At 34.9% G+C, this 144,179-nt stretch overlaps 6 protein-coding genes, 3 long non-coding RNA genes and 1 other non-coding gene across 15 annotated transcripts in view; 9 read left to right on the forward strand and 1 right to left on the reverse strand.

The window, feature by feature from the left end:
* LOC111196882 (uncharacterized) overlaps window positions 1-3,554 on the forward strand; it is a 9,294-nt gene extending 5,740 nt beyond the window's left edge. The window contains exon 4 of the mRNA XM_049482176.1: window positions 3,435-3,554. Within this exon, the coding sequence (XP_049338133.1) occupies window positions 3,435-3,553 (119 nt within the window). The 3' untranslated portion in view covers window position 3,554. The remainder of the gene's footprint in view (window positions 1-3,434) is intronic.
* Window positions 3,555-18,043: 14,489 nt separating this feature from the next.
* LOC125804017 (uncharacterized) lies at window positions 18,044-21,868 on the forward strand. The gene is made up of 5 exons (XM_049483119.1): window positions 18,044-18,131; window positions 20,195-20,533; window positions 20,622-20,723; window positions 20,814-20,848; window positions 21,517-21,868. Exons 1-5 carry the CDS (start codon window positions 18,044-18,046, stop codon window positions 21,634-21,636), a joined length of 684 nt encoding a protein of 227 aa, XP_049339076.1. The 3' UTR covers window positions 21,637-21,868.
* Window positions 21,869-26,044: 4,176 nt separating this feature from the next.
* Window positions 26,045-86,265, forward strand: LOC111196881 (uncharacterized). Its single transcript, XM_049483120.1, has 6 exons — window positions 26,045-26,156; window positions 26,279-26,623; window positions 83,611-83,718; window positions 83,832-83,860; window positions 84,766-84,888; window positions 86,257-86,265. Exons 1-6 carry the CDS (start codon window positions 26,045-26,047, stop codon window positions 86,263-86,265), a joined length of 726 nt encoding a protein of 241 aa, XP_049339077.1.
* LOC111196880 (uncharacterized) lies at window positions 39,891-40,761 on the forward strand. Its single transcript, XR_007440187.1, has 3 exons — window positions 39,891-39,975; window positions 40,087-40,121; window positions 40,495-40,761. It is a non-coding gene; the product is annotated as an uncharacterized LOC111196880 (long non-coding RNA).
* Window positions 40,933-49,817, forward strand: LOC125803843 (uncharacterized). Its single transcript, XR_007440185.1, has 2 exons — window positions 40,933-41,422; window positions 49,262-49,817. It is a non-coding gene; the product is annotated as an uncharacterized LOC125803843 (long non-coding RNA).
* LOC111196745 (uncharacterized) lies at window positions 46,972-49,817 on the forward strand. 2 transcript variants are annotated; one of them, XM_049482178.1, is made up of 4 exons: window positions 46,972-47,293; window positions 47,396-47,740; window positions 47,866-48,078; window positions 48,324-49,817. In XM_049482178.1, exons 1-4 carry the CDS (start codon window positions 47,251-47,253, stop codon window positions 48,326-48,328), a joined length of 606 nt encoding a protein of 201 aa, XP_049338135.1. In that variant the 5' UTR covers window positions 46,972-47,250; the 3' UTR covers window positions 48,329-49,817. The 2 variants fall into 2 exon arrangements, with proteins under 2 accessions (XP_049338135.1, XP_049338136.1); XM_049482179.1 differs by having other exon boundaries at window positions 47,869-48,078.
* On the forward strand, window positions 66,070-74,057 carry LOC103026072 (uncharacterized). 5 transcript variants are annotated; one of them, XM_049482172.1, is made up of 6 exons: window positions 66,070-66,170; window positions 66,273-66,617; window positions 72,625-72,972; window positions 73,065-73,166; window positions 73,265-73,299; window positions 73,665-74,057. In XM_049482172.1, exons 1-6 carry the CDS (start codon window positions 66,128-66,130, stop codon window positions 73,806-73,808), a joined length of 1,017 nt encoding a protein of 338 aa, XP_049338129.1. In that variant the 5' UTR covers window positions 66,070-66,127; the 3' UTR covers window positions 73,809-74,057. The 5 variants fall into 5 exon arrangements, with proteins under 5 accessions (XP_049338129.1, XP_049338130.1, XP_049338132.1 ...); XM_049482173.1 differs by lacking the exon at window positions 66,273-66,617 and adding an exon at window positions 72,165-72,509; XM_049482175.1 differs by lacking the exons at window positions 72,625-72,972; window positions 73,065-73,166; window positions 73,265-73,299 and adding exons at window positions 66,758-67,102; window positions 67,195-67,296; window positions 67,382-67,416 and having other exon boundaries at window positions 73,665-74,047.
* LOC125803844 (uncharacterized) lies at window positions 78,962-79,779 on the reverse strand. The gene is made up of 2 exons (XR_007440186.1): window positions 79,583-79,779; window positions 78,962-79,080 (listed from the first exon to the last, which is right to left on the reverse strand). It is a non-coding gene; the product is annotated as an uncharacterized LOC125803844 (long non-coding RNA).
* Window positions 86,266-98,646: 12,381 nt separating the features above from the next.
* On the forward strand, window positions 98,647-98,718 carry trnae-uuc (transfer RNA glutamic acid (anticodon UUC)). The gene has a single exon. It is a non-coding gene; the product is annotated as a tRNA-Glu (tRNA).
* Window positions 98,719-123,556: 24,838 nt separating this feature from the next.
* Window positions 123,557-129,460, forward strand: nitr12 (novel immune-type receptor 12). Its single transcript, XM_022677648.2, has 6 exons — window positions 123,557-123,643; window positions 123,776-124,126; window positions 125,746-126,132; window positions 126,225-126,353; window positions 128,638-128,693; window positions 128,822-129,460. The coding sequence occupies exons 1-6, from the start codon at window positions 123,601-123,603 to the stop codon at window positions 128,945-128,947; spliced, it is 1,092 nt and encodes a 363-aa protein (XP_022533369.2). The 5' UTR covers window positions 123,557-123,600; the 3' UTR covers window positions 128,948-129,460.
* The last annotated feature ends 14,719 nt before the right edge of the window (window positions 129,461-144,179 follow it).

The following is a 144,179-nucleotide window of genomic DNA, read 5'->3' on the forward strand; positions in this document are numbered from 1 at the left end:
GCAGAAATTAATTATTATTGTCTATTCCTTAATTCCTCTGGCATGGGGAGCGGGAATTACCTTTGGAATTAGCTTTTATTTTATTTATTTGATAGACTGCTGTCTGCTGCACTATTTAAGGTGGAACGGTAAAGTTAGCTAGCTAGCTTCCGAGACAAACTACTAGCAATCTTTTTTATGCATGTTGTAAAGAATTCAACCATAAAACATTGAAAATACACATAAAACTAGTCATATAGTTCTAATCACCACTTTTAACAAGGAAAATATTTACATTTGTGGGTTTGTTTGGTCGCATGTTCCGCCATCTTACTAGTGATTCTCCTACCCCTTCGTTTGTAGTGTGCCTCTGAAAAATCTCTGTATGAAGGGGTAACAGGCCCTATCCCTTCCCCTAGCCCTCCAGCCTAACAAGAATCAGAACCGGGCAAGGGGTAAGGGGTAGGGCAACGGGGTGAAATGGGAATGGGCCTAATAATGTCTTAAAATATATCAAATCCCAGTTAAACTGAATCACACCATATCTATTTGTAAACTGCAAAAAGCAGTCTGACACAAAATCCCACCTCTGGGTTCTGCCCGAACATGACATTCACAGATGTTTAACATTTTTAAGTTACAGTTGGAAGAAAAAGTATGTGAACCCTTTGGGATTACTTGGATTTCTGCATAAATTGGTTATTAAATGTGTTCTTCCTTATTCTTATTTAAGTCACAACAATAGACAAACACAGTCTGCTTAAACTAATAGCACACAAAGAGCGATATTTTGTTCAGCGCGCACACAATTCCCTTTTTTTGCTCGCGAGTTTCACATTCGTGCTCAGGAGAAGTTAATTTACACACGCAAAATGTTAAAACAGCTGGTTAATTTTTTCACCTGTTATTTTTGCGCCCCGACTTTCGACATTGATGTGATGCCCTACAACGACCAAAAACATAGAAGTAAATCAACAACCATATGGCTTTAACAGAAGAAAACATGCCTTCTTGAGAGTCCTGAACTGAACCCAGATGCTGTGGCATGACCTCAAGAGAGTGATTCACACCAGATATCCCAAAAATATTGCTGAACTGAAAGAGTTTTATGAAGAGAAATACTCAAAAATTCCTCCTGACTGTTGTGCAGATCTGATCTGCAACTACAGGAAACGTTTGGTTGAGGTTACTGCTGCCAAAGGAGGGTCAACCAGTTATTAAATCCAAAGGTTTTCATACTTTTTTCCCTCACTGTGAATGTTAACATGTTGTGTTCAATAGAATTAAGCAAACATAATTTTTTTTTCTGTGTGGTATTAGTTCAAGCAGAATGTGTTTGTCTATTGTTGTGAAGATCAGAACACATTTAATGACCAATTTATTTATTAATCCCAAAGGGTTCACTTCCATTTTCTTCCTTATGTGTTCCTTCATAGTCTGGATGATTTCAATAATCCAATATATCAAACTCATTTTACCACGTGTCAGTATAAACAAAGTTTAGCAGATAAAGCAGATACAGATGCTTTAAATAGAACATATGTTTTTTTCATTTCCTTAATCTCATTCAGCCAATTACATTAGTTCACACATTTTGAACGTCCAATCACATCAGACGTGATGTTTCTGTTGGTCTTTAACCACAGAGAGATGAGATCAACAGTTTATTAGACATTAGTGTCTCGCTCTGACAACAGGAACAGTGATGATCACTGTCTTTATCTCCTTTTATCTGTTTGTAATCGGTGAGTCTCATTAAAATTACAGTCTGTTTCACTTGCTATTGTATTGTATATTGTAGTGTTTTATATAGTAAATATATATTTTCACTTTGTTTTAGTTAAAACGTCATATGATGATCTTCAAGAGCAAACAGTGAAGATTGGAGAAAATGTTGCAATAAAATGTGAGGAGAGCTTTATCAAAGACCATCAGTATAGTTTTGCTTGGTTTAAGCAGAGTTATGGAAAGCTGCCTCAGTTTGTTGTGAGATTTTATGATAATAATTTAAAAGTCAGACAGCCTCGACAATTTATACAGCGCTTTAATGCGACTCTGAAAGGAAATCAGTTTGTTCTCAACATTAATGAAACTGTAGAAGAAGATTCTGGAACATATTTCTGTGTGAGAGTGAAGAGTGATGTTACAGAGTTTGGATCTGGAACGCTTCTGATCTTTAACGGTAAAAGTTAAATTCTACTAATTTACCTGATTTATTATCAGATATTGCATCAGATTAAAATATATTGATCTTGTCATTTCATACAACTTATTTTTTTTCTAATTATCTTTAAAGAAGAAACGTCTCAGAAGCGAACTCTGACTGAAATAAAGGTGAAAAATGGAACATCTTATGGAAACTCCAGCAGTCAGTATACTGCATTTGGAGAGACTGAACTCCATGCAGAAGGTATTCATTCTGATATTAAGATGTTTTCAGTTTAGAAATTATATATTACAAATTATGATTTTATCTGAATGGAACAAACTCTTTAATTTTAATAAAATAAAAAAACCTTACCTTAACCTCACCTTGTGGAACGTATTAAGGAAGTATATTAAAGAGCACTAAAAGTATGTTCAAATTAGTTAATAAATACTAAACGTAAATGTTCTATTTTATGTACTGTTTAAAAATATGCATCAAATATTTTTTCTCTTTATTTCCATAAAATCTATTTTTAAGCAATACGCATTAAGTTATACTTGAGTGTGTTGGTAGAAAAATATATTTACTTCTAAACATACTAAAACCAGTTTTAACAAAAGTATACTTAATTATCACATTAATTTAAATGTATTATTTAAAATATATTTTAAATAAATTAACTTTAAACATAAACATACTAAAATAATCTTATTGTAACTATTGTCTGTGTCCCCTGTACTTTTGCCCTATAAGTGTGTTTTATGTTGTTTAGGTTTTGTTTTGCACTTCTCTGTATCTATTGTCTGTGCACTATTTACTCTGTCCTACACTTTTTTTTTGTCTGCTCTGGAGATTTAGCCTAATAGTGTTTCGTTTTACTGTTCAACCCTGTATCAGTATAATGACAATAAATTGGTACAACTGATGAGGTACACTTCAAATAATTTTTCACATACTTAAGCACATTTAACCAATGATTTATCCAGTTGTTATGACAATTAAGTGCATTATATAAAAGGTAAATAATAACAAAAAAAAAAAACACTTAAATGTGTGCTTTAGGATTTACCCTTCCTTTAAAGTATAACATACTGCAGTAGCCTTAAGGTGTACACAATATGTGCATCAATACACAAAGTAGTACATTTACAATATATTTGAAGTGTATTAACAATTATGCTAAAAAAAACAACTTTGGGACAAAAGTGCAAAACATTGCACTCTAATTTATAATTGTAAATAAAAGTTGATCTTATTCTGATCTTCAGTTCTAATGTTTTGGATCATATTCTTGTTCTCTATGCAGGTGACTGTACTGGACAGATGATCATTTTGATCTGGCTCTCCATTGTAAGAACAGCAGTTGTTGCAGTAATGCTCTTTATCATTGCAGTGATCTACAGTGTTAAGAAGATTAAGAAATAAAACTGACTGATCCTGAATTGTATATGTTGTTTTATATATACATTTTATATATTTTATAATGAAATATTTTGTTTTAACATTTAAGTTTGACATATTTTGATAAATTGCAATTCAAGATCTAATGCTTAGATTTATTTATTCTTTACATACTTTAGCTTAAATATCCACAATTAGCTAATTTGCTAATTTACATGCAGAAAATACATTAATAATAAATGACCTTTTTTAAAATATGATTGTTTTCTCTTGTTTTCACTGAACACACACTGAGTTGTCATTATTGAGGAAATTGAAACTGTATTATGAAGGTTATAAATGAAGGTTGTGGGTGGTTAAATGGTCCCAAATATATAGTCTGATTTGCTGCTGAAATGTTTAATGAAATCATGCTTTTGTTTTTTGCATTATTCAATGTATTTCTAGATTAAAACTAGAGTATTAAACTAGTCAAATGTCATCCTCTCCATCATTCATTCGTGAAGCAGAAGCATTAAAGAGTGCTCTTCAGAACACACTGTTCTAGAAAATAAAACTCTATTATGAGTGTTTTATGTTAAAAAAAGAAAAAAAAAAACACCTGCCCCCCACCACCACCCTCATCACCATATTACACCTTTTCCAAATGTAAATGATAAAAAACACATGCATAAAATAGAGATTAAAAAGCGGGATGTAAATGAGTGGCCCATATAACATCACAAAGAGCATTATGACGTCACATTGGCCAGAATCACATCACAATAGAGCACATGTGTCAAACACAAGGCCCGCGGGCCAAATGTGGCCCGCCACGTCTTTTTATGTGGCCCGCGAGAGCTTGTAAAATCTTAGTGTCTATAATAAATAGGTCAGAAGCGTTCTTTGACCAAAAAATACATTTCCCACAATGCTTGTCGATTGTATTACCCGCAAAGTTACGGCTTACTGCCACTACACGGCAGTGTAGTCATTGATGTGGAAACCCTGCCGGAGGGAAGGTGTAACTTCGCGGGTGGAATTGAGACATGTTTATCCCATAATATCCAGAAAAAGAAAAGTTGATGCAGACGGACGGCTGTGCTTCAAGGCGAAAGACCGGTATGCATTTTGTGTTACTGACGAAAATAAACGCTTTTTAGAAGAGATATAAATTATGTGTAAATATTTATAAGACAATAGCTGATAAAATCTGTTTTAATGAGGTTAATAAACATCACTGTGACATCGCTAGTCGCAGTTTCACCTCAGCAAAGGACGAGGAGGTGAATCACTTATCTAACCAGCCTTTACTGATTTCTTCAACAGTCTAACCTTGCAGCCGTGGTGTGTCCACTAAACTCCGTAGTTATAAACATCCTGAGGTTAGCAGCGCGCTAACTGACCTGTTTATAATGTAATCCGAGCAGTGACTCCGGGATGGCTGCTCTAAACTGCTGCTGTTAGCTGCTTGGGCTGAAATATGAACTGTAGAGAGCTGTATTATCCGGTTAGTGGGGTTATTTTATTTCATACACAGAAGAACTTAAAATTTTAAAAACGCTCCAGACTGGCTCAGCTGAGTCCTGTAGCCCGTGGCTGGGCTGTAGCTCTGACTCAGTAAAGACTGTGGGCTTGTGCTGCTGCAGCTCCCACTAGTGGTTGGATGAGGAAATGCTAAATCTGTCACAGCTCACAATTTTTGATTTTATATTTATTAAGCCTCTTTTCAGTATCAAACGTTTTGATCAAAGTTAATATTACTTGTATTTTATGTCATTTCTATTCACTTGTATAGTTTGGTTCTTGATTGATGGAGTTTTTGGATTTCATAACATGACAAATTAAAAGGATTTATGTTAATAGAGCAACAAGCAAACATTTTTTCCATGCAACTGTAATATTTGATTGAATAAATAATATATTGAGAGTTATTTAACATTAAGGAGTAATTACATTCATTTACATATATTACATTTGGTTACATTTTCTTATATTTATAAGTTACATCTGGCCCTCGGAGGACAGCCAATATGCCAATGTGGCCCTCGGCCAAAATGAGTTTGACACCCCTGCAATAGAGTGCCATCACAGTAGTTATTATGATATCACTGAACAGAGGGGTAGAGCAAAGGGGTAAAATTGAATTGGGCCAAAATGAGTGGTAAAAGACCAGACCAGAGGTGTCAATTAATAAAGTACAAATACTTAACTACCTTATTTAGGCAAAAATTAAGCAAATATACACTTTAATTTTTAAGTAATTATATTTCAGCTTTGGTAAGAATTAATTCAAGTAACAGGAATGAGTGTTGAGATTGATCTCCTCAGTCATAGTTACAATAAGATCAAGTTTAAAGAAAAACAAATGAGGGAACTTAATTTTGGGCTTTCCATGGTCTTAAGAAGAACCAACTGATGTAAATTATTTAAATAAAATATTTTTAAAGCACAGATGGGATTTGGATTCACACAACAATGCAAAAAAAATACATCTCTAAAAGATTTTACTAATTATATTTCATGGTAAAGTTTATGATTAGAGAGTAGGGACAGTAGACAATATGAGACAATAAGACAATATGCTTACAAAAAAAAATATTGTAAATGTAAAAGTTATTTTGTGTGCAAGTTTATACATGTAATCTCCTAGGGACATAAATGGCACTGATTTAGCGGAATATGATGCAAACTACGTCTCAGTTTAGGCACTACTCTTACTTCTCCATTTTTTTTAACCTAAATAGAATTGACAATTGACCACACAGTGCCTCATTTCACAGAAACTGAGATGAGGTGTGAGCAGCGCTCAGTGTTCACTTGTGTCTCACTGAGGTATTAATAGTATACAGCACAAGCACACACACACACACAGGCACACACACACACACAGGCACAACAAACGCCTCAGCCACAACATCCTCCATTTGCTATCTATGCGTTGCCATGGTCTTCTATTTAAAAAAAAAAAGAAAAAAAAACATAAACTATGGTCAGTCTTATTATCTGGATATCTGGAAATACTCTTCATAAAAGAAGCTAACGCTGCATCCAGTCAGGCTGACCGGAGTTACTCTCCCCTATTATAAGAGCCTCTTCCCCGACCCGGTAATCACGTTCATCCCACGTTCATAATCTGAATTAGTAACAGCGCTTCATAGAGAGCATGTTTGTAATTCATCTGTTTACACATTAAATTACAGTTTCAGGTTAATCTACAGTTATTCTGTTTATCAGTTCAACTATTTACACATTAAATCACTCAGTTACAGGTAAATCTACAGTCATTCCTAGAGATGGAGCGATCAGTGTTTTTGGGGCCGATTCGATACTGATCTCGGGCGGGGCCAAATGCCACACAGGTGCCAGGCATGCCTGGTACAGAATCCCCTAATTATATCCACGCCTAAGAAAACACTGGTAATTTATGCTGATAGTAAATAAACAGTGTTACTGACCAAAATAACTGCTTTTCAGGAGAGATATAAATTCTGTGTAAATATTTATGACACCAGAATTTTTATATATCAATACCGCAGAAATGTGTGTTTCAACATAATCCGGCCCACAGCCTGTTCTTCGGAGTCAGCTTACTGCTTAAAATAGCTCATATTTACTGTTAATATAATATAAAAACTAATAATATTTTATTTTAAATAAAAAACAACAGTAATCTAACACTCCAGCTACAGCTTATATTGAGTAAAAAATCCAGCCTGACCCCTCCCTTACTACAAACTGTCATTACAAGCGCGGACCTGATTTAAACTCCAATTTTTTTGCAAGTAATGTTACAGCAATAAAACGGAGCTTTCAACTAAATTCCCAAATAGTTGTAATGAGCGAAATCTGTTTTAATGATGTTAATAAACAGTATTACACGGAAAAAGGCTATTTTCTTTTAGGAAACTGTGACAGCGCTGTGTCCCACTAAACAAAGAGACGTTGAAACGACGTCTTTTCTAGGTCATTTTTGCACGTCCAATTTTGGTCTCCTGAAGGTGCAGACTGTGACGCCAGACGACGTCTTTTTTCTGACGTCTTCTGCACGTCCAGTATTGACGTCCCCCAGACCTCCGGATAAGGGCTAATTCTAGTTTAAATTAAGTCGTTGTGGACGTCTTTTCTACGTGAAATTTACATGTATACGTTTTATAGACCAACTACTTTGAGGCTCCCTGCATAACTGTAGTGCCATTTCTGACGGTGGCAACTGTTCCATTGTTCCAGCTTCAGCAGTTAACTGGAAACGCATACAAAGCTAAGCCAAACAATTACTGGAACAGGTTCACAACCTTCTGGAACTAGTTATGCACGTTAGTTATACACAATATGCTTTACAAATAAATTGCATTTCAACCCTCTCACTTTTTTCAAAACATGTCAACCTGCAAAGAACCAGTAAAAGCAAGGGATAAATTAATTACCCCCATCTTACCACTGTTGATTTTAAATTGACCCTTTCTGTTTGGGGAAACATTAATATAATAATAAAAATAATGAGTAAATCTCATTTGGGGTTAATGCCTTTATTTTACATCAACATAACATACACCTTAGATTCACACCATAACAATTTCACTAAACATTTACCTTCCCTTAAAACTATTACAGCTTTACATTACACCTTCCCTAAACAATATTATACCTTCCCTCAACACTATTACACCTTTACATTACACCTTCCCTTAACAATATTATACCTTCCCTTAACACTATTACACCTTTAACATTACACCTTCCCTCAACACTATTACACCTTCCCTCAAAACTATTACACCTTCCCTCAAAACTATTACACCTTCCCTCAAAACTATTACACCTTTAACATTACACCTTCCCTTAACAATATTATACCTTCCCTCAACACTATTACACCTTTACATTACACCAGGGGTCTCAAAGTACCGGCCCACGCGGTTTCATACGGCCCCTCACGGGTTAACAAAATAAACATACATCTGGCCCGCAATTCAATTTAATTATTTATGCTTTATTATGTTCGTTTTCATATTTTATCTTAACTTGTATTTTGGTGTGTGTGTGTGGTTTTTGTTTTTTTTGCTTACGCTGCGTTGCCTGCTTTAGTAGTCTTCAGTAGCCTTCAACAGTCTAACCTTGCTGCCGTGGTGTGTTCACTAAACTCCGTAGTTATAAACATCCTGAGGTTAGCAGCGCGCTAACTGACCTGTTTATAATGTAATCCCAGCAGTGACTCCGTGACGCTGCTCTAAACTGCTGCTGTTAGCTGCTCGGGCTGAAAGATGAACTGTAGAGAGCTGTATTATCCGGTTAGTGGGGTTATTTTATTTCATACACAGAAGAACTTAAAAATTTCAAAACGCTCCAGACAGGCTCAGCTGAGTCCTGTAGCCCGTGGCTGGGCTGTAGCTCTGACTAAGCAAAGACTGCGGGCTTGTGGTGCTGCAGCTGCAGCTCCGACTAGTGGTTGGATGAGGAACTGCTAAATCTGAGGAAATGCTAAATCTGTCACAGCTCACAATTTTTGATTTTATATTTATTAAGCCTTATTTCAGTATCAAACGTTTTGATCAAAGTTAATATAACTTGTACTTGATGTAATTTCTATTCACTTGAATAGTTTGGTTCTTGATTGATGGAGTTTTTGGATTTCATAACATGACAAATTAAAAGGATTTATGTTAATAGAGCAACAAGCAAACATTTTTCCATGCAAATGTAATATTTGATTGAATAAATAGTATATTGAGAGTTATTTAACATTAAGGAGTAATTACATTCATTTTATATTACATCTGGTTAAATTTTCTTATATTTATAAGTTACATCTGGCCCTCAGAGGACAGCCAATATGTCAATGTGGCCCTCGGCAAAAATGAGTTTGAGACCCCTGCATTACACCTTCCCTTAACAATATTATACCTTCCCTTAACACTATTACACCTTTAACATTACACCTTCCCTCAACACTATTACACCTTCCCTCAACACTATCACACCTTTAACATTACACCTTCCCTCAACACTATCACACCTTTCCACTACACCTTCCCTTAACACCATTACAACTTTACATTACACCTTTCCATTACACCTTCCCTTAACATCATTATACTTTCATTAAGATTCTAGGTCCTGAGAGACAGCGGTGTGTCCTCCACGTCTTTGTGGTGCATGTTTGAGATGCTCCGAAGTATGAAGTCCTCGGTGGCTGTCCCGTCACATTTCATGACTCCATCTGCACAAGTAGAAAAAGACAAATTAGAAATCTCAGAAAATGTTGAAGATGGCCATTTATTTTTGTCCCACAACAAACTATTTTAAATTGCCTTATTTATGTAATATTCACTTAAACTTACTTCTTCACACTATGGCTTAGCTAACGCTAAGCTAACGGCGGGAATACACATTTAACACCTGACGAGAATTATCGTGCTGTTTTAATTCTCACACATCATATTAAGCTATTTTAATTATTTTTTTCCCACAACAAACTATTTTAAATTGCCTTATTTATGTAATATTCACATAAACTTACTTCTTCATGCTATGGCTTAGCTAACGATAAGCTAACGCTAAGCTAAAGGCGGGAATACACATTTAACACCTGACGAGAATTATCGTGCCGTTTTAATTCTCACACATCATATTAAGCTATTTTAATATTTTTTTTCCCACAACAAACTATTTTAAATTGCCTTATTTATGTAATATTAACATAAACTTACTTCTTCATGCTATGGCTTAGCTAACGCTAAGCTAACGCTAAGCTAAAGGCGGGAATACACATTTAACACCTGACCAGAATTATCGTGCTGTTTTAATTCTCACACATCATATTAAGCTATTTTAATAAATGTTTTCCCACAACAAACTATTTTAAATTGCCTTATTTATGTAATATTAACATAAACTTACTTCTTCAGGCTATTCAAAATGCACTTGATATTGCCCCCAGTTGCCTAGGTTAATTGTGGGTGCCACAAACTTATATAACTTAACGCTAGCTTAGCGAATTTAGCCAAAGATGGTTCTTTGATTTAGCTTAGATTGGCTTATCAGCCTAGCTCTGGTTAGTGCATTGACTTAATGACCGGACAATGCTTCTACGTTAAAGCTTCGGTTACAGTAAATATTATTTGCATTACGGTCGTTCTCAAAAGTAATTCCAATTCCATTTTAACTATGGCCACTGTTTAGCTATCGTTAGCAAGCTAGCTAGTTAGCTAACTGCCTGGGAAGAGAGGCAACGCCAGCAGGTTCAGATGATTTAAGACCACAGAGCTAAAACAACTAACACTACAAATACATTAACTTATACATATCGTCTTACCTTATAGCTTGGCAGCTGAGTCCGGTCCGGAGCGGAGCTGAGCTGAGCGAGCTGAACTGAATGAGCTGAGCTGAGCTGAGCTACTGCAGCAGCCAAAAAATGTTTAGCGTGTTTTGCCTCGGCATATCAGAGTGGAGTTTATGATGACGTGTGGTCTCAGCAAATCAGAGTGGCGTTGACTGGTTGAAATCAACTTAACAATTTTCCACATAAATTGCATTTCCAAATAAAAATAAAAACATACGTAAATAAATACCTACATTAATTAATTAATTAAATAGATAAAAAATATAATACTCAAATAAATAATTATAAATAAATGATGCTTAATCATAAATAATCTATATTCATAGTGATTAACAATATTGATAACAACAATTTTGACATACATTTAAAAATAAATATATTCTTAAATAATGTTAATTTCCTGCACCTGTATTAGACGTCCCCATGACGTCCAAAAAAGTGACCTAGTCCGACGTTCAAATGTTTAACTGCATATTGACGTCCAAGTGGGGTCATAGTTAGACGTCCAAATAGCGGACCTAGTTTGCACGTCGTGTAGACGTACAGAATTGGTCTTGGACCGACCGACGCAATATAGACATGATCTTCACGTCCATAAGACGTCTAATGTTTAGTGGGGTATTCTCCGCAGCGAGGACGTGAATATTGTCAGTAATCTTACCTGCCTGTACTGATTTCTGCCCCCAGTAGCCTTCAACAGTCTTACCTGGTAGCCATGTCCACTAAACCACGTAGTTATATTCTGAGGTGAGCAGTGCGCAAACTGCAACGTGCCTTTTAATTTTATCCGAGGGGAGCTGCAGCTTCCTCAGCGCGTCCAGTATAAACATATACAGAGTGGAACAGCTCTTTTGTGCTCACACAGAAACTGCAGTTTGGAGCTTAGGGTGAAAACAAACAAAAACTTTTGCATATTCAGCTCTAAAAACAGTCTGAACTGTAGTCCTCTGCTACTGTTAGCTTGTGAGCTAACCCAGGTCTGTGACTGCTGCTGCTGAAGTTAGCTGCTGCTGTTAGCTTGTGAGCTAACTAGCTCCTGACTGCTGCTGTTAGCTTGTGAGCTAACAAGCTCCTGACTACTGCTGTTAGCTTGTGAGCTAACAAGCTCCTGACTGCTGCTGTTAGCTTGTGAGCTAACTAGCTCTGTGACTGCTGCTGTTAGCTTGTGAGCTAACTAGCTCCTGACTGCTGCTGTTAGCTTGTGAGCTAACAAGCTCCTGACTACTGCTGTTAGCTTGTGAGCTAACTAGCTCCTGACTGCTGCTGTTAGCTTGTGAGCTAACTAGCTCCGTGACTGCTGCTGTTAGCTTGTGAGCTAACAAGCTCCTGACTGCTGCTGTTAGCTTGTGAGCTAACTAGCTCCTGACTGCTGCTGTTAGCTTGTGAGCTAACTAGCTTCTGACTGCTGCTGTTAGCTTGTGAGCTAACTAGCTCCTGACTGCTGCTGTTAGCTTGTGAGCTAACTAGCTCCGTGACTGCTGCTGTTAGCTTGTGAGCTAACTAGCTCTGTGACTGCTGCTGTTAGCTTGTGAGCTAACTAGCTCCTGACTGCTGCTGTTAGCTTGTGAGCTAACTAGCTCCGTGACTGCTGCTGTTAGCTTGTGAGCTAACTAGCTCCGTGACTGCTGCTGTTAGCTTGTGAGCTAACTAGCTCTGTGACTGCTGCTGCTGAAGTTAGCTGCTGCTGTTAGCTTGTGAGCTAACTAGCTCCATTACTCAGTAACTGGGCTGAAAGATGAACTATAGAGAGCTGTATTATCTATTTTCACTGTGAGGTGCATTGGTCCGACACATATGAACTACAGAAACTGTAAAAACGCTCCAGAACACAGCGGGGCTCAGGCTGCTGCTGCAGCTCCAGGTTGTGGTTGGATGAGGAACTGCAGCTTCCTGTAAGCGAGTAGTTTTACCGGTCATCCACACATTGAAAAAAACAGCATATATTTGGAACAGAACCACATATTGTAAAAAAATTAGTGCAAAAAGGTAGAATGCAAATAAAATGTTCTCTACAACTAAAAAAAAAAAGCTACAGTGGAGAAACCAGCCAGAAAACACGCTACCGGACAAGGTTCTGCAGACGCTACTTGAGCTTAGCCTGCTAAGAGACCCAGGCCGCCAGCCCGCGGTGTTTCCTGACGCCGGAGCCCAGCGGAAGTGCCATCGCAAGTGGTGCGAGCGGAAGCGCGGAAAGAGAGCCGGGATCCGCGCGAGGCTAAAGGCTAGTCCTAGCCGGCCGGCTATACCATCGCTCTTTCTTGCAAACGCCTGTTCCCTTGACAATAAACTGGACTACATCCGACTCCAGCGAACTACCCAGCGTGAGTTCAGAGACTGCTGTGTTTTGGTTTTTGTGGAATCGTGGCTTAACGACAACATTCCGGACAGCGCCATTCAGCTAGCCGGGCTAACCGCGTTCAGAGCCGATAGAAGCGCGGCTCTATCCGGGAAGACCTGCGGTGGAGGTGTGTGTGTTTACATCAACACGGAATGGTGTAACAACGCTGTGACTGTTGCCAAACACTGCTCTGTGTGAACTCTATCGGACTATCAGCGATCTGCAAAACAAACACCCAGACGGACTGTTTATTATCGCCGGAGATTTCAACCACGCAAATCTCAAGTCAGTGCTCCCTAAATTCCACCCCTAAACATGTGAACTTTGCAACGAGAGGAGCGAGCGCGTTGGATCTTGTTTACACAAACATCCCCAGCGCGTACCGGGCGGAGCCCCGCCCCCACCTCGCTTTCTCGGATCACATGTGTGTGTGGCTGACTCCAACATACACACCACTCATCAGACGCTCCAGACCAGTTCAGAAGCAGGTGAAAACCTGGCCGGCAGGCTCCATCTCTGCCCTTCAGGACTGTTTTGAGTGCACTGCATGGGACATGTTTAGGGAGGCTGCTACTGAAGGCGATTCTGTTGATTTGGAGGAGTATGCAGCATCAGTCACTGGCTACATCAGCAAGTGTATTGATGATGTCACTGTCTCCAAGACCATCACCACACACCCAAACCAGAAGCCTTGGATGACTGCTGAGGTTCGTGCGCTGCTGAGGACCCGCGACTCCGCCTTCAGAGTGGGTGACAAGGTGGCCCTGAGGAAAGCGAGAGCCGACCTGTCAAGAGCTATCAGAGTGGCAAAGCGCGCACACGCCCAGAGAATCCACAGCCACTTCAAGGACACGGGTGACGCGCGGCGCATGTGGCAGGGCATCCAGGCAATCACCAACTACAGGACAATGCCACCGTCCTGTGAACGTGATGCCTCCCTCCCTGATGCCCTAAACTACTTTTATGCACGGTTTGAGGCACAAAACAACACGATGGCGAGAAAGACCATGCCCAAGCCGGACAAGCAGGTGTTGTGCCTGACTGCAGTGGATGTGAGGAACACTCTGCGCAGAGTCAACCCACAAAAAGCTGCAGGACCAGACAACATCCCCGGCAGAGTGCTCAGGGAGTGCGCAGACCAGCTGGCAGATGTTCTCACGGACATCTTCAACATCTCCCTGTGCAGCACCACTGTCCCAACGTGCCTCAAGTCCACCACCATCGTCCCCGTGCCGAAGAAGTCCACAGTGTCCTGCCTCAATGACTACCGTCCCGTTGCACTTACACCCATCATCATGAAGTGCTTCGAGAGGCTAGTCATGAGGAACATCAAGACACAACTGCCCTCTTCACTGGACCCCCTATCGTCCCAATCGCTCCACGGACGATGCCATCACCACCACCCTTCATCTCTCCCTCACCCACCTGGAGAAGAAGGACACTTACGTCAGAATGCTGTTTATAGACTTCAGTTCAGCATTCAACACCATCATCCCACAGAACCTCACCAGGAAGCTAAGCTCGCTCGGCCTCAACACCCCCCTCTGCAACTGGATCCTGGACTTTCTGACGGGGAGACCCCAGTCAGTCCGGTTCGGGGGCAGCACCTCCAGCACCATCACACTGAACACGGGGGCCCCCCAGGGCAGTGTCCTGAGTCCTCTGCTGTTCACCCTGCTGACTCATGACTGTGCTGCAAAACACAGTTCTAACAGCTTTATCAAGTTCGCCGATGATACAACCGTGCTGGGTCTCATCACCAAAGGCGACGAGTCAGCATACAGAGAGGAGGTGCAGCGGCTGACAGACTGGTGTACAGTCAACAACCTTCACCTGAATGTGGACAAGACAAAGGAAATGGTTGTTGACTTCAGGAGAGCACAACACACCCACTCTCCACTCAACATCGACGGGTCCTCTGTGGAGATTGTTAAGAGCACCAAGTTCCTTGGTGTCCACTTAGCAGATAACCTCACCTGGACCCTGAACACCAGCTCTACAGCCAAGAAAGCCCAGCAGCGTCTCTACTTCCTCCGGAAGCTGAGAAAGGCCCGTCTCCCTCCACCCATCCTCACAATCTTCTATAGAGGGACCATTGAGAGCATCTTGAGCAGCTGCATCACTGCCTGGTTTGGGACCTGCACCGTCTCTGACCGCAAGACCCTCCAGCGTATTGTGAGGACAGCTGAGAGGATCATCGGCGTCTCTCTCCCCTCCATCACGGACATGTACACCACCCGCAGCATCCGCAAAGCAACCAGCATTGTGAATGACCCCACTCATCCCTCACACGAACTATTCTCCCTCCTGCCTTCGGGAAGAAGGTACCGCAGCATCCGGTCCAGCAAGACCAGATTCTGCAACAGCTTCTACCCCCAAGCCATCAGACTCCTTAACTGCAGAGACTGAACTGATGGTTTTTCTGTACATGCACACACACTCTTACCCCACTTACCCCAGAAAATGGAAAGCACTAAAAACCCTACTACCTCACTGGACTCTATTGCACTTGAACTTGAATTTTTGGCAAGTGTAAGATTATTTTGCATATTTTAGGAATAATCAGTCTTGCAATTATCACCTTATTTTAGTCACCAGTTAAGTTAGTCTGATTATTGTGTCCAAATTTAAAACATAAAAACATTGATTATAACTTTAAAATTTAAATTTTATTTCACACATTTTGAGACTTTGAGATTGTTTATAAAAAAAATCTTACAAATACATTTTATATTACCCTATTGGCAGATTTATTTGATTAATATACGCAAATACGTAACAGTTTACATCAGGGGTGTCCAAACTACGACCCGTGGGCCATTTGCTGCCCGTTTCCTTTTTTGGAGCGGAGGTATTTTAGAAATAGAATGAAAGTTGGCCCGCTGTTAAGCAGATTTTTATAATGTGAGATTCAAAGTTTGAACGCTAGGTGTCAGAAACGGAGAGGGTGCGCATTTCTAGCGCAGAAAAACTCGGCAAAAGAGTCTAAAAGTGGAGAGGGTGCGCATTTCTAGCACAGAAAAACGGGGCAAAGAGTCTAAAAGCGGAGAGGGTGCGCATTTCTAGCGCTGAAAAATGGGCCAAAGAGTCTTAAAGCGGATAGAGTGCGCATTTCTAGTGCAGAAAAACTGGGTAAAAAAATCTAAAAGCGGAGAGGGTGCACATTTCTAGTGCAGAAAAATGGGCCAAAGAGTCTAAAAGCGAAGAGGGTGTGCAGTTCTAGCGCAAAAAAAAACAGGCCAAAGAGTCTAAAAGCGGAGAGAGTGCGCATTTCTAGCGCAGAAACACGGGCCAAAGAGTCTAAAAGCGGAGAGGGTGTGCATTTCTAGCGCAAAAAAAAACAGGCCAAAGAGTCTAAAAGCGGAGAGAGTGCGCATTTCTAGCGCAGAAAAACGGGCCAAAGAGTCTAAAAGCGGAGAGGGTGTGCATTTCTAGCGCAAAAAAAAAACAGGCCAAAGAGTCTAAAAGCGGAGAGAGTGCGCATTTCTAGCGCAGAAAAACGGGCCAAAGAGTCTAAAAGCGGAGAGAGTGCGCATTTCTAGCGCAGAAAAACTGGGTAAAAAAATCTAAAAGCGGAGAGGGTGCACATTTCTAATGCAGAAAAACGGGCCAAAGAGTCTAAAAGCGGAGAGGGTGTGCATTTCTAGCTCAAAAAAAAAAAACAGGCCAAAGAGTCTAAAAGCGGAGAGAGTGCGCATTTCTAGCGCAGAAAAACAAGTCAAAGAGTCTAAAAGTTGCCAAAATTAAGGAGTTTTATATTAAGAGACATCATAACATTAAACATTAATTTGAAAAATCTTAGTTTACACAACAATGTCAAAGATAAAGATAGTTAGTCAAGTAAAATGGTGTGTAAATGAAATAATCAGGAAAATTATATTATTTAAATTGGTATATTTGTATTGTATTATTTAAAGTGGTATATTTCATTATTTGTTTTATTACAGAGTGTGGCCTGTGACTTCAAATATATTTCTCCCTCTGGCCTCCAACAAAAAAAGTTTGGACACCCCTGGTTTACATAGATTTTGTCTAGATTTGACCAATTGATTTTTGCAGCGTGTGTATTCCAGGGCTAGGCTTGATCCTTGTCTGGGAAATCAGCTCTTACATGTATGAATCTCTTCATTGTCCGCTGTCACTTAATCAGAAATAATACACCACCTTTACATCACCTTTAGCAAGACTGTTTTTATAATGCCATCTACTGGAAATTTCACCTCAAATTCATTTCAAAAGACTCCCACGAGTACTACAAAGCTTCTACTGGTTGCTGGCATCCTGCAAATAGAACTGAACTTTTTTCTTTCCATTTGCTCAATTCAGCCAATCACATATGTTTGCAACCTCAAAATGTCCAATCACGTCAGATGTCCTGTCTGCAGGTGTCAGAGTTCTCTTTATCTGCAGATGCATGACCAACAGACTAGACATTACTGCGTGGCTTTCACAACAGGAACCATGATCACCTGGCTTTACACCTTTTGGCTTTTTGTTACCGGTAAGTGATTCATTGAATTACAAAAATACTCAATCATACACAATCTAGTATTTATTTTTTATATTTATTTTATTTAATTATATATTTTAGTGTTTTTTGCATTTTGTTTCAGTGAAAACGTCTACCTTTGATCTTCAAGTGCAAACAGCAAAAATTGGAGAAAGTGTTACTATAAAATGTGACCAAATCCAGGACAGGCAGTATAGTTTGGCTTGGTTTAAGCAGAGTTTTGGAAAGCTGCCTCAGCTTGTTGTGAGAGTATCTGATGGTAGTAAAAGATTTGATCCAACATTTAAACAGCGCTTCAGAGTGTCTTCAAATGAAGGACGGCTAGATCTCAAGATAATTAATACTATGGACGAAGATGCTGGAACATATTTCTGCGTTAGAGTGAAGGATAATGTTGTAGATTTTGGAACCGGGACGCTTCTGCTCTTTTCAGGTAATAATTGCACTTAACTAACATGATTGTGTATCAATTTATTTGGATGCTGCCTAAATAGGAGCTTCATAACACATTCATAAACACTGAAGTGTGTTTTTAAAAAGCAGCATTTGAATGTTTATTACCAGCTTATGCCATTACCTGCAACATGGGATAATAAAAAAGAAATACATGAGATGAGTATTGATACAAAAATGTTACAACTTAATAGATAGGGTTTTTACAGAAGCAGAAACAATAATATAAAGCATGAAAAAGCATTTGTCTGCTTACTTCTTAGTGAAGATGTTGTTAATGAAAAAAATGCAACAATCTGTTGAAACTTTTGTTTGAGGACTTTAAAATCATTCATAGAACTGATATGCATTGTTTCTGTCTTATAATCTCTAAATCATATGGAACTGAAACTTTATATATATATAAAGAGTCCTCATGAAGGAAAAATGCAATCACTGTTGAGGGAGGCCAAGACGTTTTATTACATATTTGCATAAGATAATTATTTTAATTAATGTAAATTTAAGTAGGATATTTGAAGGATATTAAAGGATAAATTCTTTAATTGAAACATTATAATGAATACAAACATTTGTTGATGCAGAGCTTTTAGCTTGGGCTCCCAAAAGTCTTAAAATGCTAGTGATAGGGGCATAGTGTTGCTCATGCAAATAAATCTTTTTTATTTTTACACCTTTAACAAGCTCAAAGTAGCTTCACACCTCATTGGTTGAATAGGATAGGGGGACAGATTGCCAAATTATTTCTGTGGGAATTTATGAATTTTAGGGGAGAGTGGGGTGATTTGTGCCAGTTTTTACTTAAAATGACTTTAAAGCGAGACCATGACAGTATTGCTTCCAACTAATATATGTATATATATTTCAGGATGTGGTGTATAGCATTAAAGAAATACAGCTTTATGAAAAAATTGGTCTCGTGGCACAACTTGCCCCCAGTGCGGCAATACATTGGGGTAAATTGAGCCATTGATTACTGTATAAGTAAAACAGTATATTTTGATCTCAGAAACTGTATTGCTATATAAAAGCGAGACAAATTCAATACAAAATTACTAATTTAAGGTTTATTTAAAGTTACTTTATAACATCAAAAGTCAGTTTGATCACACCAAAGGTCAATTTTTTAAAACAAGGCCTAGCAAACCAATCACATCCTAGTAGGGGTGTGACGAGATCTCGTGGCACAATATTTCTCGTCAAGCTTAAACCTGTCTCGCGGGGGGGAAAAAAAAGTAGGTGAGCTACGCGGTACAGTTAAAGAGCTCCATGTGACAGGTGAAAAGCTCTGCGCGACAGTAGGTGAGCTCCATGGTACAGTTAAAAAGCTCTGCGCGACAGTAGGTGAGCTTCGCGGTACAGTTAAAAAGCTCCGCACGACAGTAGGTGAGCTTCGCGGTACAGTTAAAAAGCTCTGCGCGACAGTAGGTGAGCTCCGGTACAGTATAAAAAGCTCTGCGCGACAGTAGGTGAGCTCCGCGGTACAGTATAAAAAGCTCAGCGCGACAGTAGGTGAGCTCCGTGGTACAGTTAAAAAGCTCCACGCGACAGTAGGTGAGCTCCGCGGTACAGTATAAAAAGCTCCACGCAACAGTAGGTGAGCTCCGCGGTACAGTATAAAAAGCTCCACGCAACAGTAGGTGAGCTCCGCGGTACAGTATAAAAGCTCCGCGCGACAATAGGTGAGCTCCGTGGGACAGTTAAAAAGCTCCGTGTGACAGTGCTCTTATCCCAAAGATTCACAGCCCTTTCTTGGTGGATAAATCAAGTATGACCCTGTTTTGCCTGACTACGCTTTGGTATACTGTGTGACAAAATGCTGCTTCATAAATGTTATTCAATGTTTCTAAATGTATTATGAAGCCCCTATGTAGTGATAGCAATGATTCGTAGATGCATTTTATTGAAGTATTAAAACAATTCAAATATAAATTATATCTGTTTATTTTTTTTAATTATCTGTATATATTATGAATATTTTGTTGAATCAATCTCAGTTTGCATGCTCCTTTTTGCTTTTTTTGTGCTATCATTGTATCAAAGGGGAAACATCTCAGATGCGTACTCTGACTGAAATGGACGTGAAAAGCGGAAAATCGGTTACACTCCAGTGTTCAGTTCAGACTTTGCACTGTTCAGAAGATCATAGTGTGTACTGGTTCAGACACGAATCAGGAGAATCTGATCCAGGAATCATCTTCACTCATGGAAACAGGAGTGATCAGTGTAAGAAAAGCTCTGAGACTGTTTCTCCTACACAGAGCTGTATCTACAAACTCCCCAAGAACAACCTCAGCCTCTCTGATGCTGGAACTTACTACTGTGCTGTTGCTGCATGTGGAGAGATACTGTTTGGAAATGGAACTAAACTCCATGTTAAAGGTAGGACCTGTGATTCTGGGCTTTCATATCAGTTGGACTTTAAACCGCTGCTCTTGAATGTAATTTATTTCTTTTTTTATCATTTCAGAGAGTAATGTTTGGATTGTTGCTGCCCTGTCATTGTTCAGTGTGATATCTGTTATTGTGATTGTGGTTCTTGCTGTTCTGCTTCTTAAGAAACAACAGAAAGGTTGGTTATAATTTTTTGAAAGTCTGTTTTCTGTAAAACTCCTTTTATATGATAATATCTCAGTACACTTCTATTCTTGTGTATTTTTAGGTTCTTTCAGTGATCATCCCGTCCATACCAATCAGGTAAAATGTGAATATATTGATTTAATCTACATTCATTTTTTACACTAATGTATTTTTTACGCATATTGTCGCAGACCAATGGAAAATAAGTATCTACAAAACAGCAACTTTACAGGACACAGAAAAAACGTTCTGAACTTTTAATGGAAGTCAATGTAAAAATAATTTATTTCAGGTCATTTTAAAGTATTTCTATTGGTCTGTTCATCAAGAAATTCTCGCACTAAAATTTTTTAGCTAGCTCGCCGCTAATGTTAGCTAGCTCTCCACTAACTTTAGTTCTCACTCTGATAACATTACCTAGCTCTCCACTAACCTTAGTTCTCTCCCTGATAACGTTAGCTAGCTCTCCACTAACCTCAGTTCTCTCTCTGCTAATGTTAGCTAGCTCTCCGCTAACTTTAGTTCTCTCCCTGATAACGTTAGCTAGCTTACCTCAGATAGGCACATCGGACTCGGCCGGTCTCGTCAACAGCCTCCGTGGCCACTGCGGTTTCAAGCAATAGACAGTGGATTCAATGATTTCTATGGCTAAATAGTGGAATTAATAGTCTCTCCCTAAACACAATATAACACGAAGGAGTAGGGATCTATTTCAGTCACAATCTAGTCCTGTAATACCATGTAATACTCTGTAATGGTCTGTAATGGTTTGTGTTCTTTGTCAGGCTGAAGACACAGACGCTGTGAACTATGCTGCTCTGAATTTTGCTAAGAAGCCACCTCCTTCTAGAACACCCAGAGTCAAACAAACTCAAGATATTTATTCCCAGGTCAGAGTGCGATAGCTTTATTGTATTATTTAAATATGTCAAATTATGCTACAAACGCACAGTTCCTAATCAGAAAGATGTGGTAGATAATGTAACTGTGATGATACTCTGTAAGTATAATTATAGTTTTTTTTAATGCATGTCTAACCTTAAAATATATATTTTAGATCATTTTTAAACAGGTGTTTAGTGAAAGAAAATGAAAGATGTGTGTAAATAAATGTAATGACAGATAATAAATGTTTTGAGGAACGTGTTTTTTTTCCTATTTGATTACTGAATTGGAGCGTTTATATCGGTGTTAACTAAGGTGTGGTCAGCTTTTATTTTACTTATTTTAGCTGCCCTGCAGTGTCATGTCCTTTTATTTCATACTTCAATACTTTCTAAAAAGTATTGAAACTACACAACAAAACTCCACTTCCCAGCATGCACCCACAACAGATTTCCCTGCTAATCACGTGACGCTACAGGGTTCCCTCTCCCCCAGTTACTGATTGTTTCCACCTGGCCTGCCTAGTAAATTGACCAACAAACCCCTATGGGATCGAAAAATTTAAAGGAAGATCTTCTTAATGTTTCTTTAGAGATCAGATGGAGATAAATGAGATGAAGGAGACTTTAGCATATGTCTCCTGCTGCACAAATGTGTCTCCTGAGATAAAGAGCTCAGAATTGCCTCAATAATTACACATTTCATTACTAACGACAGGAGTCTCAATATAAACTCAACTACTTCTTAGTAAAGACTAAGAGCTTTTTTTTTTTTAGATTAGATGCTACATTCTAAAGTATTTGCTACTATTTGATTTTTTTTTTCTTTTTTATTGTTTCTTTGTCAATTTTTACTATGCAAAATTGTCCTGACAATTCAGGTCTTATTTTTGCAATATGATTTTTTTTTTACTGTGCAAAATAATTTATGTTCAAGAAATAAAAGGTTGAAGAATAAAAGGTAAAACTGACTGGATAGTTTTTTTGTGTTGAGGAAATTAAATGTGTTTAATTAGAGTTACAAAGCTTTACTTCTTAACTTCTGAATTATTTTGCCAGTTTTCAGCAGTGGTGGCTCAGTGGTTAGATAACTGTGGCATCAATGATAAGATAGTGGCTTTGATGACTATGTTTAAAGTATTGCCAACAATCTCACCAGCTCTCATATTCATCTAATACCAAATTCTCAGTTTTAAGTTTTTTAACCTCCAGAGTCCCAGGCTTTTGTGTGGCGTGCAATTTGTACTAGGATTAGTAGGGCCTAACAAGTATAAAAACTAAACTTTGTCTTTGTGCAGGAAGTCATTTTTTTGCTAACAGCAATGTTCTAATATGGGGACAGTATATTTTATCATGTAAAATGATCTGTTACTTTTTGGATGTTATGTTTCTACAGTTAGTAAATAAATTTGTTTCAAACATAAAACTGTATAAGAATTTTCATCTGCCCATGTTTCTGTGATTGTTAACTGGGATTCCCAACCATCAGTTAAGTGTAATGTTATCATATGACCACTAGATGGTCCATATGGGGCTAAAAGGTCAAGTATTATGGTGCAGAGAAGCAGAAATGTAATTCCCCCTTTATGAGGATACAGAACCTCAAGAGGTTACAGAATAATCTTATGTCTCATTTTTGCCATTTCTCCTAAATAATTTAAGGGGAAACATCTTTGACAAAAGTCCTATCCCAATGAGATTAGTTTCTCAGGGTGACGTCTGTGAAAAATATTTCACACTTCTACTTCGTGATAAAACTCTTGCATCCGGACTTCTTGGTCACATGAACTCATGTTCAGTAGCTCCTCCATTCTGGCGTTAGAACAATGTCAAAAGTTTGGGGCACAAAAATTAACAGATAGAAAAAATTAACCAGCGTGTTTTAATATTTTATGTGTGTAAATTAACTTCTCGTGTGCACAAATGTGAAACTCTAGAGCAAACAAAATATATATATATTTTTTTTCCTTGCAAGTGTTTTTTTTTTTCCTCTCAATGCAATGCAACGCAATGCAAATTACCTTTGGCTGCTGTTTTTTGCGCTCAAGTTTTGAAAGGGGTGGTTTGACAGTTTGAGGGCGGAGTCAGGGTCGCCTCCCTCAGTGAATGCTATTGGCTGATATCTCCAGGGATTGTAACGAACTGTTTACCCCCAAGAGCTGGAGGAGGGCGGAAAAAGAAGGACAGAAGAAGAGTTAGCGTACTTGCTATGCTAACATCCAAACAAGTTGATCTCTAAATGGCATGATAGATCATTATTTAAGCAATAAAATGTGCCTCTGGGCCTGCTCTAAAACAACACTTCACTTTGAATAAAATTTGCAGCTAGGGCTGGGAATCGAATTTCGGTATTCAAAAAATTGGGTGCCTGTTTTCGCGCCAAACAAGGAGAGCGCGCACAGCGAGGTAAAAACAACCACGGCGGCTCCTTGATGCACACAAGTGGAGAGTGCATACAGACACGCAGTGAGCATTCAAAATGTCAACACAATGCCACTGTGCTAATATCTCAGGCACTCGCTCTTGCGCTCTCTCTCACTAACTTGCTCTCTCTCTCTCTCTCTCTCTCTCTCGCGCTGTCTCTCGCTAACTCGCTCTGTCTCTTCTTCTCTCTCTTGTACTGAATCTCGCTAACTAGCTCTGTCTCTTCCTCTCTCTCTTGCGCCTCTCTCACTTGTCTCTCGCTAATTTGCACATTCTCAACCTCTCTCACTCACTCTCTCTTGCTAACTCGCGCTGTCTTTCCCTCTCTCTCACTCATGTTGTCTCTTGCAAACCCGCACTGTCTCTCGCTAACTCGTTCTGTCTCTCCTTCTCTCACGCTGTCTCTTGCTAATTTTCGCTCTCTCGCTAATTCGCACATTCTCAACCTCTCTCACTAACACGGCTGTCTCAGTCTCTCTCTCACTCTTGCTGTCTCTTGGAAACTTGTGCTGTCTCTCGCTAACTCGCTTTGACTCTCCCCCTCACTCACTCGGTCTCTTGCTAATTTGCACTGTCTCTCACTAAAACGCTCTGTCTCCCCCTTGTTCTTATACATACACAGTGTCTTGCTAACTCGTTCTGTCTCTCCCTCTCACTCGTGCTGTCTGTCCTCTCTCACACGTTGTCTCGCGCTAACTCGCACTGTCTCAGCCTTTTTCTCACTTCCGCTGTCTCTCGCTTACACGGTCTGTCTCTCCCTCTTACTCACTTGCACTGTCCCTCACGAATTTGCTCTCTCTCCCTCTCTCTCACTCACGCTATCTCTTGCTAACTCGCTCTGTCTCTTCCTCTTTCTCACTCGCTCTGTCTCTCGCTAACTCACTCTTGTCTCTCCCTCTTTCTCACGCTGTATCTTGCTAACTCACTGTCTCTGCCTCTCATTCACGCTCTCTCCTCTCTCACTCACGCTTTCTCTCGCTAATTTAAATGTCGCTCCCTCTCTCTCACTTAAACTGTGTTTTGCTAACTCACGCTGTCTTAACCTCTCTCACATTTGCGCTGTTTCTTGCTAAAACTCTCTTTCACTCGTGCTGACTAAGTAAAATCAAAATGATAACTTGACTTGAGTTAAGTTGAGCCAAAAAATATTTTTTTTCAGTGTACGTTGTGTTGTCAAGCACTTCAATTTCAATAAAATACATTTAGTTTGTAGGTATAAGGTGACAAAATGCGGAACAAGTTTGATGGGTATGAATACTTTTGTAAGCCACTGTATGTGCATTTGAACTATGTCGGTCATCATGTTCATCATGTTGTCTGCTCTCTACCTGTCACAATACAGGCAGTGATCTGTTCATTGTAAGCATTCAGTTCCCTTGGACTACTTAATATACATTCATATGCCATCTACTGGAAAGTACCCTTAAAAATACCACTTGTTACAATGTTCTACAGGTATGTGAATATCTGCAGATACCACTGACATTTTCCATTTCCTTAAACAATCCAACCAATCACATCAGTTCACAAAAATTGCATTGTCCAATCATATTAGACACAAGGTCTCTTTTGTCTTAGAGAGATGACCAGTTCATTACACTTCACTGTCTCTCTTTCACAACAGGAGCAATGCTTGTGGCTGTTGCTGTAATATGGCTTGTTATATTTGGTGAGTCATTCATTTATTTATTAAGATAATGTTTAATATATAGTTTATTTGCTAATATTACCAAAAATGAAGTAAATTAAATAGTATCAAATTGTTCACTTTGTTTCAGTTAAAGCATCTGAAGTTGATCTTCAAGTGCAAACAGTGAAGATTGGAGAAAATGTAACACTAAAATGTGAGCAGAGCTCTTTCAGAGACAGTCAGAAAGCTCTATCTTGGTATAAGCAGAGTTTTGGAAAGCTGCCTCAGTTTATTGTAAGAGTATCTGACAATAAACAGGATCCCAGATTTGCTCGATCGTTTAAAGAACGATTTAAAATGATTTCAAATGAACAGATGAATCTCAAGATCATCAACACTGTGGAAGAAGATGCTGGAACATATTTCTGTGTGAAAGTGAAGGATCAGGTTGTGGAGTTTGGATCTGGGACGCTTCTGCTCTTTTCTGGTAAAAATTCTACTGTATATGAAGCTAATTTAATTAATAACTCTAACTGTGATTTATTGAGATGTAAAGAAAATGTTAATATTTTAATATTATGTAAACTTATTATTTTAACATTTTTAAAGGTGAAACGTCTCGGAAGCGTAATCTCACTGAAATAAAGGTGAAGACTGGAGAGTCAGTTACACTCCAGTGTTCAGTACTAATGGCTACTTTAAGCTGTTCAGGAGATCACAGTGTGTACTGGTTCAGACCCGACTCAGGAGAACCTCTTCCAGGAATCATCTTCACTCATGGAGACTCCAGCAGTCCGTGTACGAGGAGTTCTGAGACTGTTTCTCCTACACAGAGCTGTATCTACAAACTCCCCAAGAACAACCTCAGCCTCTCTGATGCTGGAACTTACTACTGTGCTGTAGCTGCATGTGGAGAGATACTGTACGGGACTGGAACAAAACTCCATGTTAAAGGTAGGATCTCTGATTTTAAGCTTTTTTCTTAACTAAATTGAAAAAAAAAAATGTTTTATTATTATAAAATGTTTCATGAAGTGAAACCTGGAACTAATGTTCAACAATTAACTCTATTTCTTTATTATATTTTTTCATTTTTATTTTAGACAACAATTTTTGGATTGTTGCTGCCTTGTTAACCTTCAGTATGATATCTGTTATTGTGATCGTGGTCCTGGCTGTTCTTCTCCTTAAGAAGCATCAGAAAGGTTAGTTATACTTTTTGACACAGTAATAGTTGGCTAATAGTTGGCTGTGGATAAGGTCTCAGAATATATTGTCTCAGCATCATTATTGCAATGTGAGCAAGAGGAAAACAAGCTTAATTAAATATCACAACTTTTTCGCTGCGTGATACAAAACAAACAAAAAAATGTTCACATTTTTCATGCCATTTGTGTTTTACTTGCAACAAGAATATTTTGCGGCTTAGGACAGAAGTTAATTGTTATTGGTTCGAGCAGGAGTTTAATCTATCCAGGCGATGTGGGAGCAGGACCACATATACAAAAATAAGAGACCACGTACAAATCATGAATTTCTTTGATTTTACCAAATTGAAAACCTCTAAAATATAATCAAGACAAGCCATCAAACCAAGCTGAACTGCTTGATTTTTTGCACCAGGAGTGGCATAAGGTTATCCAAAAGCAGTGTGTAAGACTGGTAGACCTAAAACATGCCAAGATGCATGAAAATGGTTATTTTACCAAATATTGATTTCTGAACTGAATATTTGGAAGAAATGTTGTCCGTGGTTCAAACAACAATGTTCATTTTACTCAAACATATACCAAGAAAAAGCATAATCAGAGAAACTGATTCAGAAACTGAAGTGGACTCTTAATTTTTTCCAGAGCTGTATATACAAGTAGAAACATCCTGCAAATAATTAAGTAGTCTAGAAAATTACAATAATCATGCATAACGAACAGAAGGTAAACAACTGATCAATCAGTAAGATTAATACTACTAATAATAATAATAATGCATATATTCATTCATTTAATTGATTAAAATTGTATATATATATATATATATATATATATATTATTTTTTTTTTATTCCTGAATCAATCCCTTTAATCAGTGTACAGGCCTAATACAAGATTTCTGATCTGGCTGCAATCAGTGCTTAAATCTTGATCAGTGCATTAAGCACTGAAATTAACTCAAAGTAATTCTAAAACACACTTCATGAGTTTAACAGACGCACGGCTGGCCATTAAGTACAGCTGCAAAGGAAAAGAGAAGCAGTTTTAAGCAATTAAGAAACTCTTAAGATATTACTGATAAAAAAACAAGCAGAAGATGGACCAACAGACACACACACAGGACAATTTCAGCATCTCCAAGACGGCATTCGTTTGGACTATGATAAGAACCGGAACAGCACTATCCAGTGCTATATTGCTGTTTTAATAAATACATAAGTAAATTTTAAGCACTAAATTTAATTCATTCAGTTCAAGTTAGGACTGCGGGCAGGACCAGTAGAAATGTAGAAATGTGTAGAAATGTGGCAGACGAGAGCGAGCCGTAACGGGACTAAAACAAGTGGGATCGGGAAGGAGTGGGATTAAAAATGCAGTCCTCTAACACAAAGAGCATTATTAATATTATATGTTGAATCATTGACTTCTAATAAAAAATAAAATAAAATAAACAGTAAAAAATAACTAACAAAACTTACAAAAAAAAAAAAAAAATTACAAACTGTAAAAACTGTAAAAAAAAAAAAGTCTAACCAGAGGTCAAAGCAACTATTAAGCTTAATAAGGAAAAAAAATGAATAAAATGTCGTAGCAAATTGTTTTATTGTTGCAAGAAACAAACATTATTTAACAGTGTTTTTTTTTTTTTTTTAGAAAAAAAAAGAATCCAATGTCAGTTTTTTTTCTAACATCATGCGATCGTATCTCAAAAAATATATATGCATAAACAGTTAGTAAAATCATACCTTTATTTCTTTTTAGGTTTGGTCAATGATGCTTCAGTTCCTACCAATCAGGTAAAATATGATTTTTTTCTTCTTATAATATTGATTACAACATAGTGTTGCTGTATTAAATGATGCCATCTTGACCCTCTATGGCAGAGTGTTGCCCTCAATTGACAAATACAATATTTGGTTATTACACCTTAAAATATGAAAAGAGATATATTTAACTGTTTAAATTCTATATATTATATTCTAACATTCTTGTCACAACTTACAAAGACTTCTGTTAGATTAATCATGTTGAAGCAGTGCTTCTCTCTCATCTCTGGTCCTGTTGGAGATCTTCTACACTGCATGTTTTAGGTGCTTCTTTGTTCTAAACCGTAGGCTAGCTTGTTATTAAATACACTGTACTTTTTACTTTTAAACATTTGATGAAAGCATAATATTAATGTACTTTTAATTTATATTTTATGTAAGTACATAAATCTGGTATTATATTTACAGCATACTTAGACATTTCTTAATATGTTTTAAGTACAATTAAGTCTATATTTTTTCACAAGGGTTTGAATGTTGTCCATCGTTTATAGAATAAAACCACAATGTTCATTTTACTCAAACATATACCTATAAATAACAACATCTTAAAAGCAAAAAATATGTATTTTGAACAGTCTCCTCTGACAGTGCATTATAATGTCCAGGACATTAATACGTTTTACACCTTTAATGGCCCTTGAAGGGAAACAGAATCAGACTTGAATGAGATTTGGTTGGGTTTTTCGGTACCACTTTAAAATAAGACTACCTTTATAAAGGGTTTATAAATGGTTTACAATTAGTTTATTAACGTTACTAATTAGGTTGTAAATGCCTTAAACATCATTAATAATCAGTTATAACACATATGTAGAAAAGGCAACAATGACCGGTTCTTTGCCAAATAGTGAACCCACAGCCTTCTATAATGTTGCCCTTTCTACGTATGTGTTATAACTGATTATTACTGATTTTAAGGCATTTACAACCTAGAAAGTAACCATTAATAAACTAATTGTAAACCATTTATAAACCCTTCATATACAACCTTCACTTGTATCACTTTGCAACACTTATCTTATATCAAGCCCACCTTTTGAAATAAGATATTGTAAATTTGCTAAATCAAACCAATGAATGACCATAGACTAATCTAAAACTGGCATAGGCCTCTCTGCTGTAAAAAAAAAAAAGAAAAAAGAAAATCGAGAAGCGAATCGAAACGTGACCCTAAAATCGGAAATAAAATCAAATCGAGGATTTAGAGAATCGTGACACCCCTAGATTCCACCTGTGTCTCGTGTGTAGCTCCGCTTATAATGTTTTATAGATACTCTGGTATATAGTTTTGGGTGAAGTTCAGAACATATACGAAAATAAATTCAAACAAACTTAAAAAAAAATGTAAGAACTAAAAGATGCACCCGAACCTAAACCCTACAATTTTTCCAAAAATCATCAGTGTGCCTTATAATCCGATGCGCCTTATGTATGAATTCTACTGGTCAGGTTGTAAGGAGCAGTGAAGCTATACCGATAAATTACAGAGTATAAGGTATTTAGTGCCGCTAACCGCGGCTGGGTAGCGCTGCTATTCGGGGCTGGCTATCACTGCTAACCACAGCTGGCTATGCTGCTAAAGGCCTCGGCATACTTCGTGTGGCTCTAGCGAACAATGTGATGTAATTGCGGAGAAAACGAACAGGCGCGGACTTCACACAGGGGCTTTGTTTGCACATGGAAGCTGGGCGAACTCCACGGCCGAAGACACAACGCGACAAAGGCTGTGATTGGTCGTTAAAAAAGAGGCGTGCCAAGAAAACAAACATGGACGATTTTGAAGAAATCTTCTAGGGTATGTTTATACACCTCGAGTATTTCACACGTTGCCATACCGGAGCTTGTTTAGACAGAGCGCGATGGTTTTCCGGTAGTCATGAAACTAAGCGTTACTAACGTAACAGCACCACCTGCAGTTGTGGAGCATGCGAGACAGGCAAAGCGAAGCCGCAGAAAGTATGACATGCTCAAAAGCTCTCGAAAGCCCGCTTGACTTCGTGCAATGCTCACGAAATTCGTTTCGCTGGAAGTATGCCGAGGCCTTAACAGTGGCTGGCTAGTGCTGCTAAACAGGGCTGGCTATCACTGCTAACCACAGCTGGCTATGCTGTTAACAGTGGCTGGCTAGCGCTGCTAAACAGGGCTGGCTATCACTGCTAACCACAGCTGGCTATGCTGCTAACAGTGGCTGGCTAGTGCTGCTAACCACAGCTGGCTATGCTGCTAACAGTGGCTGGCTAGTGCTGCTAAACAGGGCTGACTATGCTGCCAACAGTGGCTGGCTATGCTGCTAACAGTGGCTGGCTAGTGCTGCTAAACAGGGCTGGCTATCACTGCTAACTGCAGATAGCTATGCTGCTATACAGACCTGACAAATCACAAGAGCCACATATCATAGAATAACCTAATATTGTTTTAACAGGGCTGGCTATGCTGCTAACAGGGGCTGGCTATCACTGCTAACCACAGCGGGCTATGCTGTTAACAGTGGCTGGCTAGCACTGCTAAACAGGGCTGGCTAGTGCTGCTAACCACAGCTGGCTATGCTGTTAACAGGGGCTGGCTAGTGCTGCTAAACAGGGCTGGCTATCACTGCTAACCACAGCTGGCTATGCTGTTAACAGTGGCTGGCTAGCGCTGCTAAACAGGGCTGGCTATGCTGATAACAGGGGCTGGCTAGTGCTGCTAACCACAGCTGGCTATGCTGCTAACAGTGGCTGGCTAGTGCTGCTAAACAGGGCTGGCTATCACTGCTAACTGCAGATAGCTATGCTGCTAACAGTGGCTGGCTAGCGCTGCTAAACAGGGCTGGCTATCACTGCTAACTGCAGATACCTATGCTGCTATACAGACCTGACAAATCACAAGAGCCACATATCATAGAATAACCTAATATTGTTTTAGGAAAGTATAAGAACTCTGTAATAAATAATAACCCTGAGATAAGGTTGCTGAGGTTATTATATTGTTGGTTGGGTTTAGGTGTTAGACCACACAGCTGATGACCACTGTTGTTTCCTGGCTGTCAGTTGTGCCAAACCCCCTCCAAATGGGGCTTTCACCAAATGGCGTACTCAAAATTTCCATAGATAAATAATACATTGTGATGGTATTGTGCATTCCAAACAGAAGGCTACTGTTTGTAAATTTTGGTAGCATAAATACAAGTAAGAATACTGTACAAATGAAAACATTTTCTTTAAAAAGTTTAAGGAAACTAACTGCAGTAGATTTTTGAATTTTGAGGCAGTTTAAACTTTTTTGAAGGAAACCACAGATAATTGTGCCAAAAAGAAATCTTTAGTTTAGAAATGTTATTTTTATATGTATAAAAACATAGACACAACACAACATAAAATTCTCGGTATTTAGGCCTAATTTAAGTTTTATATAATGTATAATCTAAGTTCCTTTGTTGTGTCTATGACAGGTTTCACATTAATCAATTTAATAAGTCATTAACTCTAAATTGTAACTCTTGCAGTAAAGTTATTTTTACATTATAGTGAGTGCTTGGGACCATATGCTATGTTGGACAGTGTTAAATTAAACTCTTAAAAATGTATTTAACTCTGTGCATTTTACTGTGTGGAAGGTCTATGTTGGTATGCAATGGTCTGTTTTATGTTTTTTTTTTTGTCTTTTTGTTTTGTATCAGGATGAAGACACAGATGCTGTGAACTATGCAGCTCTGAATTTCAAAAAGAAGCCTCCTCCCTCCAGAACACCCAGAGTCAAACAAACTCAAACAGTCCAGTCAAACAAAGACATTTATTCACAGGTTAAAGTGCGATAGCTAATATAAACATGTTTTTATTATATTCTTTTAGCAGTAGATTTGGAAGCTTTGAATAGATCTTAGTCATGCTTATTTAGCAAATCAAACAAAACCATAATAATTTAATTGAGAAAAAAAGTTTTTTTGACCTTGCATGATCAATGTATCCGTTTAGTTTCAGATGGAACCCGTTTATTTCTGTTTTGTTCTATTTTGATTTTATAACCGAAATATAGCAATACATTGCTGTCGTAGCTTGAATCATCTACTTTGTCTACTGCGTTCACAGTATTCATCAGTATTATTGTTACTCTGTCTTTTTTCTATCAACTGTAAAAAGTGTTTTATTTTTGTACTGTATTTAACAGTAACAAACATTGTCATTTATTGAGTATGTTGTGTTCTTTTATGTATAAATAGCAAGTACAGTGTATGACCATGGTTAGGGTGAAAATGCTCAGATGTGATTTTACAGACCTATTTGTAACTCTTTTATTTTGACTCAGAATAAAAGAAGTAAAATAAAACATCAATAATGTGCTCTGCTTTTATTGACTGATTTACATCAACATCTAGCATTGTTTAAGCAAAGTATAAAAACACTGTAATAAAAATAAAAATAATTAATTATTTCTTAAAATGTGGTTGTTATTTTTTTCTACTGTGGACTCAAGTTTTGCCACTGATATGTTTTAATCTTATGTTTTTGATTATGTGGGATTTTCTTTTGATTTAGTTGGCAACAGTGTTTAACGTTAATGGTATGTCACTTCCATGCACTTCCTAACTGTTTCTATTATTCAGCTAAGCCAAGAAAATAATTTTGTTTATTTAAGCCCCGACAGCACTACATTAGAAAAGAGGAAGTGAAACAAAATCTGTCTGAAAAAGAGAAATGCTTATTAAATCTTATGTTCACGCAGAACGCTGCAAATTAGAGAAGCATCTAAAATCATGTTGTTCTACGTGCATTGGTCTAAGGAAAATGTATTAATCTTACCAAACAGTATTCAGTTAAATTTATTTTACTTTATTTCCCTCACAGCACTCACTTTATTTTGGTGGAGTACACCCCATATTTTGAGCAGATATTACATACACTAAACACACTAAATGCACAATTATTTGTGAACCAGGGGGATGAGTGGGATGTGTCAGAAAAAGCAGAAATTGTTTTAAAATAAACATTTATTTTGAAAATGTGCCGAAATCTGCACCCCTGCCATGGAAAACACCTCCTCTCTGAAGCTCGTTTTTTAAATTAAAGTAAGCTAAAGCAATTATTTCCTATTACTTTTATCAAGGAGAAAGTGAGTATGAGCTGCCGAGAGGGGGTGCCTTTTATGGCGAAAGTGCAGATTTAGGCACTACCAGGGCTGGACTGGTAATCTGGCGGGCCGACAGTCTTTAGGGGCTGATGCAGATTTTTTTTTCCCCCTTTTTTTTCCTAAGAGACCGGCCCACAATTTAGAGTGGGCGGACCATTGGCCCATCTTCAATATAGACAGTGGACTGAACCAATCAGGATATAGGAAGAAAGCGGCCACACCCTTTCTCTGCATGGTTTAGCTCTGAGCACATGGGCGACTGGAAACAGTGCACCGGAGAGTGCACGCAGAGAAAGGGTGTGGCCGCTTTCTTCCTATATCCTTATTGGTTCAGTCCACTGTCTATATTGAAGTTGGGCCTATGGGCCATGCCCTCTAAATTGTGGGCCGGTCTCGCTCGCTCTCTGTCTCCCTTGCTTAATTGCGCGCTTAATCTCTCTTTTTTTCTCTCTCAGACTGTCTCTCTCTCTCTCACTTTCTCTCGCTCTCTCTCTCTGATGTGAGTGATTGACACCACTAATATAATTAAATTGTATAAATCTAAAGCTGATATTTCTTAAAAAGAACTCAAACACTAAAATGCATCCATTAATTAGAAAAAAAATATTTGTAGTTAAAGCTGTTGTTTTTGTTTTTAATAAAGCGCCACAATCAGGCTCAATGTTTGTTTGATTCACCTAGATCGAAAGATCCTATCATGATGAGAGTAGAAGAAAACCCTGCTTTCAAGCATTTAATAAAAGAGCCCCATTAAACATTCAATCAAAAAAAACATGATTATACTAAAGTTAATTTTTTATTATGAAGTTGATAATGGTGAGGCTATACAGAATGCCCTGTTTGTAGCCTGATACAAATACATGTTATAGCTGTTTAAAGGAGGAAGCACCTTTAACCTGAAAAATTAGAATTGAACTGTTGTATCAGATAAATAAAAAAATATACATATTAGAGATGATTTAAATAAAAAGGATAAAAATAATTGAACTACACAAAAATGGTGGAGTTAACAATAAACACTAAACTTATTCTGACGATACACTATGCGTCTCTGTAACCCCACATACATGAATTACAAGTCGGTTGTGCTCTGCTAATTATGAGGGGCCGGTCTAAACCAAAAATGCCAGTCCCAGTCCAGCCCTGGGCATTACTGTGGTGCCGAATTCAGCACCCCCGCCAGGAAAAGTACCCCCTTTTGGGAGAGGCTGCAAGTGACATTTCTTTTTCCTTATTTCTTATGAGTCAGCATAGCTTACAACAGTTTCTTGGAAATTTCCATTTTCTAAATAGAATTTCGTAGCAATAAGGTTGTTTTTCTGTGTAAAGAAAGAGACAAACGTTATAAATGTCTCTTAATAAGAAATGGTAGGATGTACTAAGTAACTAATAAAAATAGAACTCTCAGAAAAAAAATGTCTTCCTGCATTTTTTGTTCCTCTTACTACTGAAGGGAAGGTCACCCTGGTTGCTTTAGACTTTAGACTTTTTAATTCTAGTTTATGCTCCTGCATAGAGTACTTTTACTTTTTCTGTAATGTACTAAGAAATGTTAAATATTTTTTGTGGGTGTTAACTCTTCAGTGTGGAGTAATGGAGTAAACACAAACCCTATACGTTCTTTTTCTTATGATTTTAATGCTCAACACAATGTTTTAAAAATGAAGCAACAGTGTGCACTCATGTAACTTAAACAAAGCTTACACTATAGTATATGTGAATATTATTATTATTTTTTAAATAGCTGAGAAACAGCTACAGTGGGCAAGAGTACACTGATGGTGAGCAAAGGCACACCCCCATTAAGCAAATATGTGAAGCCAAGAGCTGAAAGAAAAAAATCTTATTAGTAATTTACAAATAAATGATAAATAAACTTTACCTTACTTTTTAAGTGTCTCCGCTTTTTAGCGAACTTAAGGTTTATTAAAAATATGGAACATATTTTAAATGAATTTCCCAAATTAAATTTGTGCATTTTACTTATTTATTTCAATTTGCTTAAGGTGCACAGTGTTTAGTAATATTTAATGGCTTTCATGTTTCATGTTTCACGTATGTTTTACTGTTAAAATTAAGGTAACAGTTCTAGTTTTGCTGAAAAAAATCTTCCTCCACTTAATTTGTGCATCGAATTATAAGGCGCATTATCAATAAACATCTATTTTCTGGTCCATTTTTGTACATTTTGTGCAACACGTAATTAACAGGGATGTTCTAATGTCTTTCTTCCACTAGGTGGCGAGACCTTTAAAGCTGAGCTAGGTTAAATAAACAAAACTGTAATTCTAAAAGAATACAAATATTTCAGAAGAGTCAGAAAAGTCAAACGAGCGCTTGAATGCTAATCTACACAGATTTGTCTCCTGAAAACTGTTTATTTAGGTGAGAAAAGTGCTTTTTTTATTTACAGTAAGCTTGGATTTCCACTGAAGCTAGAGCATTAGCATTAGCAGCTATCCACTAGCAGGTAATGCTAATGCTGCTTCAGCAGTGCTAGCCAGGGTTAGCAGCAGGCTACAGGCTGATAATACTTACCTCTGAACGGCAAAAAGCTAGTGCTAGCGTGGTTAGCGGGTAATGCTAATACTGCTGGAGAACTGAACTAAAACTCATGTATAACTCTGCACTTCAGCGGAGTGGCTTGACAGCTTCTTACAACCTGGCTTGTAAAATTCATACATAAGATGCACCAGATTATAAAGTGCACTGACCGCTTTTGGGAAAATTGAAGGTATTTTTATAGTGCGAAAAATATGGCAAATATTATACAATTAACTTATGCTACATACAATGGCATTAAAAAGGTTTTGTCCTCCTACAGATTTCTGTTGTTTTTACTGTTTTTGCCAATTTTCAATGAAACTTTAATATCAGACAAAGATAACCTGAGTAAATATAAAAAAAAAACACTTTTTTAATGATAGATTTATATATTTAAGGAAAAAAACTCCAAACCAATCTAGCCCAGTGTGAAAAAGTATTTGCCCCTAAACCTAATACTTGTATAAAAGTTGTATCACTCTTGGCGGCAACAACTGCAATCAAGCTTTACCGAAAACTGGCAATGAGTCTTTCACATCTCTGTAGAGGAATTCTGTTTTGCTCTTCTTTACAGAATTGTTTTAATTCAGCCCTATTGGAGGGTTTTGGAGCATAAACTTCCTGTTTAAGATCATTCACAGCATCTCAATCAGGCTTTGACTAGGCCACTCCAAAACCTTAACATATTTTTTTTTAAAGTCATTTAAAAACCCAGGTACACCTGAGCTTCTGAGGTCAGAAACAGATGGCCGGATATTCTCCTTTAGGACTGTCTAGTAAACAGCAGAATTCCAGTTTATCTGTTACAGCAAGTTTTTCAGACCCTGAAGCAGCAAAGTAGCCCCAGACCATCACACTACCACCACCATGTTTTACATTTATTAAGATGTTCTCTATCCGAAATGATGTGTTAGTTTTACCCAAGATGTAACATGATGCACACCTTCCAAAAAGTTCCACTTTTGTCACGTCAGTCCAAAAATATTTACCCAGAATTCTGGGGATCATCAAGATGTTTTTTTCTTTTTGGTCAGCAGTGTTTTTTACCTTGGAACTCTTCCATGAACACCATTTTCAACCAGTCTCTTTCTTATTATTGAATCATTAACACTGACCTTAACTTAGGCAATTAAAACCTGCAGTTCTTAAAATGTTGTTCTAGGTTCTTTGTGACCTCTTGCATGAGTTTTTCATGCCCTTTTGGAATAAATTAGGCCGGTCACTCCTGGGAAGGTTCGCCAGTGTTTCGTGTTTTCTCCATTTGTGAATAATAGCTCTCGCTGTGGTCTGCTAAAGTCCCAAAGACTTAGAAATGATTTTGTAAACTTTTCTAAACTGATAGATGATTAGTGATTTTGTTTTTATTTTTTTATTTTTCAGATTGGGGCATATTGTGTTGCTTTTTGAGATGTTTTAGGTGCTTCATGTTGTCAGACAGGTTCTATTTAAGTGATTTCTTGATTCTAATCAGATCTGATTGTGTTTAGTAGTGAAACTGAAAAGTGTGGTTAATTACAGTTTATTTATGGTGGAGGAAACACTTTTTCAAAAAGGCTAGATAGTTTTTTTCCCCTTAATAAATAAAATCATCATTTACAAAGTGCTTTTATATGGACTCAGATTATATTTGTTTGACATTAAAGTTAGTTTGATAATCTAAAAAAATGTAAGTATGACAAAAATGCAAAAACAACAGAAATCTGTAAGGGGGCAAATGCTTTTTCACTACACACTATCCATTATCTGTGTTGTTTTACTGTTGGAATAAATTGGGGTGTTGGAGATGAAGAGGGCTAATGATCATCCAACATTTAAAATCTGGTATAAAGTCCTGCCTGGACAGTAGAGACAGTTACTCTAATAAAAGCAGGATAGACTATTGTTTAATAATGTTTAATAGGAAAGAAATAGTGAATGAACAGGAGTCGCAATACTTTTGTCTATAGTGAGGCCCATGTTCAGAGGGGTGTGATTAGCTAAACATAAACAGGATGTAGGTATGGTCAAGTTTTTATTTTGGGTCATGAGCCATTTGCTGCCATTTTATGTCCTAGAATGCTGTACTTTCAAATCTGTGACAAACTGAACAAAAAAAAGTTTACTATTTTTTTTTTTTTTCATTTAGTTTAACGGTTATTCTTACAACAACAATGACCTAATGTTATACATTTAGAAGATGGAATTAAATTGAAAACCACTCATACCACTAAACCCCCAAACACATTACACATTTTCCAACTGCAAGACAGTGAAGAAGAGAATGTATTTATAAAGTATTACACAGAGCACTCACCACAGCTATCACATATAGATTAATATACAAAGATACCGTTAGCCAGATCATGGAAAGTTCCAGGACCCTAATAGAGTATTAAAATAGTTAAGTCCATAAATAAGTGAGTCCCTGTGAACAGAACTGACCTGCTACGCTATGCTTCCTTAAAACTAATTCAACCAATCATATTAGTTTACGATGTTAGAACACCCAATCATATCAGACGTGACGCTTCTGATTTTTTGGTTTTTTTTTCTACAGAGAGATGACCAGTTTATTAGACATTAGTGTCTCAGTTGGAGAAGAGGAACAATGATGATCACTGTCGTTATCTCTCTTTGTCTTTTTGTAACCGGTGAGTCAATCATTTGATTTAAAATATGATTCTTTTGTTTTTGTTTTATCACATACAATATATTTATTCAGTGTTTTTAGTGGTTAATTTGTTTTCCTTGTTTCAGTAAAAATGTCTAACGATGATCTTCAAGTGCAAACAGAGAAGATTGGAGAAAACATAGAGATAAAATGTGAGGAGAGCTTTATCAAATACAACCATCAGTATAGTTTTGCTTGGTATAAGCAGAGTTATGGAAAGCTGCCTCAGCTTGTTGTGAGATTAGTTAACAATAATTCAAACGTCAGATACCCTCGACAATTTATACAGCGCTTTAATGCGACTCTGAAAGGAGATCAGTTTGTTCTCAACATTCAGGAAACTGTAGAAGAAGATTCTGGAACATATTTCTGTGTGAGAGTGAAGACTGATGTTACAGAGTTTGGATCTGGAACGCTTCTGATCTTTAACGGTAAAAGTTCAGTTCTAATAATTTACATGATTTATTATCTATTTGTAAAACATGATAAGTGTTAATTTGTTTTTATATTACGTATTGTTTTATATATTTTTTTTATTATTCATTATAAAGAAGAAAAGACTCAGAAGGGAAATCTGACTGAACTAAAGGTGAAAAGTGGAAAATCTGCAGGTTCACTCCAGTGTTCAGTACTAATGGCTACTTTAAGCTGTTCAGGAGATCACAGTGTGTACTGGTTCAGACCCGACTCAGGAGAACCTCGTCCAGGAATCATCTTCACTCATGGAGACTCCAGCAGTCAGTGTACGGGGAGTTCTGAGGAAGGTAGGAATGTTGATTTACTGTTGATTTATTTGCTTCTTTTAGTTGATTCACTTTTAGGTAATTTGATCCACTGATCTGCTGTATGCCTTTTATCATTTCAGAAAGAAGTAATTGGATTGTTGCTGCCTTGTCATTATTCAGTGTGATCTCTGTTATTGTGAATGTGGTTCTGGCTTTTCTGCTTCTTAGGAAGCAACAGAAAGGTTAGTTAATAGTATACACCATATATAACCTTTTCATTATATTACATTTTTTGTGTTATATAAGTTTCTTTTTGTAAAAGAGAATTTGTATAAATCTCTGTTATTTTTTAGGTCGTTGCAAAGATCCTACAAATCACACAAATCAGGTAAAATAAAAATCAGTTTTTTTAAGACGCTATAATGTGGTATAGAATGTTTATTGCCTTGTTAAAACTGATTCACAGTTTATGAACTGAATATCATCGCTGTCCAAAAGATAATACAAGTTTTAGTTTGCTGCATCATTTTAAAACTACTAATAGTCTTGGGTCATACTGTGTCAAAATTCCATGATGAATGGACAAATAGAATGAATCCAACAATTTCTGTAATCAAATGTTTTACAGTTCTTCTCTTTGAAAGGTTTTCCTCTTCTGTTACTTTTTGTTTTTTATTTTGGAAAGTAACGATATGAATTTATGGAATGGTCTGTAATGGTTTGTAATGGTTTATAATTGTTTATCTTGTGTTCTGTATCAGGATGAAGACACAGATGCCTTGAACTACGCAGCGATACAATTCAGAAACAAGCCGCCTCCCTCCAGAACACCCAGATCTCCTCCCTCCAGAACACCCAGAGTCCAGGAAAGTCAAGATATTTATTCTCAAGTCAAAGTGCGATAGAGAATGGGAAATTAACTTTAATTTATATATATATATATATATATATATATATATATATATATATATATATATATATATATATATATATATATATATATATGCACTGGATATTGGAATAAATAATTTTTTTCCAATATATAAATATTGGAAAAATCACAACAGAATTTTGTGATTGTGACAATTAATCACGGCTTTTCTTGTCTTCTTAGGACTAAGCTGTTACTAATCGATATTTAAATTTAAATAAAGTAATCAATTTTAGATTCAATAGATTCAATTGATTCAAAAAGGAGTATGTTTTAAAAATGGATATTTATATTTAAATAAAATAATCCATTTTGGATTAAATTCATTTGTTTCTATAAATATTTTACACCATATATTTGAAATCTTATTTGACAAAGTTCCACAAAACTCATGTGTGTTCATCTAACTAATAGTGAAGTAAATGCATGTTTAAAATGTTGCTTTCAACATATTTTAAAGAACATCAGAAGTATTGTTAGTTCATTACACTGTATCTGATTCCATGGTTTAGAAACAGATTTCTTGTATTCTACAGTGATTATCAGCTTATCAATTACTTTCTGTGTTAACTGAAAGTCAATTAAAGGAATGTGACAAAAGTCATGGGATAGCAGTTTGTAAATGAATGATGAAATGTTAAATCAGGGGATGGCTTGGGGTACACCCACACCTGTGTAGGTTGTGATGTTTGTTGTGATCTTGTGAATGATGCTGAACACTGAGCTGTGTGTTTATGAATGATCAGAGTTAATGCGAGGTCTGATAGTGGATAAAAGTGAGATAGATGGGTCTTTATTTTGAAGACATTTGTCAGGCTTTTAAATTCCTCAATCCATCACTTGGAGTTGTACTGGGAATACTTCTAAAATAGGCATTACCACTCACAGTGGACAGAGCAGTTGGTTGTAATGATCTTGGTTGGTGATGTCTGATGTCTAGGACTGTTCATGCATTCAGACAAGAGACAACCATACACAGTTTGCTAAGTGCGGACCACGCCTAAAGAAGTAGAGAAAGAAGAAGGAAAAAGGGGAGGGAGCTCAGGGAAATTTGGACTGAACTGCGTGCTTGAAGAAGCGTGTAGTTATATCCCCCCATTTTATTTTATAAGAAGTAGAAGAGTAGAAAAAAGGCGGTTGTAAGGGAGGAGGTGGGTTGCAAACTTTCGTCACGAGAGGTAGTTAGTTAGGGGAGGTATTTATAGGACGGTTGATTGATACGGGGTGGAGTTAGAACGTAGAGTTCGGGCGTGGTCCTTCTCCCACACTTTTGTTATTACATAACATCATTTAATGCTGGAGACCACACACACACACACATCCTGCACATCAGTGTAGTGTTCCTTTGCCTCCACTGGACATGGTTAAATAAATACATGATACTAGCTCTGGTCTAATGACTTTTGGCACATTAATGTATATACTGTTAGTGTCTGTAATCTACAGTATCAGTATCATAATGCTATTGCTTGTGTTTTAATGAAATTTGTAAATAGCTTTTTTATCTTTGTTTGAAATAAGTTTTTTAATATATGTTCTTGTGTTGCTAATAAATATATGATAAACCATGAAGTGCAATTAGCGTTTGTTATGGACAAATAAATAGAATAATAACAGAGTATTAAAATAGTTAAGTCCATAAATAAGCGAGGCCCTGTGAACAGAAATTTGCTACGCTATGCTTCCTTAAAACTAATTCAACCAATCATATCAGTTTATGATATTAGAACACACCCAATCATATCAGACGTGTGTTATGTATAAGACAATATTGGAATATAATCAGACAATGTTTGACTATAACCAATTCATTATAACCAATTATTTTAGGGTTATGGTGACCCTACATAATATATATATATATATATATATATATATATATATATATATATATATATATATATATGTGTGTGTGTGTGTATGTGTGCTATGGCAAGCCAAACAGGAAATATATAATAAAAGCTGATATATATATAATGAAAGTCGATATATATATAATGAACTCTGATATATATATATAATGAAAGCTGATATATATATAATGAAAGCTGATATATATATATAATAAAAGCGATATATATATAATGAAAGCCGATATATATATAATGAAAGCGATATATATATAATGAAAGCTGATATATATATAATGAAAGCCGGTATATATATAATGAAAGCGATATATATATAATGAAAGTGATATATATATAATGAAAGCAATATATATATAATAAAAGCGATATATATATAATGAACTCTGATATATATATAATGAAAGCTGATATATATATAATGAAAGCCGGTATATATATATAATGAAAGCGATATATATATAATGAAAGTGATATATATAATGAAAGCAATATATATATAATAAAAGCGATATATATATAATGAACTCTGATATATATATAATGAAAGCTGATATATATATATAATGAAAGCCGGTATATATATAATGAAAGTGATATATATATAATGAAAGCAATATATATATAATAAAAGCGATATATATATAATGAACTCTGATATATATATAATGAAAGCTGATATATATATAATGAACTCCGATATATATATATATATATAATGAAAGCTGATATATATATAATGAAAGCCGATATATATATAACGAAAGCCGATATATATATAATGAACTCTGATATATATATATATAATGAACTCTGATATATATATAATGAAAGCCGATATATATATAATGAAAGCCGGTATATATATAATGAAAGCGATATATATATAATGAAAGTGATATATATATAATGAAAGCAATATATATATAATAAAAGCGATATATATATAATGAACTCTGATATATATATAATGAAAGCTGATATATATATAATGAAAGCCGGTATATATATAATGAAAGCGATATATATATAATGATAGTGATATATATATATATAATGAAAGCAATATATATATAATAAAAGCGATATATATATAATGAACTCTGATATATATATAATGAAAGCTGATATATATATATAATGAAAGCCGGTATATATATAATGAAAGCGATATATATATAATGAAAGTGATATATATATAATGAAAGCAATATATATATAATAAAAGCGATATATATATAATGAACTCTGATATATATATAATGAGAGCTGATATATATATATAATGAACTCCGATATATATATATAATGAAAGCCGATATATATATAATGAAAGCCGATATATATATATAACGAAAGCCGATATATATATAATGAACTCTGATATATATATAATGAACTCTGATATATATATAATGAAAGCCGGTATATATATAATGAAAGTGATATATATATAATGAAAGCAATATATATAATAAAAGAGATATATATATAATGAACTCTGATATATATATAATAAAAGCTGATATATATATAATGAAAGCTGATATATATATAATAAAAGCTGATATATATATAATGAAAGCTGATATATATATATAATGAAAGCTGATATATATATAATAAAAGCTGATATATATATAATGAAAGCTGATATATATATATAATGAAAGCTGATATATATATATAATAAAAGCTGATATATATATAATGAAAGCTGATATATATATATAATGAAAGCTGATATATATATAATAAAAGCTGATATATATATAATGAAAGCTGATATATATATATAATGAAAGCTGATATATATATAATGAAAGCTGATATATATATATATATATATATATAATGAACGCTGGTAGACCGTCCCCGGCTCGGGGAAAGTGAAAGCAGCTCGCGGGCCGGTGCTTTTTTGCCACCTTCGCCCCCTGACACTTTAAAGCCAGTCCGAGGCCGGTCGCGCTGCACCTCCGTGGAGAGAATGCGCCGCGCTGCCTGCCGGTGGTCGGCAACCCCCTATATATCTCTTTTATTATATATATATTGCTTTCATTATATATATATATCACTTTCATTATATATATATCCCTTTCATTATATATATACCGGCTTTCATTATATATTTATCAGAGTTCATTATATATATATATATATATCAGAGTTCATTATATATATATCGGCTTTCGTTATATATATATCGGCTTTCATTATATATATATCAGCTTTCATTATATATATATCAGCTTTCATTATATATATATATCGCTTTTATTATATATATATTGCTTTCATTATATATATATCACTTTCATTATATATATATCGCTTTCATTATATATATACCAGCTTTCATTATATATATATCAGCTTTCATTATATATATATCAGAGTTCATTATATATATATATCGCTTTTATTATATATATATTGCTTTCATTATATATATATCGCTTTCATTATATATATACCGGCTTTCATTATATATATATCAGCTTTCATTATATATATATCGGAGTTCATTATATATATATCGGCTTTCATTATATATATATCGGCTTTCATTATATATATATCGCTTTTATTATATATATATCAGCTTTCATTATATATATATCAGCTTTCATTATATATATATCGGCTTTCATTATATATATCGCTTTTATTATATATATATATATCAGCTTTCATTATATATATATCAGAGTTCATTATATATATATCGACTTTCATTATATATTTCCTGTTTGGCTTGCCATAGTGTGCGTAAGTATATATATATATATATATATATATATATATATATATATATATATATATATATATATATATATATCATAGTCATAGTTTCTTTATTTATCTCCCAAGGAGAAATTTTTCTTGGATTGAGGGCATACTGCACTACAACACAAAACAGACAAACATACAGACAATCATGTGACCAAAACCATATCATTACAATACATTAAGGATTTAAAGTGCATTACATTATATACTTTTACAGAACCCCACTGCCCCTATACAACCGAATACAGTCAGACGTCCTTATTATTTAGAATCTTAATTGACAATGGAACAAAATAATGTTTAAACCTATTGTGCCTACACAAAGGAACCCTGTATCTTCTACCTGAGTTCATGAGCTGGTACTCCCGATGTAGCACATGTGTACTATCGGAAACAATATTCCTAGCCTGCCTAATTATTGCCTGCTGCCACAGCTCCTGCGGGCCAAAAGGGGCAGGAATGCCCATAATTTTCCCAGCTGTCTTAACTAGGCTATTTAATTGTGTTTTGGATTGAACTGTTAAATTGTCAAACCAACTTGTAATACCTTATCTTAAAACTGATTCAATAGCTGCTCTGTAGAATATTAACATGATGTTCTTACAGACACCATATAATCTGAGTCTGCGAAGAAAATGAAGGCGCTGATGGATCCTAGAGCACACCCTGTTCACCTGTGTTTTCCAACTCAGATTACAGTCTATGTAAACTCCAAGATATTTAAATGAGCTCACCTTCTCAATGGTTTGACCATGAATAGACACAGGGTCAGAGATTCCGACTTTTCGAGGGTCCACCAGCATTTCCGCAGTCTTACTTGTATTAATCTGCAGTTTGTGTACCTTACACCAGGCCACAAGATTTTCTACAGCTATATGATACGTATTTGGATTAGAGGTTTTTGTTAACAAACTAAGCAAAACGGTGTCATCAAAAAATTTTATCAGGTGCTGGTTTGCGTCCATACTAACACAATCATTAGTGTAGAAAGTAAACAGGAAAGGTGAACTGACACTCCCCTGAGGGGCCCCAGTACTACAAACTGTTATATCAGATAAAGCCGAGTTAAACTTTACTTGTTGTGGCCTATTGGACAGGAAAGAATAGTACCACTTAATTAAGAATGGATTTACGTTTGCATGGACTAACTTATTAAGAATCAGATGTGGCTGTATTAAGTTAAAAGCTGAACTGAAAAAAAAAAAAAAAAAAAAAAAAAAATATATATATATATATATATATATATATATATATATATATATATATATATATATATGTATAACTCTATATTAGTAAGGGAGTCTTCATAAATACTAGATATGGTTATATATATATATATATTAATCTGTTTTCAATACTTTTAAGGCTTGCTCTCAAGAACAGGATAGGAGTCATGTTAGGTCATCTCCCAGCATAGGCCGCACACCCCAGACATGCAAAACAGGAAACCCAACTTTAGGATTAGCAGGGATCTATGGAGCCAGGACCCTCAGCTAATGTGAAAAACAGGAAAGTTTTTTGTGAGCACTCACAATACTAGGAAATGTACTGAAGAACACTTACGTATACAATTGTGTGGGATTTTTTATGTTCAGGTGACTTCATACTGGGAGGAGTCGAGGAGAATAGAGTTCTTTTAATACGACTGTAAAATGTAAGAGATTCAGAGTCTGTCCCTGGAAGCTGAGCGGTGTGCGAATCGTGAGGCTTCAGGTAGGCTCTCCAGGAGCCTCCTGTTAATAAACTGTTTTTTTTTGTTGTTGTTTTGAGAGAATCTAAGACTCCTGTTGAACCTTCCTTAACTGCAGTATATGGATAATTATTTCGGTTTGTATGCAACACGTGACACAACCTCTTTTTTTGTTTTTTTTCTAAAGAGAGATTATCAGTTTATTAGACATTAGTGTCTCACTTGTTGAAGAGGAACAATGATGATCACTGTCGTTATCTCTCTTTGTCTTTTTGTAACGGGTGAGTCAATCGTTTGATTTAAAATATGATTCTTTTTTTTTTCATCACAAGCAATAGAGTTATTCATTGTTTTTAGAATTTGAATTGTTATCTTTGTTTCAGTAAAACCGTATCCAGATGGTCTTCAAGTGCAAACAGAGAAGATTGGAGAAAATGTTACAATAAAATGTGAGGAGAGCTTCATCAAAGACAACCATCAGTTTAGTTATGCTTGGTATAAGCAGAGTTATGGAAAGCTGCCTCAGCCTGTTGTGAGATTAGTTAACAATAATTTAAACGTCAGATACAATCGACAATTTCAACAGCGCTTTACTGCGACTCTGAAAGGAGATCAGTTTGTTCTCAACATTAATGAAACTGTAGAAGAAGATTCTGGAACATATTTCTGTGTGAGAGTGAAGACTGATGTTACAGAGTTTGGATCTGGAACACTTCTGTTCTTTAATGGTAAAAGTTCAGCTCTACTAATTTACATAATTTATTATCTATTTGTAAAAAAAATGATAACTGTTAATTTGTTTATATATTATTATTGTTTTATTTTCTTTCTTTTTTTATTATTCATTATAAAGAAGAAAAGTCTCAGAAGGGAACTCTGACTGAACTAAAGGTGAAAAGTGGAAAATCTGCAGGTTCACTCCAGTGTTCAGTACTAATGGCTACTTTAAGCTGTTCAGGAGATCACAGTGTGTACTGGTTCAGACCCGACTCAGGAGAACCTCGTCCAGGAATCATCTTCACTCATGGAAACTTCAGCAGTCAGTGTGCAGGGAGTTCTGAGGAAGGTAGGAGTGTTTATTTAACTACTAATAGTCTTGGGTCATACTGTGTCAAAATGCCACGATGAATGGACAAATAGAATGAATCCAACAATTTCTGTAATCAAATGTTTTACAGTTCTTCTCTTTGAAAGGTTTTCCTTTTCCGTTACTTTTTGTTTTTTATTTTGGAAAGTAATGATATGAATTTATGGAATGGTCTGTAATGGTTTGTAATGGTTTATAATTGTTTATCTTGTGTTCTGTATCAGGATGAAGACACAGATGCCTTGAACTACGCAGCGATACAATTCAGAAACAAGCCGCCTCCCTCTAGAACACCCAGATCTCCTCCCTCCAGAACACCCAGAGTCCAGGAAAGTCAAGATATTTATTCCCAAGTCAAAGTGCGATAGAGAATGGGAAATTAACTTTAATTCATATATATATATATATATATATATATATATATATATATATATATATGCACTGGATATTGGAATAAATAATTTTTTGTTACTAATCGATATTTAAATTTAAATAAAGTAATCCATTTTAGATTCAATAGATTCAATTATATGTGAGTGGTACATGTGAGTTGTGTCAATCACTTACAAAATTCCTTGTATCAATTACAGCTTTAGGTCATATATCAGCATAAATAAAAATGATCTACCTTCTAATCACAGTTAATCACATATTTCCTTTTTTATTAGGAGTATGTTTTAAAAATGGATATTTATATCTAAATAAAATTATCCATTTTGGATTAAATTCATTTTATTCTATAAATATTTTACACCATATATTTGAAATCTTATTTGACAAAGTTCTACAAAACTCATGTGCGTTCATCTAACTAATAGTGAAGTAAATGCATGTTTAAAATGTTGCTTTCAACATATTTGAAATAATATCAGAAGTATTGTCAGTTCATTACACTGTATCTGATTTCAGGGTTTAGAAACAGATTTCTTGTATTCTACAGTGATTATCAGCTTATCAGTTACTTTCTGTGTTAACTGAAAGTCAATTAAAGGAATGTGACAAAAGTCATCGGATAGCAGTTTGTAAATGGATGATGAAATGTTAAATCAGGGGATGGCTTGGGAAATGCCCACACCTGTGTAGGTTGTGATGTTTGTTGTGATCTTGTGAATGATGCTGAACACTGAGCTGTGAGTTTATGAATGATCAGAGTTAATGCGAGGTCTGATAGTGGATAAAAGTGAGATAGATGGGACTTTATTTTGAAGACATTTTTCAGGCTTTTAAATTCCTCAATCCATAGCATCACTTGGAGTTGTACTGGGAATACTTCCAAAATAGGCATTACCACCCACAGTGGACAGAGCAGTTGGTTGTAATGATCTTGGTTGGCGATGTCTGATGTCTAGGACTGTTCATGCATTCAGACAAGAGACAACCATACACAGTTAATGCAGGAGACCACACACACACACACACACATCCTGCACATCAGTGTAGTGTTCCTTTGCCTCCACTGGACATGGTTAAATGACATGATACTAGCTCTGGTTTAATGACTTCTGGCACGTTAATGTATATACTGCTAGTGTTTGTAATCTACTAATCCATGTACTACACACATGTATCAGTATCATAATGCTATTGAAATTTTATCTTTGTTTGAAATAAGTTTTTTTAATATATGTTCTTGTGTTGCTAATAAATATATGATAAACCATGAAGTGCAATGAGCATTTGTTACAGACAAATAAATAGAATATCTGTGTGTTAATGAACATCTTGTCAGACTGTCTTTTCTTCACTGTTTTGCTGACATTTTTCAGTAAGAAAAAATGGCCGCTTAATTATCGCCCACGGTTTTAAAGGGATAGTTCGGTATTTTTGACATGAGTCTGTATGGCATCATCATAACCAGTGTCGTGCATCCACACTGACTTACCCCCCACAGCGTCCTGTGAGCCGAGTTCTTGTCCAGTTTAGGTCAAAGCGAAAGTAGTCCGGCATGTTTGCTGGGGTCAGGAAAATAACTCCTTTTTCTTCCCAAAGCAGTACGTGTTCAAAAGAGTGATTTATTTACATCACAAAAAACTAACCCTGCAAAAGTCACGCCTCGTAAATCACTTGGGTCCTACTTTCTCTCGTTCCATATCAATGCGCGCAGCGCTGCAACCTGACAGCTAGCCTACGTGTTTGGGTCGCTTTGTTTACTTCTCGCCTCGAGAACATGTCTGACTACGAGAGTGACGAGGAAAACATTGATCACCGCTCAGAGCCACGGGGATATCTTTATGAACCCGAGTATACAGATGTTGAACTTCGCCAAATGGAATTAGATCGGGCAGAAAGAGAGAGGGTGGACAGAGAAGTGGTGGAAGATGAAACTGGAGCGAACATTGGTAGGCTACAGTTTTATTTACCTGGGGTGAAGGGACAGAAGATTTCTTCAGAATCCGTTTCTTCATCTGTCGTTGTCCAGGACATGTGGATAAAAAGTCATCATCGCTGAAGTGCGCACTGCAAACACGAAGCTTTTTTATTTTTTCCACTTTTGTGTCCACATGGATGCCCAGCGCTAGTACCCAAAGTTTCCTCAGAGCAACATCAGTCACAGGAAAACGATGAAAACTCTGCGGAGAATCAGCCACATCTTTGTTGCTACAGCCTGGATAGTCACAAGTCCGCACCATTTTAACACACACACACACACACCTAGCTATATATATATATATATATATGTGTTTACAAAGCTTATAAAAGCCAATAGACTTCTCCCTAAAGTTAGCTCGTTTGCGTTGCTAGTCTGAACACAGCTGCTAAGCACTGCCAAAACACAGAACAAGTTGACGTGTGCGCAGCTCGCTGTCAGAATGACGCGCACTGATACGAAATGAGAGAAAGTAGGACCCAAGTGATTTACGAGGCGTGACTTTTGCAGGGTTAGTTTTTTGTGATGTAAATAAATCACTCTTTTGAACACGTACTGCTTTGGGAAGAAAAAGGAGTTATTTTCCTGACCCCAGCAAACATGCCGGACTACTTTCGCTTTGACCTAAACTGGACAAGAACTCGGCTCACAGGACGCTGTGGGGGGTAAGTCAGTGTGGATGCACGACACTGGTTATGATGATGCCATACAGACTCATGTCAAAAATACCGAACTATCCCTTTAAGTTTGTTGAATTTGTCATTCACCAACCTAAACTATTACATAATGATTGCAGGTCTCAGATATATGTGCAGTGGCTTGCAAAACATTCATAGCCCTTTGAATTTTTTCCCATTTTGCCACTTTACGATCACAAACTTCAATATTTTTTACTAAGATTTTAAGTGACAGACCAACACAAAGTAGCACATAATTGTGGAATGGAGAGAAACTGATGTATGGTTTTCAAAACGTTTACAAAAAACCCTGAAAAGTGTGACATGCCAAAGTATTCAACCCGTTTTCTCTAAACACCCAAAAGAAAAGTCTAGTGCAATTAAAATGGTGACAGAAAATTCAAGGGATATGAATACTTTTGCAAGCCACTGTAAACAAGAATAAACAGGCATCAGTAAGATACATGCTGCAGTTGTTAGTTTTTAATAATACTTTTTTATAATAATAATAATAATAATAATAATAATAATAATAATAATAATAGTAATTTATTAAAGTTTTAATGAATTAGGTAAAATCTTATCTAACTGATTCTCTGAGTCTGAGGTCGAGCTGCTGGGAGATATGAAACTGTGTTGAGATCAGTTCTGACTTTTTACTGATCTTTGTGATCACTACTAATGAGATGTTTTAATATGCTGAATAGAGGTGTAAAACTAAGGATTATAAATAAATAAATAAAATAAACATTAACACTGTGTTAATGTTAACTGAGTGCGTATCTGAATGTGTATGCCATTGTGGCTGCTATACAGTATAGGCCTTATATTTATATATATGTATATGTATATATACATATATATATACATATACATATATAGATATATATATATGAATATTATAATAAACAAAACACTCTGATCTTAACACTCTGCTCTTAACACCTTCATATCTTCAGTACATTCACAGTAGAATGACTATTAAGTTATTTCACTGTAGTTCTGAGGCAGCAGGAAGTCACATAAAAAAAAATATATATAAAGTGAGTCAATGACACTGTACATTAATCAAATTCATGTAGTGGGCACAACACTGTGTTTTTGGTAAATTTAAGTTAATCTACTGGGACTGATACATATCTGCCTCATTGTCAAACACATAAGATGTGATGTAATCACACAAAACACAGCAACTCAATCTTACAGCTTTTTATAACTCAAAGCTTTTAATACCGTGGATTAATATAACTCACACACAGTAAACAAAGCCCAAGAGAAGCAGCAGCAGTCTGTGGAGAATTATTACACCCTGATGGTGAGTGAGAGGTGGGAGGACACGCCCACTATGCAAATAGCATGACCAACATCAGATGAAGACCCCTGCAGGATTGCTCAGTAGACCCTGTTCAACTAAAGAGTTAAACTGAGCATGTGCAGTAGTGCAGAGTAGTTGGCTTGGCCTCAACCAGAGTTCAACTACAAACTGTAGTAAATTTTACAAACACAGATTGTTAAGTGAGATCAACTTTTATTAAGAAACTGTACACTGTAATCCTAGATAAGTTGAATTTACTTAATTTACATTAAGAAAATGGAGAAAACCGGTTGCTTTAAATAAGTTAAGTAATAGGTAATAAAAACTTAACTTAACATTAATTAAAACATCAAGTTATTACAACTAAAGGGGAAGTTGATTTAACTTTTTTTTTGTTATACCAATTCATTTGCCCTACATCTCTACGTAAATTTTTGTTTCAAATAAATGAATATTTATTTAATATATACACACTGTAAGCCTGGCAAAGGTGAATTTAGAGGTCAGTTAATCATAATATACGATCTATAAGTTTACTTAAACATGTCAGTAAAAATTCTGTTTGACAGAATTGAACATGCTGTGAATGTGCGGTGAGCAGAGCTAGCAGTGTGCTAGCTAACTATGTACAATATGCTTACATTTATATTATTTATGTGTATATATATAAGTTTAAAGTTTAAGTTTATTTGCACAAAATGAGAAATGGTCAAAATAATGAAAAAGGTACAGTGCTTATAAACCCATATTACTTTAGAAACAACAATGCTAATGTTTTAAGAGTTCATAAATCAATATTTGCTGGAACTATGGCATCACATCAATGTCAAAAGTCGGGGGCGCAAAAATAACAGGTGAAAAAAAAATGTGTGTGTATATAACTCTCATGAGCACAAATGTGAAGCTCGTGAGCAAAAAAAAGGGAACGTGTGCGTGATGAACAGAATCACTCTTGAGTTTTGAAATGGGTGGATTTGCCTACAAAGTTTGATCTACAAGTTTACCCAAACTTGTCAGTAAAACTTCTGTCTGACAGAATTGAACATGCTGTGTGGTGAGCAGAGCTAGCAGTGTGCTAGCTGACTAGCTAGGCTAATGCTAACCAGCTGCTGCCTCCTGGTTTATATATTGCTCTGTTCTAAACCATTTGACGTCCTTGAAAACAAACAGGACGTATTAGAGTGTTTAACCTTTGAAATAGAAACTCTCTGGACAGTTCTGTGTCCCCAAGTACAGGGAGTTGACTGTTTTGTAACAGGCTTTGCGTTTGACAGTGGAAATGCAACTTAACGCCTATCCCCTGTGCTGAAAACTGCTTGTTATTGCAGGGCACCTGTTTGAGATGTATCCCCCATATTAACTCAGCTCATGTAATTTATCCTAAAAGCAAAAAATAAATAAATGCTAGAATTTTATTGATGTCAGTTGTCCCACATTCAAACAAATTCGTAACATAAACTATACACTTACCAAAATTACATCCTGGCAGAGTCACAAAATAAAAAGCTTCTTCATTCTGCTTTAACAGCAAGCTGAAAAAACTGAGCTCTTAAAAGTAAAAAAAAAAAAAAACAGAAACAAAAAAACAAATCTGTTAGAGTGCTATAACTTACAAAGTTAAGTCAAACCATGAAAAAATATAAAATGTTTAGTTTATTAAATGAAAAATTATTAACACATTAAATACCTGCTAAAATGAGTACAATAGGTATACTTACATTTGACAGTAATAAAATAAAAGGTAATAATTTATGCACAATGTAATTATATTTTAAATTAGATATAAAATCCAGGCTTACAGTGTGTGTTGTGTGTGTGTGTGTGTGTATATATATATATATATATATATATATATATATATATATATATATATATATATATATATATATATATATATACATGCAGTGCCTTGCGAAAGTATTCACCCCCCTTTACATTTTTCACATTTTGTTACCTCACAACCTGGAATTCAAAGGGAATATTTGAGGGTCTGCATCATTTAATTTACAGACCATGCATACAACTTTCAACATTTAATTTTTTTTTTATTGTGAAGCAAACAACAAATAGGACAAAATAACTGAAAACATCAGTGTGCATAACTATTCACCCCTGTAAGTCAGTACTTTGTAGAGCCACCTTTTGCAGCAATTACAGCTGCAAGTCGCTTTGGATAAGTCTCTATGAGCTTGCCACATCTTGCCACTGGAATTTTTGCCCATTCCTCATGGCAAAACTGCTCCAGCTCCTTCAAGTTAGATGGTTTCCGTTGGTGTACAGCAATCTTCAAGTCTGACCACAGATTGTCAATTGGATTAAGGTCTGGGCTTTGACTAGGCCATTCCAATATGTTTACACGTTTCCTCTTGAACCACTCAAGTGTTGCTTTAGCAGTATGCTATGGGTCATTGTCCTGTTGGAAGGTAAATCTCCACCCTAGTCTCAAATCACTGACAGACGTAAACAGGTTTTGCTCAAGAATATCCCTGTATTTAGCATCATCCATCTTCCCCTCGACTCGGACCAGTTTTCCAGTCCCTGCTGCTGAAAAACATCCCCACAGCATCATGCTTCCACCACCATGTTTCACTGTGGGGATGGTGTTCCTGGGGTGATGAGATGTGTTGGGTTTGCGCCAGACATAGCGTTTTCCTTGGTGGCCAAAAAGTTCAATTTTGGTCTCATCTGACCACAGTACCTTCCTCCATACAGTTTGGGAGTCTCCCACATGCCTTTTTGCAAACTCGAAACGAGCCTTCCTATTTTTGCCTGTGAGTAAAGTTTTTTTTCTGGCCACTCTTCCATAAAGCCCAACTCTATGGAGTGTACGGCTTATTGTGGTCATATGAACAGATACTCCAGTCTCTGCTTGGGAACTCTGCAGCTCCTTCAGGGTTACCTTTGGTCTCTGTGCTGCCTCTCTGATTAATGCCCTCCTTGACCGGGCTGAGAGTTTTGGTGGGCGGCCCTCTCTTGGCAGGTTTGTTGTGGTACATGTTCTTTCCATTTGATGATGATGGATTTGATGGTGCTCCGGGGGATCATCAGAGATTTGGATATTTTTTTATAACCCAACCCTGACTTATACTTCTCTCCCTGACTTGCTTGGAGAGCTCCTTGGTCTTCATGGTGTTGTTTGGTTAGCTTAATGGTGTTGCAGCCTCTGGGGCCTTTCAGAAAAGGTGTGTATATACTGACACATCATGTGACACTTAGATTGCACACAGGTGGCCTTCATTTCACTAAGCATGTGACTTCTGAAGGTAATTGGTTGCACCAGAACTTTTTAGGGGCTTCATAATAAAGGGGGTGAATACATATGCACATGCCAATTTTCAGTTTTTTATTTTCATATTTTTTTTATATACATATATATTTTTTCTCATTTCACTTCTAAAACGTAGACTATTTTGTGCAGATGCATCACATTCAATTCAGATAAAAACTGCTTTTGAGTGACCTTATTCCACACCTGGCACAAAAATTCTATTTTTCAATTGGGTTCAGGTCTGGAGATTGACCGTCAACTTATCTGAATGTCAGTCAGCAAAAAAAAGCAACTGCAGGATGACATCCAGTGACCTATAAAATGAATGGCACATGGCAGCTGGGGTGAAGTGCATGAAAAGAACAGTTCAAAACAATCTCTTAGAGGCAAAACTCGCTAGAAAAAGAACCTTCTTCAATGAGAAGCAAAGAAGAACCATGCTGAAGTTGACTGGAGTAAGACCATTTTTCAGATTCCAATTTTCAGCTTTGCTCCACACCTGGCCATCAAATTTTTAGATGGAGACCTGCAGAGGTATACTTGCACCCACTGTGAAATTTGGTGGAGGACTAGTGATGATCTGGGGATTGTTCAGCAAGGCTGGAATTGGGCAGGTTCATCATTGCAAATGACGCATGAATCAAGCCGCATACAAGCAAGATCAATTAAGGTGTAAATAAAGGACCACCAGATCAAGACCCTGCCATGGCCAGCACAATCTCCAGCCCTGAACCCCATTGAAAACCTCTGAAATGTAATTAAGTGGAAGATAGATGGTCACAAGCCATGAAACAAAGCTGAACTGCTTGAAAATGTTTGTGCCAGGAATAGCATAAGGTGACGCAAAAGCAGTGTGAAAAACTGGTGGAGAGCATGCCGAGACACATGAAAGATGTGATTAAAAATCTGGGTTATTCTACCAATTATTGATTTTAAACTCTTCCTTAGATAAAACTTTAGTATTGTTGTTTCTAAATGAATATGCACTTGTTTTATTTGCATTATATAAGGTTTGAAAGCTTTGCATCTTTTTTTTTTGTTAATTTGACCATTTTTTCATTTTCTGCAAAAAAAATGTTTTTAATTGAAATTTTGTCCGTAGTTTATAGAATTAAAACAACAATGTTCCTTTTACTCAATCATATTCCTATAAATAGCAAAATCAGAAAAACTGATTCGGGAACTGAAGCGGTCTCTTAATTTTTCCAGAGCTGTATACAGTATATAGATATTGAGCAGTGGGTTCTGTGTATCTGTGTTTTATTACTCTTGGAATAAGTTGGGATGCTGGAGATTGAAGAGTGAAGATCATTCAGAACATCCCGACTTCACTAATACTTTCATCACTGAATGCAATCAAATCCTCACAGCAGTGCTTTAAAATCTGGTATAAAGTCTTGCCTGGACAGTAGAGACAGTTACTCTAATAAAAGCAGGATAGACTATTGTTTAAAAGCCTTGACATAGAAAGAAACAGTGAACAAATAGGAGTCTCAATATTTTAGTCTATATTGAGGCCCATGTTTAGGGGGGCGTGATTAAAATAAGTATAAACAGGATGTAGGTGTGCTCGCTGCCTGGTAGGCCTTTAAATGCTGTACTCTTAAATCTGTGCCATATAAAATAAATAAACAATAAATAAATAAAGTAGTTTCCTACTTTAAAGAGTGAAATTGTTTCCATTTACTTTGACGGTTATTCTTAAAATAACATTGACTATACACATATAGAAGATAGAGGTAAATTTAACACCACTCAAGCCACTAAACCCCCAAACACATTACACATTTTACAACTACAAGCCAAAAAATGGAAAGTTCCAGGACCCTTATGAAGTATTAAAGTAGTTAAGCACATAGATACAAGAGGCACTGAGAATAGAGCTGACCTGCTGTTTCCTTAAAATTTATTCAACCAATCATATCAGTTTACAATATCAGAGCACCCAATCATGTCAGACGTGACGCTTCTGTTTTTTTGCTTTTTTGTTTTGTTGTTTTCTACAGAGAGATGACCAGTTTATTAGACATTAGTGTCTCACTTGTTGAAGAGGAACAATGATGATCACTGTCGTTATCTCTCTTTGTCTTTTTGTAACCGGTGAGTTAATCATTTGATTTAAAATATGATTCTTTTCTTTTTCATGACAAACAATATATTTATTCAGTGTTTTTAGTGGTTAAATTGTTTTCTTTGTTTCAGTAAAAACGTCTAACGATGATCTTCAAGTGCAAACAGAGAAGACTGGAGAAAATGTTACAATAAAATGTGAGGAGAGCTTCATCAAAGACAACCATCAGCATAGTTTTGCTTGGTTTAAGCAGAGTTATGGAAAGTTGCCTCAGTTTGTTGTGAGATTAGTTAACAATAATTCAAATGTCAGACACAATCGACAATTTCAACAGCGCTTTAATGCGACTCTGAAAGGAGATCAGTTTGTTCTCAACATTCAGGAAACTGTAGAAGAAGATTCTGGAACATATTTCTGTGTGAGAGTGAAGACTGATGTTACAGAGTTTGGATCTGGAACGCTTCTGATCTTTAACGGTAAAAGTTCAGTTCTAATAAGATGTTTTATTATCTGTCATTTTACAAAACAAACACCAGTTATTCTTTTTTTTACACACAGTAGTTTTCATATTACTTATTGCTTTTTATTTTTTCATTATTATTAATTATAAAGAAGAAAATTCTCAGAAGGGAACTCTGACTGAACTAAATATGAAAAGTGGAAAATCTGCAGGTACACTCCAGTGTTCAGTACTAATGGCTACTTTAAGCTGTTCAGGAGATCACAGTGTGTACTGGTTCAGACCCGACTCAGGAGAACCTCGTCCAGGAATCATCTTCACTCATGGAGACTCCAGCAGTCCGTGTACAAGGAGTTCTGAGGAAGGTAGGAATGTTGATTTACTGTTTATTTATTTTCTTCCTTTAGTTGATTTTCTTTTAGGTAATTTTATCCACTGATCTGCTGTATGCCTTTTATCATTTCAGACAGAAGTAATTGGATTGTTACCTCCTTGTCAATATTCAGTGTAATCTCTGTTATTCTGAATGTGGTTCTGGCTGTTCTGCTTCTTAGGAAGCAACAGAAAGGTTAGTTAATATTATATACAGTTTATAACCATAACATTATATAACTCTTTTAGTGTTTTTCTATAGAGAATTTGTATAAATCTTAATGTTATTTTTTTCAGGTTGTCAAAAAGATCCTCCAAGTCGCAAAAATCAGGTACAATTTATTGTTCTACTTTTTAAGAAAATATTTTTAAGACGCTACAATGTGGTATAGAATGTTTATTGATGCCATGTTGACACTGATCTGCAATTTATTAACAGAATATTGTCGATGTCTAAACGGTAATACAATTTTTACTTTTAATGCATCATTTCATAACTACTAATAGTCATCAGTGATAATGTGTCGAAACTCCATGATGGACACAATGGACCAATAGAAATGATCCAATAATTTTTAGAATTAATTTTTTTTTACTGTGACTTTTTGGAAAGGGTTGGCTTGTTCTTTGGTCTGAAATAGTTTGTAATGGTTTGTAATGATTTGTTTAATATGATTTTCTGTATCAGGATGAAGACACAGATGCCTTGAACTACGCAGCGATACAATTCAAAAACAAGCTGCCTCCCTCCAGAACACCCAGATCTCCTCCCTCCAGAACACCCAGAGTCCAGGAAAGTCAAGATATTTATTCTCAAATCAAAGTGCGATAGAGAATATGAAACTATCTATATGTACATATTAGGGATGTCAGTCGTTAAAAAAATGGAATAATCACAACACAATTGTATGATTAATCACAATTTTTCTTCTTCTTAGGACTGAACATTTACTAATGGGTAAATAAATGAAAAAAAGGTAAATAAATGAATCAATGTTAAAAAAAAAATCTGCTTAAATTCATATATCAGCATAAATAAAAGTAATCTACCTTCTAATCTCACTTGCTGTGTTATTAAAATATTAATACATTTTCCTGAATAATCACATACATTACTGTGTATTAATGTGTACATATTAGGTCGATAAAAAAAAAACTATTGGATTAATCACAACAAAAAATTGTGATTGATCACAATTAATCACGACTTTTCTTTTTCTTACGACTAAACATTTACTAATGGGTATTTAAAGGTAAATAAAGTCATATATGTTAGATTAAATACTATTTATATTAGTGGTGTTAATCACTTAACACTGCATTGTATTAGTTTCAGCTTTCATTCTAAATATTAGCATATATAAAAAATAACCTTCCTTCTGAACTCACTCACTGTGTTTACATCACTAAATACAGCCAAAAGTGACGTTTATCTAGGCTGAAAAAGCATTAATGCCTTAAAGTTTTCTGTTTAATCACAATTAGTAATTAATATACTGTATATTTATAGTCTTACTTAAGATAAAGCTATGCAACTCTTTGTTTGCTTTAAATAAAACGTATATGTGTTTATCTAACTAATAGGGAAGATAATACATGTTTAAAATATTGTTTATTCATGATGGTGGTCATATTTTATGTTTTAGATGTTTATCTTTTAGATTTTAGGATTTAGAAACAGATTTCTTGTATTTTACTGTGATTATCAGTTATCAGTAACTTTTCTATGTAAATTGAAAGTCAATTGAAAGAACATGACAAAAGTCATGGGATAGCCCACACCGGTATAGGTTGTGATGCGTGTTGTGATCTTGTGAATGATGCTGAACACTGAGCAGTGTGCTTATGAATGGATCAGAGCTGAGTTAATGCAGGGTCTGATAGTGGATACAAGCCAGATAGATTAAGATATTTTTCAGGCTTTTAACATTTCTCTATTTTCTCAATCTATAGCATGTTGCACTGGGAATACATCAAAAAAGGCATTACCACCCAGAGTGGTATGGCTGGAGATAGTGTTCCTTAGCTTCCACTGGACATGGTTAAATAAAGACATGATACTAGCTCTGGTCTAATGACTTTTGGCACACCAATGTATATACTGCTAGTGTTTGTAATCTACTAATCCATGGACTCTACCCATGTATCAGTATCATAACTGTATTGTTTGTGAGTGTTTAATGACATTTCTAAATAGCTTTTTTTAGTTTTCAGTATATATTTTTGTGTTGCTTATAAATGTATGATAAACCATGAAGTGCTTTGAGTGTTTTTTACAGACAAATAAATGAAAGAATGTGTTTGTTAATGAACATTTTGTAAGATTGTCTTTTCTTTACCTTTTTGCAGACATATTTTAGCAAGATTAAAAACATATACAATGAATTGACCCAAAATATATATAATGTTAAACAAAGGCCATTTCCTGCGTTACTATGCTGCCCAAGTACCGCCCACGTTTTTAGGTGGAAAAGTTCAAGCTGAATTTGTCAAATATTGTGTTGGACCAAGATACTAGTTACCTATAGTTATTATATCAAGTTCTATCAATATAAAATATTACATAATGTTTACAGGTCTCAGAATATAAATAAGGTACCATTGTTATGTTACGTGCAGTGGCTTTCAAAAGAATTCATATTCCTTACGTTTTTTTTTTTTTTTTCATTTTGCCACCTTAAAATCACAAACTTAAATGTATTTTTATTGAGATTTTAAGTGATAGACCAACACAAAGTAGAACATAACTGTGAAGTGGGCAAAAATGCTACATGGTTTAAAAAAAATAAAATTAATCAAATAAAAACCTGTAACAAAAACAATTTTAGTCATGCAAAATTTTCAGCCTCCTTTTCTCTAAACCCCCCTAAAGCCGGTCCAGTGCAATCAAAATTGTTTCAAAAAAGTTCAAGGGGTATAAATACTTTTGCAGGCCACTGTAAACAAGAATAAACAGGCATCAGTGAGATACATGTTGAAGTTTTCAGGTTTTAGCAAGATTTCTTTATAATAATAATAATAATAATAATAATAATAATAATAATAATAATAATAATAATAATAATAATAATAAATATTTTAAATAGTTAAGTTAAAGGTTTTGGTAGAGCTGGTAAAATCTTATCTAACTGATTCTCTGAGTCTGAGGTCGAGCTGCTGGGAGATATGAAACTGTTTTGAGATCAGCGCTGACATTTTACTGATCTTATCTTACAAACAAACATATGATCACTACTAATGAGATTGTTTTAATATGCTGAATAGACGTGTAAAACTAAGGATTTTAAATATCTATTATTAATATTAACTTTAACACTGTAAATGTACTAGAATACTTTATTATGAATGTATATAGTGCCATTGTGGATGCTGGCTGGAGCTGTGTCTATATAAAGTTAAAAGTTACCATTAAAAAATATATTTTTTATAGAATGCTATGGAAAGATCTCTAAAACCCTACAAAACTATACGAATATTACAATAAATAAAACACTCAGCTCTTAACACTCTGATCTTAACACCTTCATATCTAAAGTCAGTTTCATATGTGTGTGTGTGTGAAGCTGTTTCTATCAGCCTTAAACTTCACACCTAAAATAGCACTAACCCTTCATTAAAAAAAAAAAAAAACACTCTAGCCACAGACTATTTCAACACACCAGACTACAGACCTTATTTATAAAGTGATATGAAGTAATACAGTGAAGTAATACAATCATTTTTATCTTAAGTGATTTCATACTGCACTGTAAAAAAGATATCATAGTAAATTGCCAATAATAAAAAAATAAATGTACATGAATTCACTCTGGAGAATAGTAAATTATTTGCTTACACGTATTTTTTTCAGCTTTTTGGGAAAAACCTTTTGGCATAAATAAATATATAATAATACAATAATCATTTATTACTTTTACACCCCCCATGGCGTGTAGGATGGGTAGTAGCGTTTATGTAACCCTGGGGTTAGCAGGGCCTAGGTAAAATCTGAATGGCAGGATATACAGAAGACACGGTAAGGCGGTGTGTTCAGTTTAAGCTCTCAGATTCAACTATTTTTTTCTATGTATTCAACAACATACAAAATTAACAGTGCGTATCATCTTCACTTCACATACATTTACAAGGAAGCTAATCTAAACTTCTAATATAACATAAACCTGTACACATATCTAGGCACATGACACTTATCAGTACACTTGACCTATAATACTGTATCTATAAAAAAAAATTAAAAAATTAAAGCGCACCATATTAAAAGGAGCACTATCAATGAACATCTATTTTCTGGTTTATTTTTTATATATAAGGAGCACTGGATTATAAGGTGCATTTTAAGGGACACTACAATGAACTTCTAATTCAGCAGGTCTTGCTGCTGGGTGGTGGTGGTGTGGGGGGGTAGCCAACTAAGTTAAGTAAAGCTAAGCTAAGTAAACAAAACTGAAATAAAAAAAAGACTTTCAAACGAGCGCTGGATGTTAATCTACACAGATTCCTTTCCTGAAAACTGTTTATTTGGGTGTGTAAAGTGCTTCCGTTTATTTACAGTAAGCTTAGATTCCCGAATTTCCTCAGCACTAAGGCTGGAGCATTAGTGGCTAACCACTAGCTAGGGCGATATTAGCTATTGTTTCGTCCCACGTAGCTTGTTTTAACTCGATAAACATGCAGAATACAATCTGATATACTTCCCTCTGAACAAAGAAAGCGCTAGCATTGTTAGCGAGTAATGCTAATGCTGCTCCAGCAGTGCTAGCAGGGGTTAGCAGCAGGCTACAGGCCGATAATACTTACCTCTGAACAACTTTAGAGCTAAAGCTTAGTGTGGTTAGCATCTAATGCTAATGCTACTTCAGCCCTGGTGCTGGAGAACTAAACTGAAACTTCTGTATAAGGCTGCACTTCAGTGGAAGTGGCTTTACTTCTCCTTACAATCTGAATAGAAAAATGTAGTAATTCATTTAAGGGTGTCACATTACAATAAACATATGTCATTTAAATATTTGAAGTCCTTAAATGTCAATGAAGTACTGTAAAATTACAGCTAGACATAAACTGCAAGGAATTGCACTGTATATTTTACTAACATCAAAATGACAGTAGAGTTACTGCAATGTAACTTCATTGCAGTTCTGAGGCAGCATGACGTCAAACTTTACAATGAATAAAAGGGCAATTTGCTCTTATGGTCTACAGCACTGTGACCAGGGAGTCAACCTTTCGATAAAAAAACCCAGAGAAGAGTGAACACCCAAAACTGAACACCCAGAGAAAAGTAGCCCAATTAGGGTAAACTCTATTTGCACAAAGTGAGTATAATTATCACTTTTTATCACTGCAATGAAGTTACTTTGCAGTAACTCTACTGTCATTGTTTTGATGTTAGTAAAATATACAGTGCAATTCTTTGCAGTTTAAAGCCCTCATTATACAAACACACACCGACACGCCCTAAATCGCTACGCACAACAGATCGCTAAAAAATTTTGATCCTCCTTAAAAAATAATATTTTTTTTCAGTACTGTAATTTATACAGTTTATACAAACTTATACACTATTGCCTGTAGGTGCTAGATCAATTAAGGTGTAAATAAAGGACCACCGGATCAAGACCCTGCCATGGCCAGCACAATCTCCAGCCCTGAACTGCATTGAAAACCTCTGAAATTTAGTTACATTCAAATTCAAAGCGCTTACAATCGCCTACAAGGTGATGACAGTACAGGCTCCTTCCTACCTGCACTCACTCCTGAAGGCTTACGCTACCTCCCGGCCGCTGCGCTCCTCCAGTGAACGTCGCCTCGCTTTGCCAAACATTCACACAAAGCAATCCAGACTGTTCTCATACAGAGTTCCCCAATGGTGGAACAAACTACCTTCCACTACCAGATCAGGAGAATCTCTCTCTATCTTTAAGAAACTCCTGAAGACAGAGCTCTTCAAAGAGCACTTACTCTCCTAACACCTCTAACAAACTAACTAATTCTAACCTCATCTCCTTCTTCCTCTTCTCTACTCCTCTATCCCATTATTTCCCTCTGACCTCCTTAAGGCCCTATCTATAGATGCTTTATTTTTAACTTCTATTATTTTTGTACTTAACCTCTTCTGTTATTTGCACTTCAATATTGTAAGTCGCTTTGGACAAAAGCGTCTGCCAAATGTAATGTAATGTAATGTAATGTAATGTAATGAAATGTAATTAAGTGGAAGATAGATGGTCACAAGCCATGAAACAAAGCTGAACTGCTTGAAAATGTTTGTGCCAGGAATAGCATAAGGTGACGCAAAAGCAGTGTGAAAAACTGGTGGAGAGCATGCCGAGACACATGAAAGATGTGATTAAAAACCTGGGTTATTCTACCAATTATTGATTTTAAACTCTTCCTTAGATAAAACTTTAGTATTGTTGTTGTTTCTAAATGAATATGAACTTGTTTTATTTGCATTATATAAGGTTTGAAAGCTCTGCATCTTTTTTTGTTAATTTGACCATTTTTCATTTTCTGCGAATAAATGCTCTAAATTACAATGTTTTTAATTAAAACAACAATGTTCATTTTACTCAAACATATTCCTATAAATAGCAAAATCAGAAAAACTGATTCAGGAACTGAAGTGGTCTCTTAATTTTTCCAGAGCTGTATACAGTATATAGATATTGAGCAGTGGGTTCTGTGTATCTGTGTTTTATTACTCTTGGAATAAGTTGGGATGCTGGAGATAAGAAAGAGTGAAGATCATTCAGAACATCCCGACTTCACTAATACTTTCATCACTGAATGCAATCAAATCCTCACAGCAGTGCTTTAAAATCTGGTATAAAGTCTTGCCTGGGCAGTAGAGACAGTTACTCTAATAAAAGCAGGATAGACTATTGTTTAAAAGCCTTGATATAGAAAGAAACAGTGAACAAATAGGAGTTTCAATATGTTGGTCTATATTGAGGCCCATGTTTAGGGGGGCGTGATTAAAATAAGTATAAACAGGATGTAGGTGTGCTCGCTGCCTGGTTGGCCTTTGAATGCTGTACTCTTAAACTGTGCCATATAAAAAAAATAAAAGATAAATAAATAAAGTAATTTCCTACTTTAAAGAGTGAAATTGTTTCCATTTACTTTGACGGTTATTCTTAAAATAACATTGACTATACACATATAGAAGATAGAGGTAAATTTAACACCACTCAAGCCACTAAACCCCCAAACACATTACACATTTTACAACTACAAGCCAAAGAATGGAAAGTTCCAGGACCCTCATGAAGTATTAAAGTAGTTAAGCACATAGATACACGAGGCACTGAGAATAGAACTGACCTGCTGTTTCCTTAAAATTAATTCAACCAATCATATTAGTTTACGATATCAGACCGCCCAATCATATCAGTTTACGATATCAGACGTGACGCTTCTGTTTTTTTTTTGTATTTTTTTCTACAGAGAGATGACCAGTTTATTAGACATTAGTGTCTCAGTTGGAGAAGAGGAACAATGATGATCACTGTCGTTATCTCTTTCTGTCTTTTTGTAACCGGTGAGTCAATCGTTTCATTTAAAATATGATTCTTTTGTTTTTCATCACAAACAATATATTTATTCAGTGTTTTTAGTGGTTAAATTGTTTTCTTTGTTTCAGTAAAAACGTCTAACGATGGTCTTCAAGTGCAAACAGAGAAGATTGGAGAAAATGTAGTGATAAAATGTGAGGAGAGCTTTATCACAAACAACCATCAGTATAGTTTTGCTTGGTTTAAGCAGAGTTATGGAAAGATGCCTCAGTTTGTTGTGAGATTATTTAACAATAATTCAAACGTCAGATACAATCGACAATTTAAACAGCGCTTTAATGCGACTCTGAAAGGAGATCAGTTTGTTCTCAACATTCAGGAAACTGTAGAAGAAGATTCTGGAACATATTTATGTGGGAGAGTGAAGATTGATGTTACAGAGTTTGGATCTGGAACGCTTCTGATCTTTAACGGTAAAAGTTCAGTTTTAATAACATGTTTTATTATCTGTCATTTTACAAAACAAACACCAGTTATTCTTTTTTTTTACACACCGTAGTTTTCATATTACTTATTGCTTTTTCTTTCTTCATTATTATTAATTATAAAGAAGAAAAGTCTCAGAAGGGAACTCTGACTGAACTAAAGGTGAAAAGTGGAAAATCTGCAGGTTCACTCCAGTGTTCAGTACTAATGGCTACTTTAAGCTGTTCAGGAGATCACAGTGTGTACTGGTTCAGACCCGACTCAGGAGAACCTCGTCCAGGAATCATTTTCACTCATGGAGACTCCAGCAGTCCGTGTACGAGGAGTTCTGAGACTGTTTCTCCTACACAGAGCTGTATCTACAAACTCCCCAAGAACAACCTCAGCCTCTCTGATGCTGGAACTTACTACTGTGCTGTAGCTGCATGTGGAGAGACGGTAGATGTTGTTGGAACTGAACAACATGTGGAAGGTAGGAATGTTGATATACTGATTTTATTAGGGATTTATTAGAATTTAGGGAATTTACTGCGCTGATCTGCTGTGTAAATTTTATCATTTCAGACAGAAGTAATTGGATTGTTGCTGCCTTGTCAATATTCAGTGTGATCTCTGTTATTGTGATTGTGGTTCTGGCTTTTCTGCTTCTTAAAAAGCAACAGAAAGGTTAGTTACTATTATATACAGTTTATAACCATTACATTATATAACCCTTTTAGAATTTGTAAAAAATCTTTATGGTATTTCTTAGGTTGTCGTAAAGATCCTCCAAGTCGCACAAATCAGGTAAAATATTTATTTTTTTATTTTTTTTAAGACACTATAATGTGGTAAAGAATGTTTATTGATGCCATGTTGACACTGTTCTGAGACACTTTATCTTCACTGCTCAAATTCCATAACATGCTGCTATAGCACATTTGCACTCTGGACTTCATGTTGCTGAAACCTTTCTACTCTATCTATTTTTTTATTATTTTGGGATATTTATCTATCTATTCTGTATATTCTATTTTTATTGTACTCTTTTTTTATCTATACATCTATTTTAATAACAGCTCTTTGGGTGTAAACTGGATTGTGAGAACACAATTTCGTTCCACCTCATGTACCACATGTGATGCGAATGACAATTAAATCGCCTTGAATCCTGATTTGCAGATTATTAACTAAATATTTTTAGTTTTTAAGTAAATAAGTTTTAGTGTTCTGCTACTAATAGTCATCAGTCATATTGTGTCAAAATTCCATGATGAACGGACAAATAGAAGTTATTGATGTTTTTTGTACTAAAATGTTTTACAGTGCCTCTCTTTGAAAGGATTTCTTTATTCCTTGTGTTTTTTTGAAAAGTGATATGAATTTATGGAATGGTGTGGAACTGTTTGCAATGGTTTATAATTGTGTTTATTTTGTTCTATATTAGGATGAAAACACAGATGCCTTGAACTACGCAGCGATACAATTCAAAAACAAAGTCCAGGAAAGTCAAGATATTTATTCCCAAGTCATATACATTTATACAGTCAATAAAAAAATAATATTGGAATGATAACTACAGAATTTTGTGATAATTCACAAATAATCAATTTAAGATTCAATTGTATTTTAATGGTACATATGAGTTGTGTCAATAACTTACAAAATTCATTTCATTAATTACAGCTTTAGGTCAAATATCAACACAAAAAAAAACCCTACTTTCTAACTCGCTTATTGGATTGATCACAACAAAATTTTGTGATTAATCACAATCACTCCTTTTCTTATTATTATGACTATGTTTTAATAATGGATATTAATATCTAAATAAAATACTTAATCTTAGATTCAATTCAATTTATTTTATATATATTTTATACAAAGTTCTGCAAAACTCATATGTGTTCACCCAACCAGCAGAGAAGAAAATGTAGCTTTCAATATACAGTATTTTAAATAACATCAGAAGTATTGTCAGTTCATTACACTGTATCTGATTTCAGGGATTAGAATCAGATTTCTTGTATTCTACAGTGATTATCAGCTGATTTGTTAATTTCTGTGTTAATCTGTGAAAGTCAATTAAAAGAACGTGACAAAAGTCATGGGATAGCAGTTTGTAAATGGATGATGAAATGTTTAATCAGGGGATGGCTTGGGAAACGCCCACACCTGTGTAGGTTCTGATGTTTGTTGTGATCTTGTGAATGATGCTGAACACTGAGCTGTGTGTTTATGAATGATCAGAGCTGAGTTAATGTGAGGTCTGATAGTGGATACAAGCGATGTAGATGAAATAGATGGGTCTTTATTTTGAAGACATTTTTCAGGCTTTTATCATTCCTCAATCCACAGCATCACTTAGAGTTTTACTTGGAATACTTAAAATAGGCATTACCACCCACAGTGGACAGAACAGTGGGTGGGTATGATCTTGGTTGGTGATGTCTGATGTCTAGGACTGTTCATGCAAGTAAACATATGGCTCTGGGTGAAACCACAAATACATTCAATACAGGAGACCACACACACACACACACACACACACACATGCCGCATGTCAGTGTAGTGTTTCTTAGCTTCCACTAGACATGGTTAAATAAAGACATGATACTAGCTCTGGTCCAATAACTTCTGGCACGTTAATGTATATATACTGCCAGTGTTTGTAATCTACTAATCCATGGACTCTACACTGATGTATCTGTATCATAACTGTATTGTTTGTGTGTTTAATGGAATTTGTAAATAGCTTTTTTATTTGAAATAAGTTTTTTAGTATATGTTCTTGTGCTGCTTATAAATGTATGATAAACCATGAAGTGCAATGAGTGTTTGTTACAGACAAATAAATGGAGGTATGTGTTTGTTAATGAACATCTTGTCAGACTGTCTTTTCTTTACCTTTTTGTGGACATTTAAAAAATAAATTGAATCAACCCAAAATATAAATGATATTAAAACAAGTGATAATTTCCTGTATGACTATGCTGACTAAGTACCTCCCACATTTTTTAAGTGTGTTGAATTTGTCAAATGTTTTGTTGGACCAACTAGAAACCCAGATACTTCATTATGTTACAATAATACATAATGTTTTTACAGCTCTCAGAATATGATTTATGTATTTTATTCAGATTCTAAGTGACAGATCAACGCAAATGACAGATGATTTTCATAATTTTAATCAAATAAAAATCTGAAAAGTGTGACATGCAAAAGTATTCAACCCCATACATTTTAATCAATTAGGTTAAAGGTTTTGGTAGAGCTGGTAAAATCTCATTTAACTGATTCTCTGAGTTTAAGGCAGAGCTGCTGGGAGATATGAAACTGTACTGAGATCAGCACTGACTTGTTACTGATCTTATCTCACTATAAAAACACTTTGTGATCACTACTAATGAGATTGTTTTAATATGCTGAATAGAGGTGTAAAACTAAGGATTATAAATATCTATTAATAAAATTAACATTTACTGTAAATTTACTAGAGTAGTTTATTGAGTATCTGAATGTATATTGTTCCATTGTGGCTGCTGTCTATATAAAGTGTTTTTGGTGACCTTGCTGTTAACATAAAGTTACTTCACTGTAGTTCTGAGGCAGCAGGAATTCACACTAAAAAAATAAGCTGAGTCAATGACACATTTTACATTAATCAAATAAATGTAGTGGGCACAACATTATTTCTTTGATTCATTGAGACTAATACATATCTGCCTCACTGTCAAACATAAGATGTGATGTAATCGCACTCAGCAACGCTATTATAGCTTTTTATAGCTCATAGCTTTTAATACTGAGAACTAATATAACTCACACCAAGCAAACAAAGCCCAAGAGAAGCAGCAGCAGTCTGTGGAGAACTAGTACACCCTGATGATGAGTGAGAGGTGGGAGGACACGCCCCACATGCAAATAGCATGACCAACATCAGATGAACTCCCCTGCAGAATTGCTCAGTAGACCCCGTTTAACAAGAGTCAAACTGAGCATGTGCAGTAGTGCAGAGTTGTTGGCTTGGCCTTAACTAGAGTTCAACTACAATCTGTAGTAAATTTTACCAACACAGATTGTTTAGTGAGACCAAATGTTAATGAGAAACTGTACACTGTAATCCTAAATTGGATGAATTTACTTAAATGTTATTACAACTAAAGGGGAAGTTGATTTAACTTTTTAAAAAATTGTTATAGTAGTTAATTAGTGTGATTGCAGCAGGCAATCTCATTATTCTTTCTGTTTTTTGTCCGCTTAACTCGGGCCACAATTTTTGAGATATCGAGATGCATGAAAACTGTGAACTTTTTTCTTTGCATTATTTGAGGTCTGAAATCACTGCGTCTCTTTGTTAATTTGAGCATTTCTTATTTTCTGCAAATAAATGCTCTAAATTACTATATTTGTATTTGGAATTTGGGATATATTTTTTCTGTGATTTATAGAATAAAACAACAATGTTAATTTTACTCAAACATAAACCTATAAATAGCAAAATCAGAGAAACTGATTCAGAAAATGAAGTGGTCTCTTATTTTTTTTCCAGAGCTGTATACAACATATATATATATATATATATATATATATATATATATATATATATATATATATATATATATATATATATATATATATATATACTTTTAGAATATGGAAAAGTGAAGATCATTCAACATCCCGACTTCACAAATACTTTCATCACTGAATGCAATCAAATCCTCACAGCAGTGCTTTAAAATCTGGTACAAAGTCTTGCCTGGAGAGTAGAGACAGTTACTCTAATAAAAGCAGGATAGACTATTGTTTAAAAGCCTTGATATAGAAAGAAACAGTGAACAAATAGGAGTCTCAATATTTTGGTCTATAGTGAGGCCCATGTTTAGGGGGGCGTGATTAAAATAAGTATAAACAGGATGTAGGTGTGCTCGCTGCCTGGTAGGCCTTTGAATGCTGTACTCTTAAATCTGTGCCATATAAAATAAATAAACAATAAATAAATAAAGTAGTTTCCTACTTTAAAGAGTGAAATTGTTTCCATTTACTTTAACGGTTATTCTTAAAATAACATTGACCATACACATATAGAAGATAGAGGTAAATTTAACACCACTCAAGCCACTAAACCCCCAAACACATTACACATTTTACAACTACAAGCCAAATAATGGAAAGTTCCAGGACCCTCATGAAGTATTAAAATAGTTAAGCACATAGATGCACGAGGCACTGAGAATAGAACTGACCTGTTGTTTCCTTAAAATTTATTCAACCAATCATATCAGTTTACGATATCAGAACGCCCAATCATATCAGACGTGACGCTTCTGGGTTTTTTTTGTATTTTTTTCTACAGAGAGATGACCAGTTTATTAGACATTAGTGTCTCAGTTGGAGAAGAGGAACAATGATGATCACTGTCGTTCTCTCTTTCTGTCTTTTTGTAACGGGTGAGTCAATCGTTTCATTTAAAATATGATTCTTTTGTTTTTCATGACAAACAATATATTTATTCAGTGTTTTTAGTGGTTAAATTGTTTTCTTTGTTTCAGTAAAAACGTCTAACGATGGTCTTCAAGTGCAAACAGAGAAGATTGGAGAAAATGTAGTGATAAAATGTGAGGAGAGCTTTATCACAAACAACCATCAGTATAGTTTTGCTTGGTTTAAGCAGAGTTATGGAAAGCTGCCTCAGCTTGTTGTGAGATTAGTTGACAATAATTTAAAAGTCAGACACAATCGACAATTTACACAGCGCTTTAATGCGACTCTGAAAGGAGATCAGCTTGTTCTCAACATTCAGGAAACTGTAGAAGAAGATTCTGGAACATATTTCTGTGGGAGAGTGAAGACTGATGTTCCAGAGTTTGGATCTGGAACGCTTCTGATCTTTAACGGTAAAAGTCAAATTCTACTAATTTACCTGATTTATTATCAGATATTACATTATATATATATAGATCTAGTCATTTCATACTACTCATTTCTTATTGTTTCTAATTATCGTTAAAGAAGAAAAGTCTCAGAAGGGAAATCTGACTGAACTAAAGGTGAAAAGTGGAAAATCTGCAGGTTCACTCCAGTGTTCAGTACTAATGGCTACTTTAAGCTGTTCAGGAGATCACAGTGTGTACTGGTTCAGACCCGACTCACGAGAATCTCGTCCAGGAATCATCTTCACTCATGGAAACAGGAGTGATCAGTGTAAGAAAAGCTCTGAGACTGTTTCTCCTACACAGAGCTGTATCTACAAACTCCCCAAGAACAACCTCAGCCTCTCTGATGCTGGAACTTACTACTGTGCTGTAGCTGCATGTGGAGAGACGGTAGATGTTGTTGGAACTGAACAACATGTGGAAGGTAGGAATGTTGATTTACTGATTTTATTAGGGATTTATTAGAATTTAGGGAATTTACTGCGCTGATCTGCTGTGTAAATTTTATCATTTCAGACAGAAGTAATTGGATTGTTGCTGCCTTTACAATATTCAGTGTGATCTCTGTTATTCTGAATGTGGTTCTGGCTGTTCTGCTTCTTAAGAAGCAACAGAAAGGTTAGTTACTATTATATACAGTTTATAACCATAACATTATATAACTCTTTTAGTGTGTTTCTATAGAGAATTTGTATAAATCATTATGTTATTTTTAGGTTGTCAAAAAGATCCTTCAAGTCGCAAAAATCAGGTACAATTTTTTTTTCTGCTTTTTAAGAAAATATTTTCAAGAAGCTATAATGTGGTATAAAATGTTTATTGATGGCATGTTGACACTGATTTGAATTTTGTTAAGTGAATACCGTTGTTGTACAAATGATAAATTTTTATTGTTAATGCATCATTTCATAACTACCGGTACTAATAGTCATCAGTAATAATGTGTTGAAATTCCATGATGAACACAATGGACCAATAGAAATCATCCAAAAATTTTTGGAATAAAATTTTTTTACAGTGACTTTTGAAAAGTTTTCCTTGTTCCTTGTTGTTCTTTGGTCTGTAATAGTTTGTAATGGTTTGTAATGGTTTATTTAAAATTATTTTCTGTATCAGGATGAAGACACAGATGCCTTGAACTACGCAGCGATACAATTCAGAAACAAGCCGCCTCCCTCCAGAACACCCAGATCTCCTCCCTCCAGAACACCCAGAGTCCAGGAAAGTCAAGATATTTATTCTCAAATCAAAGTGCGATAGAGAATATGAAACTATCTATATGTACATATTAGGGATGTCAGTCGTTAAAAAAATGGAATAATCACAACACAATTGTATGATTAATCACAATTTTTCTTCTTCTTAGGACTGAACATTTACTAATGGGTAAATAAATGAAAAAAAGGTAAATAAATGAATTAATGTTAGATTAAGTCAGATTTATATTAGTGGTGTCAATCACTTAAAAAAATGTATTATGTAATATATTAGCTCAAATAAAAGTAATCTACCTTCTAAACTCACGCAAAAATATTAATGTCTTATTAATATATATATATATATATATATATATATATATATATATATATATATATATATATATTAGGGGCTTCAGTTGATAAAAACAAATGAGAAAAAAAATCTGCTTAAATTCATATATCAGCATAAATAAAAGTAATCTACCTTCTAATCTCACTTGCTGTGTTATTAAAATATTAATACATTTTCCTGAATAATCACATACATTACTGTGTATTAATGTGTACATATTAGGGGTTTCTGTCGATAAACAAAAAAACTATTGGATTATAAATATTGTGATTAATCACAATTAATCACGACTTTTCTTTTTCTTACGACTAAACATTTACTAATGGGTATTCAAAGGTAAATAAAGTCATTTATGTTAGATTAAATAATATTTATATTAGTGGTGTTAATCACTTAACACTGCATTGTATTAGTTTCAGCTTTCATTCTAAATATTAGCATAAATAAAAAATAACCTTCCTTCTGAACTCATTCACTGTGTTTAGTAAACACTGTTTACATCACTAAATACAGCCAAAAGTGACGTTTATCTAGGCTGAAAAAGCATTAATGCCTTAAAGTTTTCTGTTTAATCACAATTAGTAATTAATATACTGTATATTTGAAATCTTACTTAAGATAAAGCTATGCAACTCTTTGTTTGCTTTAAATAAAACGTATATGTGTTTATCTAACTAATAGGGAAGATAATACATGTTTAAAATATTGTTTATTCATGATGTTGGTCATATTTTATGTTTTAGATGTTTATCTTTTAGATTTTAGGATTTAGAAACAGATTTCTTGTATTTTACTGTGATTATCAGTTATCAGTAACTTTTCTATGTAAATTGAAAATCAATTGAAAGAACATGACAAAAGTCATGGGATAGCCCACACCGGTATAGGTTGTGATGCGTGTTGTGATCTTGAGAATGATGCTGAACACTGAGCAGTGTGCTTATGAACGGATCAGAGCTGAGTTAATGCAGGGTCTGATAGTGGATACAAGCCAGATAGATTAAGATATTTTTCAGGCTTTTAACATTTCTCTATTTTCTCAATCTATAGCATGTTGCACTGGGAATACATCAAAAAAGGCATTACCACCCAGAGTGGTATGGCTGGAGATAGTGTTCCTTAGCTTCCACTGGACATGGGTAAATAAAGACATGATACTAGCTCTGGTCTAATGACTTTTGGCACACCAATGTATATACTGCTAGTGTTTGTAATCTACTAATCCATGTACTACACACATGTATCAGTATCATAACTGTATTGTTTGTGTGTGTTTAATGACATTTCTAAATAGCTTTTTTTTTAGTTTTCAGTATATATTTTTGTGTTGCTTATAAATGTATGATAAACCATGAAGTGCTTTGAGTGTTTGTTACAGACAAATAAATGAAAGAATGTGTTTGTTAATGAACATTTTGTAAGATTGTCTTTTCTTGACCTTTTTTCAGACATATTTTAGCAAGAATAAAAACATATACAATGAATTGACCCAAAATATATATAATATTAAACAAAGGCCATTTCCTGCGTTACTATGCTGCCCAAGTACCGCCCACGTTTTTAGGTTGAAAAGTTCAAGCTGAATTTGTCAAATATTGTGTTGGACCAACTAGAACCCCAGATACTAGTTACCTCTAGTTATTATATCAAGTTCTATCAATATAAAATATTACATAATGTTTACAGGTCTCAGAATATAAATAAGGTACCATTGTTATGTTACGTGCAGTGGCTTTCAAAAGAATTCATATTCCTTATGTTTTTTTTTTTTTCATTTTGCCACCTTAAAATCACAAACTTAAATGTATTTTTATTGAGATTTTAAGTGATAGACCAACACAAAGTAGAACATAACTGTGAAGTGGGCAAAAATGCTACATGGTTTAAAAATAAAAATAATCAAATAAAAACCTGTAACAAAAACAATTTTAGTCATGCAAAATTTTCAGCCTCCTTTTCTCTAAACCCCCCTAAAGCCGGTCCAGTGCAATCAAAATTGTGTCAAAAAAGTTCAAGGGGTATAAATACTTTTGCAGGCCACTGTAAACAAGAATAAACAGGCATCAGTGAGATACATGTTGAAGTTTTCAGGTTTTAGCAAGATTTCTTTATAATAATAATAATAATAATAATAATAATAATAATAATAATAATAATAATAAATATTTTAATTAGTTAAGTTTAAGGTTTTGGTAGAGCTGGTAAAATCTTATCTAACTGATTCTCTGAGTCTGAGGTCGAGCTGCTGGGAGATATGAAACTGTTTTGAGATCAGTGCTGACATTTTACTGATCTTATCTTACAAACAAACATGTGATCTCTACTAATGAGATTGTTTTAATATGCTGAATAGACGTGCAGAACTAAGGATTTTAAAGATCTATTATTAATATTAACATTAACACTGTAAATGTACTAGAATACTTTATTATGAATATGTATAAAGCCATTGTGGCTGCTGGCTGGAGTCTATATAAAGTTTTCTTGCTATACAGTATGGTGACCTTGCTGTTACCGTTAAAAAATATATATTTTTATAGAATGCTATGGAAAGATCTCTAAAACCCTACAAAACAATACGAATATTACAATAAATTAAACACTCAGCTCTTAACACTCTAATCTTAACACCTTCATATCTAAAGTCAGTTTCATATGTGTGTGTCATATGTGAAGTTGTTTCTATCAGCCTTGAACTTCACACCTAAAATAGCACTAACCCTTCATTAAAAAAAATAAAAACAGGCAGCATGACGTCAAACTTTTCAATGAATAAAAGGACAATTTGCTCTTATGGCATACAGCACTGTGACCATAATAAAACATTGATAAAACATCCCAGAGAAGAGTAAACAACCAAAACTAAACACCTACAGAAAAATAGCCTATTAGGGTGAACTCTATTTGCACAAAATGAGTCTAAATTATTCGTTTTTACCAGTCAGGTTGTAAGGAGGAGAAAAGCCACTCCACTAAAGTGAAGCGTTATACAGGCGTTTCAGTTAGGTCTCCAACAGTATTAGCTTTACGGCCATCCAGAGGTGAGTATTATTCAGAGACTGTAAAATAGATCGACGCCGTGTCGCTGTTCCCAATTATTCAATGAAAATGAAGCCAAAATCCTGAAACCCGAGTAGAGTGCAGTAGAGACCAGAGGAGGGAGAAAGACTGTAGAGACAGTCTACTCATTTAAATAACCGCGCCCCTGAGGGCTGCATCGCGGTCACAGGCTGCAGGGCAGATCTGACGGTCTGTTATTGGTCCTGCCCATAACCAGCCAGTTTTAAATAGAGCTGAATAATGTTTTTAAAAAGGAATTCTGTGGGGATATAAAAATTTGACAGTATAAGTATAAGGTTACACTAGCTGCTGCATTTAAATAATGAAGGTAGAATTACAGTATATTAGAAAAAAACGTGAATGAAAGTTGTCTGTTTTGCCATTCAAACCTATTGGGATGGGTGGGGTTACACAGCTTTCTGAAACCGAACAGCAGGGGGCGGCCGACCTGTGGTGGCTTCACTTTTGAGAGACGATGCTCTGTCCAGCTATACACAGTCTCTCATATTATTAGATTGCAGCCTGCTGCTAACCCCAGCTAGCACTGCTGGGGTAGCATTAGCATTAGCCGCTAACAACAGCGCTAGCTTTTTTGCTGTTCAGAGGCGAGTATACTGGACTGTAGCCTGTGCTAGCGGTTAGCGCTTTACTCACCCAAAATATAGATTAGCATCCAGTTTTGTTTACTTAGCATAACTTTACAGGTCTCGCCACTGGCTGAATTAGAGGCAAAACATGGCGACACCCCCCTTCCTACTACTAGTTACTAGTGTCACATAAAATGCGCCTTATAATCCTGTGCGCCTTATCTATGAAAATAGACTAATACAGTTGCTACAACATTACATATGTTTTGGGACTGTCCTGAAGCATCTAAGCTCTGATCTGAAGTATCCTGTGTTCTATTTGATATACTAGACGTTGATATTAGAATCTCACCCTCTTTGTTTCTCCTAAACGATGATTCTCCACTCCGGCTTTCCCGTCCACAGCACAGACTCTTTCTTGCCACTCTTACAGATGCAAAAAAGTATAAGCTATTAAAACTATGAGTTTTAATATACAGTTATGTATTTGTTTTTTGTGTTTTTCCCAATATTGAATCAGTGCAACATAATTCTGTTTATCACTTTTCTACTGAATAATGCTCTTAAAAAAATGTGTATATTGACCATAGCTGCGGTCCAATCTGAAGGGAGCTGCCTAGGTAGTCATTGCCTTCAAAGGCAGCTCCCTCGTTCGGCAGCATTTTCACCCATAAGGGATCTTATAAGGCAGCGCCTTCGGGACACGCTCTGGAGTCAGCATACGTCATCACGTCTAGCGCGCTGTGCCCGTGAGCTGTTTATAAATAACTAAAGTTAATGATCACTTACCTCGGGATAAATCAGTGGCAAAATGCAGCGGCAGCTATTTCTCTTTTACTCATCCAAATATTACATATATTTAAATATTCATAATTTACTTTAATTCTACACTTTTCCTCACTTAATTCTCAGAGTATGGTCAGTTTTATTTATGTATTTAATTTATTTTTGATTAGATGCTTCATAGAAATGCATGAGTAATGAAACCATAATATAATAAATATTTTGTATGAGCCATCAGAGCTAAATTATCAAACTAAGCTACGTTTCACACAATAGTACATTCATACACAGTCAGCTAATTTATCTTTACCTTTTAGTTGCATAAAACACATGATTCATAAACTTTTTATTTATTTATTTACCCATACCCACTAGTTGAGATGTGATACTACAATAAGCATAGTGACTATAAAACACAGCAAGCAAAAATAATAATGTTAAGAGAGAAAACTTTATTACATTCAAAGAAAAAAATATATATTCATAAAGGGAGCTAACGCTGCCTCCAGCCGGTCTGACCAGCGTTCACCTTCCCCGGCCCACGTTCATCCCTGTGGAAAAAATAAATCTGAATTAGTAACAGTGGTTTATGGAGAACACGCTCATAATTCCACTATTTACACAATTAATCACTCAGTTACAGGTAAATCTAGTTATTCAATCTAACAATTAAACTGTTTACGCATTAAATCACTAAATTACAGGTTATTCTACACGTTTACACTATTTACACAGTAAATCACTTAGTTATACGTAACAGTGACTTAAAACAGTTAAAACTTTTTATACTGGACGGCCAGGGTATCTTTGTTTCCTAGCGGGGGTTTCCTCAGCGCTGCAGCCGCGTTTGGTACTCTGTAAGTCGGCTAGATGCGTGTTAGCTTACCCGGTAAATTAGCGCGATAAGCTAACGGTAGCTTCCGCCGGTCAGGTCTTACATTAAATGAAGTACAGGCGAAAACAACGATGGAAAACAACTTAAAACAGTCTAAAATATGCTAGTTTGATAAACCCACGCAGCGGTGAGTGGAAATACAGGAGGGAATTACTTACATTTGTACAGAAACTCCGTGGCAGGCCGGCTCCGTCCGCCATGTTTTTTAATCTGAGCGCTGGAACTCTGAGCTTGTGAAATGCATCATGGGATTGCCTTCGCCGTGAAGGATACATCTCACGCTGCCTTCAGAATTGGGGTAAAATAAGGCAGCTGCCCAGGTAGGCAGCACATGCTACCTTCCGAATGGGGCAGTCCTTTTCTCGGGAGCGCGCCTATGCTGCCTGCAAATGCTGCCTAGTTGGGCAGCTCCCTTCAGATTGGACCGCAGCTTATATTTGTGTTTTACATTAACCACTGTATCCACTGACCTGTCCAACTGCTCATCTTCTCAATAAAAATTGTTCACAAAACAAAAAAACAACAGAAACTTCTTGGAAACTTCTTCACTTTAACCACACGTTTTCTACTTCAATAAAAATACAGATGGTAGATAAATTCATGCACTTTGAAATTTAATTTTTCAAGTGAAACCTTTTACCTTCCAGTTACCATAAGCAGGTTTATTATTTTCTGTTTTTTTAGAATGACATGGACCATCCAGGACCCTCACATTGTAAAAAAAAAAAAAAAAAAAAAAAAAAAAAAAAAAAAAAACATGAACAAATTACAATGGGATCCTACCATTCAGGTGACTTTTTCATTTCCTGAAAAAATCAGCCAATCACATCTATTCACAAAATCTCAGCGTCCAATCAAATTAAGTGCACGGTTTCTGTTGGTTCTTTACTACAGGCTGATGACCAGTTTTTTATATGTTCAATCATAGAAGACTTTGAGGTTCCTGTAAATATTCTATTTTATATTTTGCTTCAGTGAAAATGTCTGACGCTGATCTTCAAGTGCAAACAGTGAAGATTGGAGATAATGTATCAATAAAATGTGAGCAGAGCTCTTTCAGAGACAGTCAGAAAGCTCTATCTTGGTATAAGCAGAGTTTTGGAAAGCTGCCTCAGTTTATTGAAAGAGCAGCTGAAAATAATCAGGATCCCAGATTTGCTCGATCATTTAAAGAACGATTTAAAATGATTTCAAATGAAGAACAGATGAATCTCAAGATCATTAACACTGTGGAAGAAGATGCTGGAACATATTTCTGTGTTAAAGTAAAGGATCAGGTTGTGGAGTTTGGATCTGGGACGCTTCTGCTCTTTCCTGGTAATAATTTTTTTTTTCTCTATATGAAGTTATTTTTTTTTTATTTAATTCATAACTCAAACTAACTGTGATTTATTGAGATGTAAAGAAAATGTTAATATTTTAATATTATGTAAACTCATTATTTTAAAATTTTTTAAGGTGAAATGTCTCAGAAGCATAATCTGACTGAAATAAAGTTGAAGACTGGAGAGTCAGTTACACTCCAGTGTTCAGTACTAATGGCTACTTTAAGCTGTTCAGGAGATCACAGTGTGTACTGGTTCAGACACGACTCAGGCGAACCTCGTCCAGGAATCATCTTCACTCATGGAGACTCCAGCAGTCCGTGTACGAGGAGTTCTGAGACTGTTTCTCCTACACAGAGCTGTATCTACAAACTCCCCAAGAACAACCTCAGCCTCTCTGATGCTGGAACTTACTACTGTGCTGTAGCTGCATGTGGAGAGATACTGTATGGGACTGGAACTAAACTCCATGTTAAAGGTAAGAATCTTGAATGGCTCCTTTCAAGAATGAGTCCGGATTCAAAGTATGTCAAAGAGTGAAAAATATACAGAGTTATCATCACAGAAACAGTTGGAAAGATAGTTGCACCCAGAAGGAAGTGTTGGAGATCACAATGCAATTCGGAAAAAAGATAAAGTCTACCAAAAATTAATAAATGCTTAAAAATTTAGACTTATATGGGCAACTCTTGTAAGTAGTGTGTAACACATGCGTAATGCAATATGCAAGATGTCTTGGCATGGAGTTGTAGAGGTTCCTAATGTTCTCTGGTGATAAACCTTCCAGCGCAGTTTATATATTTTCAGTATTTCTGCAGATTTTGTGGTACACTGTAAAAAAAAAAAAAAGCAAGTGCTAATAAATGTGTGTAATATTATAGTAATTAATGTGAAAAAAGATAGAAGCTTTATTAAGAAAGCATTACATAATTTTGGAGAAAATAAATACATACTTTAAATGTATTTAGTTGCCAGTGAAGTACTGTAAAATATAGCTATTAATACACTGTAAAGAAAGTAACTGTGAACTAACAGTACAATTCTGGCTGTAGCCAATAGAATCTTGCACTTAGACAGGCAGGGCCTTAGTTCTTAGCGCTTTACTATTTAGGTAATATGGAGTGAACTCTACCTAAACAAATTGAGAGCAAATTGTTACTTTAAATATATTGTGTAAATTCTATTTCTAAGCTTTTTTTTTACAGTGTATTATTGGGTAAAATTTAGGAAGCTTTGCAAATGGTAGATAGTATGTATTTTTGCTTGGTGTTTAATTTCATAACAAAGTAGTAAATTCCTGGAAAATGTCGTAAAGCTAACCATCTGTTTTTTCTTTAACCCTTGTGTGGTGTTAATATTTTTGTTACTCGTTTACTTAGTTACTTAGTATTTAATTCAGCAAAATTAAGCAATTTTACATTAAAATGCTTTACACATGCTTGCTTCACCTAAATTTCAAGCAATATAAACAGCTTACATGGTTAATATTTGCCCTTTACCTTTCTTATGTTACATTTCTTTCAAAAAGTGCTACTCTTTTTTTATTTGTTTTTTAATAAAATGTAAAAGAAAATTAATTAAACTCAAGATATGAGTAGAAAATTTGTTTAGTTTCAAATTTACAAATGAAGCAATGTATATTAGCCCTTGGCCAAACATACTTTATGTAATATAAATGTGTGTGTGGGGGGGGGGGGGGGGTGTACAGTGTGTGTTTATCAAAAATGTGTTTTGATATATGTTTTTCACAAAAAATGAGCCAATGCCAATGAGTTTGTGTTAGAAAAAATATATTTTTTGTATCATTTAGATGAGAAATTAAAACGGGTCCCACAGACCGGAACACCACACAAGGGTTAAATGTTACTGTTATAATAACAGGTGACAGACATTTTCATAGGGAATCTTAAGATGCATTGTGTTGTACAGTTTTAAAACCTAACATCATTGAACACTGTAGTGGTGGAGTGTTGATAGCATCCCGCACCTTTTTAATTGAGGCTAGGTCTTATATTTTTGGTGAACATGGCATGAAGTCTATGGAACCTATCGTACACCCTGCACAAGCTGGATCGTGATGCTCATTGCTATCTGACACCCCCTCAACATTGTATTTTCACGCTTTGCACACACATCATTAAAATAGAATTGGAGTTTAGAAATATATCAACACTGATCGGCCTGGTGGTCTGGAAGTGAGGTGTGTTCAGGTAAATATCTGATTAAAACACTGACAACAGTAAATAATCAGTCGCCCAATCCTATCTCATCCATGCAGGAGCGCTTAAAGGGAATGGCAAGTGACACAGTGATTGGTTTATTTCACGCTACGCTCAAAACACACCCATGATTAATTAAGAGAAATAGTATGTGCATTATTTGTGTTTAAAGCCACGCAAGGTATATTGTTTGTGCCCTCATGATACAAACACACACCAATACGCCCTAAATCGCTACACAAAATAGGGCCCTGTGTCTTTAAGACACGACCCTAAGATGACAGCAGTATGTGCATGAGCACTGTCTTTTTGAAATAGCGCACCATACGAAATTGTACCTCACACAAGCCTTCAGGAAAATTAACATGTGACAAAAAATCATTGATTTGGGTGCTGATGTAGCCTCCACACATGTATTTATTGATCTTCTCCACAAAGACTCATGAAGGACTCATGATTGAAGATGAAGATTGAAGACCTGCTGCCATTTCAAATCACTCCATAACAGTGTGGCATGACTACCCACCAAGTTGTATTCCTGTTGATTGTTTCTTTCTGGGTGCAGCTATATATTTTTCTTTTACGATAAGTGTATACCATATGTATTTATGTGTCCGGGACTTTGTTTGTCTTATATTTCAGACAATGGAATCTGGATTGTCACTGCCTTGATGATGACGGCACTGAGTGTGGTATCTTGTTTTGTGATCATGGTTCTGGTTGTTCTGCTCATTAATAAGCAGGAAAAAGGTTGGCTATTATTTCTTGACCGTTTTTTCTTTAATAGAACTTTGATTTGATTGATATCAATCAAAATATGAAAGTATTTCCTATAAAACAGAGCCATTATTTCTCTTTTTCAGGTTTTCATCATCCAAGTCACACGAAACAGGTAAATTGTTATTAAATGATTATGATCATTTTTGATCCTCCTTAAAAAAATAATACATTTTTCAGTACTGTAATTGAACTTATTCAATATTGCCTGTAAGTTGCAGTTTAATAACTGAGATATGCTTGCTTTTTAATAAAGCTTCTTCTGTGGCAGGTTGATGACAATGACAGCTTGATTGGCTCATCTCTAGATTCATCTATGTCGCACATAATCTATCAGAGGTAGTTCACTCACACAATCTTACACATTGTCATCAGCAGATGTATCTAAGTATATGTGAATCTTATCTGATCTAAATATCTGTTTGATTTCTTATATTTTACTACATTTTTCTTTTTCCAGTTAAATTCACCCTTCTTCTTCTTCTTCTTCTTCTTCTTCTTCCGCTATGAAATGAAGCATCTTCTGCATCCATGTATTACATTGTAATGTTGTCTTTGGGAAGGAGTAACACTTTTTCCTCCAGAGATATCTTATTTTATATTACTTTTCATTGTTTTATAAATAATAAATGTTAAATTTACAGTATAAATGTTTTGTACATCAAATAAACTGAAAACCTGCTTAGAAAACATGAGCACCATGAATTCCTTTGTTTTTTTCTATAAAAATAAAGTAAATAATAATGGTTGTTGAATTTAGTAGAGTCTGTAAGATACAGTGATGGTGCTTAAATATGCTACTTACTTAGTAGGCCGGTCCCACAGAATTGTTCCCAAGATGCCCAGTTTGTCCAGTAAGTTTAATGTTTCAATGGTAAACAGTCCATGTAGTTTACTAAAGGTCTCATTCCATTGTTTTTTTTTAATTCATTATGAAATGCCTATTTGTGGTCTCTAGTATGAATGAATGCCATTTGAACAGTTTTTTTGTGAAAAAAGTGCTCAGGTGTTTCTATTTAGCCCTACGCGTTAGACCATATGGGAGGATCTGTAGAAGAAGAGCACGATGACGAGAATCTAAAAAGGTACCGAACAATGGAGAGCATTCCTGAACCAGTCGCTCAAGGAGCGCTCAAGGATCAAGTCTGGCGTTTGTCAGATGGAACTTACTTCGGATATGTTTTTCTTAAGGATATATATAGCGTTGCTATGTACATCGGAAAAACGGTTAGATACGATGATGCCTCAGCTCGTTTTACTTTGAACCATATAGAATGGTTTAGCTTCAGAAGACACTGCTCTGTTTTTAATGCCTACTTCAATTACAGAAATACAGCGCTGCTCTCTTTTCTTCTTCTCTTTCTTTCTCTCTCTTGCCCTTAACCTTCATTGCAGTTCTCCCTCTGCGACCTTTGGGCCTACAGTGACGTCCAAGCAATGCTGATTTTAGAACACCCTGTTTATTCCCTTCATTTTTGCCATTTAACCTCTTAAGCTCCAAGCCTATTTTGACCAATTTCCCATTTGAAGGCTTATCACTCCAATATTAAATAATTCAGAGTCAATTCTATGATTTAATATCACTTAGAAGCCTTTACACAATTCATTTAAGACACTTTAATTATTCAATTGAACATGTAATGGCCAAAATATGGTAAAAACCAGGAACTATTTTATTTTTTTTATTTCCAGACACATAAAATGAACTATTTATATGGATGTAGTGTTTTGGCAGCTCTATATTGTGCTATAATGTGTTTACAGTCATCATATAAAATGAATGAATGCCATTTGAACAGTTTTTTTGTGAAAAAAGTGCTCAGGTGTTTCTATTTAGCCCTGCTTTAGATTACTGAATTACTGGTCTCTAAAGAAAGACAGAATTTCGTCTCTTGCTCATGAATATTCATGCATGCAGACATCGCCTCTGATTGGCTAACAGCATTGCAGCAGAAAACGCGACTTGCCTGCTACCTTGTCAAACCGTGCTTCCCTAGTGTATATTTAAGGTCTTGGTAAAACGCAGAATCAACTGGAGATCCAATTTATAACTCTATAGTTACTTACACAAGGTAGCTAACGCTAACTAGCTGGTGTAAACAGAGCTGTAGAAAGTGTTAGCTCTGCGGCAGCCCAGGTTCAGCACTGTCTGTGGGCGTCCTGAGCCAAATTTACAAATTACAAAGACACAGTGCTTTCCTGATCAACTCGAATATTTTCTTTTACTAGCTACTGCAGACAATAGGAGAGAGAGTATAGGGGGCACTTTCAATCAAACTTTTTGACAGGTGACCTTTGACCTTTGCCAGGTGCCTTTTGACCCCTCCCCCACACCACGTGCCTCCTTTTCTGGAATGTGACCTTTGACCCCTCAGATCACCCTATGATGAGGTCTGTTAGTAATTATGTTTTCATTCATCTGTAATTACCTTTGACCCCTCAGATCACCCTATGATGCTGTCTGTTAGTAATTATGTTTTCAATCATCTGTAATTACCTTTGACCCCTCAGATCCCCTGACCCTTGAACTCTCTTAATTACTTTTCTGATATCAATGACCACGAGTCTCTGGTAATTATTAACTGGTGGCGTGTAATTACCCCTGCCATTCGTCATTCATGTTTTGGATATGAGGTAATTTAAACCATGGTGACACACCGCCCCGCCCATCCCTCCGCCCCTTCCTGCCCCATCCCCACCTCTTCCCGTCCCGCCCCAGCCCCACCCCATCATTATTCAGATTGTCCTGATTGGTCAAAAAAATTCCCGCCAAAAGTATTGACCAATAAGGTTGTTATTCCTATGGAGCAATCACAGCAAGCCTACGAGTGAAATGTGTATTTAAGAGTTAGGGGTTAGCGAGATGTGTGAAGGACCGAGAGAACGGAGCAATGGCTTGTGTTTCTGAGGTTGCTGAAAACCAAAGCTTCCCATACCGTGATTCGAACCCGGACCGTCTGGATGAAAGCCAGAAATCCTACGCGTTAGACCATATGGGAGGATCTGTAGAAGAAGAGCACGATGACGAGAATCTAAAAAGGTACCGAACAATGGAGAGCATTCCTGAACCAGTCGCTCAAGGAGCGCTCAAGGATCAAGTCTGGCGTTTGTCAGATGGAACTTACTTCGGATATGTTTTTCTTAAGGATATATATAGCGTTGCTATGTACGTCGGAAAAACGGTTAGATACGATGATGCCTCAGCTCGTTTTACTTTGAACCATATAGAATGGTTTAGCTTCAGAAGACACTGCTCTGTTTTTAATGCCTACTTCAATTACAGAAATACAGCGCTGCTCTCTTTTCTTCTTCTCTTTCTTTCTCTCTCTTGCCCTTTACCTTCATTGCAGTTCTCCCTCTGCGACCTTTGGGCCTACAGTGACGTCCAAGCAATGCTGATTTTAGAACACCCTGTTTATTCCCTTCATTTTTGCCATTTAACCTCTTAAGCTCCAAGCCTATTTTGACCAATTTCCCATTTGAAGGCTTATCACTCCAATATTAAATAATTCAGAGTCAATTCTATGATTTAATATCACTTAGAAGCCTTTACACAATTCATTTAAGACACTTTAATTATTCAATTGAACATGTAATGGCCAAAATATGGTAAAAACCAGGAACTATTTTATTTTTTTTATTTCCAGACACATAAAATGAACTATTTATATGGATGTAGTGTTTTGGCAGCTCTATATTGTGCTATAATGTGTTTACAGTCATCATATAAAATCATAAACTGCTGCCTTTTAGCTCTTTAGGTCGAGTCAATAACTGGAAATTATACAAAACTAATGAACTACAAACCTGATAAAATCATACATTGTTTATATATATATGGAATTTTTAGGAACAAATATACATTTCCAAAGCCTTGTCTGTAGTAAAGCAGTGCTGGAAGACTTAATACTGTAACTAATAACTAGAAAAAGACTAAAACAGAAACACAGAGAGAGAGAGAGAACTCTGTTAAAACTATTAAAAGTAGAAAATCATTATTTTCTTAAGAGAAATTACAGATACAGAAGCCAGAGAGCGGTGAGTACTGTTTCCTATACCTTCAAATAAAGACTCTTAGAAACTGGAGAAAAAAAAAACTGCTACAGGAAGACGTCTGGCTGACCCACATGAAAACAGCAGCTTTAGCCTCTTTAACTCTTTAGATTAACATGATTAAGGACTAAAAACTAGAGTTAGTCTAACAGGAGAAGAACTGCAGAAATAAAGTAATTAATAAAATGAGTAGATTCACTACTAAACAGTAGGGGTGTTCTAAAACATAGAGAACTTCTAAACTTCTAAAAATGAAGAGAGCACTTCATTTTCTGAATCAGTTTCTCTGATTTTGCTATTTATAGTTTTATGTTTGAGTAAAATGAACATTGTTGTTTTATTCTATAAACTACAGACAACATGTCTCCCAAATTATAAATAAAAATATTCTCATTTAGAACATTTATTTATTATATGCAGAAAATGAGTTCAGAAATCAATATTTGGTGGAATAACCCTGGTTTTTAATCACATTTTTTTTAATGCATCTTGGCATCATGTTCTCCTCCTCCACCAGTCTTACACACTGCTTTTGGATAACTTTATGCTGCTTTACTCCTGGTGCAAAAATCAAATTCAAGCAGTTCAGTTTGGTGGTTTGATGGTTTGTGATCATCCATCTTCCTCTTGATTATATTCCAGAGGTTTTCAATTTGGTAAAATCTGTATATGGAAACACATAGCTGCTGTAATCCTTGCAAAACCAATCAGGTATGGTGTTAAGGTGACCAGCGTGTGCTGGAAGTGAAGCATACTGTCCTTTCTTTTCTTCCTCTCTCTCTCTCTTTTTCTTTTTCTCTACATGTCAGAGTATAATGAGATTTTCTTGATCCTTTTTTCACTGTATGTCTTTACATCCAGTAGAACACAGGAGCAACACACACACACACACACACACACACTTTATGGTCAAAAGTTGATATAAACTCATCATGGACATGAACAGCATTGCAATATTGGGCTTCAAAGATTTCTTTGAACTGCTCTTTTTCTGGGGCAGCATACATCTTTAATACAACAAAAATACACGTGTTTTCAGTTTAACAGTCGACACAGAAACACAATTATATCTATAGGGTGTAAAATATGCATATACCTATTCTGATTATTAATTCCATGGTGCTCATCGCTCCAAATTAGCAGCATCCCAAACACTAGACAGCACAAGTTTGTGAAACCTTTAGGATTTTTTTATTTTCTATTTCGGCATTAATATAACCTAAAACATCATCAGTATTGCACAATACAAGTTAGATAATAGATAAAGAAAAAAAAAATAGATAAAGAAAACCCACCCGTGTGAAAAGTAAGTATACTGAAGAGCATTTAAAGTGTGTTCAAATTAGAAAGTAAGGAATACTAAAGGTGCATTTTCAATTTAATTTACGTTAAATCTACTTTCTCTCTATTTCCGTAAAATGTATTTTTAAGCCATGCTTTAAATTATACATTGTGTTGATAGAAAAAAAATATATATATATGGTGCCATAAGTTGATTCCAAAATAGTACATTTAATATGTATTTAAGTTTTTAAGTACACATTTTAATTTTAAAAAGTGTTAAAAAAAAATGTGGAAAAAGAGTTGTGAACAAATAACTAATATACTACCAGAATACATAAGAGGATTAAACATATGTCCAAATAAAAAGTAAATAACACTAAAAGTGCATTTTTTTAATTTAATATACTTTATTAAAAAATACACAGTAAATATACTTTCTCTCTATTTCCATAAAATGTATTTTTAAGCCATGCTTTAAATTCTACATTGTGTTAACAGAAAAAAAAAAATATATATATAGTGGCATTACGTACTGATTAAAGTGCACTTTAGTGTTTTTTTCTTTTTTTCTAGTAGCATTAAGGTGTACAAAATATGTGCATCAGTATGCAAAGTAGAACATTTACATTTACATAATATACTTTAAGTGTATTTGCAAGTTCACAAAAGTTGTATGAAAAAACACTCAAAACCACAGTTGCGTACTTTTATACTTTTATTACAACTGAAATATACTTAAGTTGCCATAAATTGTGGCCAAATTGTACATTTAGTATGTATTTAAGTACATATTTTAATTTTAAAAGTATGTACTTTTCCATGTTAAATATAATAATAAAAAAAAATACTTAATATACATTTCTTTTACAAGGGCGGTTAAACTTAAAATGAGACACAATATTATACTTTCTGATTGGTTTATTTGTTGAGAAAATGATCCAGTATTAAATAATTGTGAATAGTTTTGTTTTTAGTATCTTTCAGTGTGATTTCACCCCATTTTGCAGCAATAACTGCTATAACTAAACGTTTCCAGTAAATTAAACATATGATGTAGCATTTAAACAATTACACTAGCAGCACACTCACACTTTTATTAGCATAATAACATATTATTCTAGAAAAAGACTAAAACAGGAACACACACAGAGAGAACTCTCTTAAAACTATTAAAAGTAGAAGTTCTTTCTTTACTTTAGAGAAATTACAGATACAGAAGTCAGAGATCAGTGAGAACTGTTTTCTACACCTTCAAACTCAAGAAGGCGTCTGGCTGACCCACATGGAAACAGCAGCTTTAGCCTTTAGCTCAACAGCGCCTTTAGACATATTTTTGTCTCTTGTAAAAAAAAAATCCTTTACCGTCCGTATTTTTTCACTCCATCCATGCCTGTCAATACTGCCCAAAAATACACAGCAAATGACAAAAAGCAAGACAAAGGAAAGTGAACATAATGATTTGATGTCACAGTGAATCACCAATAAAAGCATACTTTAAATATACTACCAGATTTATGAACTCACTTACAATACATTAAAAGTACATTAATATTATGCTTTCAGTAAAGGTTTGAAAGTAAACTTTGATCATACTTTTTAAAAAGTACAATATAGTGTCTTAAAAAAGTGCATTGTGATGCTAATTGCTATCTTACACCCTGTCAACAGTCTAGTTTTACTTCATTTTTACTTGCATATGCACTGGTAAAAAATAAAATAGCATTTTTAGGAGTTTAGGAATAAATCTGCACTAATGTGTAGTACGTGTTTCTATATATCTTGGTGGTGGAAAACAAAAGTGCTCCACTGTCTGATTAAAACCCTGACAACAGTCAACAGGTCAGAGTCAATTCTTATAGATGCTGCAGAGTGCAAACCTGACTTTTAACTCTTAAAAATAACAAGAATAAAGAATAAAATACAGTAGCATTGCTGTTCCTGTAAATAAATGAGCTCCTGGAGCTCCTTCACAGCGTCAACCAGCAGCTCAGTATCCTCTGCTGAGACGCACAAAAGCGATGCACTGTTAAGATAAGGAACGTGCCAAAGTCAGAGCTCATCCGACTCTTAAAGGGAATGACAACTGGCACACTGATTGGTTTATTTTAACGATATGCCCCAAAAAACACACCTATGATTAGTTAAGAGAATAAATTAACGTCTTTTGCGCGTTTTAAGCTGCACAAGGCGTATTTTTTGTACTATTAAGATACCAAAGACACACTAAAACACCTTAAATTCAGATACGCGATCTGCAACTGACGATATAGTCGATATAGTCAACTGAATCGCTATAGTTGTAGTTATAGTGTATGAGTATGATTAAAATAAAGAAAATAAAAGAAGTGAGTTGGTAAAGAAGTGCGTAATGAGTGAATTTTAGGTTTCTCTTCTCTGCCCCAGTGAGTTCTGATCACTCACACATTTCTGAAGCAAAGGTGACAAGCAGCAGCTCGTGGCGACACAAGCGCATCACTTCTGTTTCAGTGAGCACTGAGAATAGAAACACACACACACACACACACACACACACTAAACAAGGGGTTAGGAATAGGAACTTAAATGTATATCATAAAATTTACAACTTTGTGACAAGCGACGATATTTACGTCTAATGAAGCAACTTTACAAACTAAAGCCAAACTTTAATTATTAATAATATGTAGTGTAATAAAGCTAATATATAAATAAAAAATGCACTTTTATGTAATTTTATTCTATTTCTGTGGGCCCTTTCATAGGTTTTCATTTCACATAATAAAATAAAAATAAAGTGTTACTCCTTTAAAAAATGAGACATATTGATTTGCAATGTAAATTTGAATACATCGTTGCTGTCCAATGAAAAACACTTATCTGTCCATTTTTGTTGAGTCTTAGTTTACTACATAATTTGAACAGACAACCTGTCCTTTACACTGTGCCAAAATTTCTTGATGAACGGACCAATAGAAACTCTTCAAAATGACCTGAAATAAACTCTTTTCTCATTGACGTCCATTGAAAGTTTACAAGGTTTTTTTCTTGCTCCTGTAAAGTTCCTGTTTTCATTGGACGGTGACGACATAATGTATTTCATATGGAAAACTTGTAAAAATGTAATTTTAGGGATTATTTCCCTGCAGCAGGGTCCAGCAGCATCACTTCAAGAAGAGAATTATAGTTTCATATGACTTCATATGAAAATAATAAAAAATTAATTGACAAAAACAAATGTATAGTGTGTCTAGTCTAGTATGTCACATCTACTACAACTAGACGTCAATCGTAAAAAAAAAACAAAAAAAAACGCAGATTATTTGTTTTGGACAGGATTTACAATAGTGCACAGTTCACTGTGATAGTATAGACATATGAGCTTTCATAGCTTGAAAGATGTTAAGAAAATATATTATAATGCTTTATGTCACAAAGCACTATATAATGCATTATAATATATGTGAAGTTGCTGTTCTTAACATTGTTGGTCAGACCTGTTTCATAAAGCGTAATAGATGTTAAGTTTACTCACATAATGCTTTACCAAGATGCGTTTCCTCTAACTGCTATATGTTATAATTAAAACTGTTCTGTAAATGCACATAACATCTAATGAACACTTATAAGCGCTTTTTACAGACTTTAGGTAAAATGATGAGAAGGCATATAACACATTATAAAGCTATATATACATATATTATAATGCATTATATCTCTTTGTGATATAAAATTTTATACTGTGGTGTTATAACAAAGCTTTATGAATACATTTATAATGCTTTATAGATACCTGAGTGTTCATGTGTTACCAGAGACATTTTACCAGCAGTGGTGTTGGTTTCATTTTCACATATTCAGATTTCTTTTCTTAACATCTTTCAAGCTATGAAAGCTCATATGTCTATACTATCACAGTGAACTGTGCACTATTGTAAATCCTGTCCAAAACAAATAATCTGCGTTTTTTTTTTTTTTTTTTTACGATTGACGTCTAGTTGTAGTAGATGTGACATACTAGACTAGACACACTATACATTTGTTTTTGTCAATTAATTTTTGATTATTTTCATATGAAGTCATATGAAACTATAATTCTCTTCTTGAATTGATGCTGCTGGACCCTGCTGCAGGGAAATAATCCCTAAAATTACATTTTTACAAGTTTTCCATATGAAATACGTTATGTCGTCACCGTCCAATGAAAACAGGAACTTTACAGGAGCAAGAAAAAAACCTTGTAAACTTTCAATGGACGTCAATGAGAAAAGAGTTTATTTCAGGTAATTTTGAAGAGTTTCTATTGGTCCGTTCATCAAGAAATTTTGGCACAGTGTAAAGGACAGGTTGTCTGTTCAAATTATGTAGTAAACTAAGACTCAACAAAAATGGACAGATAAGTGTTTTTCATTGGACAGCAACGATGTATTCAAATTTACATTGCAAATCAATATGTCTCATTTTTTAAAGGAGTAACACTTTATTTTTATTTTATTATGTGAAATGAAAACCTATGAAAGGGCCCACAGAAATAGAATAAAATTACATAAAAGTGCATTTTTTATTTATATATTAGCTTTATTACACTACATATTATTAATAATTAAAGTTTGGCTTTAGTTTGTAAAGTTGCTTCATTAGACGTAAATATCGTCGCTTGTCACAAAGTTGTAAATTTTATGATATACATTTAAGTTCCTATTCCTAACCCCTTGTTTAGTGTGTGTGTGTGTGTGTGTGTGTGTGTTTCTATTCTCAGTGCTCACTGAAACAGAAGTGATGCGCTTGTGTCGCCACGAGCTGCTGCTTGTCACCTTTGCTTCAGAAATGTGTGAGTGATCAGAACTCACTGGGGCAGAGAAGAGAAACCTAAAATTCACTCATTACGCACTTCTTTACCAACTCACTTCTTTTATTTTCTTTATTTTAATCATACTCATACACTATAACTACAACTATAGCGATTCAGTTGACTATATCGACTATATCGTCAGTTGCAGATCGCGTATCTGAATTTAAGGTGTTTTAGTGTGTCTTTGGTATCTTAATAGTACAAAAAATACGCCTTGTGCAGCTTAAAACGCGCAAAAGACGTTAATTTATTCTCTTAACTAATCATAGGTGTGTTTTTTGGGGCATATCGTTAAAATAAACCAATCAGTGTGCCAGTTGTCATTCCCTTTAAGAGTCGGATGAGCTCTGACTTTGGCACGTTCCTTATCTTAACAGTGCATCGCTTTTGTGCGTCTCAGCAGAGGATACTGAGCTGCTGGTTGACGCTGTGAAGGAGCTCCAGGAGCTCATTTATTTACAGGAACAGCAATGCTACTGTATTTTATTCTTTATTCTTGTTATTTTTAAGAGTTAAAAGTCAGGTTTGCACTCTGCAGCATCTATAAGAATTGACTCTGACCTGTTGACTGTTGTCAGGGTTTTAATCAGACAGTGGAGCACTTTTGTTTTCCACCACCAAGATATATAGAAACACGTACTACACATTAGTGCAGATTTATTCCTAAACTCCTAAAAATGCTATTTTATTTTTTACCAGTGCATATGCAAGTAAAAATGAAGTAAAACTAGACTGTTGACAGGGTGTAAGATAGCAATTAGCATCACAATGCACTTTTTTAAGACACTATATTGTACTTTTTAAAAAGTATGATCAAAGTTTACTTTCAAACCTTTACTGAAAGCCTAATATTAATGTACTTTTAATGTATTGTAAGTGAGTTCATAAATCTGGTAGTATATTTAAAGTATGCTTTTATTGGTGATTCACTGTGACATCAAATCATTATGTTCACTTTCCTTTGTCTTGCTTTTTGTCATTTGCTGTGTATTTTTGGGCAGTATTGACAGGCATGGATGGAGTGAAAAAATACGGACGGTAAAGGATTTTTTTTTTTTACAAGAGACAAAAATATGTCTAAAGGCACTGTTGAGCTAAAGGCTAAAGCTGCTGTTTCCATGTGGGTCAGCCAGACGCCTTCTTGAGTTTGAAGGTGTAGAAAACAGTTCTCACTGATCTCTGACTTCTGTATCTGTAATTTCTCTAAAGAAAAGAAAGAACTTCTACTTTTAATAGTTTTAAGAGAGTTCTCTCTGTGTGTGTTCCTGTTTTAGTCTTTTTCTAGAATAATATGTTATTATGCTAATAAAAGTGTGAGTGTGCTGCTAGTGTAATTGTTTAAATGCTACATCATATGTTTAATTTACTGGAAACGTTTAGTTATAGCAGTTATTGCTGCAAAATGGGGTGAAATCACACTGAAAGATACTAAAAACAAAACTATTCACAATTATTTAATACTGGATCATTTTCTCAACAAATAAACCAATCAGAAAGTATAATATTGTGTCTCATTTTAAGTTTAACCGCCCTTGTAAAAGAAATGTATATTAAGTATTTTTTTTTATTATTATATTTAACATGGAAAAGTACATACTTTTAAAATTAAAATATGTACTTAAATACATACTAAATGTACAATTTGGCCACAATTTATGGCAACTTAAGTATATTTCAGTTGTAATAAAAGTATAAAAGTACGCAACTGTGGTTTTGAGTGTTTTTTCATACAACTTTTGTGAACTTGCAAATACACTTAAAGTATATTATGTAAATGTAAATGTTCTACTTTGCATACTGATGCACATATTTTGTACACCTTAATGCTACTAGAAAAAAAGAAAAAAACACTAAAGTGCACTTTAATCAGTACGTAATGCCACTATATATATATTTTTTTTTTCTGTTAACACAATGTAGAATTTAAAGCATGGCTTAAAAATACATTTTATGGAAATAGAGAGAAAGTATATTTACTGTGTATTTTTTAATAAAGTATATTAAATTAAAAAAATGCACTTTTAGTGTTATTTACTTTTTATTTGGACATATGTTTAATCCTCTTATGTATTCTGGTAGTATATTAGTTATTTGTTCACAACTCTTTTTCCACATTTTTTTTTTAACACTTTTTAAAATTAAAATGTGTACTTAAAAACTTAAATACATATTAAATGTACTATTTTGGAATCAACTTATGGCACCATATATATATATTTTTTTTCTATCAACACAATGTATAATTTAAAGCATGGCTTAAAAATACATTTTACGGAAATAGAGAGAAAGTAGATTTAACGTAAATTAAATTGAAAATGCACCTTTAGTATTCCTTACTTTCTAATTTGAACACACTTTAAATGCTCTTCAGTATACTTACTTTTCACACGGGTGGGTTTTCTTTATCTATTTTTTTTTTCTTTATCTATTATCTAACTTGTATTGTGCAATACTGATGATGTTTTAGGTTATATTAATGCCGAAATAGAAAATAAAAAAATCCTAAAGGTTTCACAAACTTGTGCTGTCTAGTGTTTGGGATGCTGCTAATTCGGAGCGATGAGCACCATGGAATTAATAATCAGAATAGGTATATGCATATTTTACACCCTATAGATATAATTGTGTTTCTGTGTCGACTGTTAAACTGAAAACACGTGTATTTTTGTTGTATTAAAGATGTATGCTGCCCCAGAAAAAGAGCAGTTCAAAGAAATCTTTGAAGCCCAATATTGCAATGCTGTTCATGTCCATGATGAGTTTATATCAACTTTTGACCATAAAGTGTGTGTGTGTGTGTGTGTGTGTTGCTCCTGTGTTCTACTGGATGTAAAGACATACAGTGAAAAAAGGATCAAGAAAATCTCATTATACTCTGACATGTAGAGAAAAAGAAAAAGAGAGAGAGAGAGGAAGAAAAGAAAGGACAGTATGCTTCACTTCCAGCACACGCTGGTCACCTTAACACCATACCTGATTGGTTTTGCAAGGATTACAGCAGCTATGTGTTTCCATATACAGATTTTACCAAATTGAAAACCTCTGGAATATAATCAAGAGGAAGATGGATGATCACAAACCATCAAACCACCAAACTGAACTGCTTGAATTTGATTTTTGCACCAGGAGTAAAGCAGCATAAAGTTATCCAAAAGCAGTGTGTAAGACTGGTGGAGGAGGAGAACATGATGCCAAGATGCATTAAAAAAATGTGATTAAAAACCAGGGTTATTCCACCAAATATTGATTTCTGAACTCATTTTCTGCATATAATAAATAAATGTTCTAAATGAGAATATTTTTATTTATAATTTGGGAGACATGTTGTCTGTAGTTTATAGAATAAAACAACAATGTTCATTTTACTCAAACATAAAACTATAAATAGCAAAATCAGAGAAACTGATTCAGAAAATGAAGTGCTCTCTTCATTTTTAGAAGTTTAGAAGTTCTCTATGTTTTAGAACACCCCTACTGTTTAGTAGTGAATCTACTCATTTTATTAATTACTTTATTTCTGCAGTTCTTCTCCTGTTAGACTAACTCTAGTTTTTAGTCCTTAATCATGTTAATCTAAAGAGTTAAAGAGGCTAAAGCTGCTGTTTTCATGTGGGTCAGCCAGACGTCTTCCTGTAGCAGTTTTTTTTTCTCCAGTTTCTAAGAGTCTTTATTTGAAGGTATAGGAAACAGTACTCACCGCTCTCTGGCTTCTGTATCTGTAATTTCTCTTAAGAAAATAATGATTTTCTACTTTTAATAGTTTTAACAGAGTTCTCTCTCTCTCTCTGTGTTTCTGTTTTAGTCTTTTTCTAGTTATTAGTTACAGTATTAAGTCTTCCAGCACTGCTTTACTACAGACAAGGCTTTGGAAATGTATATTTGTTCCTAAAAATTCCATATATATATAAACAATGTATGATTTTATCAGGTTTTTAGTTCATTAGTTTTGTATAATTTCCAGTTATTGACTCGACCTAAAGAGCTAAAAGGCAGCAGTTTATGATTTTATATGATGACTGTAAACACATTATAGCACAATATAGAGCTGCCAAAACACTACATCCATATAAATAGTTCATTTTATGTGTCTGGAAATAAAAAAAATAAAATAGTTCCTGGTTTTTACCATATTTTGGCCATTACATGTTCAATTGAATAATTAAAGTGTCTTAAATGAATTGTGTAAAGGCTTCTAAGTGATATTAAATCATAGAATTGACTCTGAATTATTTAATATTGGAGTGATAAGCCTTCAAATGGGAAATTGGTCAAAATAGGCTTGGAGCTTAAGAGGTTAAATGGCAAAAATGAAGGGAATAAACAGGGTGTTCTAAAATCAGCATTGCTTGGACGTCACTGTAGGCCCAAAGGTCGCAGAGGGAGAACTGCAATGAAGGTAAAGGGCAAGAGAGAGAAAGAAAGAGAAGAAGAAAAGAGAGCAGCGCTGTATTTCTGTAATTGAAGTAGGCATTAAAAACAGAGCAGTGTCTTCTGAAGCTAAACCATTCTATATGGTTCAAAGTAAAACGAGCTGAGGCATCATCGTATCTAACCGTTTTTCCGATGTACATAGCAACGCTATATATATCCTTAAGAAAAACATATCCGAAGTAAGTTCCATCTGACAAACGCCAGACTTGATCCTTGAGCGCTCCTTGAGCGACTGGTTCAGGAATGCTCTCCATTGTTCGGTACCTTTTTAGATTCTCGTCATCGTGCTCTTCTTCTACAGATCCTCCCATATGGTCTAACGCGTAGGATTTCTGGCTTTCATCCAGACGGTCCGGGTTCGAATCCCGGTATGGGAAGCTTTGGTTTTCAGCAACCTCAGAAACACAAGCCATTGCTCCGTTCTCTCGGTCCTTCACACATCTCGCTAACCCCTAACTCTTAAATACACATTTCACTCGTAGGCTTGCTGTGATTGCTCCATAGGAATAACAACCTTATTGGTCAATACTTTTGGCGGGAATTTTTTTGACCAATCAGGACAATCTGAATAATGATGGGGCGGGGCTGGGGCGGGACGGGAAGAGATGGGGATGGGGCAGGAAGGGGCGGAGGGATGGGCGGGGCGGTGTGCCACCATGGTTTAAATTACCTCATATCCAAAACATGAATGACGAATGGCAGGGGTAATTACACGCCACCAGTTAATAATTACCAGAGACTCGTGGTCATTGATATCAGAAAAGTAATTAAGAGAGTTCAAGGGTCAGGGGATCTGAGGGGTCAAAGGTAATTACAGATGAATGAAAACATAATTACTAACAGACGTCATCATAGGGTGATCTGAGGGGTCAAAGGTAATTACAGATGAATGAAAACATAATTACTAACAGACGTCATCATAGGGTGATCTGAGGGGTCAAAGGTAATTACAGATGAATGAAAACATAATTACTAACAGACGTCATCATAGGGTGATCTGAGGGGTCAAAGGTAATTACAGATGAATGAAAACATAATTACTAACAGACAGCATCATAGGGTGATCTGAGGGGTCAAAGGTAATTACAGATGAATGAAAACATAATTACTAACAGACCTCATCATAGGGTGATCTGAGGGGTCAAAGGTCACATTCCAGAAAAGGAGGCACGTGGTGTGGGGGAGGGGTCAAAAGGGACCTGGCAAAGGTCAAAGGTCACCTGTCAAAAAGTTTGATTGAAAGTGCCCCCTATACTCTCTCTAATAGGGGCTGAAGAAGAGTTTCACACACAGTAAAACTCGATAAGTTGACTAAACTCAAAACTTTTGTTTTAACCGATTACCTAATAAATTTTAAGTTCATGTAATATAATTTTTAAGTACAATGAACTTAACAAATACATTTACATATATGTTTAAAATTTATATTTTCCTGAGCTTGTATTTAGTGTTCTTTCTGGTTTCATTCAACTATTTTTTTAAATACTCATAAAAAAGTAGATGAAAAAAACAGTAAAGAATTAAAAATACTGAGAGCACAGCGAGAACACAGAGTTACTGCAGCTCAGTAAATGATGCTTGTTCTACAGCCAACAACACAGAGGCCAAGTATTTAATCATAATATGTGATCCACAAGTTTACCTAAGGTAGCCCCGGGGGAATCACTACATACTGATGGTGAGTGTCAGAAACTGTTGGACACACCCAGTATGCAAATAGATTGTGACAGAAGCCAATGGAGTTATTCAGTTATTATAAGTTGATTCAACTCAAAGATCTCAGTTTAAGTGTATATGTGCGCACAAATGTTCAACTCAACATTGTGTATGTTTAGAAATCTCCAATTTTATGTAAAACAGACTTAATTTATTTGAGTTCAAACAACTTCTGGGTTTACAGTGCATGCAACATGCATATACAACTCAGATAGACCTATAGTATTTCACAGAGATCCAGAAAAAGTGCACTATTTCAACAGGACAATGCTTGTCCACATACTGATAACATATAAAGCTTGCTATGGGAAGTATTTTACCTTCCTGTGTTTTAAAACCCAGGACTGGTAACTGGCTTTTAAAACCATCTTAGTTAATCTAAAAATAGTACCAAATCATTGTCCATGTTATTATTTTTAAACAATATATATAAAATACATTTTCAAAATTGGAGCAGTATTTTATTTTAAATTACAGCTCACCAACTAAATAATATGCGCTGCTGTAACATAGCAAAGAAAATATAAGAAATTTGTGATACATGTGGCTTGGTCACAAATCTTCACCTTTATCTTCTACCAAATACAAGTTCTCAGCATTGTGGTTGAGGCCATGGAAGATCTGAGGTTAACCCACAGCGCGCTCAGTGGCCACACGTTCTTCTTCTGAGAGCTTTGTGTTGATTTGAATGTGTGTGGGCGGGTGTTAGTGTGCTGTAATTTTTTTTTTTTTTGATAATTAGGATCTGGTTGTGGTGGTTGCACCGCCGTTGAAGCATTATTTACTCTATAGGTGTTGGGTTGGTGGGTAAAAAAGGGTCTTCACTGGTGTTTGTGTGATGCTATAGTAGATTGATCTCGGTGACCTAGATTTTTAATGCATCAACTGCTACTTGGACGCAAAAAGGGGGTTGGCAGCCTATGCGACGCATAGGGGCGTTGCACCAGAGGGGGCGCCAAATCAAAGCCCCAAATAAATTTCCTCTCCAGAGACACAGCCAATCAGCTTGCTGGTTCGCTGGTTTTGTGGGTGAGGATTCCCCTTTTCTGGCACAGCTTCGGTGATTTCTACCAGTCCCTAGGTGGGCAGGTTGCCTGGGTTTGGGAGAACATCATAAACCAGTTGAATGAAAAACTAAAGGCCTGAATGGAATTGGATGGTTTTCAGAGGTCTGGGGGCATCAGCATAATTCCACTTGCTTATTTTTTATACTGTAAAAATGTATTTATTTTATGGAAGGTTTTGTTAAAATCGGCATCTAAAAGTGGGTTATAAAAGATCATTTATCATCATTTATGAATTACACATATGCTAAATAGATTTTTGTTTTTTGTAAAATCACATAAAACATAATATTCTTAGCATTTAAGGTGTTTTTTTTAAGAGAAAAAAATACAATGAAAATATTAAACAATTATTTAACAATATTTTTTTCTCTGATAACAATATTTGTCGTGCAAGCACAATTATTTTGCTTAATTTAATAAAAATATAATAACCTTAATTAGCTTTACTTAGAATTTTTACCATTATAGTAAGTCATTTGAACTCTAAATGAGCACTAAAAGTCACAAGTCAAGTTATTCTGATTCTTGTGACCAAATTTAAGCCAAAAAAAATATGTTTGTGTTTTTTTGCTTGATTGAGTTTTACTTTACTCATTTTGAGACATACCGACTGTTTGTTTAAAATAATCTTACTAAGAAAAATTTGTTTAACCCATTGGCAGAGTTTTATTTATTTATTTTTTCGCTTAATTTAAGCATATGCGTCCCAATTTACATATGTTTTGTCTTGTGTATTTTTTGCCGTGTAAAAATCAGTCAATGTGGGACTACTACTAGTGTTTTTATTCTTGAATTTAAATATTAATGACTTAATGCTTAATAATGAATAAATTAATTAAAAATTGAAATGAGTTTGCAGTATAAAATGAATTAAGTTTAAGTGTTTTTAACTGATTATTTAAATGTTAACCTCCTTTGGAGATGAATGCAAACTGTACTGTGACAATTGTAAGTGATATAAATAAGTTTAATTTAATTTAATTTAATTTAATTATTTTATTCTATTTACTGCTTAATTAATGCACATAAAAAGGTGAAAATACAGGAGCAGTTATGCTCTGAGGCGGGGAAAGGGACAGAGGAGTGTTTGCACGACATCATGGTTTGAGTTTTTCCACCCACAACACTGACCAACACGTCTCTGTTCTCACAGGCTTTACTGCAGCAAAACCACATGATGCACTTTAGCTCACTTTCTATAACTTTTTTTTTTACACTGTAAAAATGTATTTATTTGATTGAAGGTTTTGTTAAAATTGGCACCTAAAAGTGGGTCAAAACAGATCATTTATGTATTAAACATATGCAGATGATATTCTTAGCGGATGTTTTTTTTTTTTTTTTGGAAAACAATTACAATCAGAATACTGAACAATTTATTTGGATTTTTTTGAACAGTGAAAGAGGCTCTATTTTCATGACAGATTTTTCAGATGTTCACTTTGATGCTGAGAAATGATTCTAAGAAATCTGTTCTTCTGGAGAAACTTGCCCAAAATCTATTAAACTTTTTTAATATTAATTTTGAAGGCCTCACACAAATTCTGTTACCAAATAAACACTTTTAAATGAATGTATGTTGTTCATAACACTGATAAAGACACTGGTTGAGCAGAGGTCACTGACCTTCAGGCCTACAACACTAAAAACTACCAGCTGCTGGTGGAGCAGCAGCGGTGTACATCCTTTACCGGTGTGACAGGGTGAGGGGGGCTTAACTAAAGAGGAGGAGACAGTGAGGGGAGCATCATTTCCTGTAGAGCAGAGGACAGGAAGAAGCAGCTCAGAGCAGTGTGAGACGTGCTGGTGTGAACTTCAGCGCATAAATTTTACACACCACACACAGACCAAAAACTGCTAATAAAAAAAAAATCTTAACAAGTGAAATGATTCATTTTAAGCCAATAAATCTAGTTTTTTTTCTGTGATAATAATATTTATGTTACTAAGCATTGTAAGTGTACGATTATTTTGCTTATTTTAGGAAAAACTGAATAATCTTATTTATAATTTTCACCTTATTTATTCTGATTTTTGTGTCCAAATTTAAGCCAAAAAATATGTGATTTTTGATTGACTGATAAAGTCTTACTTCACTCATTTTGAGTCGATTGCTTATTTTAAGAAATCTTACTGAAAAAAAAATTGCTTACCCACTGGCAGATTTTTTATGTTGCTTAATTTAAGCATATGCGTCTCAATTTACATATATTTTGTCTAGTTTTTGCCAATGTATTTTTTTTTTAAATCAGTCATATACATATGGGATTTATATGTGTGTACTAATAGTGTTTTTTATTCTTGTATTCAAATATTTATGACTTCATTATTAATAATGAATCAATAAATTAATTAAATGAGTTTGCAGTGTAAAATCAATTAAGTTTAAGTGTTTTTAACTAATTATTTAAATGTTAGACTCTTTTGTAGATCAATGCGACTGTACTTTGAGTATACTCTGGTTGTAAGTGATATAAATAAGTTTAATTTAATTTAATTTAAATTAATTCTTTTATTCTATTTACTGCTTAATTATTGCATAGAAAAGGTAAAAATACATGAGCAGTCATGCTCTGAGGTGGAAAAACGGACAGAGGGGTGTTTGCACGATGGTGCATCATGGTTTGAGTTTTTCCACCCACAACACTGACCAACACGCCTCTGTTCTCACAGGCTTTACTGCAGCAAAACCACATGATGCACTTTAGCTCACTTTCTGTAACCAACGGCCAAAATACCCCAACCTGTTTATAGCAACCAAGATCAAAACAACTAAAAAAGCACTGATTACTGTTTATATTCAGCATTACAGGGTATATATACATACTTTACACTGCACATGCTGCTATAACATTTAATGATTATAGTGTTACATTATACAATTTCCGTTTTATCATTTCTTTTCTCTTTTTCTATTATATCAAATCATTTATACTCACTGTTCACTTTATCACAAGCAGATATCATACAGTTTGACTTTTATTTATTAAATGTTATTATTTATCATTTTTACATGTGTACATGTGTTTTTTATATGTATTTCTTTGTTTGTTTGTTTGCTTGTATAATTTACAAAGATAAAAAAAATGAAAATTGTCATGAGAAAAGGTGGCAAAATAATCATTTTTTTTTTTAAATTTAGCTTTATTTGTCATTTATTGTTTTTGCCATTTTTTAAATTATTTTTATTGTTCCATCTAACCCCAGCCCCCTAACATCCTATAATAAAGATTGTGTGTGCATGTATATATACATATTATATACATATAAAATACATACATTCATACATACATACATAATACTGTCCATCATGCAAATAAAAAGAAAACAATAAATAAATAAAAATATATAATACTCCATAAAAAAAATCAAAGCAGTAAAATGCAGTATGTCAGTATTTATATTAAACATTTGAGATGTTATTTATTCAGTATGTGCTTTTTCTGAGAAGAGCAATAAGCTCTGAGCTACAGTATCTGCGGTGTTTGGTAGGCCAGCAGTAAGCCGCTCTCAGTGAGAGAGTGTGAAATGTTGTGTGTGTGAATATGTGTGTGCGTATGTGAGTGTGTATATGTGTGAGTACATGTTTATTTTTTTGTATTTTACAAATAAACGCATATTTGACATATTTAAAGCTGGTTCATTTTATACACATATAAGTACTTGCAAATTCTGAACTAGGATGTAAGAGATTATTATTATTATTATTATTATTATTATTATTATTATTATTATTATTATTATTATTATTATTATTATTATTATTAATGCAAATTAAATTATATATTAAATAATTTGACCACAAAACACATCTTGGTTGTAGTGCATATGTTACCAATCAGTAACAATTTCGCTCAGAAATATATTAAGATTGTAAAAAATTCGATTAAAAATGAAAAATTAAAATAAGAATAGTATTTAATCCTTTTAAACACAAACAACAGAGGAAAATATGAAAAACTTAAAAAAAGACTACATTTACATAAACTTTTATAAATTACTAAACTGTACGTTTCATTAATCAGAGATTAAAAAAGGTAAACCCAGAAATAAAAAAAATATAAGAAATATTTAAAAAATAAGAAAACAACAGTAATAAAATAAAAAACTGTTAAATGGAACTAAATATTGACTTATATAATACAAACACTAAATAATACTAGCACAGAAATACAGACATAAATACAACTAAAATAAAATAATATAAATAATATTTGGTTAATAATATAAAGTAAAGAAAAATAAAGGAAAATATAACCAACAATAATAAATATAAAGTAAAATAGTTACAGACAAATAAAAAATTAACAAATAAAATAAAATATTATTTTAATTATTTAGTATCACCAGCTGAGCTTTACAGTTTATTTTAATAAATTTGAGCTTACTGGAGTCAAACTCTACTAACAAATTTAATAACTTGAGATTTGACTCAATACAATCAAAAAAAGATAAGTAAATCATCATTGACATTACATTCACTGACTTGGACACTGGGCTTTAGGATTTAAAAATACTTTTATATTTTTTAATATTATTTTAATATTATTATTTATTTAAAAAATCTAACCACTAGAGCATGTCTAATAATTATCATTACACATCAGATGATATGATATGCTGGCATGATGTTGGCTATTTTGATAACATTTTACTATAAGAGTACAATAAATAATAGTACTTACAGCAAAAATAAATAAACATTACTAAATTTGAATGCTTAATGATGTCATAAATCAAGTTTATTAATAAGGGATGGAGACATTATTTAAGGAAAATAGTAATAATGTCTTAAACAGTGTCAATTAATAATTACTTGAGAGTACTGTTAATTAATGCACTCTCATTGTAAAGTCTTAACAGTGTTTTTAATAAATGAAAATAAGCCAGAGGGTTTCTTGTCATGATGTTAATAAGGGCCTACCAACCTCTTTATACAGTCAGTGTGCAGTGATGAGTGTAAAACAGGTGTATAAAAGGTGTGTACAAACCCGAGTTCTGACTACATAGCTAGCATACCAGTGTCACTGCTGTGATTACAAATCATCAACCATGAAACATCAATATTTTTTTAGGTTTAAGTTATAGTTTTAACCTTTTTCTAATTTTCTTAATTAATTGATAGATTTTTTTACATAGTAAATTTAATATTAAAGACTATACTAAAGCTATACCGGAACACAAGTTTTTTTTTTTCCCTGAGTAAGTACCATATTTATGATTGTCTTTTAATTGTTTTCATGTCTTTAATATAAATCTGCAATGTAGAAAATAAATTAAATCAAGTAATAAAGATTTTTTTTTTTTTTTCAAAAGTTTCTCATTTTATATTATTTCTCCTTTAATTTCATCCTCAGGTGACTTTTGAACAGCATTGTGAGCAGAGCTTTGTAATAAACAGCTCTTTATCTTGGTGATCTCAGCATTGGTTCTCAGCTTTTCTTCAGAGGGTGAACTGCAGTGGAAAATGAGTCTGCCGCCTCACACCGCAGTTTTACACCTCTGATCTCACATCTCAGTTCTCACACAGCTTCTCTTGATATAGCAAAAAAAAAAAAAGCGTTTGGACACTGCCGTTTTTAGGGGCGGGGCCACATGAGCATTGGCCCTAGCTGAATTCTGATTGGCCTTCTGAAGCACCCCTGTCCTGTCACTCATCTGTGCTTTCCCTGAAAGCTACAGTCAGAATATAGGTGGGTGCAATTCCGTGCCCAAACACTAGTAGCGCTAATGAGTCAGAAAGGATGAATGTCCAGCAAGTTTAAAGCTCATGTAAAAGAGATTGTGTTTACGTTTTGAACTGAAAGTATTTGTGAAAAAGTAAAAAGGTTTTAAAAATGAATAAAATTCTGGATTTTCTCACATGCTGTGTGTGTGTTTGAGAGAATTTTTATCTATGTACAGTAAAAATACTTTTAAAATTAAATAAAATAAATAATATAATAAATATAAAATAAATAAAAAAAGAAGCAAAACGCTTGGTTCTGTGTTTGCTTTTATGTTTTTTTTTTTGTTGTTGTTTTTTTGTCTGACTTGATTCTAGGTCACCGGTGCTTCACCATGACATACACTCAAGTTGAGTAAATTTACCAGTCAGTACAACTCAATAAAATGAGTTAAGAGAACTTCAACCTGAAAACTTAATGCTTATTGAGACAATTAAAAAAATGTGAATAAAAAAAAACATACACGTTTCAATTCATAGCCTACAGCTTTCCCATAAGGCTCCTGGCACCATATATTTGCATATTGGGTGTGGCCTCTCCCTTACTTACCATCTTTGTGTTGTCTGTTGCCCGAAGCTACCTCATCCTATCCTACACATTTCAGTGTAGGCTAATATATGGGTTGGTTCCCAGACCAAGAATTTTATCTTTATTTTTTGTTTTTGGTTTCACAGTATGTTGGTTTGGAGCTGCAGAGTTCACTCTCATGCTACTGCAGTATTATGCTGTCAGTATTGGCAGTTCTTTAAAAATATGCTAAATATAAATGTTTTAAGCCCGAAAGACTTGAAAAAACACTTGAGTTAACTAACCTATTGTTCTGTGAACAAAATTCAGTTAATTAAATTCTCTATATTGTTATAAATCATAACTTGAACGTTAAGTTGATTGAACTTAAAATTGTATATATTTACAACTTAACTGTGTCAAAGCAAAATGATGACTTGACTGAGTTAAGTTGAGCCAATAAATATTTTTTTACAGTGCACTGACAGCATAATACTGCAGATTCATATGGCCCCTTTCTCAGAAAAATCCCAGATCCACCACCAGTTTTTGGACCAATGGGAACCTGCTGCCTGATACATGCCGTGTAGATTCCAGAGGAGTGTTTCTAATGGATGAAACAGATGCAAATTTAAATATGGAAAGCATCATTACTTTGTGCCAGTATTAAATACAATTTACTTTATCTTACAAACACATATTTTTAAATCATATATTATGTTTAACAGGTTATGATGTTATAGGCTGTAAGAATAAGTTTACCTTAGGTAGCTCGGAGGGTATCACTTTACATTTTACACACACAGTATGTAAAAAAAGTTGTGCCAGAAACCAACGGAAAAGAAGCTGCCAATGGCAACAGACTAAACTCAGTTAATATTCGTTGGTTTAAATCAAGGTTTAACAAAAGTTCAAACAGAAAAGGCCCCTCTTCCATTCAGAGTATAAACTGAGTTTAAAATATATTTTATTTTATTTTATATTCTACTATATAAATTAATGTTAACTTGGTGAAAATGATGCAGAGGTTTGACAGTGAGAAGATCAATATCCTTGCATTATACCAATTATTCATAACATTAGAAACACCTGCCTAATACTGAATAGGTCATAACAGGAGTTCTGTGTCATCTGAAACCAAGACATTAGCAACAGTTCCTGTAAGTCCTGTAAACTGTAAAGTGAGATCACTTTTGGTAAATACCAACTACTGCATACAATCACAGTTTGTTCCTTTTTAAAGTGGCTCATGTCCTGCACTGACCTGCAGGATAAACATGTGGAACATCCTGCATTGAATATTATGTAATTTGTCAATTTCTGTTCACACAGACAATTCCAGAGAGATATGCCCACAGATATAGTGCGAGTTTAAAAAAAAAAAAAACTATTATCTTCAATCTTAATGTAATCCATATGTTTTCTCTTAAGGGAAGGAATTTCAGCACCATGGACAGAGACACTTTAGATATTCAGTTTCTGAACAGGTTTTTTGTTGGTATGTTTCATTAAATGAACATATCATTACAAACTCCTAACTGTAAAGTTCATTAACAAAATACATTATTATTTTACCCATTTCTAACAATTGATGAATTAATGATATATCTCTCTACATATAGAACAGCAACTGTGTTAAAATGGTGTAAAAATCACTGTGAGAATAAAATAAAAGGCGCAATGAATTCAATGTTGCATCATTTTATGTGAAAGAAAATTACATTTTGCTGCTGATGCTGCTGCATGAAGTCAGAACATCTGGCCTCTATGTTGTAGGCTTTAAGAACAAGCATCATTTTCTGAGCTGCTGTGTCTGCCTTGGCTGTGTACTATGCTCAGTCTATAACATTTCTTATCCCACCTAGTTTTTATGAGTGTTTTAAATCAAAAGTAAGCTTAAATACAAACCTATTTGATTAATTTGACTATCAAAAGAGAGTTATTGTTAACTCAAGTTTTCAGTAAAAATTACTTTTAATAATTGAACAAATTGCCTCAACTTATGTAAGTAAATCCAACTTATCCAGGCTTATAGTATAGCAACAAATTCCATTCTTAAATATTAATGATGGATTGATGCTATAACAACAATAAAATGCACCCTTACATCCTTGAACAAAATACCATTAAGCCTGAATTATGCTATAGTGATTATAAATCTTATAACATAAGCTGTTTTCTGTCTGTAATAAACTCAAAACAAGATATAGTACACATAAAAATTAATAAATAAATAAATAAATAAATAGTATTTATATGTTTTATGATTATTGCAGTGGAATCATTTGTTTCACAACGTTCCATTTTTAAGCAGTAAAATAAAAATATTTCCAATACAATGCAAAGTTTTAAGCTGCTGTTTGGTTGGCTGATAAATGGCTATTCGGATGTCCAACATGGCTCAAGTACAATACAATAAAATACAATACAATACAATACAATACAAAAAGGAAAAAAGTGTAGCACATGTCTCCTCCAACACGTGATGTAGCATTGCCGAGTAGCATCACGCTCGGAGGAAAGCGCAGCGACTCGGTTCCGAAACATCAGCTCACAGATGCCTTGTGCTGATTGACATCAATCTAGGAATGATGAGGGGAAAGAGAACCGACTACCCATCCAGAGAGAGCAAGGTCAGTTGTGCTCTCCCAGGGCTCTGGCAGCTGGCGGCAAGCTGCATGACCGGGATTCGAACCAGCGATCTCCTAATCATAGATGCATCGCATTTCAGAATAAGGAAATTTGCATCTCCCCTCAAACCAAGCGCTATTGCTACAGGCAAAGGAAAGTCAGACCAGTGTCAGAGCCCTTATAAAGTCCATTCTAAAAGAGACCTTTTAAACATGTTTTGTATAGCCCATAAACTTATTATATATATATATATATATATATATATATATATATATATATATATATATATATATATATATATATATAGATAGTTCTTTCTTCTTGTGCAGTAGATTTCTCTTTGTGATTGAAGAAGAGCAGAGGTCACTGACTTTCAGGCCTACCAAACCAAAATCAGACCAAACCACCAGCTACGTCCTTATACGGTGTGACAGAGTGAGGGGGGGCTTAAATGAAGAGGAGGACACAGTGAGGGGAGCATCATTTCCTGTAGAGCAGAGGACAGGAAGAAGCAGCTCAGAGCAGTGTGAGACGTGCTGGAGTGAACTTCAGCGCATAAATTTTACACACCATACACAGACCCTGAGAATCAGAAAACAAACAAAAAAAAATCATATTTAGAAATATTAAAAATAATAAATGCAAATCATGTTATTATAGAATGTTAGCAATAAAAAGGATATACAATAACTGATTATTTTAAAAGCATTAAAAAAAGAATTTTCTGCATCATTTTAACCAGATATAACTTAACTTAACTTAACTAATAATAGGGCTTATTGTTTTGTAAACAAAAATACAAAATAATATTTATACATAATAAATATAATAAATTCAAACAATGTTATTATAGAATGTTAGTAATAGCACATACAGTGAATAATAATTTTAAAAGCATTAAAAAGGGATTGTATAAAAAATGTTTTGTAATTGCTAAACGGTTAAGAAATGTCTTAAATTAATTTTATTTATTTGACACTAGTAAAGATGTTTTTAAATATTACCAACATTTTTTATATTAAATATTAAACTTAATGATGCTTAAGAATGTTGTAAATAGTAATGAATTGAGACATTAATTCTATTATTTTTTTTTTATGAATGCAACATAGGCCTTGTTTTGCGTGTGTATGTGTGCATATGTGTTTTGGGTGTGTATGTGTGTATGTGTGTGTGTCATGGTTTGACTGTTTTTATATGCAGGACTGACCCTCTGCTCTTTGTTCTACATCTTTCAGAGCAGTGAAACCGCACGTGGCCTCTGCCCACCAAACACCCCTCACTTGTTTTTCCATCACAGAGTCAGAAATAGCCGGCGTGTTTATCACTGACTGATAGCAGTAGTTATGATTTAAACACAGAGAGGCCGTGCCAACTGCTTATATAACGTCCACTTCTGAGCACCTTTACTAAGAATGTCACTAAACTGAAATAAATACGAACAGGTTTTATTTAGTGTAGGGTGTAGAAAAACAGTACGTAATGTAAAATAATTGCGTAATTGTATATTTGTTGTTTTACGATATGCTTTGGTTGCTTTGAACAAATGTATCAAACAGAAATCAGACAGAAAGCAAAAAATAAATTAAAAAATACATTGAATGAAATATGTTTTTTTTAAATATTACTAATTTTATCACTCATTACATGGACTCGGACTGATCACAAAAAAGCTGGCCATGCATTATTTGTCGCTTGTGCCAATAAGTTTGTAGTATGTAATATATACAGTGTCAGTCAAAAGTTTGGATACACATTTTCATGATTATTTACTACATTATTAATTCATTTTAAAGATTTAAAAACTATGAAGGAAACCATATGCAATTAGTTAGTAGAGAAAAAAAGTGTTTGGGCTTCACAAATCCCTCCCATAATATCCAAACCCCTGCGGTTTGGGACGAGTTAAAGTAGGTGACAAGTGCTTAGCAGCTCTAGAAACTCCTTTAAGGCAGTTGAAGAACCTTTCCATCCTTTATTATTAATCTAAAATGTAGAAAATAATACAAATAAAGATAAAAAAAAAACATGAAAAGAGAATGGGTGTGTCCAAATGTTGACTGGTACTGTATATATGTATAACACTACTGAAACATTGCAGTATTTATTTATTTGTTTATTTATTCATTTGTTTATTTATTTTTATTTTATTTTATTATTATTTTATTATTTTATTTTTTTTGGGCGGGGGGGGGGGATGGGGGTTGATGTTATATGGATTTATGTCTATATAATAAAGCATTGAACAGAAGTCAATAATTCAAAATGTCCCATCATTAATAATGCAGTCTGTGTATCTAGTATTGGAGCAGAATTACAGATATACATATACATAAATATGTATAAAAATATGACATGGAAAAAAAAACGTAAATTTTGTAAATGCACACTGGAAGTGATGTGTTGTATGTAATTATGGCTGTGATTCATTTAAATAGAAACTCATATAACAAAACAAACAAAAAAAATAATATATAACAAAATATCATGCTGTACATGTGTAATATAAATATATAAAATATATAATACATAAATATATACACTGTATCACTGTAATTAGTCTGTAACAATGTGTATTTACCAGTAGTAACAGTGTTATTATTATATAGATTGTTAATATGTAACTACACAGTTATTAGTGACATGTTATAAAGTGCGACTCATTTTTCCGCTTATATTACATAAGAGATATTTCCCCTAATAATTATAAATAAATAAAAAATAAATATGTATTAATACAGAGACTTACACAAACAGCATATAATCAAACCACTTGGTTTTTAAAAATATTTAATTTTCTATAGCAGATTCAGAAACTGAGTACAGGGTCAAGAGGTCAAGAGGCCAATGGATGGCAAAACTCTGAAAGCGCTCCGTGAAGAAAATGCTGCTCTGCTATTCTCAGCTCTCTCACTCCCCCTACTGCTGAGCGCAGGAACAACACGAAGAATTAAAAATAGTGTTTGTTTTAGGGATAAACGCTGTTTATATGAATTAAAAGTTGGTGTCTATATTTTACCCTCTTCTTACTGGCACTTTTTAATTGTATAAGTTTTAAATCTAATCTAAATCTAACTAGTTTAATGACACAAAGTGTATTGTTGCATTTCTATATGTAAAAAGTATATGATCTAATAAAGATTAAATTGAATCACAAAAGTCAAGACAAAAGTCAATGACGTATCTAAACAAATAGATGAACAGGAATATATATTTACATATATTTATTGAGAAAGACAAAAAATAAATTGACCGAAATTGGACCGAAAATGTTAACTGAAATAAAGAATACATCACTGCTGATACGTTAGCTGAGATCAGCCCCTTGAGCCCAAGCAGTGATACAGTACACATTTCTGTTCTATAAATCTATACGCTTAATAATATACAACAGAAATATTTATATGAAGGCAAATTATTAAAATATAGTATACTTCACTTATGTCACAATTATACAAAAATTCTACTATATAAATATATTTGTAAACAATTCCCATCTAACAAAATACATTATAAAATACTATTTAATACTATATCTGAATATGTAAATAATTGCAATACAAAATATTTTAGAAAAACAATACCCTTTATTGCTGCATAAATATATTCAAATATGTAAATATTCCCATAAAAAATATATTATTAAAAATAATGTTCACTACTTCAAAATATGTTCTTTATGTATATAATTCTTATATAAAAATATATATCATGTAAAATACTGCTCACCACTACAGAAAATCTGGACATGTAAATCATTTCAATGTAAAAATATGTATCATGAAAAATACTACTTACTTCTACATAAATATATTTATATATGTAAATAATTCCTATATAAAAATTATATTAAAATATTAGATATTAAAAATATATATATAAAATAAGTAATAAAATATTAATTATAGTAAAAGCAAAAAGCAGGCCTATTAAATATTAGTAGTAAACAAATTTCCTTCAAAGCATTTTAAAATCATTTATTTTTTTATGCCTAATAGCATTTTTATTTTATTTAAAATTAATAATATGCATTATACGAATACGTATTAATGAAACAAATGAAATATTTTTAAGTACATTATTTTGTAAAATAACACTGTTTCCAAATTGTTTAGTCGTATCTGGTTGTTTTCTCTTTTTATTGAATAGACAAAAAATGTAATACTTTCCTACTGAATTTATATTACATATTTTATATTTATAGTATATTTGATTATGAATATTAACCCGAAAACAGAAGAACAGGTCAACTTCAGTTTTTTTATTTATTTAAGATTGAATGCCACTTTGTCTAAATGTGTTCCTCCTGAAACGTGTTTCTCTTAATAAAGTCTATTACCGTGAATATATGTCAGTATTTTTGGTTCGTACAGGACAGTATATGTCTGCTTGTCAATATTAAGATTAGTAATGTGTAAAATGAGCAAAATTAGTAAAGTAAATCCATACACTGTATTCACACACTGACTCCAACCCGCCCTGCAGAGAAATCCAGGCTAAAGCGCTGGTAGTAGTTGAATGGTGTGTGTTGTGTTGCTGCAGGTTTCTATAACTGAAGTGTGCAGCAGAAAGGCGTGCACGTCTCTGCTGTGTGCAGGAGACAGTGAGACGTTAGGTGTGAATGCTCTCACTGCCCCTGCTCTGAGCTCAGGTCTGCGGTTAACCTGTAGGTGTAAAAGTGGAATGGAAAGAAGCAGCAGACCACCCTGTTCGTAGCTTTCACGTCTCTGTGGTCTGAACATTTTCCACAGAGCTTATAACCTGAGAACAAAAATACCTACCCAGAGAGCAGAGCATCAGAGAGCAGACTGCAGATAATAGCTTCGTGTCCTGCTACCTGTTCTGACTTTTATAATAAAATGTAATATGTACCAAACTGCATTTTATGGCAAGTGGAAAAAAAAACACTTTTTACTGTAAATAAATGTACTTTGATTTTATTTCTTATGATAACATATTTATTACATGTATTAGGAATTACTTATATTGTAATTTGCAGTAAGCCGTATATCAGTTGGTCTGTTTTTCATGAGTTTTTTTTACACATTATGAAGGACAATAATCGAATTAAAATAAAATAAAAATACAAATGTTTACTTAAAATAAAATGTAAATGATTGCTGTGCCTGATTGCTGTGCCCTTAAAATTATTTTGACTATCCAGCAAAAATGTCCTAGAATATTCAATTCGTCAAGTGTTCTGGATTTTCTTAGAATGTTTTGTGTTTTTGTACTTTTGTATTTTTAAAAATTGTGGTAACGTCTCTGCAGCATCACTTCTGTCAAGGTTTAATGTTTAGTTTAGGTAATGTTTCTTCTTAACGTTTCCAAAATGTTAGTATTTGCAGAGCTGGGAATGTTATTTGATCAATTTAAATAAACTATGTGATGCAAACCCTTCCTAGAACCTTTTCAAAATGTTGCTCAATGTTCTAGTAACATCGCTGCAACATCACTAATGTTAATGTTTTAATTTTTAGTTGTGGGAATGATACCTTTTATAATATTTGTATTTGCTAAGCCGGGAATGTTCTACTAATGATGTGATCATCATTATAAAGCATTATTACATCACACATTTTCCAAATGATTCTTGAACATTATTTTTGTAGCGTTACAGCGGGGTTTTTTTTTTTTGGGGGGGGGGAGTGTAATGTGTAATAAACCAATCAGTGTGTCACTTGCCATTCCCTTTAAGAGTCAGGTGTGCTCTGACTTTGCACATTGTTAATTTAATGGCGCAGCATTAATGACCTGCACGTTCACGTTTTGAAGATGTAGAACAGAACGGTCATTAACAGGAACAGCAGTGTTATTTTATTGTATATTCTTTTTATTGTTGATGTAAAAGTTGGGTTTGTGCACTGCTTCGTGTACTTGCATGTGTAACGAGTGGGGGTGTTCACGCATTGAGTGCCTGTGGCGCATCTGTATAGCCAATATAGCAATGAACCTGCACCTGTGTTTTCCATTGCTAAGATGTTGCTATTTAAACAATGCAGGCATTAAAATACACTGTTGACGGGGTGTAAGATAGCAATCACAACATGTCTTGCTTGGAGTGTATAATAGGGCCCAAAATGAAAAAAAAACAGGTTCATCATTATGGCCTAAGTCTCGTCTTCTTCACTCATAATGTTTAACTCTATAGTATTTAACAAGCAGGGCTACACTTATGTTCCTTTGAAATTTGTGTTTTGTCTAAAACTAACACACACATACACATGCACACACACACACACAGGCAATTTTATAAGGGTTTCATTTGGATGACTTTCTTGTTGGGACGCCACAATAAGAAAACCTGCATAGAACCACCCTGACACCACACCTCACCCATCAACCCCTACCAGAGCCCCACCCACTAGATCAGTTAAAGAAATGCCATTTCGGTCAGCTGGTTGAAAACTCTGGACAGTACACAGCAGGATTAACCAACTAGCAGACTTCTTTTGAGGGAGGGATCTATATCTACTGTAATGTAATGTAATGTAGTGTAAGTACTTTTAAGTTATGAGTTTTGTGCTTCTATCGCAGCTAAGCATGAACTCGCATGTTTGTGTTTTGCCATTAAGCATAAGCTAACACAAATATGTGGTAAAGGCTCAGTGCATACATGGTGTGGCCAGCAACAGCGTATTTGCTTAAGGTAGCAGAGCCCTTAAATGGCTCATTCTGAAAGGGTGAGATCTTATTATGTGAGAGTGATTTTAAATATTTTAGTTGTATGGTGTATTGACTATATATATTGTGTATCAACTATAGAAACTTACAGGGGTTGGACAATAAAACTATAGGTGTAAGACCCATTATATTAAACCCTATTGAGTAATAATGGGATGTTAAAATATAGTTTATTCCAGATCATTTTAGACATTTTCATTAATCCATTCATCAAAACATTTTGACACAGTGAAAGTGAAAGTTGTTCAGAACTTTCAAATAGGACAGTTCTTCGCGCCTGACACTCTGGCTGAAACTCCACCCTCTTTGACTAGGTCTGCCTAACAACAGAACGATCTATATTCTGATTGGCTCAACAAGAGTACATTATAATATACAGCCGATGGATTGGCAAGCGTGAGAAATACCAACTGTGGCGTGTGAGCGTGTGAACTTCCTGAGGTGCGTGTGTCACACGCTCAAAGCGTGAGACTTGAGAACACTGCGCTTGACTGTTGCCTAGATTCTAATCAGACAGTGTTTTCCATTGCCAAGATAACAACAGCCATTAGCATAAATTTATTTATAAACTCACTATTTAAACAGCGTCGGAGCAAGGCATGAAAATAGATTGTTTGCAGGGTGTAAGGTAGCAATAAGCACTGTGACAACCCATTATTTTAAACCCTATGGACTAATAATGGAATGTGACTCAAATGCATGCAAAAGGTATCAGTGCACAGAAGTTCAGGGTACATTTTAAAGTACATTTCTCAGGTTCAGAAAAAAGAAATCGCAAATACTCAGAAAGTTTTTTGTATGCCAAACATCAATCTTTCAACCACAAGGCTGACTATCATTCTCTGTGACCTCCTGTGACCTCTGCATAAGGCACAATACACATGCAGACCCTGTGTTCACACTAGCAGACGACAGACTGACAGGCGACCAGTCACTTCCTGTGGTTGGACCCTACCAGCACTTCAACATTTCTCAATAGAGTGAGTCTGAACATGAATTAAAGGCTCATAGTTGCTGTTTATTTATTTATTTATTTTTATTTGATAGATGTGTTTACTTGTACAAAGTCAATTGACAGAAAAATTAAGTATTTAATGTATATTTTAATAGGTAATTTACTAGATTAGCCAGCATGCTAACATGTCACAGTGATGCACACCAACATATTATGCTACATAGTATGCAAAACTCATTTTTATGTATTTTTGTATTTTCTCTTTGGTCTTGACTGCTCCTATTAACACTGCAAGCACAAAAAAATCTCTTTTTGTAAATTAGCTGAAAGGAATCATATGCCTCTATGATTTATTTGGATGACTTTCTTGTTGGGACGCCACAATCTGAAAACCTGCATAGAACCACCCTGACACCACACCTCACCTATCAACCCCTACCAGAGTCCCACCCACTAGATTAGTTAAAGACATGCCATTTCGGTCGGCTGGTTGAGAACCTTGGACAGTACACAGCAGGATTAGCCAACTAGCAGACTTCTTCTGTGGGAGGGATCTGTACCTACTATAATGCAATGTAATGTAATATAAGTACTTTCAAGTTATGAGTTGTGTGCTTCTATTGCAGCTAAGCATGAACTCGCATGTTTGTGTTTTGCCATTTTGCATAAGCTAACACAAAAATGTGGTAAATGCTCAGTGTATACATGGTGTGGCCAGCAACAGGGTATTTGCATAAAAGTAGCAGAGCCCTTAAATGACTCATTCTGAAAAAGAATGAAAAAGACAAAACTAAAGCTGATGAGATCTCTTTATGTGAGAGTGATTTTAAATTAAGTGCAAAATTACGTTATAATATTATTTTAGATAATATTTTAGTTGTATGGTATATTAAATATATATTGTGTATCAACTATAGAAACTTACAGGGGTAGGACACTGAAACTGAAACACCTGTCATTTTAGTGTGGGAGGTTTCATGGCTAAATTGGAGCAGCCTGGTGGCCAATTTTCATTAATTGCACATTGCACCAGTAAGAGCAGAGTGTGAAGGTTCAATTAGCAGGGTAAGAGCACAGTGTTGCTCAAAATATTGCAATGCACACAACATTAAGGGTGATATACCAGAGTTGCTGGCACATCTGTGACCAAGACAGCAAGTGTTTGTGATGTATCAAGAGCCACGGTATCCAGGGTAATGTCAGCATACCACCAAGAATGACCAACCACATCCAACAGGATTAACTGTGGACGCAAGAGGAGTATCCAAAAAACATAATCCACTGCTGCTCAAATCACGGCAGAATTCAATGTGCACCTCAACTCTCCTGTTTCCACCAGAACTGTCCATCACCAAAATAAATTATTGTGGTCTAAAACCAGGTGTTTCAGTTTCATTGTCCAACCCCTGTTTGTCCTCTTGGGGCATTTTCACATTTTTTTCTAGACCTAGGTGTGCTTGCTCTGTAGGTTTGGTATGTTTGGTAAAATGTAAAAGCTGTGAAAGAGACTTGAGAGTAGACCAAAGTGCCAATCTCAGACGTCTGGTCTGGCGTTTGCTTCAGACAGACTTGGATGCAGTCCTGCTACATGTGTGGATGTTTCAGCTCCCAGTGCCACATGTGGGGTTAGGTGACTGTTTCTACTCACAGCATTGCATCTTCTTTTCATCAGTATATCTTAATAAACACACACTTTAATAAAACTAGAGTGAGGTAACTGTACTGAGCTCAGCTTTGTTTAGTGAGATTGTGTAACAACAGCATGGTGACAAATGTTTATCATCAAATAACCAAAGCCATCGATAATTAGCCCCTCCCCCCAAAAAAACAGACAAAGCCCAGCTTAGTAGTGAGATAAATAAGTCTAAATACCTTCCATCAGTAAGAAGAATCAATTGGACCCCTAGGAAAATTATTTTGCTCAGATGTTGATCTTTAATGTCTCAGAAGACGTATTTGGAATTCTGCCCTAGGATTCATTTGGAGATCAAACGTTTCTTCTAAAATTTCTCAGGAAAAATTGCATTAGACAAAAATAAGACATAAGAAACTTCTGAGGTTGAGGGGGTCAAAACTGAGAATGTGGTTTTAGACACATATGAGATTTGTGCAGATCTGATGGTGGCACACCAAAACTGCGTATCAAACCAACAGCCTTGTAGTCAGCGGCCCAGTGCTCTAACCACTGAAACACCACCACCCCAACTGCTGATCTATCATCATCCATCAGCCATTGAGGTCTGTAGTAAACCTCAAGAGAGGCTCAAGAGACTTATGATAAAATCTCCTTTATCTTTCAATCTTACCTCATTGTTGACCAGAAGAGACTATAAAGATATTAAGATGATCTCTGTTAGATTTTTTTTAATATTTCCTGTAAGGTGGCTTCTGTACCACTAACCAATATAGAGTTCCTGGATATGAAATCTGAAGCTGATCTCACTTTGATCTCAGCAAGACTTTCGTCAAATCAGAAGACAGAACCCTGCATGTGAACTTCTGGGTTAAAGTGCACAAGATCACTCAACTTCTCTCTTTCCAGTGGAAGGAGCATTTTAAGATGCTGCATACTGAAGCTGTGGGTGTGGGTATACTACATACTGAAGCTGTGGGTGTACTTTTATATATTGTACTATATTGTAGATACCATACAGATTTAATGTATCAATATATTTCCTATTATTTATTTTACCCAGCAGTATCAGCTCATATATATAATTCATATAACATTTAATACTCCTGCATTTTACCTGTCTATTATTAAACATCTGCACACACAAGCCTTTAGTCATGAAAGATTTCCTGTCACACATTTCAAAATAATTATTTGTATTCTAATAATTATTATTTTTGTTGTTACATATTGTTTTCTAAATCCTTAAAAAGATTTATGCTGTTATTCTGACCTGCTCACGTACCTTCAAAGTGTAAACAATCACATGAGTTTCCTCTGCGCCATTAAGATACCAACACTCCAAAGTCCTGACTCTTAGAGGAAAGACAAGTGACATACCCAAGTGACACCCAAAACACACCCATGATTAATTCATAGAATTACTTCATGCCTTTTGCCTGTTTGTGCCTTTTGAGCTGTGCAAGGTGTACTTTTCCTGTGGTTACGATAGCAAAGACACACTGACACGCCTTAAATCAACATGGAAGGGAGCCCAGGACTGGGAAAAGTCTTAATATTAAGCCGTCTGGAATACCTGATGCAGGGACTGCTGAGTGTACCTGGAGCCAGAATGGGCGGTCCTCTTTTCCTCCTCTGGCCACGGTTGGCGAAGCCCTTTAGAGAGGTGCACTCTGCCGATACACTGGAGGAGAAAGGGATCTGCCAGATTGCCACAGAATAGACACAAAATAAACAAACAAAGAAAAAAGCTAAAAAAACAAGGAAACACTGAGGACATGGGGATATAAAAAAAACAAACGAACACATGGCTGAGGGAAGGACGTACAACCACAGACCAGGAACACAGGAACAAAGGGGACTAATTATACACACAGAAAAGGGAAAGGAAAAAGGAAACATCTGAGCCCAGGTAACAAGGGGGCGGGGCTTCAAATGAACAGGTGAGCACACTGAAGAGGCACGGGGCAGAGACACAGGATACACACAGGGCACATGCAGAAGAGGGTAAATAAACAAACATGAGGGCAGAAAAAAAACACAAAGACAGCACAGAGACACAGAAAACAGGATGAGACCATGACACACAAGCTCATATTTTCACTCTTAAGTTCTATTCTTCCTTAAATTTGCGTCCATCCATCTTTCCTCTACTCCTTTTCCACCAACAATTGCAACACCAGTGACCCATCCATCATGCTAATCAGACACTAAGACTAACCTCAACCATGAATTAATACTTCTCTGGGGGTCAGATCTAAAAGAGCATCCCATCCTATGTTGGATGCAGAATGCCCCAGAACAGATAGTCTCATATATGTACAAGTAGTTAAATTCTCAGAAACATACAACCTCAGCTGGAATGAAAGCCTGGGATAAGGACATATCAAAATCGGGACAGGTGGTAGATTGGGATCCAACTTGGGACAATGTTGTTGGTGCATCAAAAAACCCAAATCATCAGTTTATACATCTGAAATTTGGTCACAGAGCATACGTAACACCCATAATTAGGCATCAGATGGGACTGGTTCCTAATCTATATTGCTCATTCTGCCCCCATGGAACAATTGGCTCCTTTATTCATATGTTTTGGGAATGTCCTGGAGTCTCTGGAACGAAAAATGGAGGTACAACTGCCAATGGACCCTGTGGTGCATTTACTGAACGATGATTGCCAGCTTTTCTTTACAGAAAAAAAAAAACAGTAAAATCTGGTTGGCAGGCTTGACTGCAGCTAAGAAGATTGTACACAGTAAAATTAGCGGTGCTGGATCAACACCTAAAGAGTTAACTTTAACACTCCTTTGGAGCATATATGGTCCCACTCTACAGAGAGTAAAAATTACACTGATAGCAGTGTTAAATGTGTTAATATGACACTGTGCAGTGTACTATTTACTCATGCTAGTGTTGTTCATTAGTGTTAAAGCAACACCTAAAGTGTTAATTTTACACCGTTTGGAGTATGACCACAGCAAAAAGGCAAGTGTTAAATTAACTCTGCCACAGAGTTGATTTTAACTCTTTTTCAGAGAGTTAAATCAACATTTAACACTTTGCCAGAGTTCCTTTTTAACTCACATTTGTATTTCTTTAACTTCCTAAATTGTTACCCTAACACTGGAAAGAGTTAAAAAATTATAAATGAGAAGAAGATTAGTCAATTAATATTTTATTTTATTATTTAATTATTATTCAGGACAGGTTAGCGTGTAATCTTCCATTGTACTTCTTAGTGCATTAACAACACTTTAACACAATTTACTGTACAGAGGACAGTAACTTGCTCTTATAGACTACAATATATTGGCTAAACAAACAACCATTAAACAAAATATAACACAATACCCAGTGGAAGGTAGCCCTGGTGGGCAAGATTTCACACTGATGGTAGGTTAGGATCTGAGGGACACACACATTATGCAAATAACGTGTTTAACTGGGCGGAACCCTTTCATCAGCAAGAGTTAATGCGGCACGACCAAGCACTTTCTTAATGTGGAAAAAAAAAACTTGATATCTAATTTACAGTATCTTTTGTTAAAGTAGGACTGCTATAGAAATGTTGCTAGGGTGGGTGGAACACTGATTTGGTAGGTGGAGAGGGGTGGGGGCATGGGGGATAGGGATTGTTATTATGAGGGGTGGGTGGGTATGGGAAGAATATTTGGGATTGTTGGGGGATGGGGGGGCGGGTTGAGGGCTAAATGGGGAGAAGAAGGGTGGTGGGTTTATACTTATAATCTAAACTGGAAAAGTAATTGTAAAATGTTGATTGCTGATATTGAAATAAGAAATTAAAAATAATGACAAAAAAACATGAATTAATACCACAACCTAATCCTAATCAAAATCTTATTCCAAACCCTAAATAATTTCTTTTAAATGTGTTAAAGTTGGGAAAAGAGTTACATTAAATGAAAAATCATTTACTTTCAAATTAAGAGTTCAGTTGCATTTAACAGACATGCATTTGAATTATAGTTGAGCATCAATGAGGCATCTACAATGGGCCATTCAAATAAATGTACAATCTATTCAAATGCATGTCTATTACTTTAAATGTGGAGAAATTTGTAGTAAATAATAGTGAAATTATTACCCAACTTTTCCATAGGCCTCTGTAAAGCTTGCATGCAACTGGTTGTACTGCAAAGTGACATAATGAGCTGGAGGCAAATGATGAATGGAAAAAGTAAGCCTGAACAGCCAATGAGGTCTTGGCCGACATCCTTCAAATTGCCCTTAAACAAACACCCCATACCCTGAGGTCTCACTCACACACTTCTTACATGCAGTATGTCAGTGCTGGCCTGTGTTAAATTAGATCTTCAAACATGATTACATTTATTCTAGCTTTTATCCTCTCCTTACAAACAGGTAAGCAATTTACAATATTAAATGTAATTAATTAGCCTACATTTCTGTCATATTTTCAGTGTACATGCATGAATATGTAAAAAACATATATTGATATTTAGATTTTCACAGTGACTGATTTTTTTCTCTCAGGTTTGATCTCATCCATCATTATAATTCAGTCTGAGTCTTTGAGGAGATTTGTGCCGGGTGATAATGTCACCTTTCACTGTCGAATGGAAGAGTTTTATGAGAACTACTACTCCTGGTTCAGACAGTCTCTCGGAGAAGCTCCAACATGCATTATCACTCTTTATTCTGGCACTGCTCCAATGCGGCATGGAGCCTTTAAAGAGGACAAAAGATTTACAGCGGATAAGAAAGGAACTCAACTTACTTTATCAATTACAAACACAAAAGAAGCTGATAGTGGAATTTACTACTGTGCTGCTCGGGATTATGACCTCATCGTTTTCAGTAATGGAATATTCCTTGAATATGAAGGTTAGTGTCATTCTTAATTTGCAACTTACCACACCTTTAATTTTACTGTAGTTCACTGTAAATCTTAAACACTGAGTTAAACTTGCTTAATTTTTTGTCTATGTGACAAAATAGAAACTGAATTTATCATTTGAATTTATCAGAACATTAATTTAACTTTAATGCACAGAAAGATAAAAGTTTTTAGAGGGAAATGTTGACCCCAAAAGGGAAGAAACATTTATGACAGTAGAAAAAAACTATTTGGTGTTAGGGCATTTTTAAGTATCTTTAAAAAGTACAAAAAAATTAAATGTTTTCCCAACATTAAAAGGACAATTTTAACCATAAAAAGAACCTTCACTGGATTGTTTTGTTTGGCCTCTATATAATCAAAATCTTAAAGAAACCATGGAGTCCCATTTTTTTAGTAGGTAAACAAAAGTAAATTCTGATGTTTGGGGAACAAAGTTCATATTTTAAGTATTTTATGCAAGAGATGTATTTTTTCTATGTTCACACCATTAGAAAGGGTCATTTACAAATGCTGCTCTTTCTTTTTTGTAAGACTTAAATCATTTAAGTAAAACATTAAAATAATAGCTGTTACAGCAGCAAAGGTATCAAACTAAGTATTAAGGATATAAACATTACAAATAATGCAGTATTGAAAATATTTGAAAAATGTATCTACAATTTATCACATGAAAACCCCCTATTGCACATGTTGATACTGGACATTGTTAAGACGTTAAATATTTTTCACAAATTCTGCACAGGTACAGTACCAGTCAAAAGTTCAATGTTTTTATTTTTTATTTACATTTTTTACAATTAATACTAAAGTCATCCAGACTATAACAGAACACATAAGGAATTATTTTGTAACTTAAAATCGTAAAACAAACTAATATGTGAAGCATGTAGGTGTGCTCTTGGTTTCTGAGGCTGGTAACTCTGATGAACTTATACTGTGCAACAGAGGTAACTCATGGTTTTCCTTTTTAATGAGGTCCTGATACACTTGAGGATAGATTCAAATGTCTTAAAATTTTTCAAATTTACTGATCTTCATTCCTTCAAGTATTTTTTTTCTTTACTTAGTTGAGTAGTTTCTGCCATAACATGTATGTAATGTAAAATGTAATGTACATTACATTACAAACATTACTCAAATAGAGCTTATTACTGTATACCAACTCTACCTCTTCACAACTTTACAACTGATGCTCTCAAACACATTAAGAGACAAGAAATTCAAATAACTAACTCTCAAAAAGTTTAGCACAACTGTTAACTCTACCTCATGAAACTGAGTGAGAAAATATAATGAGTAGCACTAGTAGTGTAAAATGTGAGTGTGTGTGTTTAAGTGTATACTGTATATGTGTGGTTAAAATGTAGCAATAAAATATATATATATATATATATATATATATATATATATATATATATATATATATATATATATATATATATATATTACTGTCATTGGCAGGGTAATAATTTTTGATATTTTGGATTTTTCTGTAAAATCTCAAAGACCAAATTTAAATTATTATTTACAATAGTATTTTGCTCAAATAAAATTATACTAACTGTAATACTTTTCTCTACTTCTGTCCATTCTCTGCCACTAGGACCAACACTAAAGTCCTTTCAATATCACCTTAATATACTTATACCACCAAACCAGACAGAGAACACTCTGAAACCTAAAGATCCAGTTCATCCAGGGGATTCAGTGACTCTGCAGTGTTCAGTGCTCACAGAGAGCTGTTCAGGAGATCACAGTGTGTACTGGTTCAGACATAGATCAGGAGAATCTCATCCAGGAATCATCTTCACTCATGGAAACAGGAGTGATCAGTGTAAGAAAAGCTCTGAGACTGTTTCTCCTACACAGAGCTGTATCTACAAACTCCCCAAGAACAACCTCAGCCTCTCTGATGCTGGAACTTACTACTGTGCTGTAGCTGCATGTGGAGAGATACTGTTTGGGAACAGGAGTAGGCTTGAAATTACTGGTGAGTGATGAGTGATATATATTTAAGTTCGTTTAAGTTGTTGTTGGACACCAGCCAATTCCAATACTGAGCAATTTTTTTCATCATTTTAGAATCAAATTCACAATTAACTGAACTAAACTGGACAGTGATCGCCTTGGCTGTATCGAATGCTGTATGCTTGATTATCATTGCTGCCCTGTTGTGCACAAGAGCAAAGAAAAGGAATGTTACCATATCAGGTAAGCCGGTGTTTAATCTTACATTCTTACATATGTACAGTACCAGTTAGAAGTTTGGAGATCAATTTGGATACGCTAAATTGAATACTCTAAATTGCCCAGAAAATTGAATACTCTAAATTGATCTGGTGTGTATGTGTAAAGTGTGTGGTATGTATGTAAATTTAAGTGTGTAAAAATGTGTGTGTATGTGTGTGCCCAGATATGGATTGGAACTCTGTTCTATACGCTGTGCGCTATTGGCTGTCGCTTCTCGCCAGTGTGTGGATGAGTGTTGGTGTGTAATGTGCTTGTGTATAAAATACGTGTTCATTGTAAAGCGTCCTTGGGTTTCTAGAAAGGCACTATATAAGTTGAACTTCATTCATTCATTTATATATATATATATATATATATATAGTATATGAATGAATGAATGATTGAAGTTCAACTTATATAGTGTCTTTCTAGAAACCCAAGGATGCTTTACAATGAACACGTATATAAAGGGGTTGGACAACGAAACTGAAACACCTGGTTTTAGACCACAATAATATATTGTCGGACAGTTCTGGTGGAAACAGGAGAGTTGAGGTGCACGTTGAATTTTGTCGTGATTTGGGCAGCCGTGGTTTTATGTTTTTTGGATACAATCCGGGTTAGCACCCGAACATCCCTTTCAGACAGCTTCCTCTTACAGCGTCCACAGTTAATCCTGTTGGATGTGGTTGGTCCTTTTTGGTGATATGCTGACATAACCCTGGATACAGTGGCTTTTGATACGTCATCACAAAGACTTGCTGTCTTGGTCACAGATGCGCCAGCAAGACGTGCACCAACAATTTGTCCTCTTTTAAACTCTGGTATGTCACACATAATGTTATGTGCATTGCAGTATTTTGAGCAAAACTGTGCTCTTACCCTGCTAATTGAAACTTTACACTCTGCTCTTACTGGTGCAATAATGTGCAATTAATGAAGATTGGCCACCAGGCTGCTCCAATTTAGCCATAAAACCTCCCACACTAAAATGACAGGTGTTTCAGTTTTATTGTCCAACCCCTGTATCTCTGCATGTGCTCAGAATACTGATGTAAAGCTTAACAAGGTTACAATGACAAAATAAAATGCTGTAAATAACTAATTATTTTAATTTATTATCTATATGCCTCAATGCTTGATCACCTTGGTATAAACACTATGTAATTTTTGCAGCATAATTTAAAGTAATTGTTAAATTCATTTACAGTCTGTGATCCAAAAAATATTGTGTAAATAATATATTTTTATTTACATTCTGCATCCCATAGCAAATTCTGTTTTTTTGGATTAAACTTCCTGAGAGTTAATATCAACTCATTTTAAGTGTATATGAGTGGCCATAGAATACACTCTATTTACACTCTACTTAAAGTAACTCTTTTCTGGGAGTTGGCCTTTAACTCTGTTCAGGAGTTAAATCTGAACTGTTGTGGAAGTTAAAATATTCATCTAGAGTAAAATACAGCTATTAGCTGGAGTTCATTCAGCGTTAACAAATAATGCAAAAATGTGTGTTATTAAAACAATATTATAAAAAAAAACATTGTAATATTTTTAAATCCTGGAGCTTTTACGAGTAAAAATGACAACAAAACGCATCATTACTGATTACAATGATAAGTTCATATTCAACAAGTTTATGCCATATATAACAGCAACTTTAATCCTGCATTGCAATTCTTAGTGCTTTCGCAGCACTTTGTTACAATTAACAGTGCAGAAGATGGTAACTTGCTCTTATAGCAAACAACGCATCAGCTAACCAATTACCCATTATATAAAATACAATGAAATACCCCATGGAAGGAGCCCTGGTGGACAAGACTTTACACTGATGGTAAGCTGGGATTGGGGGACACGCCCATTAGAGCGTTCAGTCACGCTCCTCAACACCTTGGAATAAACTCTGAAATAAACTCTACACCACCAAAGTTGAGTTCTGCTCAACTCAACTTGTAGTTTAAGATGGAGAACAAACTCACTCAGTTACTTTCAAACAATTTTGTTTAACTCCAGATTTTTGAACTCAAGAAATTTGCTGTGCAGCAAATTTCCATTTATTTCCAGATGTCAAGCACTGTATTTTAAAAACATATTTAAAAATATATATAAAAAATATATTTGAAAGATATTTGAATGACTTTCTGCACTTTGACCAGATTTAAAGGTCATGACTTGATTTATTTTGTTATGACTGCAAGTCCTATGAGTTTTAGTGTAATAATTGCAGGATGCTGTAATATTATTATATTATATCTTACAGGCCATCCAGAGCAAACATATTCTGCATCTGCTTCTTCCATCTCTCCAGTAAATGAGGTATAACATCATTATTAACAGGTTTATTACAATCAGTCATTAAATGTTGAAGATCAGTGTACATGTACAAATGTAAATTTGTAGTATTTTTTAAATTATGTACATGTTTTTTTATTGTTATTTTTTAGAATGCTGAGAGAGAGAATCTGAGCTATGCTGCACTTAATTTCCCTACAAGGAAATCCAAGAGACGAGAAACTCAAAGAGACACAACAACAAATGTGGTATACTCCTCCGTAAGTGCTCAGAACTGAACATCTACTGGAGTCAATCGTATCTGAATTGTATTCTGACAAGATTTTATCTACATGCATTTACTCATGATAGCCAAATATGTCTCTGCTTAGTCAGACTGGAATCCAACTGTAGTGTGAAATTAAATATGCAAAGTCATCCACTGTGCATCGATTATTACTGGTGTTTATTTTGTACTGGGAGGAGTTTTAGATGTTGAATGAGTCCTGAAGTCCTATAACATCTCAATTCACCTCCTGAAGTGGTTTTATTAATCAGAGTTGAATCTGTTTTAAAGGGAACATATTATATCTCTTTTTACATGAGTTAGAATACGTATATGGGCTACACAAAACATGTTCATGAAGTTATTTGCACAAAATCCCTCTCACTCTCATCAAAGAGATCTCCTCAGCTCCTATTCTTTCCAGTTTTACTCACTATCAAAATGTATTTATTCAAATGAGCTGTTGCTGGCCACGCCCCATGTTTATGCTAAGCGTTTACCACACACTAGTGTTAGCTTATGCTAAATGGCAAAGCACAAACAAGCTAGTTTATGCTTAAGTGTCATAGAAGCAAAAAACTCATTATTTGAAAGTACTTACCTCATCTCCTGACTTGCCACAGACTGCAGGTACAGATCCCTCCCTCAGACAAAGTTTGCTGGCTACTCCTACTGTGTACTGTATGAGGTTTTCAACCAGCAGACTGAAATGGCGGATCTTCAACTGATCCTGTTGTTGGGGCCAGGATGATTCTATGCATGTTTTCTTATAGTGACATCACAGTAAGTAAGCCATCCAAACTGCTCATAGAAGCATTTAATTCTTGAGACCAAACCCTTTTAACTGATTCACAGAAAACAGATGGGTGGATTTTTTATAGGGGCAGTTGAGATGCAATTGGAAATACAAAATACACAAAAAGTTGGTTTTGATATAAACTTCTTCTAAAATGTGTTTTTGGTGTGTTTACACCTTCATGTGGCTTGATCTTATTTGTGGCTTGGGCCTAATATAATCCTTTTACTCTAGACACATAAAGAGACCAGGTGTAAACAGGGTCATTAATTATGTGTTTAAGCCAAAACTTTAGTGCTAATGGGTTAACTTGGCTTGACTAAAATAGCATAACATTGGTCCTGATGGCCTAAGTCTTCATAAAGCACATTTAAAAGCTTTTCTCTTGATTAAATATTGCTATTACATTTTTTAAAGTTGTGCCTCTCAATTGAAATAAAATGGAAATAAAGACATAAAAAATAATAGAATAAATAATAAATAAATCATTTAAATTTCATGTTTGTATTGCCTGTTTTTCTTTTAGAGATGTCAGAGATACACACTTGAGTTGGACTAGATTTCAGTACTTTTGACTCTGAGTCTGACTCTCTGCCAGTGAGTTCCTTAACATCACATGCTGAGAAGCTAGAGGCTACAAATAGAAAATGTATACAATAAATACATAGTGTACGAAAAATAGTTCTTATTATTCGTTGGTGTGTGTGTTTTGGCTTTAAGTCTTTTGTACCCTAACTTTTGTATTTAACTGATACATTAATTAAAGATTAATTAAAAAAACAGTCCAATAGGATGTACAATACTAATACTCATCTACTTTATCTTTGCATGAAACCCAGGTACAGATTTAGTTAAATGGGAAAAGCAGCACAAAAGTGTAAACTGTAGTTATGTCTCAGAGTGGAAAACTCTACAGTAGTCATGAGTTCACTGGAAGACAGGCTGTATTCAGGTCAACATAACAATGTGTAAAATGTGGGGCAAAAGGCAGGGGCTCAGAAATACTCTAGCACAGATGTAGAGTTTATTTTACCTCACTGAAAGGGCAACAAAGATGCTAGTATAAGATTCCCTCTCCATCACCTTCTTTGTTAGTAAAGCTAAAGCTAAATCCTTTATTAGCTGGATTGCACCTTTTGGGCATCAGATCAAGTGACTACATGCATTATTTCTGGCTCTACAAGGAACAGACAGAGTTCTGTGATGCATATCAATCTTTTCTCCCTGCTAAAACCTTCCAAAACCTACCACACTGTGTACTACAGCACACAACCTGCAGTATGATGAAGAGGACTGGCATTAGATCTGGAACTGTAGACCGTAAGGCTCAATCCCATTTCTCTTTTGTACCACTACCCCTACCTCTAGACATGCACACGCAAAACAGAGAGGTAGGGATAAGTGGTAGGGCCAAAGGGTAAAATGGGATTGGGCCTAAGCATTCAGTGTCAACCCTCAGCAATTATGGCAGCATACTTTAGAGTTAGAACTTTATGGGGCCCTATCTTTAGCACACCGATAAATTGCGGATCATGCAGCTGGATTTAGGGCTGTCTTTGGTATTGTGTTGGCCTTGCAGACCACCACACCCATCAGTGTAGCAGGCGCCAGGTAATAAAAATACACTGTTGACGCGGTGGATGATAGGGAACTATGAGGTAATTTGTCTTTACGAGATGTCAGAGGTAAGTGAAAGGAAAAAAATAACTTTTTTTTGGTTCATTTAAATTTGTTTATCATCTGCTTCCATACCCTGGTAACAGTCCTCAATGAGTACAGAGGGGCAGGGGTATGAAAGAGGAACAGAACTAGAAGGGTAAGGATAAGGCACTAACGTTCAGCAACCTAACTGCTGGTTAACTCATATGTCTTCAGAAAAGGGGCAGGTTGGGAAGAAATGAATGATTATTGTTCATTCCTTAATTCCTCTGTGATAGGGAGCTGACATTAGCTTTCATTTTCTTTTATTTTTTCCATTCCATCTTAAATGCTGCAGCATCTGCCTTCTGTTGTACTATTTAAGGTGGAATGTGAAAGTTAGCTAGCTAGCTAGTTACTGAAAAAAAATACTAGTGATTTTTTTATGCTTCTTATGAAGAGAATGGCCATAAAACATTGAAACTACACATTTATCAATGGTAATATAGTGTTTATTGTCATTTTTATCAAGGGAAATACTCAAATTTGTGGTTTTCTTTGGTCGCTGGTGCTGCCATCTTGCCAGTAATTCTCATAGCCCTCTGATTGGAGTGAGCAGCTAAAAAAAACTAAAAAAACGTTGTGTGTCATGTAGCTCTAACACTTGCCCTATGCCTCCAGCCTAACAAGAACCAGGATGCCCCACCCCTAGACATGCACGTGTAAAACAGAGGGGTATGGTAAAGTAAAAAATTGCAGCCCATCTACAATGGAAAATAAAAGGTAAATAATAAAGTAAATTTAATTAAAGTAATTAAATTAAGTAAATATTTAGCATAGGCCCTGTCTTTAGCCCAGTTCTTGTATTCTTCTAACAAATGGACCCTGGGTGGGACCAAACTAACAATGGCCAAGAGAAAGACTGGGAAAAACCAAACTTCAATCTCTGAAAGCAGTAGCTTTCAGCTGCCGGTGCCCAGAGGGAGCACAATTGGCCTTGCTCCCTCAAGGTGGGTAGATGGCGCTCTCTCTCCATCACGCTCAAAGGTGCTGCCGGGTGGCGCGAGGCGTCTGTGAGTGGATCTATCAGAACCTGTTTGCTGTGCTTTCCTCCGAGCGCGCTAGCTGCTCAGGCAATGATTCATCAGCATCATTGCCTAAATCACAGGCACCACTGGTGATGGGGATGCAGAAAGGGGTGGAACAATTGGCTAGCCAAATTGGGTGAAAAATGGGAAAAAATCTGAAATTATTTTTTAAAGAAAAAAAAACATGGTTGTTCTACTAAACATTGATTTCTGAACTCTTAAAACTTTATGAATATTAACTTGTTTTCTTTGCATTCTTGGAGGTCTGAAAGCTCTGCATCTTTTTTTTGCATCCATTTCTCATTTTCTGCATATAAATTCTATAAACTACAATTTTTTTTGGAATCTGAGCCAATATTACTGCCAGCATAACACAGGTGCAGCATTAAGGTGTAGCTTTAAGCCAACATACAGTGACAACTGGGAACACAAAATAAGAGTAACTTGCTCTTACAGCCTATAACACCACGCCTTGAAAATGAACAAAAACGTTACATTAATATATGCCTAGGATAAAGTAGCTTTGAACAACAGGACAACACAAAGATGGTAAGTAAGGAAGAGGGCATACCCAACATGCAAATATATGATGCCAGGAGCATTATGGGAAAGCTGTATGAACCAACACTGTAGAAAGAGCATTGAAACGTGTAGTATAACTAAAATTTGGTTTAAATCACTTTTTTTTTTATTGGCTCAACAAATATTTTTAAGTTTTCTGGTTGAAGTTCTCTGAACTCATTTTATTGAGTTGTACTGGCCCGTAAATTCACTCAACTTGATCATATTAGTTCTCCTGACTAAAACACAAAATCACTTTTGCCCTTTAAATTGACACAAAAGCTAATTTTTTTAGTGTATAAGTGTCTGTACTGTACTGTATGAACAGTATCTTTGTTAACATGAAAGTAGGTATAACCCCCCCTCAACCAATCATATAGCTGCATGTAAAACTGGCAATCCCCCCTAGCCCACCTCCTTTCTTCCTTAACTTAAAGGAGATTAATTTGAGATGAATTTACAGTTGAAGACAAAGGGGTCTCCCTGAACTCTGTCTGAATATGACTGGGTTATTATTTCTCATTTTTCTCGCTGTGTTTCTGTGTAAGTACATTTTTTATTTACTTGTTTTTATTCTGATTTGAGGTTCTCCTAATAATATGCTGAATTTGTGTATTTTGTTATTTTAAGGTGGACGTGATGTTAAAGGTTTTGTCTCACAGCTGGAGACAGTTACAGTACAGCCTGGACTCTCTACCAGTCTCGAGTGCCACATTAGTCCAGATTTCCCATTTCATGTATTCTGGATTAAAATTCCTGTTGACAGCATCCCAGTCTGTATAGCTACAGCTCAGATGTATTCAGCTGATGTAAAAATGTGTGAACAATTTGAAAATCACTCCAGAATTGAAGTTACATGGAATCAAAAGATCTTCAGTTTGTCAATTTCCTCAGTAGAACAAACAGATATCGCAACCTACTATTGTGGAACATCAAACTATGGGGAGTATTTTTTTGGAAATGGGAGTAAACTGGTCTTTGAGGATCACAAGGATGGTGAGTATAAAACAGATGCAATTTTTAATCTTTTGATTGCCACTGTTCATTACTGTTAAGGGCTGGGATTCCCAATGGGTTCTTAGCACTAAGATGATTCTTAGATGGTTGAGGGAGCTTTACACTGAGCACTCTTTCTCTTCGTATGTAAGATTGGGAATTAGGGCCAGATCTTCTTTATTTGTTTTAACAAATTGTGATTTCTAATAAAACATGCTGACACTTCTCTTGCTGAAAACAATAACGTAGACATGCTATAAGTACTGTATGTCAAAGCAGATGTTATTATATACTGCCATTAGCCATTATAACATATTTTGTCAATACAGTGTCATGTTGATGTTATTAATAACTTTAATAATAGATACGCAGAAATTTGACTGAAAATGTGAAAAAATACAGCGTGATTTGAAACACACAATATCATTTAATTATTCAGAATAAATGTTATTAGTCAATAATAAACATAAAATATAACTTCCACACTGTAAAACAAAATCACTGGCTTAACTTAACTTAACTTTGGTTTAACTTTGACCCAGTAAAGTTGTAAATATATCCAATTTTATATTCATTTAATTTAACTCAGTCAGAGCTAGGTAATAACTTGAATCAGTTAAGTTTTTTTTAACTCAAATGTTTTTTTTTTAAGTACTGTGGGCTTAATAAATTTTGTTTATTTTATATAGATATACATATTCAGCATCTTGACAGCCAAAGGTAAAGAAGCGGGTTTGGCATGGGGGGGTGGGGGGTGGGGGGATATTTGCTAAAATGAATCAAAGCCCACCTTATAATGACTTAGAACAACATTTGTGGAATCACAGTTATTCAAAAAAATTAAAAATATATCTTTTATGTACTTCTGTTTATTATTAGTTAAATCCAAATAAAGGTCACTTTTCAATCTAAACATGTTACTCCACATTACATTTACTGTTGTTAGGCATGTCAATTCTGTTGTATACTTACATTTTCTCCACGTTAGAAAAAAAAAAACTTATTGGGTGGCCTTGGGTCCTGTGTTTTTATATTTTGTCTACTGAAAGCATAAAATAAAATCCTTTGAATAAAATACTTTTATTAAAAGAATGTAACTTTACGTTTCATAGAGATTTTTGGCAGCAGTTAATATAAACGTTAGATAACACAAACCCTCACAGTCTGTTAACACAACAAGAAAATTGTTTTTATTGCAGTATTTTGTTATTGTTGCAATTTATTGTTCTCATAACTGACCTCATGTGTAAAGCTGGTGTTGTGCCAAATTCAGCACCCCAAGTGCGCGCACACGTCTTCTTGGCTTCAACTTCACCTGGAAAAAAAATACTTATGATACTTTTTTTTAAACTGACTTGTAAGAAATTACAAAAAAAACATCCCACCCAGTTCTTCGTAGCTTCAAGCCAACATACAGTGACAACTAGTAACACAGAACAAAGGTGACTTGTTCTAACAGCCTACAACATGGTGACCTGAAAATTACCCCATACATAATAGCAAAACATGACTAGGATAAGGTAGCTTTGGGCAACAGACAACACTAAGATGGTAATAAGTTAGGGCGAGGCCACACCCAACATGCAAATATATGGTACCAGGAGCCTATAGGAAAGCTGTATGAACCAACACTGTAGGAAGAGTGAGAGAGTATTGACACGTGTAGTAACTAAAAGTTATTTAATATCACATTTTTTCATTTGTGTTCAGGTTGAAGTTCTCTGAGCTTAATTTATTGTGTTGTACTGACCGATAAATTCACTCAACTTTATAATATTAGTTCTCCTGACTAAAACACAGAATCACTTTTTAGAGTGCATGGGTAACAGGCATGTTTATGGCACTTAAAGTTATGCCTCAACCAATAAACCTCTAACAGATTTAGGGTTGTTGCATTAATATTTGCTTTACTATACTTACTGCTTTTGCCAGTTTTTTTTATTAATATATTCTTTATTTTGTTTGCTATTCATTTCTTAACAGAAACCAAAGACGATGAAGATAAAGACGGTGGGTGTGATATAATCATGACTTTCTGTTTTACAACAATAATTAATTTGACCTCTTTTTGTTGAGAAATCCTTTTACTGGGAGTCAGTTACACTGGGTAATTATTTATAGTACAATGATGCATTTTCATGATGTATTGTGATTTAACATAATGTATCTAAACTTGTATATGATGATCATGACCTAACATGATCTGTTTTGTGATATTAGGTCTTTTGTGTACAAAAATGAGCTAATTTACTAAAAAAAAAATACTCTTAAACTGTTTCTCTTGTGATTTTAGAAAAGACACATGTATTTGGATATTTAGTGGTGGCATTAGCAGCAACTAATGTAGCATCACTGTTGCTCATCATCGGTCTCTGTCATGTTCTAACAAAGAAAAGACCAGGTAAGAATATAAATGTGTAAACATAATTAATAAAAAAGAAAATGCAATGAGAGAATTTCTCGATTTGTTTTGTTATTTGATTTCTAGTAATATTCCATTCATATGTATGACGTATAATATATACAATATAAAAATAAATTTGAAGAAAATATCAGTTATCAAATATCAGTTATCAAGTTACCTTAAAGAGCCTTAAAATTAGTTCTGAGACTGATGATTGGATGTTAATACAGTACAGTCAAAAAAGTTCAGCATTGTACATTAATACTAAAGTCATCCAAACTATGAAGAAAATATATGTAACTATATGTTGAACAACAAACAGAATATTTTTTAAATTTTAGTTTACTCAAAGTAGCATTTCTTGCTATACAAGTTTTGTTCACAAAACAATAGTTTAATTAACTCCACTGTTTTTCTTTTCAAGTACTGTGGGCTTAAAGAACTTATGCAGTCTTAACACATTTAACATAAAAAAACTGCTAATACTGATAGCATAGTGCCACAAAAGCACAGAGACAAACACTATAACTCTAAAACTGTACTGTGTTCAACCAGTAACAGAGAACCAAGATAACTTGCTCTTACAGCCTACAACAAAAAGTCCTGCCAACAAACATGTATAGAGCACTAACATATGACTAGGATAAGGTAGCTTTAGGCAACAGGGAACACAAAGATGGTAAGTAAGGGAGTGGCCACACCCAATATGCAAATATATGGTGCCAGGAGCATTATGGGAAAGCTATATGATACAACACTGTAGAAAGAGCATTGAAACGTGTAGTAACTAAAAGTTGGTTGAAATCACTTTTTTTTTTTATTGAATCAACAAACATTTTTTTTCAGGTTAAAGTTCTCTGAACTCTTTTTATTGAGTTGTTCTGGCCGGTAAATTCACTCAACTTGATACTATTAGTTCTCCTGATTAAAACGTAAAATCACTTTTTAGAGTGAATCCATATTATGGCAAGAACTAGGTAAAGAAAACAACACTTTAAGAAATTTAAAAAATGTAAAAGTTTCCTCAATTGCAGTCATAAAGACCATCAAAAACATTATGATGAAACTGCCGCTCATTAGGACGGCCCCAGGAAAGAAAGACCTAGAGCTGCCTCCTGTTGCACAGGATAAGTTGATCAGAATTACCAGCCTCAGAAATGGCAAGCTAACAACACCCCATATAGTCTTATTGTTTGTTTAACACGTTTAAGTTACTACATGATTCCTTATGTGTTTCTCCATAGTCTGGATGACTTCAGTATTCATTTACAGTGTAGGAAAATAAAGAAAATAATAAAAACATTGATTGAGATTGATTGATATTTTTTTTAGTGTGCATTAATTAAAGGCATTATTTTTATTCATGATTTTTTTTTTTTTCAGGTAAAGTGGAGGATGTTGGAGACAACGTAGGTGGTATCTTATTGTGAATTTCTCAAATTAATAACTGCATACTGAGTATTTAATGAGAATGTTTAACATGTGATTTCTCATTAAACAGAAGACAGATGAATTGAACTATGCTGCACTGCCATTTCACAACAAACAGAGGAGAACTGTACAGAAGAGGACCACTGAAGACCTTAAAGTCATATATGGAGCTGTGCAACACCAGGAAGAATTATAAATCAGAGCCTATCTGTAACACATGTATACATGTATCTGTTTTAATCAGTCTGTAAAATCCATCCCATAATGTTTTATCACTCCATAAGAAAGCTAAGCTTTATGCAGACAAACCAAGTCTCCCTGACGCTGCGGGAGTCTCCCGCATTTCGGTAGTGGCTCCCTGATGCCCGTGAGTCACAAATAATCTCCCGGAATTCAGAACCAGTGCCCCAAATGCACACACAGGTGACAGGCTTTTTTTCTCTAATCACGTGTGGGAAGGAGAGAGAGAAAACAGAGAGGGTTCTGATTGGCCTGTTCTCTGAAAAGAGTCTGTGAGACAGCCACTCAGTTTTTAGTGTGGGCAGGCAGTGTTTTTCCCCCATCCCCGGACGGGAATTGTTCAGTGAGTGAGAGAAAGCAGATCATGGCGGAGGCAGTATTAATAATTATTGTAATAAGATATGAAATGTTTTTGATGTTGTGCAATTTTTTGTGATATTGTAACAATCAATTTTTTTTTATCAAATAAAGGCTTTTTTCTCCCCCCCAAAAAAGGAAAGCAGAAGCAGGGCCTTCCAAAAAGAAAAAAGATCAAACTAATTTCACCTCTGAATACTCTAAATTGAATTTTTAAAAAATAATTAACATAAAAGTAAAGTTTCGTTATCCTTTGGTGTGTGTGACATTTTATTTAATTTCTTTTATTTTTTGGCGGGGTTGGGGGGGTTGGGGGTAACCTCCCTGAAATCAACTTTTGCAATTTGGGATGTCTGTTTATGCTGTGTGTAAGGTAGCAATGTAAACCTGCCAAACATTAGTGAGTGAGTAGTTTTAACACCTGCACTTTTTAGTTCAGGTAAATCAAACTCTATCTCTGAGATTGATCCACTGTTGCCTTGCATGATGTTCATGATGCAGGGTCTAAAAGGGTTAAGTAATGTAGCACTATGATAACCCATGAATCTTCCCTATTGGTTCCTAGCACCACTTATTTGCATAATGAGCACGTCCACCATAACTAACTCACCATCGGTGTGTAGAACTGCCAACCAGGCTGCTTTCCATATCTTATTTAACCGTTCCTACCTAGTTATAAGTTATAAAAAGAAGAAGTATTTTTAAGCATTGTAAGTATTTTTTTTGTGTCATGTGTGCATCGGACTTAAAATAAAAAAAAAAATATATGGTCACTTTGTTTTAAAACAAACTGGTCGTAGATGTATATATGTACTGATGACAGTAAGACAAACAAAAAACATTTTTTTTTTTGAAGTGTAAGTTAATGCAAATTTCAAGCTGCAATGAAACTCAAATGAGTTGCAGCATATTGACCCATGCATTGTTCCTACTGGTTCCATAATGGGTGTGTACACAACCACTAACTCACCATCTGTGTGCAGTAATGACCACCTTTGGATTGTTGATGATATTTTATTTGATAGCTGATTACAGTGTTAAAGGTTGTAAGTGGAAGCTTAAATTTTCTTAACTCAGAAGTTCGTTTTCATGCTGCCTAAGAGCTGCAATGAAGCTGAAAGGAATCTAAAAAGAACTATATTAACCCATGCATCTTTCCTTCCTATTGGCATAAATGTTGTTTTCACCTCCATTAACTTACCATCAGTGTGTAGTATTGCCCACCAGGACAATAGCTTTCCTCAGGCGTTCAGTTATAGTTTATCAAATAGTTGATTACTAACTGCAGTGTTGTTGGACATAACTGCATATTACCGTTTGCTATACTGTGAAGTGTGACTTCATACTGGCTAAGCACTACAGTCAAGCTATAATGAACCTTAATGACCTATGATTCTTACCTTTTGGATTTTAGCATCACTCACTTTGCATAATGGGCATGGCCTTCACCACTAACTCACCATTAGTGTGTAGTATTGCCCCACAGGGCTGGCCTGAGGGCTGGTGGTTCTTCAAATGATAAGGCTCTACAGAGTATGTACAAAGTCCTGTCTGTGGTAGTACACCTCTTCCAGTCTGCAGAGTATTTTAACAGCTGGTTAGGGTCTTCTGAAGCAGAGGATCACATCAGTGGAAAGTTTCTTTGATGATTTTTTTCTGATGACTCTTAAACACCAAGCCCCTTCCTTTTCAAACTGTACCAGAAATAAAAGCGAGGGGATTTTTGTTTACCTGCCAGAACCTTGTGTACTATCACAAAACACTGATGCATCCCAGTCAAGCAAAAATCAAATGGTTTGATCAAAGAATGTTACAAAGTGAGTGTAATTTTATTACCTCTTTATTAATCGTTATTAACCTTCACCTAAACCTAAAACCTAACCCATAACTTGTAGAACTGTATTCTAAACCCTAAACCCCAAAGGAGAAATTCGGAGTGAATTTGGCTTGAGGTTTAGTGAAACATGATAATAGGTACAAACTTTGACCAAATTTGAACAGACAAACTGTCCCTTACACTGTGCCAAAATTTCTTGATGAACAGACCAATAGAAACTCTTCAAAATGACCTGAAATAAACTCTTTTTACATTGATTTTCATTGACAGTTTACAATTTTTTTTTCTCTCCTGTAAAGTTGCTGTCTTATAGAAAAGGGTTTTTCATTGGACAGCAACGATATACGGGTGCTCAGCTGGGATACCAATACTGGCCCCATATTTACATTTATTGGATAGACAACCAAACATATATAACTGTTTTTCAAAACATCTCAAAAACGTAATACTAATTACTAGTTTACTGCCGTGTTTTCATTTTGGGTGGCTTTTGCTACTTTTAAAGGTCAGATATTTTACTTTTTTTTTTACTATTTTACTTTATTATGTGAAATCTGAAAATGTAAAAGTCATGTCTACATATAAACATAACATATAAAAACAAAAGAAACAGGAAGCAAGCACAAAAATCTAAGTAAAGCATGCACTTTGTTTTAAATTATTTTTGACCTGTTGGGCTAGTGCAGGGATCTGGCCCATTAGAACTGCAACAGTTTAAACCTTTGGGAGTAAGAATGTCTACACAAATAATGGTACATATGGGTTACATAGATGCAGGAAAATAAACACAAAATTGTGAACATTTTGTTACATTTTAACTTGTATTTAAGGGTGTTTTTACATCAGCACTAGGTGGTATATTTAAAATGGACTCTGGTTTGTTCCTTGGTGCGACCACACCAACCACACCAAGACCTGTGAGGGGGTTGTCTCTCTGGTTCCAAATGAACTTGGGAGTGGTTTGTTTCTTTTAAGAACAAGATCTGACCTCGATCTGATCAACTTTCAAATATACTCCACAGGTTTGAACTAAAGGCTGTTCAGGTGCAGTTTAACTTGATTTATTACTCACATTTTCTGCATTCAGTGTTCACAGGAGACAATGGGCTCGTTTGGTTTGTTGGGCGCATTGTGGTGTGTTAAGGTTTGTGTCTGTGTAAAAAAAAAAAAAACGAGGAGAAAAACACTCAAAGTAAACAAACTCATTAATTGATCCAGATGTGAAAAGACCTTACGTTGCAAATATCACAAACAGTTATGTATAGCCACCACTTGGTTCTAGCTAATACGAAATTGCCTTCAGGGTTTGAGTTTAACAATCATTTTAAGAGACACTGATGTCAGGCTAATTTATGACACAGTAGTGTTTTCACCCAAAATTAGTAACATAAGCAAAAGTCTTGTCTACCAACTTGATAATAAGTACACTGCACAAAAAGAAAATAAATCAGTATAACACTGAACCAACACATTGTGCAATTTGCTCTTACAACCTACAACTTCAAAGCTTAACAAGCAATACATATTTTAAACTTTTACAAGCCTAGGATAAGGTAGCTTTGGTCAACAGACAAAACAAAGATGGTAAGTAAAGGAGGGGCCACGCCTGATATGCAAATATATGATGCCAGGAGCATTATGGGAAAGCTGTATGAACCAACACTGTAGAAAGAGCATTTACGAATGTAGTAACTAAAAGTTGGTTAAAATCACATTTTTTCTTTGGCTTTTTTAAGTTTTCAGGTTGAAGGTCTCTGAACTCATTTTATTGAGTTGTACTGACTGGTAATTTTAATTAACTTCTCCTGACTAAAACACAAAATCACTTTTCAGAGTGTAGGCAATAACACACCAATTAGGTTAATTATTTAATTAGATTAAATTAATTAAAAAATAATTAACTCCATAAAAAATCATGGTAATTATGAATTCTTCAATTCTTCTTAAATACATTTCAAGGCGAATACTTTTGTGGATGTGTAAAATAAAAAAAGTACTGCTACTTTTACTGGAGATATCTTTGGTATCTCTACTTTATCTCATGTACATGCTTCATGTACTTCATCCACTAATGGTAGTTATATTCCTAATATAAGATAAATATATACAAAAAAATAAAAATGGTCCCAAACATCTCTGCAAGTGGGCTTCTTTGTATAACCATCCTCTCCAATCATGTTTCTGTACTGATGTGGCTGTTGCTGTGTTGCCCACCCACTTTCCGTCTAACATAGGAGTTTTTAGATGAGATTTTTAGATGAGATTACACTTGAAGAGAGGAAGGTCTTCTTACACCTTTTCTGAGAATGACTGGATTATTATATCTTACTTTTCTTGTCGTGGTTCAGTGTGAGTATTCACTTTTACTACTTTTGATCTATTTTTCCTAGAGTACAAAACATTCAAAGATTTTGTTTTTTTACATTTTACTACATTTATGAAGGATGATAATTAACCAAAAATGTGGATTTCATGAAGTGATGCTGGAAAGTTCCTGTTTTATTCGTTTAGCTATGATCTCATTTATTTTATATTTTTTGTGACATTCGAAACAAGATTAATTTTGTGCATTTTGTCATTTTTAAGGTGGACGTGGTGTTGAAGGTTTTCTCTCACAGCCGGAGAAAACAGTGAGAGTACGACCTGGATTTTCCACCAGTCTCGAGTGCTACATTCAACCGATTGCACAGCTCAATTTATTCTGGATCAAATTTCCTACTGACAGCAGTCCGCTCTGTATCGCTACAGCTCAGACATTTTCAGAGGATGTGAAAATGAGCGAGCAATTTGAAAACCAATCCAGAGTTAGAGCCACAATAAAGAAAAACATCTTTTATTTGTTATTCTCATCAGTGGAACAAACCGACATCGCAACATATGTTTGTGGGACTCATAAGTATAATGGATTTTTCTTTGGAAATGGAAGTAAGCTGGTTTTTGAAGAGAACACTGGAGGTGAGTATGACACACCTTGGATTCTGACTTTTAGCACAAGTTTTGGAAAGTTGTAATTTTATGTGCTGACTTCTTAAACTTAACTCAACACACTTTATTAGAAACAACACATTTTATACTGGCTAGAGCTTCACTTTCACATTAGAAACAGCATCAGTTCTTTGTGATAGGGATTCCACAAGATGCTAGAAATATTCCTTTGAGCTTGTGAGAAGTTGAGATGTAGATTTGACTGTCTTACCATTCTTGCAGATTTTTTAAGTGTATTTCAATATTTTGGACCCTATTTTAGCGATCTATAGCACACCACTCAATTGCAGATTGCGCATCTGGATTTATGGTCTTGGTGTCTCTTTGGTATCATGAGGGCACAAAAAAATACGCCTTGCGCAGCTCAAAACTGTGCGGTGCTTTTGTACGTTTCAGCAGAGGATACCGACCTGCACGTTCACGTAAACTTAACCTGAATCTGTTGAACCATATCTGCGTGACTTTGTGCTGTGCACCTGTGGGAAATTTTATAGAAAAACAGGTGTACAGGTCTTCCTAATAAAGGGCTAAGCTGGGTGAGAATGTGTTCGAAACATAAAATCACATTCACTTGCAAATGTACCGCCCATTTGTTTTACAGCAGTTTCACCAAATTCTACTGAAGATAATGGAGGGAAAGAAGGTGGGTAAAAAATGTTGATTAGCTTAAATTTTTAACAACATTATTTGTCCTCTTTTGTCATAAAATTTGCATTTGATAAAAAACCTGCCACGATATTAAACACTAGAATGTAGAATCTGTCAACTATATTGTTTTATTATTTTATTTATAAACATAAGCTGTTATCATAGCATATCTTCACTGTCCTTTGAAACACAAGAATGTCCATTTTCATTGTTTTTTTAGTTTGCTACATAATTTGAACATACAAACTGTCCCTTACACTGTGA

Source organism: Astyanax mexicanus, chromosome 8 (genome assembly GCF_023375975.1).
Source record: "Astyanax mexicanus isolate ESR-SI-001 chromosome 8, AstMex3_surface, whole genome shotgun sequence".
Classification (NCBI taxonomy): Eukaryota; Metazoa; Chordata; class Actinopteri; order Characiformes; family Acestrorhamphidae; genus Astyanax; species Astyanax mexicanus.

What these genes read in the sequence shown, in the direction of transcription:
- LOC111196881 (XM_049483120.1), top strand. Translation starts at nt 26,045, where the DNA reads ATGAATCTCAAGATCATCAACACTGTGGAAGAAGATGCTGGAACATAT. An exon ending in CATTAATAAGCAGGAAAAAG is followed by an intron (nt 83,719 to 83,831) that starts GTTGGCTATTAT and finishes TCTCTTTTTCAG; the next exon opens with GTTTTCATCATCCAAGTCAC. An exon ending in ATCCAAGTCACACGAAACAG is followed by an intron (nt 83,861 to 84,765) that starts GTAAATTGTTAT and finishes GTTTCTATTTAG; the next exon opens with CCCTACGCGTTAGACCATAT.
- LOC103026072 (XM_049482172.1), top strand. Translation starts at nt 66,128, where the DNA reads ATGATGATCACTGTCGTTATCTCTTTCTGTCTTTTTGTAACCG. An exon ending in TTTCTGTCTTTTTGTAACCG is followed by an intron (nt 66,171 to 66,272) that starts GTGAGTCAATCG and finishes TCTTTGTTTCAG; the next exon opens with TAAAAACGTCTAACGATGGT. An exon ending in AACGCTTCTGATCTTTAACG is followed by an intron (nt 66,618 to 72,624) that starts GTAAAAGTTCAG and finishes TTATCGTTAAAG; the next exon opens with AAGAAAAGTCTCAGAAGGGA.
- nitr12 (XM_022677648.2), top strand. Translation starts at nt 123,601, where the DNA reads ATGATTACATTTATTCTAGCTTTTATCCTCTCCTTACAAACAG. An exon ending in TATCCTCTCCTTACAAACAG is followed by an intron (nt 123,644 to 123,775) that starts GTAAGCAATTTA and finishes TTTTTCTCTCAG; the next exon opens with GTTTGATCTCATCCATCATT. An exon ending in CCATCTCTCCAGTAAATGAG is followed by an intron (nt 128,694 to 128,821) that starts GTATAACATCAT and finishes GTTATTTTTTAG; the next exon opens with AATGCTGAGAGAGAGAATCT.
- LOC125804017 (XM_049483119.1), top strand. Translation starts at nt 18,044, where the DNA reads ATGGACGAAGATGCTGGAACATATTTCTGCGTTAGAGTGAAGGATAAT. An exon ending in GACGCTTCTGCTCTTTTCAG is followed by an intron (nt 18,132 to 20,194) that starts GTAATAATTGCA and finishes ATTGTATCAAAG; the next exon opens with GGGAAACATCTCAGATGCGT. An exon ending in TCTTAAGAAACAACAGAAAG is followed by an intron (nt 20,724 to 20,813) that starts GTTGGTTATAAT and finishes GTGTATTTTTAG; the next exon opens with GTTCTTTCAGTGATCATCCC.
- LOC111196745 (XM_049482178.1), top strand. Translation starts at nt 47,251, where the DNA reads ATGATGATCACTGTCGTTATCTCTCTTTGTCTTTTTGTAACGG. An exon ending in TCTTTGTCTTTTTGTAACGG is followed by an intron (nt 47,294 to 47,395) that starts GTGAGTCAATCG and finishes TCTTTGTTTCAG; the next exon opens with TAAAACCGTATCCAGATGGT. An exon ending in AACACTTCTGTTCTTTAATG is followed by an intron (nt 47,741 to 47,865) that starts GTAAAAGTTCAG and finishes TTCATTATAAAG; the next exon opens with AAGAAAAGTCTCAGAAGGGA.